General features: G+C 41.7%; 1 protein-coding gene across 2 annotated transcripts; it reads left to right on the forward strand.

Annotated features, from left to right (window-relative positions):
- Nucleotides 1-17,690: 17,690 nt before the first annotated feature.
- LOC126237258 (glutathione S-transferase-like) lies at nt 17,691-107,006 on the forward strand. Of its 2 annotated transcripts, none has more exons than XM_049947180.1 (5): nt 17,691-17,854; nt 74,099-74,234; nt 80,696-80,863; nt 85,842-85,984; nt 106,652-107,006. In XM_049947180.1, exons 2-5 carry the CDS (start codon nt 74,099-74,101, stop codon nt 106,817-106,819), a joined length of 615 nt encoding a protein of 204 aa, XP_049803137.1. In that variant the 5' UTR covers nt 17,691-17,854; the 3' UTR covers nt 106,820-107,006. The 2 variants fall into 2 exon arrangements, with proteins under 2 accessions (XP_049803137.1, XP_049803138.1); XM_049947181.1 differs by lacking the exon at nt 17,691-17,854 and adding an exon at nt 35,221-35,361.
- The last annotated feature ends 37,173 nt before the right edge of the window (nt 107,007-144,179 follow it).

Below are 144,179 nucleotides of genomic sequence, written 5' to 3' on the forward strand. Positions count from 1 at the left end.
CCAAGCAGACAACCAAGCAACATTGTTTCTATTTCATAGTGGGCGAGCCATTACTTGTAACTTTGTAACTTGATGTACAGCTTCACACCTACGTGCTCATCTCGGCCAAAGTTAAGTACATAGTAAAACCGCTTTCAATTGCAGTGCCAAGTATTCTACCTCACCTGCTCCTCCTAGCTTCCTACATTCGGCCTACCTTTCAAGTTTCAGGAGCAGACCCACACACTACCTATCCAGGTGGGATACTGAATTAATAGTTGGACTTCCCTGTATCTCATTAACACACGTGTGCTGTTATTCTGTATACGTGCAAATATTATAAATAGCATTTTTATAGTGTACACTAATGAAATAAGTTAAAAGAGCTAACAAAATAACAGTTCTGTTTAGTCGTGTTAGATGCCATGTTGGTATGACTGAATGAAAGTTCAGTTGTTGGTATAAAACGTGATTTCTTATGTTGGTATACGATGCGATTTATTATAGTTCAGATGTACAATGAAACGTTAAACATTTTTGTGATAATCATGCAAAATGTAAGGCACATCTATATATCAAGCTTTTTTAAGAATTCTCGATTCTGTGGGTCGAGAAGAAATGTTAAGCTGTACGATGTGTACGTGATGCAATACTCCAATAAACATTTCCTCTATGGGGGCCAGCAGCTCTTACTAACCACACACATTCAGAGAAACACAAGGAAATAGAAGATGACAGGAAAATATACCTTGCCTATGAATATGTTTTTGAAGGGTGACAGTCACAAAGTGAAGGAGAGGGTGGAAGCCACCTGCAGGAATTCAGAAAAAGGTAGGTTCCTAAAACAGTGTACTGTTGAACATATAACATTATAATTCTATAATGTCAGTAAATGAAAATACTTTTCTTAACAAACAAATATGCTGCAACTAGCTGGGGCTCATGTAAAGGAGCTAAATAGGGCCATAGGTGCTCGAAATTATGAAAGGTAAGGTATTAAAAAGAGTAACAGTAGAACAGGCAAATTCAATATTGTCAACATAAGCAAGAAAAGAAACACAACACTTTTTAAAGTAAAGCACAAAAATCACCTTAAAGCATGTGATCTTTGTTTATGACAAGTTGCTCTTTGCTATCTATATAAATATTAAATTGCAAAACTTTATGAAAGGAAGTATGTGCAATAAGTGTAATGTACAGTTTTTGTTTTTAGTAAGCACTAAGATTGCATGTGGCCCTTTTTCTGCAAGTTCTAAAATATTCTGTTGTGGAAACTGAAATGCCATTCATGTTACCAATCTCATTTCTGTTCTAGGTTCACTCTGGACTGATATTCAGGTGCAAGGACTCCTTTCATGGCATTAAGGTGGTTACTGCAGTGGTCCCCATTAAGAATAGTGGGTTGTGTTTCTGTAGAAAATGGGGTAGTAATCTCTGCTATGTATGGAACACTGCTCAGTAGACAGTGGCTTTCTAGAGAAAAGACTGTCAGCAGTAAATAATGTAAGCGACAAAATTCGTAAAAGAGCAGTAAATTTTTGCGTGTATATTGTGACAAGGCACAATCAATTGATTAGCTAGTGACTCGTCCTCTGGTTTAGAGAATAGTATGCTGCTGTGACAACTGTGAAGCTACAAGTGTTACGTCTAACCTCCTATGATAGTGAAAGTAGTTTTATAAAACTGACTTAATCCCTTCACTGTTAAGCTAGGGTTTCTTACTGACCGGGTAGGAGGATTGTGCAGGGAAGGAGAATGGTATACTTCTTAAAAACAAAAATATTGGAAGAAGTCCACAAATGTACCCCAAAGTTGGAACCAATCGCACTTGAATGGCTCCAACCATCAAGTCAGACTCGGTTTCAAACTCAAATGTTACAGGAAATTGTTAGTAATGAACGTACTGTGTCTGTAGCTACAGATAATTTTTTAGGCAAAAGTTTAGATCTGTCTCTAATTCCAAAGAAATGACGATTTTTCACCAAAATGTGGGAGGACTTGGTAATAAAGTAAATGACATTACTGTTCTGTTAGAGGAACCACAAGGAATAAAAGATACTGATGTGTTATGTTTTAGTGAACATCATGTGAAAGATATTGAAAGGTTACAGCTAAGTGGTTACTGTCGGGCAGCGCATTACTCTAGAACCATCATGGAAAAAGGTGGAGTTGTAATTTATGTAAAAAACAACATATCTTACAATGCATTAGATTTAAAGAGCCATTGTATAGAGCAACAAATTGAAGTATGTGGTGTTGAGATTACTGTAAATGACTTCACGGCTGTAGTGTTAGCACTGTATAGATCTCCCTCGGGGAATTTGAATGTGTTTCTTAAGCACTTAGATTCTTTATTTCCATACTATACTCAAAGTCCAAGAACTTGATAATTACTGGTGACTTTAATGTTGATTTCCTAAATGAGAGCAATAGTAAAGCTGATTTAGTACATTTAATGGAGTCTTATAATCTGATGGCAATAGTAGATTTCCCAACTAGGGTTACTGTTAACGGTAAAAGTCTGATAGATAATATATTTATAGATAAGTCTAAATGCAATGAGATCAATGTACATCCAATCCTTGGCCTTTCTGATCATGGTGGTCAATTGCTTAGGCTCAATTACATCAGTTTGTGCAACAGTTCCAAGCATTCTTGGAAATCTTTTAGGATAATAAATGAACAGGGCCTTAAAAAATTCAATGATAGCCTAAAAGAGATAGACTGGAGCCGAGTTTATAGGGAAACAGATGTAAACAAAAAGTACAATTCATTTTTAAATGAATTCATGTCTGTATTTCAGTCCATCTTTCCCAAAAAAGTAGTTAGAAATAGTCATATAGGCAATGCCAAGAAGTCTTGGATCACTACAGGGATAATAACATCTTGTAGAACAAAGGGGATGTTATACAGTTCTCTCAGGACTTGTAATGATCCAAAGAAACGACAACACTACAAACTTTACTGTAGCATTCTCAAGAAGGTTATAAATAAATCTAAAAGTATGTGCATAAAATCAGAAATTGAAAGCTCAGAAAATAAAATTAAAACTATATGGAATGTAATAAAGAGGGAAACTGGCAGGACAACAGGGAACATGTCTCAGGTAGAGATTAAAACAGGGGACAGTATCATAAAGAAACCTGAGTTGGTTGCAGAAATATTTAATAACCACTTTTTGAGAGCAGCAGAGAAGACAGGCTGTAATGGTTCTATGGAAGAATCATTGTCCCTCCTACAGAAAGCTATTAGCAACAGAATCCCACAGTTATCCTTATCTCCAGTTACTGTAAGCGAAGTCATAAAAGTAATTAGATCATTAAAAAATAAAAATTCTGCTGGTGTGGACAATATTTCTAGTAAAATACTGAAACACTGTTATAAATTTGTTAGTCCCGTCTTATGCAACATATACAATGCATCCCTACAAGATGGGATTGTCCCTGACAGACTTAAGTTGGCTGTAGTGATTCCTCTCTTTAAAATAAAGGAATAAAAGCATTGTTACAAACTATCGCCCAATATCCCTATTAACTACCTTCTCGAAAATTTTAGAAAAACTCATGCACAGGAGGATTGTAGACCATCTCAACTTCCACAGTATCTTAAGCAAAAATCAGTTTGGTTTTCGTGCCGGTCTTTGTACTGAACAGGCAATATTCTCTTTCAGCAACCAAGTTTTGGAAGCCATTAACAAAAAAATGTCTCCAGTGGGTATTTTTTGTGATCTTACGAAAGCCTTTGACTGTGTAAACCACCAAATTCTTTGGAAAAAGGCAGAACACTATGGTTTAGGTGGTACTGTTGGCTTGTGGCTACAATCATATCTACAGGATCGGAAGCAGACTGTAATGCTAAATGGCTCTTCTGGAAAACCTGCCTCCTCTGAATGGGGCACGATAACGTGTGGTGTGCCTCAAGGCTCCGTTTTGGGCCCACTGCTTTTCCTCATCTTTATTAATGATCTTCCTCTTTGTTCTGAGACAAACAGCAAATTTACCCTGTTTGCCGATGATACCACAATTCTAATTGACGATTTGATTGATCATGATCTTGAAAAAACTACAAATACTGTTTTTAATGACATCTTAAATTGGTTCTCCTCAAATGGTCTCTCACTCAATGCAGATAAAACTCATTATATGAGGTTCCACACATCACAAAGTAATCCCGATGAAATTGACATAAAATGTAGAGATCAACCAATACAGAAAGTTGAAGACACAAAATTCCTGGGTGCTCACATAGACAGTAAATGTAATTGGTCAGTTCACATTCTTCATCTATGTAAAAAACTTAGCTCGGCAACATTTGCATTACGGGTAATTTCTTCAGTGGCTGAAGTTGACACTATTAAGGTTGCCTACTTTGGCTACTTCCACTCATTGATGTCATATGCTATCATATTCTGGGGGAACCAACCACTTGCAAAGAAAGTTTTCACCATCCAAAAAAAGCAATCAGAATAATGTATGGGGTCCATCAAAGACACTCTTGCAGGCACTTGTTTAGGAAGATAGGTATCCTAACATCTGCCTCATAGTATATTTTTTCCTTGCTGACCTTTGTGTGCAAAAATTATTCCATATACCAAGACAACAGTAAATTCCATGGTTATAACACCAGAAACAAAAACAATCTACATTTAGAAATGAAATGTCTCACTCTGGTACAAAAAGGAGTTTACTACTCCAGCATTAAGCTGTTCAATGCTCTACCACTCCATATCAAATGTGTTCATACAGACCTGCCAAAATTTAAACAAGTTCTCAAAGATTACCTGACAGAGAAATCTTATTATACTGTGGATGAATACCTGAAAGAAAATGTATACCATCACTAAACTTATTGTGTCTAGAAGTAGTTCAATTTATTTTATTGTGCATTTGGGCATTAGCACACTTTTTGTAACAACAGATTGGCTGTACATGTATTTACTCTTGTAGGCCTAATATCTGATTTAACTTTGTGCTCTTATCTTTAACCTTTATTTTAAACTCCTTTTTCTGTCAAATGGTTGTTATGTTATCTAGCTGACATTGTATCTGTTACTGTATTTATAGTATGTCTTACTTAAACTATGTACAATTTGCCATTGAATTGCCCTTGTATTTATTGTAAGTTTAAATTGAAACCTGTACAATTTGACACATTCCATATCCTTGTGATTGACTCACTAACTGGATCTACGGAACAAGAAATAAATAAAATGAGAGAATTTCGGGAAAGTGTGGTCCATATATAAAGGTGATTGCATGTAGGACACTACTTTCATCCATTCTTTTTTCCTAAAGTCTTTGGGACCTGTACTACGTTAGAGTAAACAAAGATATTGAAGCTATTCAGAGGGAGGCTGCTAGATAGGTTACTGGTGGGTATGGACAGCAAGATTGTTACAGAGATAATGCTTCAGGAACCCAAATGGGTATCCGTGGAAAGATGACATTATTTTCAAGAAATGCTATTGAGAAAATTCAGAGAACCAGTATTTGAAACCAACTGCAGAATGACTCTACTGCTGCCAATATATATTTCATGTAAGAACCATGAAGATAAGATGTGAGAAATTAGGGCATGTAGATGGTCATCTTTCGCGAGAAATTAGGGCATGTAGATGGTCATCTTTCCACCAGTCCATTTCGAGTGGAACAGGAAAGGAAATGACTTAGTAGTGTTACAGGGTACCCTCTGCCACATGCGGTATAGTGGCTTGCAGAGTATGTAAGTAGATGAAGACTTTACTCCAGTAGATCTATTTAGCATAATTCACATTCCACAGTATTTTATTTTCCATTTCGGAATTAATTATTAAGATTCTTTGTTTCAACTTACTAATTTTAACCATTATCAAAAGGGTGTTAATGATAATTCCCTCAAATGCCCTGAAGCCAACAAAAATAGAATAATTCACCTGCCTGGTAGTGCATCTGGCGAATGGTATTATGTCATGTAAGGGACCCTGTATCATTCTCAGCCATTTTGTATCTGCTGCTGGGTAAAGGCCTCTAGAGTTCTCCATGTATTATGAACTACAGCTGTGTATATCCATTTCACTCTTTGTTTTCTAATGTCTTGTACTCGCCTTCCATTGTGTCATCTCATGTCTCTTTGGAATTCAGCAAAGTACTTCCATCATTCTAATATGAACCTTTCATCTGGCTACATGTTTTTTCCACCTTCTCTTACTTGCTGTTACAAAGTTACATCACACATACAGAGATTTGTTACCAGTCACTCGTAGTAATTTTCTTCAAACTTTTTCTCCATTGCTTTTAGTGTACTGGACACGCATTTAGGAAGACCGCAGTTGCTGAAATCCCTGTACAGAGCTCCAGATTTGTATTTTCTGTTGTTTCCTAAATCTATTGAAGGAAATGCCAGGTTAGTTCCTAAGATACAGTTGTTCCCCATCCTTTGCCCCATCCGAGCTTGTGCCCCATCTTTAATGACATCATTATTGAACAGAACATTAAGTCTTAAATTTCTTTTCTATATTGCTTGCTGAACAACACTCAGATTTTGACTGGATTTCATGTTATACATATTATAGAAACCAGATAGTAGAAACTGACTGTAAACTTTTGTTTTCATACCTGTCAGAAATTTGGTTTTGTTAATCCAGCAGACTTTACAAAAGCACTGAAAGCTATTTTACTTTTGTTGCTTCTTCTGTTAATCCAGTGATTTTTAAATATAAACACTCCTCAGATTCAATGTTACATAATTTATTTCTTTTTTGATAGGTTGGTTACACATTATTTTAGTGTGTCCAGTTTTCGGGCCTTCTTTTGTACATAGATTCTACTAGTTGTTGGGATTTGTAGGTACCAGAGCCAAACACCATAAACGAGGCAGATGCTTCACATATGTTCCCTTCCCTTTTTCCAACTTCAGGAATCTAAAAACACTCTAGGGCTGCTGAGAGTAGTTTGGTGATCTGGTATCTCCTTTCTTTAATCCCTCTGGAATATTTTTTCATTATATTGTTGTTTATTCAAAGCTTCTGCGTTGATGTTTATATTCTTTATTACACTAGTACACATTGTTTCAGTGCCTTGTTTCTCAGTTGCTATTTGTTGTACAGAGTTAGTTGAAATCATATCACAATGAATCCTAAGCTGAGTGGTAACTCTTGATATTTTATTCCTTCTACAATTTCATTCATGACTTGCAAATAGTCCCCTCCACTAGGGTCACTTCTGAACCCTACTTATCTATTATCTGATTAATATCAATTTGTTCTGTGAAGTTAGTGGCAATTTTAGTTAATATTACTTTTACATCAGTTTCACTCACTTCTACTGCTACTATACTTGCAGGTGCCTTTCTTGCTTCATACACGTCTGGCCATCCGAACATTCCTTCATGAACTAGTTGTTCCGATTCATCTCTTGAACTATACAAACATTAAAAGGAATCTTCAAATGCTTGTATAATTTTTTCCTGGTTACCTATCTTCTTAACTAATGAAATTTGTGCCTATCCCACTTAAATTTTTCTTAATCTCCATTTATTTTTCTTAACAAATTTCCATTGTACATTCCCACTTACGAAAGCCATTTCTGAATAGTTTCATTGTATTTTGTTCCTATTATTATTTGCATGAAACTCCTGCATTCTCTTTAATAGTTACCTAGTTTTATTTGAGATTTATACTTTCACATCTGCAAAATTGTTCATTTGGCAGTGTAACTCCTGTCCTTATATAATGGCCCTTTTCTCGTTATCAGTGAAATAACCATATTTTAAGATGATGAACCTAATGCTGAATTTGATTCTGTACACCATTGTGTTCTTACATAAATTTTCATTTACTACACTTCTGATTTTGCCCCTTTTGCTCTGGATTTTAATAATGAATAATTTATTGAGTAGTGTTTGATAAGAGTGTAATCAATTTCAGTTGTCTCATTTGGTCTGTGAAAGTTCATTTTCTATGTGTTCTTCAGGAAAATTGTTCATGATAAAAGCAATCTTTACAAATTTTTCTTATGCATTACTTTCATGTTTTATCATATCCAAAATTGTTCACTGAAAAGTGATTCTTTAGTTTTTGTTCAACTTGTACATTAAAATTCACCCCTACCATGTTACAAAACTTGTCATTTATCAATTTCGGTAAATCTTCCTAGGCATCCTCCACCTCTTAATCAAATTGTATTATGGACTTACATGATTTTGATTGAGTGTTTTTTTTAATCAGAATGAAAAATGCTCCTATAATAGCACTAAAAAATATATGAATATGTCCTTGGCAGAGTCAGGTATGTTAAAGAAGGAAACTTGCTTTTTGGCTAATTTGGCACCTTCAAACATTTAAATCAAAACATCTTCACATTTGTGCTTTAGTATTTGTTAGTATTAGCAGCCAGGCCATATAACATATGCATCATGGCATTATGTTCTTCATCCATATTGTTTTCTAACCCTGGTACATCTTATGGATTTGCAACACAGGATTAGGGACTTAGCTGCAGGTGTGCCAATATTTTGTAGCTAAGAACTCATAGTGCTGGGGAAGTAGGGTTAACACAAGTATGTCAAAGATGTTTGACTGAAATGTATTTGAAACTGCCAGGTAAGTTAAAAAAACTAGTTCCCTTTTAAATCCCCAGCTCTGCCTGGGAAATATTTGCCTTTCTGTGTGCTATAACATTTTTCATTCTGATTCCCAGCTCTTACTGTGCCATAATTTTGACATTGAAACTGTTCAGTATAACATAAAGTTTCCTTAGAGCACATGAGCTTCACTAACACAAGACCACATGCCCACAGGAGGTTTCTCTTTTTATTTCTTTCACACTTTCATTTTATTATTTTTCATATTCTTTACTCTTCGATTTTATTTTTTCTTCATTACTATATTCATTTTATAGGTACACACATTCCATTTGTAACCACATGAGACTGTCTATGCAAACAATGGAAAATAAGCAGAAATATTTAACATAATGCATGAAATAACAGTGAACATAAATATGCGAGTGAACAAAATATTAAATAGTGTGCGAAGTTGATGATAATAATGTAGGTAAGAAGTTCATATTACATGGATAAACTTAATGTATGACATAGATGAACTTACTTAAAAGCTTACTATATTGGAGGCTGAATGATTTGCCCAGCTAATAATTTAACTGTTACCAAGTGTGTATCTGGTCAACATCTCCTATCTCAAATTCTTGTCATGGCTTATTTAAAGTATGAAAAAATAAAAATTGAGAAACAGTCGCCAGAAAAATTCGTGAATAATTTTGGGCATAAATTGTTCCAACCACCAATCCCATTTAAGTATGAGTATGATTGCCTGAAATAAGCAGAACTGTAAAACAACATATGTGTGACAAAATACTAACAACTTTCAATCCTGTATGACAATTGATAAACTTAAACTTGTTCTGTCTGAAAATAAATTTTCTTCAAGATAGCATTGTAGTTATTGAAGAAAGTGCAGTAAAACATTTTCTGTTGGTTAGAAACAAGGTGTCCTTTTCTCTGATAATTATTGTTTTTTTTTCTTAGCAATTTTTGGATTTGTTTAATTTTCTGTGTGGTCATTGATAATTTGATCAAATCTTTTGAACAGGGCCGGGAATAATTGTGCTTTAGTACATGTACTGTTTCGTACATTCGAAGATTTTTCAGTGATTTTAAGTCACGGGTGAATAAAATCTTTTAACATATTAACAACAAACTGATAATCAACTGCAGTTACAAGTTTTTTTAATTATATCCAATTACAACACTTAAAACGCAACACATTTTTTACGTATCACAGTTTCATGGGCAAATGGATGATTTTTTATTTTTAGTAAAACCCGAATGATGCAAGTTTTTTGCAACCGCTTCTTATAATTATCATAAGAAAATTGGCATGTGTGATTGTTTAAATCTGGAATTTATGTGCAGCTTCAGACCACTATATCATAGCAATGTATACAGATAAAGCTTTCACAAAACAAGACAACCATTAACACTTTCACTGCGGCATCGGTGCAGGTGCGCAACTCTCCAGTGCGGCCCGGCAACGTGTGAGTGTGGGTTGGTAACACTCTGAAAGGAAAGGTACCGCTCGGAGCCGACACTCCTAAGACACCTTGAGTTACAGGCCGACGTCAAGACCTTGTAAGATCTGTAGGATCATGTTCTATACGGACTTAGTGATAACGCCTACACTTAGAGGTTTCCATTTACAGATCCTAGATCCCTCTTTTGTATTTTCTCTCAGCAATATGTTGACTGCGTTATCGTTCCTTTCGTCACCTACAAGTTGCAACAATTCATCTGTTACCAATAATCTGAAGATATCCATAGGAGAATTGCCAGCAGGATGAATTTGCAGAACTTCTTTCTTCGTAAATGGGTGATACTGCATATTATGTGGTTCTTTATGCCAGGACTCACCTGGATTATCTCCGTGTGACAGGTCGGGCTCGTTTTGATCGTCGATTTCCACATAATCGTCGTGATTCGTATCGTCAGATTCGGAACTGTCACGAAACAGATTCGAAAGCTGTGCTTCCACGCTATCATCACTCTGCAAGTCTTTTGAAGCCTCTAAATGACAATCTCAGTGGTATGCCTCGTCCACACTACACAGAAAATCACTGTTGTCTAGTACACTAAGTAACTGTTCCTCTGTCAATTTAACACTTTTCCTGCTCCTTTTCACATTGGAAGGTCCAGGTGTTGGTTCATTAGCTGCCATTACCAACAATATACATTCGATAACTGACCACACAAAACAAAAGTTTACACACTTTGATGCTAGCTTAGACGCTGCAACTAAACTGAGTAATCCGACAGTGAGCGCGGACGCTTATAAGCATCAGCCGCACTGGCTTGTGGCTTGTTTTGACGCTTATAAGCGTCAGCCACAGCGAAAGTGTTAATTACATGTATTAGTCTACCTTCTTACAAAATTTGAACCGATTCATGCTGGTTTAAAGTATAGGAGTGATGTGCTCCAAGAGCCTCACAGAAAAATGTTTATTATTATTATTTATTTATGTAAACGAAGTAAGATTTTTCAGACATTTAAAACTTATCTTAGTCAAAGAGCCACTACACCAGTAGACAAAATCTGAACCATCAGTCTCACTCCGGACTAGTTACTTAACTTATAGGTGACTGTGCTTGCATGTAAAATCTGACTGGTGCATGTTCTACTGTAACCACTAGTTTTGCAAAAGGAATAAATCAATTCAAACAATTTGTCTGGGTGCCAGCTCGGGTCTGTCATTCGAACCCTACTTAATTACTGCATCATAGCTACGGTAAGACAGACCTTTGAATTGCTATATAAGTAGCTGCTGGCCTAGGCTAAACCAAAAATACTCTACCCCATTACTAGCTCAAATAGAAACCAAACACCAACACCTGCCCACCACCACCCGCCACAACTGAGATTCTGTGCATAGCCTTTCCATACACATTTGTTTCAACACTTCTGCGCTGTAATGATTATAAATAATAATATTATTCCATATTATCTTCCATTAGTATGTGTATTGCTTTATTCTCTTGTTTTAGGAGTTTTGGTTTTAACTCCTCTTCCATCATAAAGAGCTTCTTTGCTAAATATTTTTCCTCAGTGCTAGTGTTTGAAGTTTTGTACCTCCACTATTTACAACATGAATCCGGCTCTACCAAGAAGGTTATATTCCTATGGCTCACTATTCTGCACTTGGTGAATACTGAGGTTGGGCTTCATATTGATAGACTGATATGAGACTATGTATCTTTATTATAAGCACCATCTTCCATGATATAAGGAAGCACTGAATTTGAAGTATTTGCAGGCTAAACTGTGGCAGTGACACAAACCTGTGATTTGCATGGCGTGCCAATACGAGACTTCAGTCATCATGTAACACCTACTTTTGGCAGAAATCTGAAATAATAAATTTTGACCGATTGTTTCCTATGTGCATAATGGGCACACATTGATGCCATTCCACATAGCCAAATCATTGAGAGGTTGGAGGTAGTCATTCTCAGTTTTAGATGGGCCGAGGCAAAATGCCATCGTTGAATATTTCACACCTGCTGAGAAAATTCCAGGGAGAAAAAGAACATCATCAGTAAGGTCATCTGCATGTTACTGCTCAGTTTCAGATCGGTGTCCTACCTTAAGTGCTCGCACACCCAATCAAGACATAAATATCCTGGCAAGAGACCTGCAGCAGCCTGTGGGTCACATCACAAGTTAGACTATCATTGTCTTCAAGTGGTTCACTTGTGAACTTGGTGAGTCTCCATAAGCATTCCCCCAGACACTATATGGCATGGAAAATATGGTGTCATCTTCACCGTGAGTAGATGCAGGAACATTTTGGTGTGGAGTGTGGTGATAGTGGTCCATTAATTTGCTTCAACCTGAGGACACATTAAAACTGTGTCATTGTTTTGGGTGGGTTGGTTGGTTGTTTTGTGGGGGATGAAGGGACCGGACTACAAAGGCCTTTGGTACCATTGTTTTGGGAAATGGGACCAATATGGTGTTGGTTAGTGCTCTTTTCTGGTGTGGGATCATATAATGAGCACACAAACTAATAAAATCTTTTCCTTGATTACTATATTATGAAAATGATAGCTGCTACCCACCAAACAGTGGAGATGCTGAGTACAGATACGCACAACAAAAAGAATGTCAGAAAGTGAGCTTTTGGCTATCAAGGCCTTCATTGGAAATAATCAACATACACACACTCGTGCAAATGCAACTCTCACACACTAGACCACAGACTCTGGCTGTTGAGGCCGGACTGTGAGCAGTAGTGCGTGATGGGAGAAGTAACCAGGTGGTTGCAGAAAGGAGGAGGCTGGGGTGGGGACGAGGAGGCATAGCAGGTTAGGGCTCGGGATGGTAAAGTGCTGCTTGTGGGAGCATACAAGGACAAGGAGGAGAGAGGATACGGCTCAGCAATGGGGTGATCCAGCTGTTTCTTGGCCACAGTTTGTCCGTGGCCATTCGTGCAGACAGATGGCTTGTTGGTTGTGATGCCCACGTAGAATGGAGTGTAGTGGTTGCAGCTTAGCTTGTAGATCACATGACTGGTTTCACGGGCATCCCTGCCTTTAATGGGATAAGTGATGCATCACCTATACAATTTAAAATGCTTAGCTCTAATACCACCACGGAGTAGCATACCTACAGAGAGCACTTATCCAGTGGTTTGAAGTGTTACCAATAGTCGTTCTGGGTAGTCTAATACACAGTATGGAGAGCCGCTTTGCTTCCTCTTTTGTAATGAAAGGATGATCTTAAAAACCACTTCATGGACATGAGCGTAAATTACTGGGTCCCTGTCCCTTACATAAGGGAATTCGTTGTTTATAAGTGAATGGTTGTCTTGACTGTAATGTATGTTTTACATTCTATATGCGTTTCTTCTGTGTGCTAATGAGCACCCAAGTCTTACAGATTTTTTACAAAATTACTGTACAATTTTTTGAATCTTCTTTGTGATGAGTGTTGTACTTGATGTACAATATTAACTAACTTTTAAGTATTTTAAATTGTTGGCTGTAATTTTGTTAAACTACTGAAGGAGTAATCATGTTGTAGGTCTGCTGCTATCTTGAGCTGGGTTTTGATTTGTGTCTACTCAGATTGTTTTTCCTTTCCTAATGTTACTGTAATTTGTTTTGATACAATATGGATTTTATGCTTTTGTTAACTGTTGATGAAAGACCAGGAGACTGTCAAACCCAGTGTCGAGACTTGGTCTGTTTCTCTTAAAAAATTCCTTGATGCTGTTTACATGTATGCTTGTATGTGATGCACAGTTTTCTCCCTCCCACTCTGTTGGATAAGTTGCAACATGAAATGTAAATATTTGTGGGCTGTGCAAGATTTTGGTGCTGGCACTAAATGATGCCTCCCCAATGCTTTTAAACATTTACCATTCTGTTACTGTAGGATTGAAATTTTTCAGTTATTATTCATTTGGTTGTATGTTTACTATTTATTAATTTCTCATGCTAAATTAAAATAACTCAGTTATTTTTATAATTTACATCTATGTTTTCCTACTTCTGCTCCTAGTATCTTGATGTTACCACTTCTGCTATTGTTTCTTCTACATATATACTCAACAAGTTGTCTTATGGTGTTAGCAAAGGGTACTTAGTGTACTGCAATCACTTTTCCCTCTTCATGCTATAGTCTAAGAGTGGTTTGCAGGAGGAACAATCACTGTTAAGCCTCCATGTGAGCTCAAATCTCTAATTTTACCTTCTTGGACTTTCTGTGAGATTTACTTAAAATGAAGCAGTATATTGCTTGACTGTACAGAGAACACTTACTCTCGAAACTTAAGCAGTAACCCAGACGATGTTGCGGAATGTCTATCTTGCAACATCTGCCACTTTAGTTGGCTGAGACTCTCAGTGATATCTTCATGCTTACTAAATGAACGTGTAACAAAACATGTTGCTCTTCTTTGGATCTTCTCCATTTCCTCTAACAGTCCTATCTGGTGCAGATCACTAAGCAATATTAAAGTATTGGTTGAAGAAGTGATTGTAAGCTGTGGCCTTTGTGGATAGACTAAATTTACTGAAGATTTTTCCAGTGAATCTGTCTGGCATCTGCCTTACCTGCAATTACTTTCATGAGATCATCCCACTGTAAATTGCTCCGTATGCATGCTCTTAGACATTCTATGGATGTGACTGCTTCCAATGATTGTTCTGTGGTCATAAAATCACACAGTAATAGGTCTTTCTGGCTATTTTGTGGAACTCATTATATTTATGTTGAGGGTCAGTTGCCAATCCCTGCCAAAGTGTCTATCCACTGCAGGTCTCCCTGCATTGTGCTACAATTTTCTGACATTGTAACTTTTCTGTATGCAACAGTATCATCTGTGAAAAGCATCATGGAGTTTTCGATGTTCTGCTCTAGATCAATTGTATAAATTATAAAAAGGAATGGTCCTATAACAGTCCCTTGGGTAAAACTGAAGTTGCTTTACATTGTGAATGACATGTTGTGTTCTGTTTGTTAATCCAACCACATGGCTAGTCTGATTTTCTGTGTGCCTCTAGTAGTTCATTAAGTGGCAATGTGAACTGTGTTGAATGCCTCCTAGATGTCCTGGATAACTTCAGTCCGGATGCCAGTCTCTGTGGCTTTCTGGGTCTCATGAACAAACAGAGCAGTGAGCTGTGTTTTGCGCAAATCTTTTCGGAATCTATATTGAACACTACAGAAATTGGCAATACCCAGAAGTATCATAATACACAAGCATAAAACATGCTCCAAACTTCTAGAACAGACCAGTGTTGGAGATGTGGGGCCATTGTTTTATGTCTGTCTTTGATTACCCTTCTTAAAAATGGGAGTGACCTCTGCATTTTTCCAGTCATAAGGAACACTTCGCTATTCCAGTGAGTGCTACTAGAGGAGGAGCTAATTCTTTCATATGATGTGTATAGAATCATATAGATATCCCATCAGATCAGTGGCCTTTCTCTGTTTGGTGATGCCACAAGGCACTTGGGAGGGATCTGAAGTATAAGCCAGGACACTGGTGCATTCAGTCGAGAATTTCACATCACCGTCTCTCCTTCACAGGCTTTCCAAACGTAGATGATAAAAATTCCTCCCATCACCATAATCAGAATCTGCTGTCTCTTGAATCAAATGTCACTGTGCAGGTGTGCATTAGCAGACTAGGCAGTGGAGGCAGGTAGCTGTTTTGTGTCCTAGCTGCATTTCAGCTTTCTCATTGGAGACCAGTTTTCAATAAGGCTGCTTCTTTTTTTCTTTTCTTTTTTTTTCCCCTCCGGCCAAGCAACTAATTTAGTTGAAAGGATCTGAAAGTCCCATACAGGACATTCCCAAGCCCAGAAAATTTGTTTTGGTACACTGGGAATCAGTCGTGAGACTCCTTGTCGGTTGTGAACAATGCTAAACACTGAGAATACAGCAGACATTTGAAGGTAGTGTTTCTTCCCATGTTTGAGCCTTATTTGTTTCAGTTTCTCCTGAAACTATGAAGTTAACATTCTTTTACTCTTGTAGTTAGGCCATGTATGACATGTAGCTAGTAAGCTAATGAAAAAGCAATTATATATGAAATGCAGCTAAAAAGCTAATAAAACGCAGTCAAGTCGATGGGCGGTATGAACACTACAGTGCTCTGCGAGGTGTTGTCGTAATGGAGAGGAGAATTCGAACTAGGGTGCAACTTGGATGTTTCATATACACAAAGGATTGTCAGGGGTGGAAACTCACATTAAGTGCCAGGAGAAAACTTCAGGCCTTTGCGAATCCATTCCGGTTTTCTAAGAGTTTGAAGTATCACGCACACAGCCACTAAGTTCACCATTTGATAAGAGTAGCAGGAGAAAACAACGTGGTTGTATTTACAGGGACTGGACAAAAGTATGGAATCACCTCGAGAAATGCATACTTGTAGCCGCTAGCCAAGCCTACAGGTTGTGCTGTTGTATTTGACAACGAGCAACACCTGTGCAATGTCAATATGTTGTAAGTGTCAGTAGTGATCAGACCAGAGTTCTGTGTGTCTGCGAGTGCATTATGTCGGAGCTAAGTTAATTCGAACGTAGGCAAATTGTTGGTGATAGCCAATGTAGCCGTCGTGTTTTCATGTTGCACAGTATCGAAGATTTATACTGCATACAGTGAAAACTGAGAAACATCATCCGCTAAGTTACAATGCGGACGAAGTAAACAGAATTGTGACGAAAAATGAGAGGACGACAGCTGCAAGAATCATTGCAGAACTGAATGTCGCGCTCGTGAACCCTTTCAGCACCAAAACACATGGGGCTCCATATGCAGGACGAGCTGGAATTCTAAAATTTCTCACCAGTTATGCAAGTGCCCGTAAAAGGAAAACGTGGTGCAAAAAGCCACAAAACCTGGACTGCGGAACAATGGAAGAATGTTATTTGGTCGGATGACTCTTGTTTCTGAGTTCCCGTGGCGGAGATCGGTGATGACATGGGCAGCCATATGGTAGTATTTCATGGGTTCCAGGGTAATCTCGGTCACATTACTGCCAAGGACTGTAACCCTTTTGACTGATCAGGTCCATCCCATGATACAATGTTTGTTCTCCAATGGTCATGCTGTGTTCCAAGATGAAAGGCCTGCTGTTCATACAGCTCGCATCATCCAGGACTGGTTTTGTGAGCACAACGATGAATTGTCGCATCTTCCCTGGCCACCAGACACCAGGTCTCAATGTTACTGACCCTTTGTGCTCTACTTTGGAGAGCAGGGTGCGTTATCGCTATTCACCTCTATCATTGTTACCTGAACTTCCCACTCTTTTTCATGAAGAATAATGTGTGTCCCTTGAAAACCATATAGGACCTGTATTTGTGCACTGCGAAACGACTGGAAGCTGTTTTGAATGCTAACGGTTTTTTTACACTTTATTAGGCATCCTAATGCGTTGTGTTTTTGGTCTTTTCATACTTTTATCCACCCCCTTGTACTAGACCTCTTGTTAGCTGGTATGAGCGAAACACTTCGGTGCCACTGTCACAGGCTACGGGTGTGAACGATGGTGTTGTTGTTGAAATCAGTGCTCTGATGTTGCTGTATTCATTACACAACGACGTGCAATAATGTGAGACATAATAGTGTACGCCTGCAGTATAGGATGTTCCCGTTGCGTAACACCGCCCCACCCACTCGACGTCAGTAACAGGCGCTATGTAGCCGGCTTCACGAATGCGCTGTCCAGTGTCGTTGGAAGCCTCGCACGACTGAGATCGCAAAACGCTCACCTGGCAGTGGACGAACTTTGCGCTCAAAATCGGAAAGAATCCCTTGGTTTCCGAAGTGACTACCTTCCGCTCGAATTTCGCAAGAAATTAAAGCTACTGCAAGGTAAGAGGAACTGACACACTAAAATTTTTCCTATACTGATGGTGTGTTTGGAGCGGTTGCAGGATATAAATTGTATAGATTGACATGTGACCTCAACTACTACGTACTACCACTACTAGCATCTCATCGACAGCGGCGTGTGACAGCATCAACCATCCTTGTACCAATGGGGATTGTATCCCTAACTGTTAATAAGGAAACAATAGGATTTTTTTCGTGTTATCTGTCGTATTATTGTCCTGCGTAATAAGTTTTAAATAGAGCGGAAAATGTCAACAATTTAGCATGTTGCCAAAAATAAATTTTTGTCGCACTTATTTTCCATCATGAAACGGAGACAGTCCCGAGTTTAACACAAAAATGAGCTCACCTTTGATTGTGCTTACGTACCAGTGCGAGCCATCAGACTCACAAAGTAAGTTCAATTTTTGTTTTCCGGTTTCTATATTTTGCTGTGTTTCAAAAAGAAAAAAAAAAAAAACAGAGGGCACCATTACGGAGATAATCCTGATGCATTCAAGTGTAGGCAGCAGATCGGGTCACCATTTGGCTGGCGTTAATCACAGCTTTTCAGTTGTCTCGAATACAGGCAGACTGAACTAACGTGAAGGTTGAAGGATCAAAATTTTCAAGTAAATAAAAACCGCAAATGAACATGGAACTTCCGGGGAGAATAATTTTACAGTGTTGAATTGGAAAATATTTTATTCAGTAAGTGATTAGCAAAGTGAAAGAAATTGCAAAAACATATGCCTGTAAAACCTGCTCAGGTTTTCATGCATCTTTTAGCTGTTCTGTGTCCGGGGAGGAAAAATTTGATCTCGCCCGTGATTCAAGTTAAATAGAGTACTGTCTGTCATATAATTTGTCTGAGGAAGATATGTGTTCTTAATAATCGTGCACAATACACCTTGACAATCTCTTTAACAAGAACAGTAATATATATTGAATACATATGTGACGTCGCATCACGTAGCTCTGTAGAAAAGTATTCATTTAACTGATGTTAACACTGTTGCAGGAGTTTTTTTTGTTAGGAAACCAGTTTCAGTGTAATATTGTCTGCGGCAAAATGCTATGTAAGAGGCTGAACTTAGAAATTTTGATTTATTCTATATTTCGGTAACAAACAGATGATATTGATTAATTATTAATCGTTCAGTTAGACACATGGAAAAATAATCTGTGCTACCATTTTACGCCCCTTAAAAGTATAACCAAATGTGATCTAACTGGCACTCTTTCGACTGCTTTCACGGTTGTTTACGGACATTCGACCTTTAGCATAGAATACCGATTTTCAATAGTTTCTGTCTACATTATGACACCAAACACAGGGTATCCCTATGCAGCCAGTGTGTGTGCGTTTTGCCAAACGGCAACACCATACATTTACGAGTAGTTTCCTTAACATTATACTTAAGTGTATGGTCTGTTGCCAACTTGCAACATCATGCAGTGGCGTAGCGTCGATTTCCAGTGCGAACACTAAATTTACCGCCCCACCCCCCTCCCCAATTTTCACAATTAAGAAAAATATCTCAGCTGTCACTATTTCAGATGGATTCAAAATAAACGCGTTTATTTAATTAAAATTTTATTCTGTGTCTCTTTAGCGACGCAAACTCTTTTAATACATTCGCTAAGGCTAATGAGTACCTCTTATTCGGTTTCCAAACTGTTAAACTGAACGTGGACATTGTAGATCTTAAATAATTTCTAATCCTTTTCTATTTAGAGAAGCTTTTCTCGCAACTGACATTACTTACGGCGGTTGTGGGGAATATTCTCAGCATTGTAACTATATTAGGTAGCCCTCCTTCACGTTTGGATTCAAAAACAATCTTTTAATAAACAGCAGTAGGCCGCCGGAACAATAAGTTATTTCTTACACCTTGTTGAAGCTACGAAAGTCCTTAGATACATGTACTCAAGCTTTAACTCTTCTGTCAAAATCTTGAGGAGCTTGGTCGAGGTTGCATTCCTCATCTGCGACGCCGAGTAGTAGTGCAGGCCTTAAGTATTTTTTGGCCGAAGTCTGGAGCGGCTTGAACCTTTCTCTAATTCCAGCAGTGGAGGTTCAGTAAAATTCCTCTCGTTCTTCTTCCAATGGTTCCAATGGCTCTGAGCACTATGGGACTTAACATCTGAGGTCATCAGTCCCCTAGAAATTAGAACTACTTAAACCTAACTAACCCAAGGACACCTCACACATCCACGCCCGAGGCAGGATGCGAACCTGCGACCGTAACGGTCGCGCGGTTCCAGACTGAAGCGCCTAGAACCGCTCGGCCATATCGGCCGGCGTTCTTCTTCCAATTCTGTCTGTAAGGCGAGTATTTTCTGAACACAGTGAGGTAGGTTTAGTCCCTCCGTTTGCAAATAATTCTGAACATCATTCACTTCACACATCACAGGTTGCCAAAGACCCAAGAAACACACAAACGAAAATTACTGCATTGCAACTAGCAAATTTCCTGCTTCCGTTCATGCATTCAAGCTTCTCTAGCGCTGTCAAAATCTCTTTGTAATGATTCCATGTCATGTGTTCCATCGCATGTCCTGAACCCTCTTCATACTTGTCTGCACCGAAAGCGTAACAACCTTCCTATGTGCCGAAGAAAGTACCTGAATTCACCTACACCTCCACCGAAGCTACATGTAAGCAAGCTGGGTTCAGAGAGTGTGGTATGAGCAGGGAACAAATTTATTCGTTGTTGCGCTCCTGTCTGTTTTCTGACCTTTGTAACAGCATTATCACAAGGTTGCCTTTTACAGTTCGTTATGTCGAGTCCGTCAGTGTCGAGTTTACTTACTCTTATTAATATGTTCGGCTGTTTTGTTTTTCGGGTCAATAAAATCTGTAAAAGATTCCACTATTCGTACTTGCCGAGTTTCAATCATCACGTATTGTGATCTTTGTGGGAATTATCCGGGGTACTGTCGAATATCAGGAAATAATGCTTGGCCTCTCGAACCTGACCTAGTCTATAATTTTTTGGCGAACTTTCTTCACTACAATTTCCATAAACTCGTTTTTAATTTCTGGTGGTATATGATAAGTGAGACCTTATTAAATGTTCTTGGAGAACAGGATCGTACTTCGACAGTAGATGCAACAGATCTAAAAAGTTGGCTCCATGGGCACAGGTGCCGCTTTCCCTGTGGTCACGTAAAGCTAAATTTTGTTTTGCTAAGAATGTTATTATGTCAAACATTCTGGTTAGCATTTCATGACATTTTTTAAATTTCTTTTGCCACGACGTCTTGCTCTTTTTTATCAGTTGACTGCCCTTTCTCAAATATTGATTCCAACTCCTCCCATTTGCAAAAAAATTTTATGTAGCACTTCATCCATGGCTGGTGACTGTGGAGTTCAATTTCCACAGTGTATTGAAACAGTCGGAGAGGTAAAACTTCGCGGTCTAAGGCGCTGCAGTCGTGGACTGTGCGGCTGGTGCCTGCGGAGGTTCGAGTCCTCCCTCGGGTATGGGTGTGTGTGTTTGTCCTTAGGATAATTTAGGTTAAGTAGTGTGTAAGCTTAGGGTCTGATGACCTTTGCAGTTAAGTCCCATAAGATTTCACACACATTTGAACAGGTAAAACTTGGATGTGTTCGGTGAGTTTGCGTTTTCAAACAAACGACAGCAGAAGCAAAACAATGGTGCTTTAGAACGAGAATAAGCCACCCTAGTGCATAACGCGATATGTTTTCAAAAACCTCTCCAATCCTTATCTCACCCCCCTTTGAAGTCGAATTTCGAACAATCCCTTCTTAAACGATGCCTACAGTATGCGATCAACACCCTCACCAGATTTCAAGTTTCTGTCCTTATCGGTTTGCGCTGGGCGATGACGATTCAGTCAGTCAGGATAATGTCATTCAAAGGTCTGTGTAAAGAATGTAGATTGCGATACTCTTACCCATCTTACAAGTTGGTTGCCATGAAAATGCTAATCATTTCCATATTAATACACATATTACACTATATGCAAACTTATTTGTTGCATGCCGCCTTCATCATGGTCTTGCCATTTCAATGGTCAGCAGCATATATAACGAAAAGACGGCTGTTGCGGCAAAACAGACTTTGCGAGGCACATCTGACTGTCCCTTCTGTTTATAAATAAAGTTTATAAAGACGTGTAGTGTAGTTGAATTCTTAAGCTCCGAATGCAGAACGTAATACGAAAGTGAGAATTGCTCTTCCCAGTATTAATCGTTGTTCAGGCTTCCTTGAAATTTGCCAGCTGCTTTTAATGGTTACTAGTTTGTTTACCGCAGTTACGTAAATTTGTCTCTGAAGAGCCCGTCGTCGGCTTCGTAGCTGCATCGACTGTTTCAGCATCGCATAGCAGGAGCTTGATCGCAGCCGGTCGTGCTCTGAGCCAAGGTCGCATTACTTCTGCCTGTCCCTCGTGCCCCTTCTCTCCCTCCGACCCTCCCTCCCCCCTCTTTCCCTCTCTCTCTCTCTCTCTCTCTCTCTCTCTCTCTCTCTCTCTCTCTCTGACTCAGCTTTCTACGCATCTTCCTTTTTTCTTCGGCAGTCAGCAAGGCCGAGAAAAATGTGCTGGTCATAATAAGCGGCTTGCCGGGCTCGATTGAGGGCTACACAGCGTCGGCTTCTTGGCGCGCTGTGCAGCCAACCGTGTTGGAAAACTCGCGGGAGACCATTCTGTTGGGTAGCGCAGATGACTGTAAAACATTCTCATATTAAGTTACTGTTGCTGATAGTTCTACTCAGTACCTCATATAATACAGCTGGATGCAAATTATTTGGTGCAGAAGGAAACGGTAGATGACGTGCTGGGAGAGTGTGTTTTTAACAAAAGAGATATAAAAAACAGTCTATAGTTACAATATTTGCCAAATGAGATGGGATACTTTGAACATTTAGGTACAAGAGCTGTATAATTAGCGCATGAATGAAACTGTGATGCGTCTCATAGTCGCAAGGCTTGCTTTATTTTCTCATTGATCAAACACCATACCCTGCACATTGTAAACCGCCCATATTATTTTAGTGCTTTTATTAATGAAAATAATTAATTAAAACTTGCATTAGTCTAGCTAGTTACGAAATTAGACAACAGGTATTAATAATTAGCCAGATATTGATGGCGGACTTACTCCCAACGTATATGTGCCAACAAATGAAGTGCTGACCGTGAGACTAAGATGTTTGCCCTTTTGTCTCACATTTTTATGTGGTTCTGTCCCTTCCAAAATAATTTTATTAATAATGAAGAGGTTTTTAATATGTGAACACTTTTGTACGATGCAGTTATTTTATTGTAAAGGGATTCAAGGAAAACATACCTATTGGTTCAGATTTCATTCACACTACAATTGCAGTCGCTCATTTATCACATGCTTGTGTGAATGTACCACTCGGAACCTGCTCAGCAAGCATGCTCCGGCTCTACTGACAATATTCCGCAACATCGCAGTGTGCTCCCTGCCGCCGTTGGATAAGCAGCTGCAGCAGCAAGTCGGATACTCCTAGCTCACTCATTTGTTACATAGTTTAATTCTTAATTTCTTTGCGTGTTTTTGGTACTTGCATTGTTTAATTCATAAATTTCGGACGTATTATAGTATTTGAGAGTTGTAGCATCGCGTTTTAGTACCTGAATAGTGTAAAATCGCGTAGTCTCCTTCCGCCGCCGAGTAGTGTGTCAGCAGTGCGCAAGTAGCAGCAGTACTGCATTTACTAGGCAATCTTGTATTTTAATAACCGTTTAAATTTTGTGTCGATTTGTTTGCGCTCTCTGTAGATTAGTTCAGACGTTCTTTGCACAACAGTTTTTAGCATGGATAGGGACTGCAACTGCTGTGTTCGGATGCAGGCTGAGTTGGCATCCCTTCGCTCCCAGCTTCAGGCAGTGTTGGCTTCGGTTCACAGCTTGAGGTAGAAGTGGATAGTTCCTGTGAATTATTATGGGTGGAGGTTACACTCAACAACTGAGCTAGGTTAATAATTGGCTCCCTTTACCGACCTCCCGACTCAGCAGCATTAGTGGCAGAACAACTGAGAGAAAATTTGGAATACATTTCACATAAATTTTCTCAGCATGTTATAGTCTTAGGTGGAGATTTCAATTTACCAGATATAGACTGGGACACTCAGATGTTTAGGACGGGTGGTAGGGACAGAGCATCGAGTGACATTATACTGAGTGCACTATCTGAAAATTACCTCGAGCAATTAAACAGAGAACCGACTCATGGAGATAACATCTTGGACCTACTGATAACAAACAGACCCAAACTTTTCGACTCTGTATGTGCAGAACAGGGAATCAGTGATGATAAAAGCCGTTGCAGCATCCCTGAATATGGAAGTTAATAGGAATATAAAAAAAGGGAGGAAGATTTATCTGTTTAGCAAGAGTAATAGAAGGCAGATTTCAGACTACCTAACAGATCAAAACGAAAATTTCTGTTCCGACACTGACAATGTTGAGTGTTTATGGAAAAAGTTCAAGGCAATCGTCAAATGCGTTTTAGACAGGTACGTGCCGAGTAAAAGTGTGAGGGACGGGAAAAACCCACCGTGGTACAACAACAAAGTTAGGAAACTACTGCGAAAGCAAAGAGAACTTCACTCCAAGTTTAAACGCAGCCAAAACCTCTCAGATAAACAGAAGCTAAACGATGTCAAAGTTAGCGTAAGGAGGGCTATGCGTGAAGCGTTCAGTGAATTCGAAAGTAAAATTCTATGTACCGACTTGACAGAAAATCCTAGGAAGTTCTGGTCTTACGTTAAATCAGTAAGTGGCTCGAAACAGCATATCCACACACTCCGGGATGATGATGGCATTGAAACAGAGGATGACACGCGTAAAGCTGAAATACTAAACACCTTTTTCCAAAGCTGTTTCACAGAGGAAGACCGCACTGCAGTTCCTTCTCTAAATCCTCGCACAAACGAAAAAATGGCTGACATCGAAATAAGTGTCCAAGGAATAGAAAAGCAACTGGAATCACTCAACAGAGGAAAGTCCACTGGACCTGACGGGATACCAATTCGATTCTACACAGAGTACGCGAAAGAACTTGGCCCCCTTCTAACAGCCGTGTACCGCAAGTCTCTAGAGGAACGGAAGGTTCCAAATGATTGGAAAAGAGCACAGGTAGTCCCAGTCTTCAAGAAGGGTCGTCGAGCAGATGCGCAAAACTATAGACCTATATCTCTGACGTCGATCTGTTGTAGAATTTTAGAACATGTTTTTTGCTCGAGTATCATGTCGTTTTTGGAAACCCAGAATCTACTATGTAGGAATCAACATGGATTCCGGAAACAGCGATCGTGTGAAACCCAACTCGCTTTATTTGTTCATGAGACCCAGAAAATATTAGATACAGGCTCCCAGGTAGATGCTATTTTTCTTGACTTCCGGAAGGCGTTCGATACAGTTTCGCACTGTCGCCTGATAAACAAAGTAAGAGCCTACGGAATATCAGACCAGCTGTGTGGCTGGATTGAAGAGTTTTTAGCAAACAGAACACAGCATGTTGTTATCAATGGAGAGACGTCTACAGACGTTAAAGTAACCTCTGGCGTGCCACAGGGGAGTGTTATGGGACCATTGCTTTTCACAATATATATAAATGACCTAGCAGATAGTGTCGGAAGTTCCATGCGGCTTTTCGCGGATGATGCTGTAGTACACAGAGAAGTTGCAGCATTAGAAAATTGTAGCGAAATGCAGGAAGCTCTGCAGCGGATAGGCACTTGGTGCAGGGAGTGGCAACTGACCCTTAACATAGACAAATGTAATGTATTGCGAATACATAGAAAGAAGGATCCTTTATTGTATGATTATATGATAACGGAACAAACACTGGTAGCAGTTACTTCTGTAAAATATCTGGGAGTATGCGTGCGGAACGATTTGAAGTGGAATGATCATATAAAATTAATTGTTGGTAATGCGGGTACCAGGTTGAGATTCATTGGGAGAGTCCTTAGAAAATGTAGTCCATCAACAAAGGAGGTGGCTTACAAAACACTCGTTCGACCTATACATGAGTATTGCTCATCAGTGTGGGATCCGTACCAGATCGGGTTGACGGAGGAGATAGAGAAGATCCAAAGAAGAGCGGCGCGTTTCGTCACAGGGTTATTTGGTAACCGTGATAGCGTTACGGAGATGTTTAACGAACTCAAGTGGCAGACTCTGCAAGAGAGGCGCTCTGCATCGCGGTGTAGCTTGCTCGCCAGGTTTCGAGAGGGTGCGTTTCTGGATGAGGTATCGAATATATTGCTTCCCCCTACTTATACCTCCCGAGGAGATCACGCATGTAAAATTAGAGAGATTAGAGCGCGCACGGAGGCTGTCAGACAGTCGTTCTTCCCGCGAACCATACGCGACTGGAACAGGAAAGGGAGGTAATGACAGTGGCACGTAAAGTGCCCTCCGCCACACACCGTTGGGTGGCTTGCGGAGTATAAATGTAGATGTAGATGTAGAACTTACTCATTTTTTTACGATCTCCCTGTACCGGCCCTGCTGACTTGGTATTAGGCCTGCTCGGACTCGAATTACTCACTCTTTGCGCCAAAATATTTCCAGGCGTGGCTTTCTCCCTTCTAGAACGATGGGGCAGCGATGTACTGTAGTTGTGCCGTAGCAAAAGTGTTGAAAGGTAGATTCGATCCTTCAAGTATGGGATCGATAGCTGTACCCTTTCTACATCAGTGTAGAACAGGAAAAAATTTGATAAAGAGGGTGACTAAACACCTCTGGCACACGTGAAGTTAATTTATCAGCATCCGTGGGAGCATGCGAGCCAAAGCTAACTGATAATGGAACGAGTCAGTACCTAGTTCATATATGAAGACCACACGGAAAGAAGGGGTTTAGTCCATTACATCGATTTTCCAGGAGAGCAATTTTAAAGGTTAAAACATTACAGTTTCATTGGTTACTGAAAGATGCTTTTGTAATTTATGTGGCTGTGGGTGTTTGGCACTTTCCAGCCACCTTGGGTAGCGGTACTTGCGTCATCAGCTAACGTCACGGCAGTCATCTTGAATGATGTCAATCGCGTCACACTGCGACGTCTTGGATCACTGTACTTTGGGATGATGTCCTTGTTGTCTGCGAGAGGCAGTGGATCAGAGCGTCTTACTGTCAGTTTAGAACCTGACAAAGACCTCGAAGTCGTGGCAGAAAAACAAAATTTTTTGCAGTGTACAGATCATATTAGAGCAGAAAAAATAATGTTTCAAACAACGAGACAGGGTCACATGGAGCGTCTCTTGCGGCTTACAGTATGGTCTGTGGGGTATACGGTCATCCTCCTACAGTACAGGTGATGGAACTTTACTGGTCTGTGAAGTTGATCAATAACTGTATATTTAATAGGATCGTCACGTGCTCAATGCCAGCATGCATGCGGTATTTGTTTTCTACTTACGGGAGGAGGGAGAGGCAGTAAAAATCTTATCTGGTTATCTATCAGATGAAGTTAGTTGAGCTTTTATAGGTCATAATTTTTCTCTGATGGATGGTACAGAATAGAGAAGATAGCGTGTTGGGGAGATAGATGTCAACGGACATGGATCTGTAGTATTTGTATGTAGTTTAGAGATGCACCACAATGTAGTAGCAAAACCCACGTCCTTCCCCCAGTTCCCGTACTGTCTTTTATACTACTTCATGTTTCAGGAGCAGGCCTCATTTCCATAGAATGGTCAAAACACAGCTCTGTCACAGTAACTCAGCTTCGTCTTATTTCTGCACGAATTGCAGGAAGTGATAGATATAGTTTCCTCTGACCCCTACTCAGTTCCGACGTACACTGGAACAATCATGTGCGCAAAGGTGCGGGGATGGTAGCATATTGTCTGAGGAGGCATTTGCAGGATGCATGGGGGCTACCTAAAATTATTCGGCAATTTTACTGTAGGAGATAGATTCGAGGAAGGTGGATCGTTTGGAGACATAAGAGTGCCAGAAATACGATTGAGTAGTGGTTGTAATCGTTAAAGGACACATTGCAGGTATGTGTTTGAATGGAAAGCCTTGATTCCAAATCCCAGACAGCATTTCTAGTGGATAGCGTGGCATCAGAGATCTGAAAAGCTTGTGTACATGTCTTATGACCTCAATCATCACATCATCTACTACTGTTTGTGATCCTTCTCAATCAACCATTGCCTGTAGCCCAGTGGATGTATCACCGACCCTCTGACATTGCATCGAGATACAATGCGTTACAAATACTATAGAATTATCTAGCTGGGGCGGTGTGAGGGAGTTGCAAATACCGCTTACATACCACGTTCCTTAGCCGAATCACCTTCAAAATGCGGTAATTTTATCACAAGGTTTCAATGTGGGCTAAGTGTTGGTCTGATAATACACATTCCTACCATCACCGTCTCGGTATTTGTCTGGAAAAAACCACCTCATTCAGAGGTAATGTTGTACCTCAATTTATAAAGCCAGTATAGCTTTTAACATGGACACTTGTATGGATCTGTAGAACCAAGACCGCTTGTGACATTAACATACAGTAGTTGCTGCAGTCAGGTTTTTTTAACATCTGACCGATTACGTCTCTCTTTCTACGACACAGTGGTAGCACTCACAAGAAAAAACCTATGAGACATGCCAACCCATCATTGATTTTCGGTCAGTATTATTGTGCATCATGTGGAATCATTTATTGGTCAAGTGTTATACTGCCTTGAGCATCAGGCTTATAATGTATGTGTTTGTGTTCCAACATGTGCAAAAGGGAATGACTATGTCCAGTCGTAAGGAAGGTATGGATTTGACATCGAGCACTGGGATAGCAAAGGGAAGAGTATGTCAAGTCATAAGAATGGTAAATATATTTCTATTTCCAGAGCCACAGCTGTATTTCCGATACTTCACTCATTGTCGAATGTCGCTCAACTGAGACCTCAATCGTAACATTTAGTTGTAAGCACATGGATAAAATATATATGTGACCGGTTTCCTAGGGTGATGATTCTACCTGTGCATGCTTGCCGTGCAGTGCTGGTGACATGTGTGGGGATGATTTACGTTTCCCATTAACGGTAGAAGTCCTCCGAATGGAGAGACCTGTTGGAGTGCAGGAATGTAGACGTCTTAACCGGATTGTCCTCTAGACGACTGAATAGCGAACTAATACTTAGTATGTGTTGGATAGCTTTCGTGATCACATGGAACTTTGACTAGATTCAATATGGACATGTGTTTGTGCTGGACCATTTTACCATCCCATATGAATTGTTCAGTTGACTGCTTCTTCACATTTTACGTCTTTATTTAGTTGAGAGAACATCGATTGTGTTGTGTGCATCTAGCATGTGGAAGACACATTTGCCGGTTCTGTAGACGTGAGAAACACCTTAGTTGACCTTGTAAATTATAGGGATGATTTGGAATCTGTTACATCACCAACATCAGTATTCGAGGATGGAAATATCAGTTTCCTCTATTTGTTTCGAGTTCTCACATAAAGGTCCCCTTAGACAGGATAAGGGCTAAAGTTTCAGGTTTGTAAAGAAATAATTTCCAGTCTATATCTTCGGAATTATGTTGTGCGAGCGATCGGTAGGCTACTGCTGTGTGCTTGATATCGAGAAGTACCGCGAAAATAGTAAAATATTAAGGCGAACCATGCAAAAATACATGTGTTCTTGTAATCCCACAGTCTGGAGATGGGTGTAGAAAAGCAAGCACGCAATCAGGTCCGGACCAGAAACAGCAAAGTATTTGTGACAAGGGGAAGCGAGTCCGAATTTGTAGAACAGTTCTGAGCGTGACTTTGGTCCACTGAGGGTGAGCTGGTCATGCTCCTGTCCTCGGTGGGAGAGCAGTGTAATTGCGTAGGAGGTTTTCCATATTTGATGTATAGGGTACACGATGATATATTGATGGGTCGCAGGTCGATTTCACGTTCTAATATTCAAGCTCTTGCCCTCAGTGGGTGGGCGTTGTAATTGAGTAAGAGTCTTTCCATATTTGACGATATGTAGGGCTCGTTAGAGGATTTAATTGTTGGTGCAATATGGTGTCTGTATAAAATAGTTTTTTGCCGCTGAAAGCCTTGTCTGCAGGAAGAAGAAACAAGGCTGTCAGTGCTTCCACATCGATGGCATCAGTAATTCGGCGGGTAAATTCGATAAGAGCCAATCATAATGATAGATTCATTCACAAGACAGCCTTTGTGCTGGGACGTAGGAGTGTCTACAAACAGATTTGAACAAGATGGAGGCAAGGTATGTATGGAAAGTTCTGAGAAAGCAAGTGTTCAAAGACAAGTTTAAGCATACCATCCATCTCTGGCGGGGATGCTGTCACTCATCTGCACTGTAGCCATTAGGACATCTCCAGACCTGTAGCTGTAGGATACCGAAAATTCATGACATTTTTTTCTCTTCTGTATGGCAGTGCTTCGATTTCTGTATGCGTAATTGTTCTGAAATGCCCCCATCTGTGCTTAGACAGCGATCTATTTCCAGACAAGGAGAATGCTCTTATGATTAACGGTGTTTTCGCAAGTGTGCACAGGCTTTTAGCTGTGTGAACGTTTCTGAGAGGTATATTGACAGCAGGATGAGCATTCCACCATGAGGCGTGACCCACGCTGGGTATGCAGGTACGGCTAGACACGTCACGCATGAACTGTTAGAATTGCTAGGGAGAAAACAGCGTATGCTATTCTGGAACTGATTTCTGCAGCATCACTTGGGAATTGGCTCTTTGCCAGACTGCAGGTAGGGGGAGGGTTCACGTCAGCAGTGTCGAACACATGCAAGCACAGCCCACCTTGGAGCGTCTGCGCTTTGAAAATAGGTCTTCGCCCCTGTCCAATCGCATCATCAATGACGCCTAGGTGATCACATATTTCGAGAGGAATTTCTCAGGTGCCAAGTATGAAGCGGATGCCGCCACCTCATGCTTGAGGGACCCAAATGTGCACTTGTGCTTGGCTTGGGAGTTAACAGCGACGTCACTTTGTGGGGGTTGCCGCTAGCCTCCTCCGCGGTCCAGTGGACAGGGGGGAGGTGGGCAGTGCCTGTGTATGTTCTTTGCGTGTCTGTTGCATTATTTTGTGAGCAGGTCTGTAGGTTGTGCTGTGCACTATTTGGACAGTTTACGAGTACTGAGCGTTTCTACACATCAGACGGAATGGAAAACAGCGCTTTCTGGTGGCAGTACTGTGTACTAGGTCAGTTGGATTCTAGACCTCGTGGTGGAGACACGGGATTGTGGTAGTGCTCAAATTGTTTAAATAAAGACTGGTGCATGATTTCAACAGCTGATGATTAGCAAGCATGGTTGCAGAGTCTTTTAGGGGTTTGCATGTCTGTAGGCTGTGCGGCGTGACCCCAAGCATGTCAGAGCATGTGTTTTGTATCAGTGTAATAAATATACTCCATCCCTAAATAAATTATTCCAAAATAAATAAAGTACTCTCCTTCCCCTCTCCAACAGCCTGGCACTATTCAAGTCCTTTTCCCATGAATCTGTAGGAGGTGGCGGTTGGATGACTTAGGTTAGTTGGGGTATCCCAAGTGACCTATCTTCCCGTGCATTTCTTAGGTTAGTAGAGATAACCTTGGTGTTATGCATTATTCTGTTGTAATTTGAACTTCCCGCCATTTCTCTGGTGGAGGAGAGGGGAGAGGAGGGGAGTGGGGGTTAGGTTAATGGAGGTAGCCCAAGTGTCCTTCTCTTTCACGCCATTTTCTTAGGTTAATAGATGTAGCCCAGTCGACCTATCTTCCTGCCAAAATTCAAACTTGGCGCCAGTTCCTAGGATACCTTTCTCCCCCCCCCATTTTCTTAGGTTAGTAGAGGTTGCATTGTCCTGATGGAACTTGAACTTCCCACCAGGTGTGGGGGGGGGGGGCGTGGCAGGGGGGTGTGGCACTTTCCCACAATCTTGGATAGCGGTACTTTGGGCCAGAAACCGCCTTGGGGTTGGGTGACATCACGGCCACAATCTTGGATGACGTCATCAACTGACGCCAGTTGATGACGTCATCGCTGCCATCTAGGATAACAGTACTTTGGTACAGAACTGACCTTGCCCCAATACTTGCATTGATCCTGCAATCTTAATCACTTGAAAATGTTACATAGTCAAATGTATTCCCAAAACTTCATTACATTAATTAATTTTTGTTGTTGTGATTTTTCTCGTCAGTGTATGTGTTTTGTATGAATTTCAGTCTTTATCATTACTGCCTGAAAAAAACCTTATGTGATGGGGGGAAACCAGTAACATTTCTGAATTTACCGTATCAAAAAACATTAAAACCAACTAAAAATATCGAGAAAAAATTGCGAAGTATAGATTGCTAGACCTGTGTTATTTGAGTTTTCTGTTTATCTTAGTGGAGGAACTTCCAGTAGATCGAATGAGGAAATGTGTTCGACATGGGTACAATTAAGCCTCGCTCACTCGAAGCGCTACTGCATACAACATTCCTTGGAACATTCTAGTGGAAACTGCCAATACGCAGGGGATCGACAATAAATTAGAAAGAGTGTGTTAAAAACAGTGGTGTGGTTAACACCAGCATTGTATGGAATAACTAAGAAAGTGAGCTATTAAACTGCTGGACCGTGGAAAAAAACAAAGATAAAATTACGAGAACTAGAAGCATTATTATTCTTCATAATAAAAAGGTAAATAGAGAGCGATCGGCACTAAAGTAGCGGAAGAGTGATGGAAACAGTGGTCTTGTTTGTGATTCACACCGGCATTATCTAGGGTCGTGCAAAAAGAAACATTAAACTGGCTGACGAGGGAAAGAAAGGCATAAAGATAAGATTATGAGAAGTTGCAAGTTATACCAGCAGATAGAAACGTGCATGTCATTCAAAGTAAAAAGAGACTCCGGGAGAAATGAAAAGCACTAAGTGTACTTCGTGAACCTAGTAAGAATTTGGTATTACCGTGTTAGCTTTTGTCATTTGCCTGGCAATGTCTGAGACGTTTTATTACTGATTTACATTTCAATTCTAAGCACATTCGTTCAAAAAACCATAACTGATAATATCGTTAAGGGTCTAGTTTACATTTATTCTCACTACCAATTAATAAAATGTGTCAAGTAAGTTGCAGCTTATCACTGACAGTTACTAAGTCTATAAAATTTGAAGCACGTGACACGCTACCGGAATTCTTATTTCACGTGGTTGTCAACCATTCGACTGATCGTTTTAGGGAAAACTGATAAATACCCCACCTTAATTTTTTTCTGATGTAATTCAGTCCCCAAGCCGGGGTCAGTCAGTAATCCAACTGTCGAAAAAAGTTTCCAACTGGCAATAGATAACTTGCCAACCATTCATGTGGGATCATACTCATAACGCCAATTTTCCGAGTTCAAAAGTGTGTAACGCGAGGCCCGTTCAAGGAGCTGGGAAACCAACTACTGCTTCTCAGAATATTTTCTACTTATTGAGATTTATCATGAACAATATCTCTTTCTCTCCGCGAGCGCTCTCTTCATGGAATCAATAGTAGAAACGCGAATAATCTATATGAAGACTAATAATCATTTAATTTCGTCCATAAATGTGTCCGTTATTCAGGACCACACATTTTCTGTGGCTTCGTAACAATCGTAAGAAACTTAGCTACTAATAATGTACAGTTTAAGAGGTGCCTAAGGATATATTGGTGGACAACTCTTTCTGCCCCATTGATGTATTTCTTAGAAGAACCAGTTGATGTGTATATTATTAGTAATGTCATATAATGTGTTATATAAATTATAACTTCTGCACATCTTCAGTGCAATAATGCAAGCTGTGTATGTAAGTGTTGTAAACCAAGTACATTTATTTATGGGAAAGTACATACGTCCAAAAATGTACAATTCCACAGGAAACTTCAGCCAGAAACGGTTATTATCAGTTCCTCACAGCCCGACGACTACGAGGTTTGACAAAAAGAAGAGAGAGAGAGAGAGAGAGAGAGAGGGACTGCTTGCATTACCAATTAGTAAGCAATTATTTTTAGCGATGTACACTGATGACCATTAAAACTGCAACACTATGAAGGCAGCATCCAAATTGCCATGAACTGATGCTCGGATGTGCAAATCATTAGGATTTCATCACAACTGCACAAAGCAGATATGAGTAACGTCACATATAGTCCGTATGTCAGAGAACATTACACAGCGGGTTCCTTATTCAGAAATCGCTTCTGAATATTAGCTGTATGTGAGACGATCGTATTATATCTCATGTAGGATGGAGAAACGTGTTGGAATACGACAGCGGCAGGGTCGTCATCAATCAGGACGTGGTTTATGTTCACGTTGATAGTGACCCCTCGAATATGAAATCGATGGTTTCAGGAGCACAGGATCGCACAGTTGAGGCACGTTACTTGAGCTAGCAAATGGGCTTTTTTACAGTAAGACAAACATCCACAAGGACAGAGCGCCGACGTATGAAGCACTACTGACTGTCAGCACAGCTAAATATTGACATCGTGATCTGACGTCAGCTTGCATGCAATCGTCTAGTCATGGGCCCTGCAGATTTAATAGTCAACGTCTGAGCTTCCTTCCAGACTGCGGGACGATGCGTTATAAGGAAAAACGATAAATGTAGACGTCATATTTTTTTCCTCCAGCAAACTGCTAACGAAAAATAACAACGTAACACCCAACTACATATCAGTGTGTTTCCCGCAGCACGAGGAGAAACGGTTCTTCCTTTACGTATTAGCCATTTGTCAAGCTTACAACTGACTGGACAGATGTCAATTAAGTCAACTCGTCCACTATTCCTTTAGCATCTCTCAACGTTAACAATAAAATGAATATAATTTGATGAAAAGCCGTTGTTAATAAGAACTTTATGGAAGTCCACGACCGGTTTCGGCATTTATATCACATCATTTTCAAGTGAATCTGAAATTGCCATTGTTAATGCATAATACGATGGATATATAAATATTTTACATAACAGGAGATGAAAACTACAGAAATAATATAAAAAAAACAGAAATAAAACTTTCATTGTGCTATAGAGAAGCAACGTCAAATGATAAAAACAGTAAAAGTTGCAAGAATTGAAAAAATTGTATGCCCAAAGACATCTTTTTGTCTTGATTATAAAATCTGTCTACAATTTGATACATTGGAAGTATTAGCATACTGTAGCTTTTAGAAAAGTTGTATTCTGACGTGTAAAAATATCAAAATGCATGCTTTACCAACGAAAGAGTAATACTTTTTTTTTTTTTTAGATTTAATAAAAGTGTAATATAGTCGCAGTGGACGTGACGTCAAAGTGAGTGGAATGTTATGTCCTCTAGCGTGCTAAAGTTGAACCACAGGGGACACTAGAGGGCTCTGGTGTAGGTTAGACGCACCGCAGACTGCTTACAAAAGCCTTTTCGTAAACATTTTCGAAGTTGCGCAGCATCTCTAAAGGACGTTGCCAAAACCGGTGTTTCTTAGTGTGTATTGCTCTTCAAGCGTGTTTTTCTTAGGTTTTTCCAGGTGGGTATAAATTTCTGTTTCTTTATGTATGTCCATAAAGTACCCCTTCTTCATTTTTGACGGATTACCAGATCGTTTCCGATGCTGTGTACAGTGTGACTATCTTGTGTGAAATGAGCTGGGTAGGTGCACTTACTTCTTACGTCTTTTTCGTTTTAATTCTGTGTCTTACTTGTATTGCATTTTAAAGATCCTTCCTTTTTGTCTGATATAGTTAGCATTGCATTCAGGGCACTAAATGTTATGTGTGCCACAGTTTTGATATTAGTCTTGCGTTGTGTTAATGCCATATATTAAAAGACGTAAAAATGTTGGCTGAGATGTATATGCGATGTTTACATCATTTTTAAAGACTATGCAGTCTACGTTAGACCTGCCCATTGAAAGGAAACAGTACGAATTGTTTGTTATGTAGTACCCCGTTTTGTGTTCGTTGATTCCTATTAGATTTAATGAAATTATAAATTTCATCATCGACCATGCTGTGATAGCCGTCATTCCTGGCCGTATTTCGCATCCAGCGAAATTCCGTTTTTACTTCACTAGCATGTAGTGGCAGTTTAACCCTTGGTCATTTTTTTGTCGCACTCTGTCCCAGGTACAGCCTAACAGACTGGTGTATTTAAATAGCCATAAAAATTGCATTTAACAATTTCAGTGAAAAACGTAAAGCTTTTATGCAAAAGATTAGAGTAATACCACACAAAATATATATTCAAATAAATTTTAAAGGTTATTTTTACGAAAAAACGCATTTAAACAGAAAGCTGCTCAAAATGAACACAGTTATTACATGCTAATGTTATTATGAAAACTCAAATACCTTGCACACCAAACTTTACTTTTTGCTATATCTTTTTTATTTTGTATTATACATGTAATAATAAAACATAAATCCCATAAAACATTCAAAAAAAATTAAAATTTCACTTGTACTCTTTAAATTTTTATTATCCTTACAGGGGTTTTGTTTGCGCTCCCAGGACATTTTTGGAGAGATTCGAGGCAGATTGGTTTCTTGCAACAAAGGCGTGTTTCTCTTCGTTTCTGGGCGACAGGTGGGGCATGTTTTGCGTTTTTCCAATCGTTCTATAACGAATTCCGTTCTCTACACCCAAAAGACTGTGAATGGGATACCGAACAAGGTGCCGCAGTGGTGAGCACGCTGGACTCGCATTCCGGAGGATGACGGATCAAACCCTCGTCCGCCCATCCTCGTTAAGTTTTCCGTGATTTCCTTAAATCGCTCCAGGCAAATGTTGATGATTCCTTTGAAAGGACACGGCCAACTTCTTTCCCCATCCTTCCCTAACCTCTACGGTGAATGGATGCACGAAGTGCACGGGGTAGGTGATAGTTATTGACTCGCATTTTGTGTGTGGTGCCACCAAGGAGTTAGCAAAAATTGAAGCTGCATACCTGAATGTCGTCTTTGTAGGAATTATGAAGGACAAACGCTTTCACCCCACTTACGTCCAACATGCGGAAAAATGCAATTGGCCAACGTTGGAAGAGGCTTAGACGACAAGCGTTATTTGTTTCGACAATATATACCTCTAGAAAAACCTTTACTAAAGATTCAGTCTCTACACTACTGTCTTCATTATGTGTTTCAATCAAGGCATTCACAGGTGGGAAAACAAATTCGTCTTCACTTTCGCACTGTTCCTACTCTGAATTATGTTCGCTTTCAGTTTGGTTGTCGCTATCTGATCCAACATCACTTCCTAAACTGTCCACAGGGTTTTTTTTTTTTTCTAACGTATCCTCAAAATCAGGTTCCATAACACGAACAGTAGACGAAGAGCTGGCTACTGAATCTATAACGCAAAGTCGCACTTGCGATCTGAGAGACCGCTAACACGAAAGAACAGTAATAGTACAGGTCGACGTCACATTCTAGTCGCTACTGACGAAGGAAACCACCGCAGCTTCAGGAAAGAACTGGAAAACGCCGTAATCTCGTACCTCACCCCCATGCAGTAGCAGCAGAGTAACAATGATTCATGGCAGTGGAAATAAAAAGTTAATGGTTTTTTCCTGCTGGTGCTTGCCAATAAAAATTATGCATTTTGTTAAAGACATTTACACACTGGTCAAATTCTTGTTGTTGTGGTGGTGGTGGTGGTGGTGGTGATTGAATTGTCGGACGCTCAACTGCGCGGTCATAACGCCCGTACCAATTTTTACACAGTCCATTTTCTTTTCACAATCCAATCTAGTCTCTCTAACAAATGGTGATGATGAAATCATGAGAACACACCCAGTCCCTGGGCAGAGAAAATCCCCAACCTGGCCTGGAATCTAACCCGGAACCCCCGTGATCCAGACGCAGCAACGCTAGCTCCTTGACCACGAGCTGCGGACATATTCTCGTTGTGAGCCACAGAATAAGACGGAATATGTTATCAACGTAACGTTTGTAGTACACTAAGCAGGCGTCAGTTTTTAAATCCACTTGACTTCTGTTGTTTCTGCTATTTCTCGTTGCTTCCCTATAGCGCAGAGAAGTATAGATTGTTTCTGAACTTTAACTGTACGTATCTTAGCATCTTTTAACAACGGTAGTTTCAGACACATTTGAAAAAGGCCTAGAATAAAGGTCTCATCAGCAACTGGCGCCAATTTTCATTAATTTAACATACAATTGTGCCATCATCGCCCTTCGAACGTGGAGAAACTATTAATGAAATGACTTCTTACAAACTAGGGAAGCATACACACAACAGGTAATAGATTTTGCTGTCTCAAGATTGTAGTACGTACTTAGATGTAACAAAATCGAGATTTCAAAGTTTTTCGAGCAGTTGCATACCGTACGAGAGCGCTTACCACCGAGCAGTGGCGGACCACAAATCTGCCCTAATGAAGTTCAGGTCTCGTTATTTTTTGTTCTAATCTTCCACCAAACGCTTGGGTGCCTACTGTTCATTCGAAGTTGAAACTACTGGTGACGGCTCCAGTTAAAAAATGCGTTAACAGTATATTTGGCATGAACAGAAATGAAAGATCGTCCAGGGTGGTTATGAGCTGTTGACTCGTACCTCGATCACTTCTGGTATCGAAATGAAGCGATCTTTAACACAGTGGGTAAGAAAGCAGGCGGCTCTGGCCCATTCCACGAATAGGGGACACAGCTGTTTCCTCTTCAAAAGTAGTACAGTGTCCATTATTCAAAGCAGGTATATTCCGCTATCACTTCACTGTGATACGCACATAAATGTAAAGATAAATACTCATCACCATTTCATTATTATTGTTGTTGTTTTTTGAAGTAACGTGATTCGTTGTAACTTACAATGATACCAGTCTCTGATGGAAGATAAAAAAATTAATGCTGAAACGGCCAGACTTGCAGAGTTTTGCTTAGGCCGGTGCTCTGGTAATGTGTTAAGTAGTCTCGTAAAACGGAACCTCGAGTCGTCACAAACCCTTGAGAAGCTGGTCGTACTAAAGCAGCAGCATTTGTTTCAACTAAGTATGTCCAGGTACTACAATCCTTATGAGACATGAGTGAAAATTTGGATGGGGCCCCTCCACGCCCGCACCAACGTGGTGACCAAACCAAAAGTTCTACTGTCACTTCCGTATAACATGTTAGTTTTCAAATCGTGAGTCACAGGATGCGGGCTGTGATGTTGTCCATACGTCTGGGTAGGATTACTCATTGACATGGTCCATCAGGAGACAGAAAGTGGACGAAAGCGATCGAAGGGTAGCGGTTTGTAAGGGCAGAGGGGGCAAAAAGTGCCAAGGCAAGCGCCAAGGCAAAAAACCTCTGCGACAGTAGGACGAGTAGTAAGCGCAGTAGCGGCTTGCTAGCTGCAACAGTGTATGCAAGGTGTGGATATGTTAGTGCGAGGTATCGTGCGTCGTTGCATTTGTCGTTGCGGGTGCTCGTTATAGGGCCTGCTGCAGCTGCTGCGTTCCTGTAACAGTTAAAGGTCGTCATACGTTAGTGGGCGATCGGTCATGGATCAGCTCACAGTGCAGGGGGGGTGGGGGGGGGGCGGGGAGCTGGTTTGCGTGCTGTGTACAGTACGGTTTCCCTGCAATTGCCTGTTTTTCGGCGGGTCGAGCATCTTGGGTTACCAGTGGTAGCTGTGTTGCAGGGGCACTGTCGCGTTAGCGTGCTATGGACCGTAGATGTTTAGTTTCTTGCTAATAGTGTCTTTGGTCTATTATGTTTCCATCTATGGTTGTGGTCTTAGTTACCCAGAGAGAGGATAAACCGGTTACGCGAGTGTCTCGTGTTTCTGTACAGTCGTTTGGAGAGTTTTTGGAATACCTGCAAGATGATATCTAGCCGATATTCCCGGTGAAGATCCGCGGTGCGTGTATAGCGCGGAGCGTTGCTTATGATTCTGACAAGGGAACCTCCCCATCGCACCCCCCCCTCAGATTTAGTTATAAATTGACACAGTGGATAGGCCTTGAAAAACTGAACACAGATCAATCGAGAAAACAGGAAGAAGTTGTGTGGAACTATGAAAAAATAAACAAAATATACAAACTGAGTAGTCCAAGTGTAACATATCCAACATCTAGGACTATATAACACGATGAGCGCCGTGGTCCCGTGGTTAGTGAGCAACTGCGAAACGAGAGGTCCTTCGTTCGAGTCCTCCCTCGAGCAAAAATTTTACTTACTTTATTTTCGCAAAGTTACGATCTGACCGTTCATTCATTGACGTCTCTGTTCACTGTAATAAGTTTAGTGTCTGTGTTTTGCGACCGCACCACAAAACCGTGCGATTAGTAGACGAAAGGACGTGCCTCTCCAATAGGAACCGAAAACATTTGATCGCAAATTCATAGGTCAACCGATTCCTCCACAGGAAAACACGCCTGAAATATTCTATACGACACTGGTGACGGCATGTGCGTCACATTACAGGAATATGTTGTCGACCCACCTAACTTGTACACTTGGCGAATGGGTAAAAAGATTCTTCTACCTTGCCCGATTTAGGTTTTCTTGTGGATGTGATAATCACTCCCAAAAAAGTGATGAAAACATTGAGTTTGTCGCATAAGCGGCAACAAATGAATGCAACAGTTTCACAGTCGCACAGTTTTCCCTGTGCTCTGTCAAAACAAACGTTTTTAACGTTTTCAAGTTTTTCCGTGTGTAGACCGTCAAATCCTGCATGTGTCCAAGCAAATCTGATTATGTCCTGGAATTTTGGAGAGCAAAGTTGATCATGTCTGAGTGCATGAGCTTTGATAATTGTCTGAAAATAAAAAATTAAAACTTTTCACTCGAGGGAGGGTTGAACCAGGGACCTTCCGTTCCGTAGCTGCTCACGGTAACCACGGGACCATGGTGCTCCTCAGTCAACAGGTACCTTAATGTAACATCTCTTGCACACGGACTACTTAGTTTGTATATTTTGCTTATTTTTTCATAGTTCCATACAACTACTTCCTGTTTTCTCGATTGATCTGTGTTCAGTTTTTCATGGCCTATCCCTGTGCCAACTTATAACTAAATCTGAGGGGGGTGCGATGGGGAGGTTCCCTTGTGAGTACTTTGTTCTGTATGAGCTGCAGAGGGCGCAGGCGTGTGGGCGCAGCGTATCCCCAGACGGGAGCAGCATACGTCATCAGAGGTCTGATAAGTGTGGTGTACATGGACCTGGACACCCTCCTATTCAGTGTGCTATGCCTGTTAAGCATAGGGTAGAGTTGCGTTTGTTTTGTTGGTCACGTGTTGAATGTGGTCCCCCCAGAACAGTTTCCGGTCCAGCCAGACACGAAACGTATTGGGCGTGCATGTAGTGATGTTGGGTTGCAGTGGTGATGTTTGCGCAGTAGTTTCGGTCTTCTAGTGAACAGAACGGCTTCGCACTTGTCGACGTTTATTCTAACACGCCATTTCACCAGCCAAGGCTCTGCCGCTCTGACTGCAGTCTGTAGTCGTGAGTTATGTTAGACGGCTTCCAATCTTGCTCGAGGATGGTAGATTCATCCGCGTAGATTGCCTCCGTCGTGTTGCGAAATAGTCACACCGTTAGCTGTGTGCTTCCCGTGATAGATCGCGCAGCTCCTGGAAAGCACGGCATCGCAAATATAACAGATGTCTCTAGTTCTGTGTTTTAACGTGCACATCTTAACCTTGGTTTTTTGATCATGTGGGTATGAGAATATGACTATTTACACTCGTAATCATATGTGGCACGAATGTCGTGCGCTTCCACCCTCTTTATGCCTGGAGTCAACATTTTCTTTTTCCATTTGTCTGTCGGTTCATTTTGGAAAATGAAGATGTCTTGTCCTTCCTTCGTTCCCCTCACTCTCTTTCGTTATTCGTGTAGAGCATGTTGTTCTTGCTCCTCTGTTACACCAAGAAAACTCGTGTGTGTGTGTGTGTTTTTTTCTAATTATTCCTTCGCTGCCCGACCCCCCCCCCCCCTCGCGGCATGCCCCCCCGCCCGCTGGGCATTCTCAAGGTTTGGAGGGGTGGGATGGATTTGGTGGGGGGGGGGGGGCGGTAATTCGCTTCCCTCCATAAATCTGGAGTTCTGAATTTTTATTCATTATGGAATTGTAATACACTTCCAGAAGCGATTTCCTGTGATTCTGCGAAACCACTCGTTTAGCCTGTTATAGCATTGCGTGGCCAGTAGCAGTGTGACAGTACTGTGACTTTAGCAGTTGCTGTATAACTTATGTTTTGTTGCAACAATGACCGTGGACAATTATACCATTTTCTCGTTGCGGCTTACACCTTCCCCCTCCCCACTTCCTCACCGGCCAATTGTAAATTTTTGCGGACACCCATACTCACTCCCGCCCCCTTCGCATTTGTCTTTCTCAACATTTTTCAGTCTTTCTTTACTTTACTCATAGCGCATCCTTCCTCTTCTCTAACTGCTGTTAATTCTGTCACATTTTCATTACAAAACAATGTGCTTCTTCTTTACTGGTGACTGCTGTTCCTAAAGTAATCTTAAATTTTAGCAGCACTACTCATCGGAGCCCTTCGAGGACGTAGGTCGTTTTGTGCGTGGCAAATTGTTATGGAAACGGTCACAACAGAGAAAATATCGATAGTGAATTCAGCGTAACGGATGAGCTGAATAAGATGTCTTCTCGCAGCACCCGGCAGATGAACACACCTAAATTTCGATTAGGGGATGTGGAGTGGAAAACTAAGATTTTTTTCCCTTATTCATTGCTGTGTATTTAGGAAAACTTAGGTCGTACAGAAATAAATGTCCTACAGTAAGCAGGGTGTGCAAAATGATGGATAACGGTGTACGTTCTTAGTTTTCATAATATATTGGCCAGTTTATTTGCGACTTTGACTGTATGAGATTATTAGCACTGATTTGTGGATGTAATAAATCAGTACCACCCATATCCTGAGGTATCATAAATTTGGTAATGGAGGGGACTGTAGAAGAAAGGGAGGTAGAGGAGGAGGGTATTAAAATAGTAGAGGAAGGCCACTAAAATTAACCAGGTTCAAAAGAATGTAGGTTGCAGTGGTTAAGCAGAGATGAGGCCTGCACAGGATAGACTAGCGTCGTGAGCTGCATCAAGCCAGTCTTCAGGCTTAAGACCTCAACAAACTTTTGCGCGGAAGTATACGAAGAGATCCACTGCTCTTCGAGTAAGCTATTGGCGAAAACAACTGTAAGACATCTAGTAGTAAGGAGCCAGAGCGTCCTAAAATGGAATGACCGCATGAAACTGATTATAGGAGATGATGATGCCAGGATTGGATCCAGTGGAAAAATCTAAAAGAAATGTAATTTGTGGATGATCAACGAAGTACAGTGATAAATGTTACAAGAGACGCAGTGTGTGTCACGGAGTTGTTTACTGTCGATATTCTGAGAGCGTACATACAAGGAATAGGCAGGCAACGTATTATTTCCTCCCATATACGTCTTGCGAAATGATCACGACGAGCAAATCAAAGATATTAGATGTCATACGGAGGTTTATCGACAGTTAGTCTTCCCATACACTATTTGCGAATCTAGTAGTGAAGGGAGAGAAGGAATAGTGGTACAAAGGTGTACCCTCCGCCACATATCGTAGGGTGACTTGCGGAGTATAGATGTAGATGTACAGGCGTATAAAGAGTAATACATATGTTTTCCTCGCTCCATACGGGAATGGACGAGGCCAAAATGTCGCTGTTATTCACACAGAGTACCCTCTGCCATGGAGGGTAATACTGTGATGTTATTACAGAGTTTCAGAGACGATGGAGAAGAGTAGGTGTATCAATTTGAGGTAAGGGACTCTGGTCCGGAAACGACGTGGGCTGTAAGATGCTTATCTCAAAAGCTATGAGCACTCATTCAGTAGAAGAGATGGACGAGTGCTCATATCTCTTTAAGGTATGTACTTTAGAGAACATGCCTACTGGACATTTTTTTCTAGTTTTTGACCATACTACGTCCTCACAAAATACGGAAAGCAAAGAACTTTAAGTAGAAGGGGTCCTCTGTCAGAGATATCTTCACGATATTCGCTTATAACTTTCGACTCAGTCGTTTCCAGACAGATCCCTTACCTCAAATTGATACATTTATCCTTCTCCATCATCCCTTAAAGTTTGTAACATAATGACGGAATCACCCTATATATAAACTTATTACAGATAACTGCATCGTCTGCAAAAAAATCTGAGGTTTATATTAATATTGTCTGCCACATCGTTAGTATATTACACGAACAAAAAGGATCTCAACATATTTTAATGTGGTCGTCTGAAATTACTTCCACTTCAGTTTTGGGTGTCCGTCGAGGATGCATGCTGCGTCCATCCTACCAAGGAATTCTCAGCCCAGTCACTTTTTTTTATACCCCATATAATAGTGCTTTTGTTAATAAACGCAAGTGTAGGAACGAGTCAAATGATTTTCGGGATTCAAGAAGTGCTATATCTGATTGATAGCTTTGATCCATGACTTCCAGGATTTCGTGTATGAAAAGCGCTATTTAGGGGATCAGTTCGCAGCGGGATTCATCACTGCTGAAGACGTGTCTGGAGACACCTTACACAGCAGTTGGGTACCAGTCCGACTGTCGCGCTCCGTACAACCCGACAACCAGGAGTGATCGTCTGGGGTGCTATTTTATTTCATAAGAGGACATTTTAGGTTGTCATTCGCGGTACGTCGACGATATTCTACATCCCGTTTTGTGGAAAGGGAAGGTATGCAGCCCGGAAAGGAAGGAGGGCCACATTAGCTCGGGGTCCCGTGCTCGCTACGCACGTATCCACAAAAAGAGTTGTGGACCCCCTGGGGGGTAAGTCGAGGATGACTTTCCATGAAGGACAACAAAACGGGATGTAGAATATCGTCGACGTACCGCGAATGACAACCTAAAATGTCCTCTTATGAAATAAAATAGCACCCCAGACGATCACTCCTGGTTGTCGGGTTGTATGGAGCGCGACAGTCGGACTGGTACCCAACTGCTGTGTAAGTTCTTTGGTCATTGGGGATCAGTTCGCAGCGGGATTCATCACTGCTGAAGACGTGTCTGGAGACACCTTACACAGCAGTTGGGTACCAGTCCGACTGTCGCGCTCCATACAACCCGACAACCAGGAGTGATCGTCTGGGGTGCTATTTTATTTCATAAGAGGACATTTTAGGTTGTCATTCGCGGTACGTCGACGATATTCTACATCCCGTTTTGTTGTCCTTCATGGAAAGTCATCCTCGACTTACCCCCCAGGGGGTCCACAACTCTTTTTGTGGATACGTGCGTAGCGAGCACGGGACCCCGAGCTAATGTGGCCCTCCTTCCTTTCCGGGCTGCATACCTTCCCTTTCCACATCCTTCCCTATCCCCGATCTTCGCCCCCCCCCTCCCCTCACCTCTGGCTCTTTACTTCCCTTTCTCCCCCTCTGGGAGTATGGTTTGTGCCTACGTCCTGAGACGGACGCTCGTAAATGTAACGCATTCTTTGCCTTCTTTGCTTGTATGTCTTCATCCTTCCTTTGTCCTTCTCTTTTTCTTACCTCTTCTCTTTACCCTTTTCTCCGCTGCGGCGTTTGAGACCTCTCTTCTTTCCTTTCCCTTTCTTTGTTTTTCCCTTTCTTTCTTCCTCCCTGTGCGTGTCTGAAGGCCGACCCACGCATTTCCATGCGTAGCCGGTGACGGGGTAACGCGTAATTCCCTGCCCCGGGTAGACAGGTAGGACACATACGTACCCCCTGGTTACGGCCAGGCCCAGGGAGGGGTGATTACCTGAGCTGATACCTTCCGAAAGTGCCGATTGGTCCCTCCGTCCGTTTGTCGGGAGGTGTGACCTGAGGTGTGAACAATCACCTAAGGCGGGAGTGCCCTCAGAGAGGGCCCCCACATAGGAGGAGCGCGCCATCGGAGACGCCGGTAATCATGGGGGATTCTTCCGCAATGGTTTCCTCACCTTCCACTATGTCTGCTCACAAACGTAAGTGCACTGAGTCTCAGCCACAGTCAGTTCTTCCATCGTTGCCACAGTTCCTTGTTGTTTCTCGGTCTGACGAAGGTCACGACTTCTCTACGGTCAACCCTTTCATTATTCAGAAAGGTGTCGACGCAATTGCAGGTCATGTAAAGTCTTGTTACCAGATTACAGAATGGCACCTTGTTGTTAGAAACAGTCAGTGCCCTCCAGGCACAAAAATTGCTGCGTACTTCACTGCTCCACACCTTCCCTGTCCGGGTTGAAGCGCACCGCACTTTAAATTCCTCGCGGGGAGTCGTTTATACACGCTCCCTCGATGGATTGTCCGACGAAGAAATTCAGCACTACCTGTCTGACCAGGGCGTAATGGCTGTTCATAGAGTTATGAAAAGGGTTGATACGAACATCATTCCAACCCGCACTGTCTTCTTGACATTTGACAAAGTTCAACTCCCATCGAAAATCAAAGCAGGCTATGAGATAATTTCCGTTCGCCCTTACGTCCCAAACCCTACGCGTTGCTATCGGTGTCAGCGGTTCAATCACACCAGCCAGTCCTGTTCCAATCCGGCCAAATGTGTTACGTGTGGCAAAGATGCCCATGAGGGTGCTTGTCCACCTCCATCCCCTCACTGCATCAACTGTATGGGTGACCACGCTGCTTCCTCTCGAGATTATCCCATTTTTAAATGACGAAAAGCTCATCCAGGAAATAAGAGTGAAGGAAAAGGTGTCGACCTTTGCTGCTCGAAAATTATTCGCCAGTCGACAGCCCACCGTGCCTCAGACAGGAAAATACAGCACTGTCCTTGCTTCTCCTTGGCCAACAAAGGAGGCGGCCACGCAGACTTGCGACCTCACCTTTAGTGCCACAGTCGTCAGATCGGCCACCGCAAAGATCGCCCATTCAACCTCACCACTTTCGCCTGCCCACTCTATGGCTCACTCTTCATCGGGTTCTGCTAAATCTGGAGCCCAAAAGTCAGACACCAAGACTTGAAAAAAGAGCATACTCGTGAAGATATTTTACGTACCCCAACTTCACAACCATCGGTTCCTCCTTCATCTAAACATCATATTTCCAAGAAGGCTAATAAGAAACCCAGTTCCTCTCCTTCTCCGCCAAGGCGTGTCCCATCTACAGCACCACCTGGCGGAAGTCGCCCTCGGCCGTCCTCTGTGTCGCCGAGGCGCACTGCTGGCGGCCGAACAACCGGCCGATCGCTGGTGGCAGGAGCTGCTCCTGAACAACCTATTGATCAGGATCTTCTGCTTTAGGCTGAATGCCATTCCATGCTGTCGGTCGCAAGCTCTGAGCAGTCGTTGAGTTGACGGCAACCTTGGTTACATTCCTCCATTTTCTGTTCACCCTATGTCCATTATCCACTGGAATATCCGCGGCATTCGAGCCAATCGGGATGAATTGTCGATCATCTTACGATCCTACTCGCCGGTCATCTTCTGTCTTCAGGAAACAAAGCTGCGTCCCCATGACCGCTTTGTTCTCCCCCATTTTCAATCTGTCCAATTTGATCTCCCCTCTGTTGAAGGCACTCCAGCCGATGGAGGACTAATGATTCTTCTCCATGATACTCTCCATTATCACCCAATCCACTTAAACACTTCCTTCCAAGCTGTTTCTGTCCGTCTCTCCCTTTCTGGATATACCTTTTCCCTTTGTACTTTATACATTCCATCGTCCACACCAATGGCACGAGCTGATCTCCTTTATCTTCTTGGTCATCTTCCACCCCCGTATTTGCTGGTTGAGGACTTCAATGCCCACCACCCACTTTGGGGATCTCCACATCCTTGTCCACGTGGCTCACTATTGCTAGACGTCTTCCACCAAGCGGATCTAGTTTGCCTCAACACTGGGGTCCCTACATTTTTGTCTGCCTCCACGACAAATTTCTCTAATTTGGACCTTTCGGTCGGTACTGTTCCGCTAGCTCGGCGCTTCGAATGGTTCGCCCTTGATGATACACACTCGAGTGACCACTTTCCCTGTGTCCTTAGACTGCAGCCTCAACTGCCATATATGCGCTCGCGACGCTGGAAGTTTTCCCAAGCCGATTGGACACTTTTTTCGTCTCTAGCGACATTCGATGACCGTCACTTTCCTAGCGTCGACGATGAGGTCACATATCTTACCGACGTTATTCTTACAGCTGCGGACCGTTCAATACCACGCACCTCCGAATTGCCCCGGCGCCCCCCAGTTCCTTGATGGAACGAGGCATGCCGTGACGCAATACGTGAGCGGCGCCGTGCTCTTCGCGTTTTCCGCCACCATCCAACTTTGGCCAACTGTATCCGCTATAAGCAGTTCCGTGCGCGATGCCGTCGCGTCATCCGCGATAGCAGGAAGGCAAGCTGGAAATTCTTTACTAGCTCATTTAACAACTTCACTCCCTCCTCAGAAGTTTGGAGTCGACTTCGACGGTTATTTGGCGCGCCTAGTTTCTCCCCGGTCTGTGGGCTCACTGTCGCTTGTGATACGTTAGTGGACCCCGTCGCAATTTCTAACTCCTTGGGTCAACACTTTGCTGAGATTTCGAGCTCTTCAAATTACCCGCCAGCGTTTCTCCCGAAGAAACGTGCAGCGGAAGTGCAACCTCTTGCTTTCTTCTCTCAAAATCGCGAAAGCTATAATACTGTTTTCTCCATGCGAGAACTCAAACATGCACTCTATTCTTCTCGCTCCTCCGCCCCAGAACCGGATGGTATCCACATCCAAATGTTGCTGCAATTATCAACCCATAGTGTGCGTTACCCCCTTCGCATTTATAATCGAATTTGGACAGACAGTACTTTCCCCAGACGATGGCGGGAAGCAATCGTCGTTCCTGTTCCGAAACCTGGAAAGGACAAACATCTCCCCTCTAGCTATCGCCCCATTTCTCTCACGAGTAGTGTATGTAAGGTTTTGGAGCGTATGGTGAATTGCCGTTTAGCTTGGTGGCTGGAGTCCCGCAGTCTTTTAACACCTGCCCAATGCGGTTTCCGAAAGCATCGTTCTGCAGTTGACCATCTTGTTTCTCTCTCCACTTATATCATGAACAATTTTCTCCGGAAACGCCAAACAGTAGCAATATTTTTTGATCTGGAGAGAGCGTACGATACCTGTTGGAGGACAGGCATCCTTCGCACACTGTTCTCTTCGGGTTTTCGAGGTCGGCTGCCCCTTTTTCTTCGCGAATTTATGGCAGAGCGCACGTTTAGAGTGCGGATGAACACTACTCTCTCCCGTACTTTCTCCCAAGAAAACGGGGTACCCCAGGGCTCCGTGCTGAGTGTTGTACTGTTTGCCATTGCCATAAATCCAATTATGGATTGTCTCCTTCCTGATGTCTCGGGCTCCCTCTTTGTGGACGATTTTGCGATCTACTACAGCTCTCAACGGACCAGCCTTCTTGAACGACGTCTACAAGGATGTCTCGATCGCCTCCACTCTTGGAGCATCGAAACCGGCTTCCGTTTTTCTCCCAGTAAGACCGTTTGTGTTAATTTTTGGAGACGTCAGGAGTTTTTTCCACCCTCCTTACATCTAGGACCTGTCAACCTTCCGTTTTCGGACGTCGCTAAATTCTTGGGTCTTATGTTTGACAGAAAACTGTGCTGGTCGTCCCACGTTTCCTATCTTTCGGCTCGCTGTCTGCGATCCCTCAACACCCTCCGTGTCCTGAATGGTACCTCCTGGGGAGCGGACCGAGTGTTCCTTCTCCGCCTCTGTCGCGCCTTAGTGCGCTCGAAATTGGACTATGGAAGCATAGTTTACTCCTCTGCTCGGCCGTCTATTCTTCGTGTTCTCGACTCTATCCACCACCGTGGATTACGTTTAGTGTCTGGAGCTTTTTACACCAGCCCTGTGGAAAGCCTTTATGCTGAGACTGCTGAACCTCCGCTGTCCAATCGGCGAGCAGTCCTTCTGAGTCGTTATGCTAGCCATCTGTCTTCCATGCCTGCTAATCCAGCCCATGACATTTTTTTCGACGCCTCCTTTGATGTAGGGTATGCAGGCCGCCCCCTCCTCCCTACTACCACCGGGAGTCCGCTTCCGTCAACTGCTCCATTCTCTTTCCTTCCGCTTTCCTAAAACCTTCTTGACAACTTGGGGTACAGCACCGCCTTGGCTCCGTCCCCAGATCTGCCTGCTGCGTGACCTTTGTCAATTTCCCAAGGATGGTACCCCTTCACTTGTTTATCGTCGGGCATTTGCTGCTCTATGTGCACAAATGAAGGACGCCACATTTATTTACACTGATGGCTCGAAAACATCGTTAGGTGTAGGGAGTGCCTATATTGTTGGCGACACCCCAAATCAATTTCGGCTTCCTGACCAGTGTTCGGTTTATACTGCGGAGCTTTACGCTGTTCTCCAGGCTGTCCAATACATCCGCCGCCATCAGCGGATACAGTATGTTATCTGCTCAGATTCTCTCAGCTCTCTCCTCAGTCTCCAAGCTCTTTACCCTGTCCACCCTCTGGTCCACCGGATTCAGGACTGTCTGCGCCTGCTCCACCTGGGGGGCGTCTCGGTGGCGTTCCTCTGGATCCCGGGACACGTTGGTATCTGTGGAAATGAGGCGGCCGATATAGCGGCCAAGGCTGCAGTCTATCTTCTTCGGCCAGCTATTCAATCGATTCCCTTCACCGATCTATGGAGCGTTTTATGTCGTCGAGTTGTTCTTTTATGGCACGCACATTGGTCGACACTTGCCCATAATAAATTGCGGGACGTGAAAGCTCTTCCTTGTGCTTGGACCTCTTCCTCCCGAACGCGTCGTCGGGAGGAGGTAATTTTAACTAGACTCCGGATAGGGCACTGTCTTTTTAGCCATCGACATCTTTTAAGCGACGATCCTCCCCCATTCTGTCCCCACTGCTCTCAGCTGTGGACGGTAAGACACCTTTTAATTGAGTGCCCCTATTTTACTCCGTTACGCGCCCGTCTACAGCTATCGCCTGATATATCGTCCATTTTAGCAGATGACACACGCTCGGTCGATCGCGTTCTCGAGTTTATTAGTGCCAGTGAAATGACGTCAGTCATTTGAAGCTTTTTTTTGGGGGGGGGGGGACAACCAACCCCTTTCCGTAGTGGATTTTTAAGCCTTCCTTCTGCTTTTAGTTTCTCCAATTTTTTGAGTTTCGTTCCCATTTCTGCTGGTTTCCATTTTCGGTTTTTACTGTTTCCTAAGTCACGGACCGGGCGCTAATGACCATAGCAGTTTTGCGCCCTAAAACCAAAACAAAACAAAAAACAAAAAAAAATCCTCGACTTACATTTCAGCAAGATAATGCCCGCTTCACACGGCCAGAATTTCCGTTGATTGTCTTCATGCTTGCCAAACCCTACCTTAGGCAGCAGGATCGCCGGATCTCTCCCCAACAGAGTGCGCTTGGGGAATTATTGGCAGGGCCCTCTAACCAGCTAGGGATTTCGACAGTCTAACGCCCGGACGGAATTTGGGCGCTATGACTCAGGAGGACATCCAACAATTCTATCAATCAATACCAAGCTGAATTACTGCTTGCGTAAGGGCCAGACGTGGACCAACACGTTATTGGCTTGCTCTATCTGTGAAGCTCCTTCTCTTAAATAAATCACCCAATTTTTCTGAATTCTGAATTTGTAATCATTTATTTGTCCGTACATTTACATCACATCTACTGATTTCCTTCCATTAGGATAATTCATTCGTGGAGCGAAGGTCTTTTTTTTTTATTAGAGCGTGGCAGGCACGAGAAGAGGAAAAGTAGGAGGTGCAATTCCGAATTACTACACTACTGGCCATTAAAATTGCTACACCGCGAAGATGACGTGCTACAGACGCGAAATTTGACAGGAAGATGATGCTGTATATGCAAATGATCAGCTTTTCAGAGCATTCACACAAGGTTGACGCTGGTGGTGACACCTGCAACGTGCTGACATGGGGAAAGTTTCCAACCGATTTCTCATACACAAACAGCAGTTGACCAGCGTTGCCTTGTGAAACGTGAAACGTTGTTGTGATGCCTCGTGTAAGGAGGAAAAATGCGTACCATCACGTTTCCGGCTTTGATAAAGGTAGGATTGTAGCCTATCGCGATTGAGGTTTATCGTATCGCGACATTGCTGCTCGCGTTGGTCGAGATCCAATGACTTTTAGCAGACTATGGAATCTGTGGGTTCAGGAGGGTAATACGGAACGCCGTGCTGGATCCCAACGGCCTCGTATCACTAGTAGTCGTCGAGATGAGAGGCATCTTATTCGCATGGCTGTAACGGATCGTGCAGCCACGTCTTGATCCCTGAGTCAACAGATGGGGACGTTGGCAAGACAACCATCCGCACGAACAGTGAGACGACGTTTGCAGCAGCATGTACTATCAGTTCGGAGACGATGGCTGCGGTTACCCTTGACGCTGCACCACAGATAGGAGCGCCTGCGATGGTGTACTCAACGACGAACCTCGCTGCACGAATGGCAAAACGTTATTTTTTCGGATGAATCCAGGTTCTGTTTATAGCATCATGATGGTCGCATCCGTGTGTGGCGACATCGCGGTGAACGCACATTGGAAGCGTGTATTCGTCATCGCCATACTGGCGTATCATCCGGCGTGATGGTATGGGGTGCCATTGGTTACACGCCTCTGTCACCTTTTGTTTGCATTGACGGCGCTTTGAACAGTGGACGTTACATTTCAGATGTATTACGACCCGTTGCTCTACCCTTTATTCGATCCCTGCGAAGCCCTACATTTCAGCAGGATAATGCAAGACCGCATATTGAAGGTCCTGTACGGGCCTTTCTGGATACATTAAATGTTCGACTGGTGCCCTGGCCAGCACATTCTCCAGATCTCTCACCAATTGAAAACGTCTGGTCAATTGTGGCCGAGCAACTGGCTCGTCACAATATGCCAATCACTACTCTTGATGAACTGTGGTATCGTGTTGAAGCTGCAAGGGCAGCTGTACCTGTGCACGCCATCCAAGCTCTGTTTGGCTCAATCAGGGAATAAAACTGTATAGTAAATCGCCAAAGTAAATGAAAAATATTACTAAAATATTTCTCTTTAAGAAGGTAGCTAAAACATTCTCCATAAGTAATGGATATTCATAATTAAAGATTACCTACAGGGGTCAGAGTAGTGGGTAGTAATGAAACGGGATAACTACAACACCCTCTGGCACTTCAGTACATCACGGTTTACTCTTTTCACAAGGAAATCGTGTTCAAGATGTAAAATGCATGATAGGAATGTCTTGTCATTCTCCTGAGTTCGTCTCACTCATCAGGAAGGGGGGCAGCTGATTCAGTTGTTCAAGTACACTGAGAAGCATAGTAGAAAGTTTGCAGACACGGGACCTGCTTTGTGGACAGACTGTAGTTGATGCAAGAGCCATAACAGGACCTTCACAGTCCAGGAGTCTTCAACGCGTGTCCTTAGTGTGTTCGGCGTCGTAGACCGCTACTGCATTTTATGTTAAGACTTATCTGAAACAGACTATGTGTAAATTATGGAACATTGTACAATAGGAACCAACCGAATGGGGCAATGTGTCTGTTCAGACAATGACCTCATATTTGGGAGGATGGAGTTGCTTGTCCGGCCATCCTGATTTGCATATTCCGTGTGGCTGTCGTAAATCACTAAGGCAAATTCCGGGAAGGCTCCTTAATCGAGATCACGGCCGACCACCTCTCCTATCCTCTTAAAGCATGTTACGTTTTCAGTATATGTTGCATGGTTTGAGCTGTTGTTTTGCGTTTAATTACCTCGACAGTTCCTGTATCATAGTGAGATGATCCTTGAATAAATAATGACGATGATGATGATGATAATAATAATAATAATAATAAATATAAAATAATAATGTCCTTTGCAAGAAAGTTGCAAATGTATTAAGATGCCGAATGACAACTGTTAAGGTGGCGTTGAAGTGACAGCGATGGAGTAATTTACCGACATTACACTGCACAAAAATAACAACTGCAGCGGAATTAATAGTCGACATTTCGTGCAGGCGTTGCAAAATGCTGTTTGCACGTGGCTTAATAATATTGTCGGATATTGAGAGCATCAAAATGTAATAATCGCAAAATCCAGGTATTGAAGCAAATATTATTCTTTTATCACGTGTTACTTCAAGTTTTTGGTGGCTGTTTATATGCAAACCTCAGTTAATCATTCGTCACTTGCATTAGGTTTGACACTTATGGGGAGAGCTACTTTTCATCCAATAAAAGTAAAAGCCGAACGACTTGTGACGCTAAATGACAAGTTATGCTAATGAAGGATGAATTAAACGACACACAACGGCGATTCTAAAAAGGTGATGGTGGAAGTTTTACTGTATGAGTGTTTGCTTAAATGAAATGGCAACAGTCTTCGATATTAGCGGGGTTCAGTTCTTCACATGGTCATCCTGATTCAGTTTTTCCTGCCCCCACTGTTACATCTCCCCTCTCTAAAACACGCGAGGTGATTTTTGGAATAGTGCCTTAAACAAGGCCACGACTAATTTTGTTCTGCATCTCTATTCCGTAAGCCGCCAAATGGTGTGTTACTTCATGTTCGGGGTGGCCGAGCGGTTCTAGGCGCTACAGTTTGGAACTGCGTGACCGCTACGGTCGCAGGTTAGAATCCTGCCTCGGGCATGGATGTGTGTGATGTCCTTAGGTTAGTTAGGTTTAAGTAGTTCTAAGTTCTAGGGGACTGATGACCTCAGAAGTTAAGTCCCATAGTGCTCAGAGACATTTGAACTTCATGTTCGATTGTCCCTCCCCAATTTCCTGCCCAAGTCTCACGAATGGTGGCTCGAATCTCTCTAGTCTTACCTTCACGGGATTTTCACGAGATAAAAGTGTTAGAAAGCAGTTGGCTGACTCTTCTAAGAACGTATGTCCTCAGAGTTTCAATAGTAAACCACACCGTGATCCACAACCCCTCTATCATACTTTCTGCCACTGGAGTTGCCTTGTGACGCTTTCATACTTACAAACTAACCCTGGATGAAGGGCTCTGCGATTATTTGTATCCTCCCTAGTTCACCTTTCACTTCTTCCCGGTAAGGATCTCAAATACAGGATGCTTATAATTAATATGGCTACGAAGTCTTTCGCGACGTATTTCTTGAGTAAAAACCTCTCGGTGTACATGCCGCGTCAATTCAGGATAAAACTCCAAGCTTTCGACCACTACCTCCATGGTCGTCGTCAGGGCTAAAACTGACTGTCGTGAACTAGCGAGGTTCCCATTTTTATATGCAAAGGACGGCTTCTGATTGGCTGGAATACGTCAGCGATATGGCGTGTAGTGAAGTGGTGCCCTCTACTTCCATAGATGTAGTTGCTATCCCGCGTTGCTTGCAGCGCCATCCCTTGAATCAGGAGGTAAAGTGCGAGAAGTTTTTTTCTGCGATTTTTCTTTATCCAGTGCACTCTTCCAAGTGTTGCTAAGTGCATAGCCGTTGTCTCTATTAAAGTTATTATCGCTGAGTCTAATTTCGACTGCTTCCCGGATCAGAGTGTCCCAGTAATTCGATGCGTGGGCTATTACTCCGGTTTCTTCAAATAAAATCTTATGCTTGTTAAGCAGGCTATGTTCAGCCACCGCTGATTTTTCCAAATACCTGTATTTCAGGTGACGTTGGTGCTCGATGCAGCGGTCGGCAACAGTTCTTACAGACTGGCCCACGTAATTCTTGCCGCATTCGCAAGGAATAGTATAAATTCCCGGGACTCTTAAGCCGAGACTATCTTTGACTGGTCTCAACATTTCCTTAATTTTCCTAGGTGGTCGGAAAACTGGTTTTATTCCTTGCCTCTTCAGGACTCTGGCTATCTTGCTCGTTGTAGCACCGCAAAAAGGAAGCCGCGCTATGTGTTGGTCCTCTTCTTGTATGTGGCCGGCATCATGTCTTACTTTCTTGGACAATACTGATTTAATTTCACCGGCAGAATAACCATTCCTCTTGAAAACAGTCGTCAAATGGTTAATCTCGGGACCGAGGTGGTCCTTGTCGGAAATAGTCCTGGCTCTGTGTACTAAAGTATTCAGCATAGCTCTCTTCTGAGACGGATGATGGAAGCTATGGCTATGCAGATATAAGTCTGTATGGGTTGGCTTCCTGTACACAGAATGGCCCAGTCGTCCATCCGGCTTTCGCTCTACCAACACATCTAAAAAAGGTAACTTCCCTTCCTTCTCTACCTCCAGTGTAAATTTTATGTTTGGATGTACACCATTCAGATGTTCGACGAACTGCTGCAGCGTGTCGCTGCCGTGTGGCCAGATTAAAAAAGTATCGTCGACGTATCTGTAGAAGCATGATGGGCGGAGGTGAGCACTGCTCAGGGCTCGTTCTTCGAAGTCCTCCATGAAAAAATTCGCTATTGCTGGTGACAGTGGCGAACCCACGGCTGTTCCATCCGTCATTTCATAATAATTTCCACTGTATAAAAAATAAGTGGTCGTCAAGGTAGGCCGGAACAACTTCAAAATTTCTGAGGAGAAATGAGCAGCCAACAGTTGTAATGTGTCATCCACAGGTACTTTGATGAACAGAGAAACCACGTCGAGGCTGACCATGATATCACTTTGGCCTATCTTCAAAAATGTTTGTTGATATCATAAAACAGATGAATTTTTAATGATGTGGGCAGTGACCAACTATAGGCGCCAACAATTTAGTTAAGTGCTTTGCAAGCTTGTACGTAGGAGAGCCAGTAGCGCTAACAATCGGTCTCAACGGGACGTTCTCCTTATGAACCTTTGGCAAACCGTACAGTCTTGGTGGCCTAGGTGCTCTCGGCCGTAAGTTCTTCACCAGTTCGTCGGAGAGGCCAGAGTTTTTTAGCAGCTCCCTTGTCTTCCTGCTGAGCGCCGATGTGGGATCCCGTCTGAGAATCCGGTATGTGCTGTCCTCCAGTAATAATCCAACTTTCTTGTGGTAATCTGTAGCATTGAGGATTACCGTGGCGTTCCCCTTGTCAGCAGGTAAAACAACTAGATCTTCATCCTTCTGCAACAATTTCAGTCCTTGTCTCTCCTCTCTGCTGATGTTTGACTTAGGCGGCTTGGATGTCGCTAAAATCCGGCTAGTAGCAAGCCTTACGTCATCCGCTGCTTCTTGAGGAAGATGACGAACTGCTTGTTCCACTCCAATAATTAAAGTTCCAGTTTCAAAATGCTGCAAAAAACGAATGTCGTCAAATTTGAAAAGAATGCTATCGAAGAAGGGGAAAACGTTGTAGCAACAAAAAAAGTTTATCTAAAACCATGCTATTGTATGACGCTGTAAGTGGCAGACTATGCAAAATAAAAGACGCAGGGTACACGACTGCCCCTCAATTTGCGTCTGAAACGCTCGGCATGAAATGTCTCAGTGCAGGATCCTGCGCTATTGGTAAAGCTATTTTACAAGAACGGCTACTGTGCATCCACTAGCTGTGCAGAAATTGCAGAACTTAAGGGGATGAGAAATGGTGTTGGTCCGATGTCTGCCAAAGGTCTGGAGAAAATGGTTAAGAAATTCGAATAGACTCTTTCTTTTAAAGTGGAATATGGCAGAGGGTGGTAAACAATTGATCCGATCTCAGTAGATGATGTGACCACAGCATTGCTGGAGAGGTCGAGTGGTGGTGTGCAAACTTGCAGTGCACGGGGAATTGCTCGAACTGTGGACATGCATGAGACCATGGTGCATAAAATTCTACAAAACATCCTGCATTGCTGTCCATACAAAAGTACCCATGTTCATGAGTTACTTCATGCTGTCCTGCCACTAAGACAAACATTTGCTTTAGAATTTTTCGCTCGTCTGGAATTAGACAGTGAATGGCTTTGGATCATTCTGTGGACAGATGAAGCATATTTCCATCTCCAACGACCTGTCAGTACACAGAATTGCATAATATGGGCAACGGAAAATCTGCTTGTACATCAACCGGTACCGCCTCATTATGAAAGGGTAATTGTGTGGTGCGGGTTGACGGCATTGCTGATAGTAGGGTCATGTTTTTTCGAGAAGGTGGGTCCTGCGAGTCCTGTTACCTTTACCGTCACTGGTAATCGTTGTGAGAGCCTTTTTGCGCACCAACGTCATTCCATCCCTTCCGTCTTATCGTTCCTTTTTTGATGACTCTCTCGACAGTCAATACGGGTTGTATGTCTCTGCCCTGCTACCCCCTGGAGTTCGCTTTCGTCGCCTCCTTCAACACCTTAATTTTTCACTCCCTGCAACCTTTCGAGTGGGAGAGAGCCACACGCCACCTTGGCTCCAGGCTCAGGTTCGCGTCCACCTTGACCTCTGCTCGCTCCCGAAGGAGGTTACCCCCGGTTCGGTCTACCACTCCCGTTTTGTCGAACTTCGTTCGAAGTTCATTAATATGACCTTCATTTATACAGATGGCTCTAAGACCAATGACGGGGTCGGGTGTTCTTTTATTGTCGGGGCACAAAGTTTCAAATACCGGCTCCATGGCCATTGTTCGGTCTTCACAGCTGAGCTCTTTGCCCTCTACCAGGCTGTTCTTTACATCTGCCGCCACCGACATTCTGGATATATCATCTGCTCCGATTCCCTGAGCGCTATCCAGAGCCTCAGTGATCCGTACCCGGTTCACCCTTTCGTGCACCGGATCCAACACTCTCTTCAGCAGCTGGTGGACGTCGGTTCTCTGGTTAGCTTTATGTGGGTTCCTGGCCATGTCGGTATCCCCGGGAACGAAGCTGCAGATGCCGCGGCCAAGGCTGCGGTCCTCCAGCCTCGGACAGCTTCTTGTTGTGTCCCTTCGTCAGATTGTAGCAGGGTAATTTGTCGGCGCATTTTATCGTTGTGGCGTGCCGATTGTGCTGCACTTACAGACAACAAGCTTCGGGTCTTAAAACCTCTTCCCGTGGCTTGGACGTCCTCCTCACGCCCTTCTAGGCGGGAGGAGGTAGTTTTGGCCCGGTTACGAATTGGACACTGCCGGTTCAGCCATCGCCATCTGCTGACGGCAGCGCCGGCGCCGTTCTGCCCATGTGGGCAATTGCTGACGGTCCGCCACATTTTAACGTCCTGTCCGGATTTTAACACCCTGCGTCTTGATCTTGGCCTGCCCTGTACTGTAGAAGCCATTTTAGCGGATGACCCACGAGCAGCTGCTCGCGTTCTTCATTTTATCAATTTGACAACCCTCTCAAAGGACATTTGATTATACTGTTTTCTTTTTTAATCCTATGCCTGTCAGTCTCTTTTATTGTGTTTTCCGTTTCGTTGCTGTTTTAAACTTGTGACTCGCGGTGCATTCCTAACGTAGTCTGGGCGCTAATGACCGTTGAAGTTGTGCGCCCTAAAACCACAAAAAAAAAAAAAAAAAAAAAAAAAAAAAATCCGTCCCTTCAACAGCATTGACGTATGAGTAACATCATGTTTATGCAAGATGGCGCTCCTCTGCACATTGCACAGCTAATGAAGCGGCTGCTGCAGAGACATTTTGGAAATGCTAAAATCATCAGCTGTCTTTTCCCTAGAGCATGGCCGTCCAGATGACCTGACCTTACTCAGCGTGACTTCTGGCCGTGGGGTTATCAGAAAGATGGTGTGCTCTGTGTCCTGATTACAAACGTAGCTGAATTGAAGTGATGCATTGCGCAACACATACTGAACGTGAGCCCTGAGACATTCCAAGTTGTTGTGGAATGTGCTGTCTCTTGATTTCAATTTGTGGCAGAAAATGGTGGTCAGGATGTTGAACGTGCCTTGCGCCAGCCTCACGATAGAAACCGATTTGCTTGTTTTTTTTTTTGTGTCTTTTTGACTACAGGACTGTTAAAAACCTTTCTCACTGTAGCTTTTTGTGCCGTTTTTGGCCGCAGGACAATTAAAACCTCGTTTTTCCCATTCGATGTGGTACGACCTTGTGTGGTGGGTGGACTTACCAAACGAACAGTGCCACAACTATTGAACACCAAACCTGAGCGATCAGGCACATTGCATAATACGGTTGCTTTAATGTGCAACTCATACCATGGGCAAGGTATTACAATTCATCTATCATTTGTAACCAACTACATAATGACGCTTACAGCACCATCTAGTGGGAAAATTTTCGTTTTTTGCCACATCGTTTCCCTCATTTTTTATAATACTACAGTCAAATTCGTCGTCATTTTAAGAATTTTTGCAATAAATCTCAACCATTTCTGCTATTAGTGTGATGTGGTCGCTCAAATTTAAATCATTCCACGCGCATACTTCCAGATGTATAATGGATGTGACTGTTTCCAGTGATTGTGTGGCAGTTGTGCAGTCAAACAATAATGGGTCTTTCTGCCTATTTTTACGCAATCCATTACATCAGTTTATGTTGAGTCAAGTGCCAATCTTGGCACCAAGTGTCAATCTGCTGTAGGTCTTCCAACAGTTCTCTGCATGTTTCTAGCATTCGACTACTCCACACACACACAAAACCATCGTCGTCATTCCCCCCCCCCCCCCCCCCCACACACACACAACCATCGTCGTCATTCCCGAACGTGGAGATTCTGTCACTATCCATTAGATCATTTATGTACAATGTTTCAGACCTATTGTACAGACACTTTGTCTCTGAAAACCTCAGTTTGCTTGTATATGCATGTTTCCAACTCATACTATCATCACTGGAGTAGATTATAATGATTTAACAATTGACTTGACTGGGATAGTAACAGTTTTGTAAGTAGTTGGCGAAACAAGACACCCTGTGAAACATTGCTAAATGCCTTCTCTGAAAACTACATAAACATATTGCAGAACCAATTCATTATGGAAATACATTAGGTCTAAATCCCCCCCCCCCCCCTGCGGGTCCGGGGTAAGAATAGGCCCGCGGTATTCCTGCCTGTCGTAAGAGGCGACTAAAAGGAGTTTCAACCGTTTCGGCCTTCCATGTGATGGTCCCCCTTGGGGTTTGACCTCCATTTTTCAAAATTCTACAGAAGTACGAGCCTTTTGGGGAAGGACACCTTACGTGGTGTACCACTGGTCCTAAGTGCACTAAGACCTTGGCACTCAGCATTGCACCGGCGTTGTAACCATACCCACTATTCCTCAAATTGGGCCTAAACGCCTGATGGGTTGTCCAAGTTACGCCCATAGTGCATCTCCATCTGCACCAGCGATCATGATGGACTTTCCATGGCACCAGAAATCCAGCACGGTAGCCAGCCCGTTGTGGTGGGGTCGTCATGTACCCTCTAGGTTGTAGCCCCCTGACAACACAGGGATCGTACTGCCGATACCTGAGCTGCACCCTCCCCACGTCGGCCAAGGAGTAGATGCCCGTCTCCTTGGGGCATCAGGACTCCTGGCAATGGTCATCCTGCCAGGTGGCCCTTGCTGCGGCTGGGTGGCGCCCGTGGGGAGAGCCCCTGGTCGGAGTGGGTGGTATCGGGGCGGACGTTTCGCAGATGAAACGTCAACATGTATCAGGTCGCTCTGCGGCCGAGTCTTTCAAAAGAAAAGGTACCGTTTCTAGTTCTGGTTCTCCTGCCCTTTCCCCCTTGGCCACTCCATGGGAGGAGGGACAGGCCCGCCGGCTTGGGGCAAAGTACTTCCCCCGCTATTTGGTCTGTTCTCGAACTGATGGGGGGACATTCGCCACCTCCAAGCCCATGTTCTTTGTTCAGCACATTATCTTCGGGGAAATCGAGGCTCTCAGCAAGATGCGTTCAGGGTCCGTTCTTATCAAGACCACCTCCGCCACACAGTCGGCGGCGCTCCAGGCGTGCGACCGCCTAGGGGACATCCCAGTATCCATTGTCCCACATCTGGCACTAAATAGAACGCAGGGGGTTATTTTTCATCGTGACCTCCTGCTACAATCTGATGAGGAGCTCAGGGCCAACCTGGAGCGCCGAGGCGTGCATTTCGTCCGGCGAGTCCAGCGCGGCCCCAAAGACCGTCGCATCGACACCGGGGCCTTTATCCTCGCCTTCGAGGGGGACGTTCTCCCGGAGAAGGTAAAGGTGATGTGCTACCGGTGTGACGTGTGACCTTACGTCCCGCCTCCTATGCGCTGTTTTAGGTGTTTGCACTTTGGGCACATGTCGTCACGGTGTGAGGCTGAGCCCCTTTGTGGCGATTGTGGACGTCCTCTTCGTGAGGAACATACATGCACCCCACCACCTCGGTGCATTAATTGTCCTGGCGTCCACTCGCCTAGATCCTCAGAATGCCCCGCATATCAGAAGGAGAAGAAGATACAAGAAATCAAAACTTTGGATCGGCTCTCTTATTCTGAGGCCAGGAAGAAGTATGACCGCCTCTATCCCGTGCCATTGACCACTTCGTTTGCCTCAGTTGTGTCCACTCCTTCCGCGGTATCCTCACCCCTATCCTGTCCCCCCTCCGCCTCCTCCGCCCATCAGGGGGCTCTGCCTCCGCCTCCCAAATCCCTCCCTTCCAAATCCTCCTCCCCCGTGGCCCCCACCCCCTCTGCCCCAGGGGCCACCCTTCCTCCTCCTCCTGCCCCCACGCCACCTGAGAAGCGATCCTCTTCTCAGGCGTCCATCGGGGAAACGTTCCGGACCCCAGCTTCCGAGGTCCGGCGTTCCAAAACGGACCCCGCGCGTGAGGACCTTCTTCAGGTCCAGCCCACCATCCCTGTGCCTCCTCGGCCTTCCAAGAAGGCCTCCAAGAAGAAGTCTCTATCCCCCTCTCCACCCCGGCTCGTTTCGTCTGACGCTCCATCCGTGAGTCGCTGCTCCCGGCCGTCCTCAGTTTCGCCGCTCTGCTGCCAGGCGCTCAGCTGGCCTTTCGTCGGCAAACGATGCTGCCCCTCCTACACAACCAGGGACAGCGGCCGCAGCTGGCGACGAGTCAATGGAATCGGATCCGCCTCCCGTCGGTTGTAGCATTGTTCCCTCGCAACCTGGCCCTCCGCGGCCGTCGAGGTGACCAGCTCTTCCCCCGTCTCGTTCCCCCAACTTTTTGACTAGCGATGGCGTTGTTTCATTGGAACATAAGAGGTATTCGATCTAATCGGGAGGAATTACAACTGCTCCTCCGCCTGCACTGTCCGCTCGTCCTTGGTCTCCAGGAAACCAAGTTGCGCCCGACTGATCGTATTGCCTTTACCCACTATACCTCGGAGCGGTATGACCTCACCCCTGTGGACGGTGTCCCAGCTCATGGTGGGGTCGTGTTGCTCGTTCGGGACGATGTCTATTACCATCCCATCCCATTGACCACCCCACTCCAAGCAATAGCTGTACGCATTACTCTTTCTGCTTTTACTTTTTCAGTTTGTACCATCTACACTCCACCGTCATCTGCTATTAGTCGGGCTGACATGATGCACCTGATCGTTCAGCTTCCCCCGCCGTTTTTATTGTTTGGCGACTTCAATGCCCATCATCCCCTTTGGGGCTCTCCTGCATCCTGTCAAAGAGGCTCACTCTTGGCGGATGTCTTCAACCATCTCAATCTTGTCTGCCTCAATACTGGCGCCCCGCCCCGACTTTCCTCTCGGACTCTACTCATACCTACTCCCACTTGGACCTCTCGATCTGTTCTACCACTCTTGCCCGTCGGTTCGAGTGGTATGTCCTTTCTGACACCTATTCGAGCGACCACTTCCCCTGTGTCGTTCGTCTCCTGCACCACACCCCATCCCCACGTCCTTCGAGCTGGAACATACTGAAAGCTGACTGGGGACTTTACTCCTCCCTGGCGACCTTTCCGGACCACGATTTTCCCAGTTGTGACAGTCAGGTCGAATACCTCACGGCTGTTATCATCAATGCTGCCGAACGTTCCATTCCTCGTACTACTTCTTCTTCACGTCGCGTTTCCGTCCCCTGGTGGAACGAGGCTTGTAGGGACGCTATCCATGCTCGACGACGTGCTTTACGCACCTTTCGCCGCCATCCTACGTTGGCGAATTGTATTGAATGCAAACGACTCCGAGCGCAATGCCGTAGAGTCAACAAAGACAGCAAAAAAGCTTGTTGGGCCTCTTTCACCAGCTCCTTTAACAGTTTTACTCCATCTTCCGTCGTTTGGGGTAGCCTACGCCGGCTGTCGGGCATTAAGGCCCACTCCTCGGTACCTGGCCTGACCTCATGTAATGAGGTCCTTGTTGATTCTGTGGCTGTCTCCAACGCCTTTGGTCGCTTTTTTGCGGAGGTTTCAAGCTCCGCCCATTACCATCCTGCCTTCCTTCCCAGGAAAGAGGCAGAAGAGGCTCGGCGACCTTCCTTCCACTCGCTGAATCTGGAAACTTATAATGCCCCCTTTACTATGCGGGAACTCGAACGTGCGCTTGCACTGTCCCGGTCCTCTGCTCCGGGGCCAGATGCCATTCACGTTCAGATGCTGGCACACCTTTCTCCGGCGGGCAAAAGCTTCCTTCTTCGTACCTACAATCGTGTCTGGACCGAAGGTCAAGTCCCCATGCATTGGCGTGACGCCGTTGTTGTTCCTATACCCAAACCCGGGAAAGATAGACACCTTCCTTCTAGTTACCGCCCCATTTCTCTTACAAGCTGTGTCTGTAAGGTGATGGAGCGCATGGTTAATGCTCGGTTAGTCTGGATTCTTGAATCTCGACGGCTACTTACTAATGTCCAATGCGGCTTTCGTCGCCGCCGCTCCGCTGTTGATCACCTTGTGACCTAGTCGACATTCATCTTGAACAACTTTTTGCAAAGGCGCCAAACGGTAGCCGTGTTCTTCGACTTGGAGAAGGCTTATGATACCTGTTGGAGAGGAGGTATCCTCCGTACTATGCACAGGTGGGGCCTACGCGGTCGCCTGCCCCTTTTTATTGATTCCTTTTTAACGGATCGAAAGTTTAGGGTACGTGTGGGTTCCGTATTGTCCGACGTCTTCCTCCAGGAGAACGGAGTGCCTCAGGGCTCCGTCTTGAGCGTAGCCCTTTTTGCCATCGCGATCAATCCAATTATGGATTGCATTCCACCTAATGTCTCAGGCTCTCTCTTTGTCGATGACTTCGCGATCTACTGCAGTGCCCAGATAACATGCCTCCTGGAGCGCTGCCTTCAGCGTTGTCTAGACAGCCTCTACTCATGGAGCGTGGCAAATGGCTTCCGGTTCTCTGAAGAGAAGACGGTTTGTATCAACTTCTGGCGATATAAAGCGTTCCTTCCGCCATCCTTACATCTCGGTCCCGTTGTTCTCCCATTCGTGGACACAACTAAGTTTCTAGGGCTCACGTTGGACAGGAAACTGTGTTGGTCTCCACATGTCTCTTATTTGGCGGCCCGTTGTACACGTTCCCTTAATGTCCTCAGAGTTCTTAGCGGTTCATCTTGGGGAGCGGATCGCACTGTCCTGCTTCGCTTGTATCGGTCCATAGTCCGATCGAAGCTGGATTATGGGAGCTTCGTCTACTCGTCCGCTCGGCCACCCCTCTTACGCCGGCTCAACTCCATCCACCATCGGGGGATACGTCTTGCGACCGGAGCCTTCTACACTAGTCCTGTCGAGAGTCTTTATGCTGAAGCTGCCGAGTTACCATTGACCTACCGGCGCGACGTACTGCTGTGTCGGTATGCCTGCCGGCTGTTGTCTATGCCCGACCACCCCTCTTACAAGTCCTTCTTCGCCGATTCTCTCGACCGTCAGTACGGGTTGTATGTGTCTGCCCTGCTGCCCCCCGGAGTCCGCTTCCGTCGCCTGCTTCGACAATTGGATTTTGCCCTCCTTACCACCTTCAGAGAGGGTGAGAGCCCGACACCACCTTGGCTCCAGGCTCCGGTTCATATTTATCTCGACCTCAGCTCACTCCCGAAGGAGGGTACTGCGGCTGCAGTGTATTGCTCACGGTTTGTCGAACTTCGTGCTCGACTTGCCGGTCACACCTTTATTTACACCAATGGCTCCAAAACTGACGATGGTGTCGGCTGCGCCTTTGTCGTCGGGGCTGCCACCTTTAAATACCGGCTCCTCGACCAATGTTCCAGCTTTACGGCCGAGCTTTTTGCTCTCCATCAGGCCATTCAGTATGCCCGCCGCCACCGCCATTCATCGTATGTACTCTGCCCTGACTCACTCAGTGCTCTTCAGAGCCTTGGAGCTCCCTATCCGGTCCATCCCTTGATTCAACGGATACAGCAGTCCCTCCATTCTTTCGCTGATAATGGTGGTTCTGTCAGCTTTCTGTGGGTTCCCGGACATGTAGGAGTGCCTGGGAATGAGGCTGCGGATGCTGCAGCCAAGGCTGCAGTCCTCCTGCCTCGGCCAGCCTCCAATTGTGTCCCGTCATCTGACGTTCGTGGGGATGTATGTAAGAGGCTTGTGTCGTTGTGGTGGGATGCTTGGTCATCCCTCCAAGGAAACAAGCTCCGGGCAGTAAAAGCGCTCCCAACTGCTTGGACAACATCCTCCCGACCATCTCGGCGCGAGGAGGTCCTTCTGACCAGGTTGCGGATTGGGCATTGCCGGTTTAGCCACCGCTACCTGCTCTCCGGTGACCCAGCCCCGCAGTGCCCTTGTGGTCAGGCATTAACAGTGCGCCATGTTTTATTGTCGTGTCCCCGTTTTAGTCAATTTCGTGTTGTCCTGTCCCTGACATCTACTTTACCGGATGTTTTAGCTGATGACGCTCGAGCAGCTGTTCGTATTCTGCGTTTTATAACTTTAACTGGCTTGTCCGAAGACATTTAACCTTTTTACTTATTTTATCTGCATCTTTGTCAGGTCCTTCTGGTGTCCCCCCCATCCCACTGAGTTTTACCAGATTCCATGTGCTCTCACAACAGTGACTGGGCGCTAATGACCTCAGCAGTTGAGCGCCCTTAAACCCAAACAAAAAAAAAAAGGTCTAAATCCAATAAATAGTCCTGACTTACCTGAGGATGTCAACACTTGAATTGGTCTGTGACTATGTGGCGGTTGTAGCAAAAATGTTTGCCAAAGTACAAAGGGCAACTAAAACAAGTAGAAAGATTTAGATGTTTAGTATAGTAGATACTAAGGCAGTGATATCATATCTAAAGGAGGAACATGAGACATTTAGCTTTGGCAGGAGCATATAGAAAGATCATGAAAAGTGGTTTAGGAAATCCTTCAGCTATAAAGAAATGTTAAGCTTTTACTTCCTTTACCCATGTCAAGATCAATCTGTTTAAGACTCAAACATCAATTGATTAGATCTATAGAAGGAAAAGCACTAGATGTGAGCAAGCATTGCAGTGAAGACTATGACAGAATTACAGACTGGAAATGTCTACATAACACACTTCATGTGAATGAAAAATATAATATATTCTGTCACATAAACATAGACTGTGAAAAGAATTGTTCTTAAAATGGATTTGTACAAGTAGATTAGATGATCCTAAATCCCACAAATATAATCACAATATCATAGAGAATAAGCATTAAGGGACTTCACTGATTCTAGTGTTACATCATATTACAAACTTAAGGAAAATCATCATAGAATCAAAATGCATGTGATTTCAAACAGAGAAGGAAAATCATGCAGTAACATCCTGTTGGCAATCATGCCATTAAAGTGGGGAAGAACAGGGAACAAAATCAGCTGTGTCCTTTCAAAGGAACCACCTTGCTTTCATCTTGAGAAACTTAAGGAAATCACAAAAAACCTAAATCTCGTTGGCTGGGTGGAGATTTGAATTGCCATCCTCCTGAATACAAGTCAGTGTTTAACCACTGAATATATTTTTGAGAAAAATGAGTTTCTTCAGCAACAATAAAACCTGTTTGGAACATGGTAAAAAAATGAGGCACAAAAAATATTCAGTGCAATAAGTAAATTCCTTTAAACAGATTGAAGGTGACCCAAAACCTGTAGAAATTTTCGGTAATATTTTCATGAAAGCAGCAGATAATTTCAGTCTGAATAATTTCTTAGTGGATAAATTACAATTACCATAAAAATATTCCAAAACATGTTAAAGAAATTCTAGGTCAATACACAGCTCCGTGTAGTTATCCATGTCATCTCTAAGAATGTGACTGAGCCAGTACCTGACAAATAAGGACATTGAGTCACTGCATGATGACATTTTATCCTTCCTTTTACTAATCATCTCATATTTAAGTAAAATGTCACAATTTGTTTTCCATTCTTTAATGTATTCACAACAACTCACGCCATAACACACTTCTAACTTACATCATTTCAGCATAAAATGTGACATACTACTTACAAAGATCAACTGGTATACAGATACAAAAGATCACAGTTATAGATTACAAAATACATTGATTTTATACTTCCAGAGAGTTTCATATATATAATTACTTATTGTTAATTGTTTTCAGAATAATTTTTACAAATAGGAATATTGAGAATAGTTTTAAAATATGATTACAATTTCAAATTAAGTTGGAAGTAAATCTTGTGTCGATTCCATATATCATTTCTATTTCTGAAAAATGTAAGAGTGAGTTACATTATTAGGTTTACAATTTTGATTCCATTGGATCATGTCGTGAATTTAATGTGAGTACCATGTTCCGTGATATTTTAGAGACATAGTAGCACTGAGCAGTTCCCTTACAACTTAAAAGTGACCAATTTCTTTGTTATAATTCTATAAGGGGAACAAGCTACCACTCACCTATAGATGATGTGTACAAATGTACAAGGGGCAGTCATAAAGCTTTAACTATCACCTCTGAAAAATGTTGCTACATAAATAAATTTCTGCTGACTTGCAGGTGTATGATTTTCATCCTGGTACATATTCATATTAAAGCATTGCTCTACCATAGCATGTCACCAGAGGAGCGAAAACAAAATGGTACATACCACTTATTAAGTACAGATCATGTGGACATTTTTGTTCTGCATTTTGATGGGGAACAGTGCTGCAACAATCCATGCCGAGTTGAAAAAGGTGTATGGCAACAATGCACTATCATACGACACAGTCACTAGGTAGTACAGGCAGGACAAAGAAGGAAGTGAGTGAAAAAGGCATAGACCCAACTATCACTGGGCAAGGTGAACGAAGTGTTACCATTGTGTGCAGCTAATAGACAGGAGCCGTGGCAAGGGGGGAGGGGGGGAGGAGGGGGTTATGGGAGTCCTCCCTGTGGTGTCACCGCCAGACACCACACTTGCTAGGTGGTAGCTTAAATCGGCCGCGGTCCATTAGTACATGTCGGACCCGCGTGTTGCCACTGTCAGGATCGCAGACCGAGCGCCACCACAAGACAGGACTCGAGAGACTGACTAGCACTCGCCCCAGTTGTACGACGACGTTGCTAGCAACTACACTGACGAAGCCTTTCTCTCATTTGCCGAGAGACAGTTAGAATAGCCTTCAGCTAAGTTAATGGCTACGACCTAGCAAGGCGCCATTTGTACCATTGCATGTATCTCAAGATAGTCTCACTTGTATCATCAAGAATGCTGTATACCAAAGGACGATATAAAAGTTAAGTGTTCTAGTAGCTACGTTGTTTTCTTTATCATATTCATTACGAATCCTGTTCCAGACTTCGCGCCAGTCGGCGTGTGTGTACGTGTGCCCTTTCGGCTACTTCACTGTGGACTGGCTGCCTTAACAGTCCACTACACTCCCCCCCTCCCCCCCAATGGAGTATCATATTACACTGGATAAAATGACTTCAGAAATCAGCGAATATATTACTTCAACAGATTCAATCATTTGTAAAAAAAAAAAAAAAAAATGTATAGCAATATAGGTTGCAGTGTATTTCAAACACATTTTAATGAAAGGATAAGAGTGGCAAATAGCTTACTATCTAAACCAATAAATATCATTTAACTTAAAATGGGCGTCTTATTATTTATTAATATACACTGGATGTATTTTAATGTATGAGTACCACTTACAATAATCAAGAAAGCTAAAGATGCCAGATATGCCTACCAACACTTAAATTGCTGACCCCAGACAAAAACTTCAAAATAACTGGACATCTGGGTCAAATCGTGTTATTTCCTGGGCACACACGTTCTGTAGATACGTTTTAACCCTGAACTCCAAAACAGTTATCAAAAACTACTTTAAGCAAATCCAAATTTTACCAATTTGTCAGTGGAGGACCCCAACTCTCCTTTTGTTAAACAATATTCCATTCCCCCAACCCAATCTCCTTCCCCCCCCACCATTAGCCCCCCCCCCCTTGACCGACTTCTAGAACTGCCCCTGCTAATAGATGATTCTTATAATGGGCAAACTGTTACAGGAACATGCTATCAGAATCAGCTGATGAGGTATGAGATGCTCTCAAGACAAAGTGCTGCAGGATGCTGTCCAAGGGGGTATTTTTGCTCCATGGCAACACCCCAGTTCATTCTGCACAGGACCCAGTCATACATGCTGCTTGTTTGGGTTGTAATATTCTGCCTCATTCCCCCATATTCTCCTGACACTGAACCCAGCGATTTTTTCAGCTTTCCTCAGATGAAGAAACTGTTCCATGAGAGGCATTTCCTGAATGACAAAGAGGTGATTTGCAAAGTGGAACGTTTCCTGAACAGCCATATTGCTGACTTATACAAGCAAGGTCTCCAGAAAGTCATCTATTGTTGGTGTTGCATTGAAAGATGAATATGTAAAGAAGGGCTAATGCTGTCACCTACAATTATTTCCCTTAAGACCATACTGTTGTCACCACTTACAACACAACACAGCACAAATTTGACAGTGTGGGCCTGGAAATGACTGTGTCTATTACTTGAAGAAGTACATCTGTATAATTGTCTGTTGGTGAATAGTAGCTTGTTCTCTCTTTGAAAATGTAACAAAAAATAGTCACTTTTGACTCAAAGAACACACTGACAGATATTAATTGTTGGTGTCTACAATCTACAATTAAAAGATAGCATATGTCAGTCAGAGCTTGTCCAGAAACATGTAGATATGTCTAGTATTTGAAGTAGTACATTTGTAAAATCATCTAAGGTGAGTGGTAGCCAGTTCTCTTACAATTACTTCCATCCTGGTTTTCCATTGACATTAAATTTTTGTTTGTGATTAGATCTAGATAAAAAGTAAAAATAGAGACAAACATAATTACATCTAAAAACACTAAAATCTTTCAAATATATAAAAACAATATGCAAGTCTTTGACATTGGTATTGTATAGTTCATTAAATAAACATTATCCAGATGATCCCCAAAACAAAGAATTGTTTTCCTTTACAAAACATCTGCACTTTGTCATGAAAAAAAAGAGATGATAGTAATTAGCAATACAACATTGAAGTTTGTGCGAATTTAATGGGGTGTTTACCTTTTAACCATTTGTAACATACTTGTAATAACTGCTACAGTTTGCCAGAACCAACAACAAACAGCTTCTTCGTGGGACTGCTAAAGAGCACTCAGTGTACTTAATTTGTTTAAAAGTTATTGCAACTACAAAATGGTTGCAAATCGTCACAATTGATTCTTCTATAACTTCACACATGTGCTTCACGTAAATGGTACTGAACATAGCCTTGAAATTCTGACAGTGTGAAGAGCACAAAACGTTGTCTATCAAATACAGATATCTTGTTTACATTACTGCTAATTTTTGTTTTAACCTGTCTTAAATTTTTTCCAAAACTTGAACTACCTTAACATTTTGTAGCCCTCCACTGAAAGCCTCTTAAACTTTAATGTTTTTGCATTTTGAATTCAGAATTGTGCACAGTTTATTTTAGTTCTTTGGGAAAGATTTGTGAAAAATTTCATTCAGATAGGAGCTCATCAGATGGGGACCAGTGGTCCATTTGATGTGGAATGACTCAATAAGAATAAATGCTCATATAATTTCACATGAAATTGTTTCTAGTGGACACAACCAATGAAAGATTCTCCTAAATTTTCAGTACAGTTTTCTTAAGATCAACAGAACTTATCACATTATTTTCCCATAATGTGCTGAGCAGTTTATTTTATTACCAAAACTGTTGGACTGGAAATGCTCTGTGTACAACATACCCTCTTGTTTCTCTCCCTGTTTGGTATGTAACTTTCCTTGCAGTATTTACACAATTGGTTTTTATTAGTGTTAGCGTTTATAACAACAATGATTCATCCCAGTTAATAATACAAAAAGCTTCAAAATAATTGTTACCAATGGTTTGCTTAAATGGTTGTGTAATTGTAAGTATTGTTGAAGATTCATCTGTTAACAATAGCCACATAATACAGGAAAATACCTTTTACTATTTTTTTCCAGACTAGGATCACACAGATGGTGTCATTACGAATGTTAACATTTTAGGAAGTCATCATCAGATGATCTGAATATGAGTAGATGCACCAAATAGCTGCTTATAATAAGTAATCTTTATTCACAACAGTGTGGAAACATATAAAAAATGTATTTTCCTGTATGATGTGGCTATTGTTAACAGATGAATTTTCTACAAATCTTAAGATTTTAAACCAATTAAAAATTACCTGAAGCAGACCATTAGTAACAATTATTTTGAAACTTTTTGTATTATTAACAGGTCTGAAAGAAGAAAATTTGATCTGAATGTAACTCTTGAAAAGGATGTGTACAGTAACTTGACAAAAGTGCAAGTTTTGGTGTGAAAATAATCTGATAATGACTTTCTGATTTTTTTACAATATGGTCACCATGTTCCTCTTAGGGAGTGTGTCTAGTTTACATAAGTGAAATATATTTTCACTTAGCTACAGGTATGAAAAGATTGTTATTGTACAGTGTCCTCCGGAAAAATGTATACACACTTTAAGGAATGAGAAATATTGCTTATGTGTTTATTTTACATTTAATAATTGATCACACATGTTGTACAAACTTCAGTTTAGCACATGGCTACTTTAAAAGTTCAAAATGTTCTCCCTTGATTGCGGTACACATAACAGAATGTCGAGCGGTCACCACAACTACGTCAGTCAATGTTACACTGGAGATCGGTGCACATGTAACTGTAATCTCCTGGCGATGTTCCTCCAGCATGCATGGCTTACATTGATAGACATTATCTTTCACAGTTCCCCACAAGTAAAAGTCCGTAGGTGTTAGGTATGGCGACCATGAAGGTAACTCTTTGTCCAATTCAATGCCCCAGAAAACTGTCATCCAGGAAAGCTCATACAGCTAGGTGGTAGTGCAATGGTGCCGCATCCTGTTGGTCGAAGACCTCTTGATCAGCTCCATAAAGCACACATGCGCACGTATACCTGGCAAAATTGATGTGCATAACATATCCAGGTACATTTCTCCTCTGACAATAGCATCAAAGAAAAATGTTTGTACTAAGCCCCTAGATGATAGTCCACACCACACATGAGCCCCTGATAGATTGACCGCTTTATCCACATAAACGTGCGGATATTCCGGTGCCCAGTACACAATGTTACGCCAATTCATGGTTCCATTAAGTTTAAATTGTGCCTCGTCACTCTACACTACCTTCATCACAAATTGTTTGTCATCAGTTACCATTTGCTGATCATTCACAAAACTGCATTCGGCGATGAGGATTGTCATCATTAATCTCGCGCAGTAATCGTGGAATGTAAACTTTCCACTTGGCAGCTTTCAGAATTCTTCGTACAGTTGTACTGTTAACCCCCACTTCATGTGCACATTACGTAGCAGAATTCTGTGGAGAATTAACAAACTTTTACAACACGAAAGCTAACGAAGCAGGACTTGTAGCTGTATGCTGTCCTCCTGATCTTCCTTTGTGAATATCACAAATTGTTCCATGCAATTCAAACTTGTCAATGATGTGTTTAATTGCTAGGCAGGTTGGTGGTTCTGCTTCAAACTCCCACCACCACTGACATTGCACTTCAATGGCGTTATCAAACTTGAAAAACCACTTTACAATACATTTTCTTTGCTCGAAAGTCAAGTGTGCTCCAGCCACTTTGTTTGTTCAAAACTGAGATGAAAGAACTGCTGTTGAGGCAAAGACCATACAACAACACACTCGTAACCCAGATTGAACGACAATATCGATATCTCAATAGAGCCTGACAAAGAGTGTATACATTTTTTTGGCTGACTCTGTAGAATGTATACTATCCATTAATGTAAGTAATGTGTCAGTCTGAATAATTTTAAAAAAGATATTCTAAACATTGGAAACATTTATTCTGGAAGGCACTGAAGCTAATAAATATCAGTAGTTTTTTACATATTTTGTTAGTGCTTGTGGTACTTTGAATTTAGTTTTTCATTAAAACAGTGAGGAAGGTAGTAGACAGAGATATATGAATTAGAACCATTGATGTGGCCACACTAGAAGTAAATAATAATAAATAATATATTTTTATTTATATTAAATGTGCTCATATATTTCAATTTTTTAATTTTTAATATAAATTACTTCCAGATGGCACCAAAATGTAAATTAACTTACTTCGCTCTTATGGGGCTTGGTGAACCAATACGTTTTCTTTTGTCCTATGGGAAGATGGACTTTGAGGATATTCGTTATGAATTTGAGCAGTGGCCACCAGTGAAAACATGTAAGTATGGTGTCTGGATTAATGTACACTTCATTTAAAACATTTCTTTTCTGTATCAGTATAGTTGTAGAAATTGAATACAAGCAATTTAATCAAATATATCTAAATAAATTTCGTATGCTGAAAGGTGATTTTGTATCACAGTAGTATATTTAGGAAAAGAGAACTAACTCATGAACCAGGGAACTTATCAAGCAGATTACCATCTAACAAAAATATTGAATTCATAATGTTATGTTGTGTATGATCTGACAAAGTAGATTTATATTTTAGGGGAACCTTGCTAGTTCTTGTAATTTACTTGTGCAGCTAATCTGAGTTTATAACACTTTCATAGACACATGAGTAAAATCATACTGTATTTAACAGTAGAGTAGTTAATTTAATCTAATAATATTATTTTCTTTGTTTTTATCTCTCCTTCTCTGTTTGTTTCTACTGAAGCTAACATGGTATGTCACACTGGAGGTGTCCAGTAATACAATTCACAATAATCTTTAATATTGATGCAAATTAACACATTTTAAGTGAAAGATTGTAGTAGAAAATGATAGACAGCTCAGGAATCATCAGTATTTGCATTTGACTTGTAGTACCACATTCTAATCCTGGGTGTGCTTACAAACTGTTTTCATTTCTGTGCATAGTTATTGTGAAATGGTATGTACTTTAATTCCTCTTGTTGTCTCTCATGTGAGGTATTGAGTTATCTAAACCATTTAGCAGGTACCTGTAATCTGTATGTGCTTATCTTGACTTACTAAGTTGATGATGCCTTATATTTAACTTGAGATTTTTTCCCTCGGGATGGTATTTCAATTCATGCAATTCACTGCAAATTTAATAGATACTAACACCATTTATGAATGAAGGGTGCCAAAATTATCAAGACATTTTTTAGGTTATATACACTGAGATTAGGCTACTGACTATAAACGAGACAACAGATGAATAAATAGACTACAAAACCACTCTGGAAAAAATACAGTAGTGATGGAGCTTACTTTGGAGAAATTCAAGTCGTTTACCAAATATCTGGATTTGTCTTGTGGCATTTCAGCTACTTGTGTTTCTATGAGACAAGTTATACTTTTATTTCAGTTATGTATGGCTCTATCAAACACATTTGACTGTCATATCTCTAACTGGATATCACCAATGCATTTCTTATTGGAGACATAGACAAAGAAACAGTCATGGAGCAGCCATATTTGTTGACCAATGTGATTGGATTCTGGGTATACACACTGTAAATCTAAAAAGTCAATTATGTACACAATTAAGCATGTAACAATGGTTAATTTAAGTTAAATGCAACTTTAAAATCAATATTATTGCAATTATAAAACTCAGACCCATGTCTATATAGCCAATCAAAGACAACAGCCAGTCTTCATATTCATGTACATAGGTAACATAATAATTAATATAGAAATCAAGAATGAGATATAAACATGCTTTTGTGTAAAGGTCCTAGGAACCAGAAGGTACTGCCAAGCTACAGAGGCCAATTAACCTGAAAATAAAATACAAATAATGGCAAATTTGTTATGTCTGAGAAAATGTACACCAATTCAGCATACAAGAAAGAAAACTGACAAGGACACTACTGTAATTGGAAGTAATTTGCGTACATAAACAGTCACTTGAGAACACAAAACTCATGATTAATTCAGAGAATTTGTTTAATATCAATTCTACATTTCTGTCAGTTTTTGAACCAAAACAAGTTACACAATTGCCTTATCAAGCTACAACAACAGTAATCATAATGCTCTTTCGCAAATGGCTGACTCCTGATGTGTATTGGAGGAACCATAGAGAAGAAGATTATCTACTTCTCCAGTTTTACAGATGCGGATTGGGGAAATTCTGGCACAAGGTAGAAAATCATGCTGTTTGTGGAATTCTGGTACTAGTGCAAAATCATATACAGGCTACAACTCCATATCCTGATGGGTGATATGATAGTTCTCAGTATGCACAAATCTATTGCTCTTTCACTGACTGAAGTCAAGTACAGCTGTCTCATTGAAGCAGCGAAGGAAGTAATTTAACTGCCAGTTTTCATGAAAGTACCAAATCTGAAGAAACTATCATACTTCATCTTATAATAACAATGAATATTCTGGAAAACTTGTCATGCAACTCATATTTTCACATGAAAATCAAGCACATTCAAATAAGGTTTCACTTTAAAAGTATTACTTTTCTGTAGTGTTCTGACATTGGAATATTTGTCAACAGAAGATACAATAGTAAACATACCAGTGAAGCCTCTTCCTCCAGCCAGACATGACAAGTGTATTAAATGACTTTGTATTCAAGTGAAAGGTCTTGGATTAAAGTTTGATTTCTTTTAGTATAATAAGCTACATAACTTAAGATGCAAAATAAAATGTAAATTGTTACAGCCATGTGTTATCATTGGTCACCACAAATGTTGCTGTAGAGTGTTGGCGCAGTCTTTATTTTTCAGTATTGTACAGTAAAATTGAAATAAATTGTTAAATGACTACATGCTGTGTCCATAAATCATCCCCTTTCAAATATTATTGAATAACTGAGATGCTGAGCCATTGATAGGCACATACAGAACTCTGAGAACTTTGCTAGCTTTTGGTCAAATCCTTCTTCAGAGATATAGAGTATACATCTACACCTGCAACTGTACTTTACAAGCCTCCTTGTATTGTGTGGTGGAGAGTGCCTCTGGTACCATTATCTTCCTCTCAGTTCCGGTTGCAAATAGTGTATGGGAAGAACAACTATCTATAAACTCTCTTATAAGCCTGTAGAGCTATATTGTGCATTGTGCCCGCACTGCAACTCAGGTGGGAGGGGGGGGGGGGGGGGAGGAGGATGTAGGAAAAGACACAATTGGATGGTAAGACAGATATAACAGATGCTGTGCTCAAGACAGAGGACACAAGGAATAACACAGAAGGGTGAAAAATGAGGTTACAAATTTGGTAAAAACATCCTTGATGTGGTATGTGTGTGTGTGTGTGTGTGTAGTCAGATGTTGGTGTAGCACAGTTGGTTCAGACTCTGCAACATCTGCTATGGATGAAAAGTCCCTCTCAAGAGTGGCAGTCTCTGCTGCAGTTTGGGCACTTGAAATGTGAAGGACTTCCACCAGAGGCCACCCTCTCCTTCCATCTTGCCCTCTTCCTGATGTCTTCTTGTATGCATTCGTTCTCTGCAAGCTCAACCACATTGCGCACAGCATGTTGCCACTTGACACGGTCACCAGCTGTATTTTTTCAGTATTCGCTCAGGATCCATGAGCCTGACATGTCCCAGCCACCTTAGACATTGGTGGTTTAGGAGTGCATGAATGCTGGTTGTGCTTGCGAGCCATTATACTTTGGTGTTGGGTACTCTATCCTTCCAAGAGATCTGAAGGATCCTTCGGAGATAATGGAGATGGAAGCTGTTCAGTCGAGATTCGTGTTTAGCAAGAGTTTTCTATGTCTCACAGCTATACAAAAGGGTGCTGATAACCCAAGCATTATCTGCTTGCAATTTAGTTTTTAATGTGAGTAGTCCATTCTTCCATACTCTGTTTTTCAATCTACCCATGACAGCCAATGCTTTTGCAATTCTTTTGGTAATCTCAGTGTCCCCAGACAAGTTGCTACATATTGTAGATCCCAAGTAGGTAAAATCGTCAACTACCTGCAGAGGATTGCTGTCAGTGCTGATGGATGGAAGGTTGGTGGTGCTGTGTGCCGTGATCTTTAGTCTTTTGGAGGCTGATGGTAAGACCAAGCTTCCCACACACATGTGATAACTTATACTGCAGCTCATCCTCTGAGTTTGCTACCAGAGCTGCATCGTCTGCTTATAACAACTTCTGAATAACAATTGTATTGACTTTGGTCTTGGCCTTGAGACAGGCAATATTGAAGAGATTTCCATCAGACCTTGTTTGTAAATACACTCCCTCCTCACAGTCTCCAAAATCAAATCTCAGCAGAAGGGAAAAGAAAATGCCAAACAGAGTAGGAACTAGCACACACCCCTGCTTTACACTGCTATTTACAGGGAATGATTCTGTTGTTTTGCCATTGAAACAGACTGTTGCTTGCATTTTCTCATGGAAAGAGACAGTTAGTTATTATAGTAGTTTAGGTGGGCAACTAATCTTCTGCAGCAACTTGAAGAGCCCGGTTCTGCTCACTAAACCAAATACTTTGACGAGGTCAACAAAATCAATATACAGTGGTCTCTGCTGCTCAAAGCACTTCTCTTGCAGTTGTAGAGAAAAAATCGTACCCATGGTTGATCGGCCAGGTCTGAAGCCACAATGGGATTCTTGGTAAATTCTAGATGCTAGGAATTGCAATTGCATTTGGATGACTCGTACATAAGCCTTCCCAGCTACACTCAACAGTGAAATGCCTTGGTAATTGTTGCAATCACTTCTATCTTCTTTCTGTTTATACAAAGTAACAATCTTTGAATTTTGCATACTTAGTGGGCACAGCCTTCTTCCCAGATGGTTGTGAGAAGTGAATATAGGTGCTGTAGAAGGGCAGGGTTGTTATACTTAATAATCTCTGCAGGGATCCCATCTTCACTTGGGGCCTTTCCATTAGCTAGGCAGTCTATCGCTCTGCCAAGTTCTTCGATAGTGAACATTGCATTGAGCTCTTCCATAACTGGCATTTGTTTGATGGCATCAAGTCCATCCTTCCTTACTTCATTTTCAGCTGTACACAGCTCAAGGTAGTGTTCAACCCAGCACTCCATGTGCTTGCCTTCATCAGTAATAACTTCTCCTGTCTTCGTCTTCAGAGGAGCTGCTTTTTGGACAGTTGGACCAACCGCTTTCTTAATACCATCGTACGTTGCCTTAATGTCCCCATAATTGGCAGCTTTCTGTATATCTGCACATAAATTTCGCCTAGATGTTTGTTGTGCCCTGTTCTTTGCTTCACTCCAGTCATCCAAAGTTCTTCAGTTTGGGTTTCTTATATAAGAAAGCAGGGCTTCCCATTTTGCCTCAATGACTGTTTCCATCTCCTCCAAATTTTGCTCATGCTAGTACTTGTATCTATTCTTTTTCATTCCATAGGCCAATACTGGTGAGTTGTAGAGCATCAGAAAGTTGTGCCCAATTTTTATCAATATTCATTTCTGTTTGTGCATTTCTTGATAAAGCACTTTCAAAACTACTGGCAAATTCTTGTTTTCATTGAAAGCTATGAACATGATATGTGTTGATCTGCAGTTGACCTCTCTGTTTAGCATGGTGATATTTCTTAGGCGTGAGCCTCAGTCTGCTTGCCACCAGAGCATGGTCAGTGTTGCAGTCAGCACTATGATAGCTTTGCTTCAGTAGGACATTTTTTTTAGATTTGAATGCCAAGCTATGACAAGATCAAATTGGTGCCAGTAATGAGAGAGGGGATGTCACCAGGTCACCTTGTGTTGATCTTTAAGTTGGAAATATGTGTTTTTTATACACAGACCATGAAAGCAGCATACTTCCAGCACTCTCTGGCCATTATCATTTATTTTTCCCACTCCGTGATGACCCGGACAAGTCAGCCACATGTCATTATCTGACCCAACTCGAGGATTAAAGTCGCCTAGAATATATAGTGACTCTGAGCCAGGCACTTCAGTTATTCTGTCACTGAGTAAATCATAAAACAGATCCTTCTCTTCTATGCTGGATGATAAGGTGAGAGCATACACATTAATGATGTTGATAGTTCCACTTGAAGAGCATACTTGTAAAGTAAGAATCTGCTCTGTTCTACCAGATGGTAGCACAATACTGTTCAGGAGGGCGTTTTTAACTGCAGTTCCTACACTTTGAAGTCTGGGCTCATCTTGTGACTTCTCCCGCCAGAAGAATGTGTAATTAGCTTCTCTAATAGAGGCCATGTCTGGTAGCCGCGTCTCCAGTAGTCACACATTGCCCTAATTTGAGCAGTGGAGCTCTCTATCAATACCTGCAGTCTTACAAATGAAATCAACCTCTTTGGAATCATTGATGTATCTTGGGCACATGGTCCTGACATTCCAGGTGGCAATATCGAATGGCGGTTTCTTTATTATTTCCTTTTTGTTTCTTGTAGGTGTACTTTATCTACCTCCACACACTGTATGAAGCAGGATGATGACTTAAGAATTATTTTATGACTAATTTTAGAAAAAAATGTTGGCAGAAAATCAGTTTTTCATTTTTGCAAGAACTTGTGTTGTCTCACTTTGAGGTGTTACATGTGTTCAAGGATTCAAGTTATAGCAGCAATATGAATAGCTATTCTGCATCAGAATTCATAATTCATGTTTCCTTTTTATCTTTGTATTTGATTACTGGAGAAATACAGCTCTATATATATAAGGATTTCAAAGTGAACTCACCAGTACAATCAATTTCATTTATGTGATTTCTCTTTTGTTTATGTGCAAAAGATGAATTATTGTTTCCAATTTTGAAGCTACACCATATGGAAAACTTCCCCTTCTTGAAATTGATGGAAAGAAGATGCATCAATCCACTGCTATATGCCGCTATTTAGGCAAGAAGCTGGGGCTGGCAGGTGAAAATGATTGGGAATCTGCTGAGATTGATATGGCTGTTGATACGATAACAGACTTCAGATTGAGTAAGTTTTGTGTTTATTAATATTTGAAATACGGTTTATGAAATAATTAATTTCATTCTAGATGTATAATGTACTAGCACAGTGTTTGACAAACAGAATCCACATGTTATGGATTGAAACCTACTATTTGGCTGCTCATTATTGTAGATCTAGTATGAGAAAAGGTGGAGTTGCAGTTTCTTTATAGAAATAATGAAGTATATAAATCTCTAGATTTAAGTGAATACTGTGCTAAACAGTGCTTGGATGTGTGTGGCAGAGAGAGAACTGAATGTAATGCAACAGTTGTTGTTGTGTCAATTTACAGTGTTCCTGCTGGAACTTCATTGTTTTTCTCTTTTCCTTTGCTGTATAGGAAAACTAATTCATTCATTGTAATGAGCTACTTTCATTGAACTACTTAACAGACAATAGAAACAGAATAGACCTTGTACACCTGATGTGCTATTACAACTTAGTGTCAGTGGTAAAACTCTCAAACTAGAGCACCAGCCAATTCCGGTACTTTAGTAGACAACATGTTTATACACAAGGATGGATATAATAATTTAACAGTGAAAAATATTATAGATGTCCTCTTTGACCATGATGGATAATTTCTCATCATAAAAAGTAAAAGAAAAGTAAATTTCATTTGAAAAATGTGGAGGATTATCATCAAACGAACCATGGAACACTTTAATCATCAACTACAGCTTGTGGTCTGGTTTCCTGTGTATGCTACTGTTGATGTTAATTCCATATTTAATATATTTGTTAATGAGATTATAAGTGTATTTGAAGAAATATTTCCTAAAAATTTAGTGGAAACCTTTTTAAATCAGGTTATAGGCCTTGGATTACTATGGGTGTCAAAATTTCTTGTAGAACAAGAAAGGACCTTTACGCAGAATGCCAAGAAATCAAATAATCCAAACAAGATTATGTATTATAAACTGTACAGTACAATTCTTAACAAGACTATACATAAATAAAAGATCATGTTTTTGAAGGCAGGAATTGATAATTCAAACAATAAAGTAAAAACTATCTGGAATTTCATATAGAAGGAAACAGAAAAGTGCAGGTTTTAGAGACATGCGGATAATCTCATTGTGTCCAAATGCAGGTGCTGATGTTTCCAAAAAAAAATATTTTTAATAGTAACAGAACCAATAGGGTTATGAGGCTCCATAAATCAAGCCAGTAATTTTCTGCAAGCCAGTGTATATAGCACAGTACAACAGAATGAGGTAAGAAATTCAAAGAATCATTAAGTCTGTGAAAAGTAAAAACTCTACAGGAGTTTGCAACATATTTAATAATTATTAAAATACTGGTATAGCCATGTAAGTAAAATCCTTTTCCACATTTTTGATGCATCAGTTACGCAAAGAATAGTTCCTGAAAGGCTTAAAATAAGTTGTATAACCACTGTATAAAAAGAGAGAGAGGGGAGATCATGCTAATTATCAGTCAATCTCTCTGCCCTCTAGTTTTTCTGAGGGTTTGGAGGAACTAATGTGTGCCAGAAGTATTAAGCATGTTAGTGACCACAATATCATCAGAAAAAGTCAATTTGGATTTCAGAGAGGGTGATAAATAGAAGATGCAACATTTGCATTTTCTGTCAATGTTTTGGAGTCCATCAATAAAATAATGAAAATGTCTGGAATACTTTGCAACCCAACAAAAAGGTTTGACTGTGTCAGACACCTAATACTGTTACACAAAGGTAGGTGTAAGTGGTGCAGCAGAGATTCATACTTTTCTAATAGAAATCAGAAAGCAGGTATCTCACCATCAGAGTGGGGTATCATTACGTGTGGAGTTTCTCAAGGCTCAGTTTTGGGCTCTCTACTTTTTATTATTTTTATTAAGCTGAGGCCTGAAGCTGAGGGCTACACTGGAAGCAGTGTAGCTACTTGGAGGGTCTCATGAGCCAGGCAGGTCTCAACAGATGAAGCTGATGAAGTATGTCCTGTGATGCCCCATCTTCTCCCATGTCATTTTCCACAGTACTTTTCCCCAACGCCTTATGACCCAGTGGCGAAGCAAATGGAAGAGGAACACTTCACAGCTGAGATTCCAAACTGTCATGTCAAATGAATTGGGTGTAAAGATGCTGCTCATGGCAGTTCACTGCAGTTCTGGTTTGTGAAATAACCTGTCTGATACCCATGTGCGTGATGTATGGTTTACAAAATCATAGTGAGTGGGTTACTTCCTTGTAATCTGAGATCCACCTTAAACTACCATTCTCCTGTCATTCTCTTTAAAGTTCAATGGTGATAGGATAAGGATGACTGTGACAACGGTAGATATCTTAATATAAAATGTAATAGTACCATTTACATAATACCATAGGATGATACCACAACAAATCTGTATGACTGACTTGTTCTGTATCCTATGATATGTTCACAATGTGGACCACAGAAACAAAAAATGATGGATAAATAAATAAATAAATAATAGAATGGAATACCAAATAACATGGCTAGTTGTCCACTTAGATCTTCACACTATCAGGCCAGAGCATATTTTTCACCTTGAACATCTTTGTTAAATAGGGTGCTGATGGTCTTTACATGTCCAACAGACACAATAATGAAACAATATTGTTGTATTGTGATTCACTAGCTTTACATTATAAGAGGCAGTCAAATAAAACTGATACAAACGTGGGGGGGGGGGGGGGGGGAAAGGATGTAAACTGTTTACTACCTCTGGAATAATCATTGTAACTATTAAAACATTTATCCCACTGTGAGATGGTCAATGCCTTCATGGAAAAATGTTTGCAGTTGCCTGTAGAACCATGATTGTACCAGGCATGCACCTCTTTGTCTGATGCAAATTGATGGCCATGAATGCCTCTCATTAGGGTTCCAAAAATATGGAAATCACATGGGGAAAGATCAGGATTGTATGGAGGCTTTGTAAGAGTTTCCCAGCAGAACTTGTGCAGTGTAGTCAAATTAACAGGCACGGCAGCTCCAGGAAAGCATAATGACTTTTTTTCTTTTTAACTGCTAGGGCCCACTGGTCACCAGATTTTCTGGAACACAGAACCCAAATTACTGCACAGCACTGTGTGGGAACTTTGTGAAAATTGTTGCATTGTAGTGCATCATCAAATCCAAACTCCCAGGAAAGTTGACAATAGCATCATCATTCTACCTGCATACATTTTATTTATTTAGCCTGAGAATTTATGACAGTACATGTACTCTGGACCATTTTTTAATCATGGCATGTATTTCTTGAAATTTTTTACACCCATCACTTTAGAAAAAGGTAATATTGCAAAATATTTTATTACTCTATACATTTCACAAAAACAGTTGACTGACAAACTATTGCTGCAGTTTTGTTTTTCTGGATACTCCCTTACTGTGTAGATGCAGTGCTTGATCAAGTAATTCTTCTCCGTTGATTTGAAATTCTGTCTGTTCATTATTATTGCATGTTGGTATGCATTATACAGTTTGATCCCAGGATGGAATTAACCATTCTGTAATAGGATTGTATTGTCTGTTGTATGTGTACATCATTAGTGTCTCGTATGGTAGATTTAATGATTGTCACCCCAAGTCATATATTACACACCTGTGACACTCTTTCACCTATTTTCTGATAATACAAAATGAGCTGCCCTTCTTCAGACTTTCTTGATGTTGTTCTTCAATCCGATCTGGTAGATCCCATACCATACAGCAATACTCTAGCAGAGGACAGACAAGTATAATGTAGGCAGTCCCTTTAGTAGACCTGTTCGTCTTCTAAGTGTTCTGCCAATCAAACATAGTTTTTGATTTGTCTTCCCCACAATGTTATCTCTGATTATTCCAGTTTAAGTTGCTTGTAATTATAATTCCTAGATATTTAGCTGCATTTGCAGTCTTTAGATTTATGTGATTTATTATGTAACCAAAATTTACCAGAGTCCTTTTAGTACTTATATTGATGACCTTAGGATAATTAGGGCCACTTTCTGATTCATAGATATGTCTTGTCTAAATAATTTTGCAATCAGTTTTAAACTTATGATGATTTTACTAGATGGTAAACGACAGAATCATCTGCAAACAATCTAATATGGCTGCTCAGATTGTCTCCTAAATCATTTATATTGATCAGAAATACCAAGAGATTATAACACTTCCTTGTGGAGTGCCAGATATCATTTCTGCTTTACTTGATGACTTGTTATCAGTTACTACAAACTGTGAACTTCCTGACAGGAAATCGTGGATCTAGTCACATAACTGAGGTGATACTCCTTAGGTTCGCAATTTGATTAGAAGCCATTTAAGAGAAAAGATATCAGAAGCCTTTTGGAAATCGAGAAACATGGAATCAATTTGAGATCCCCTGTCAACAACACCCTTTACTTCGTGTGAGTAAAGAGCTAGTCGTATTTAACACGAACAATATTATCTAAATCCATTCTGTCTATTTGTCAATAGGCTATTTCCTTTGAAGTAAATCTTTATGTCTGAATACAGTATATGTTCCTAATTTATGCACACACTATATTTACATGATGTGTGTGACTAGATTTAGATGGAAATCAGGGGGGAAATTTACAGTTATTAGTAGGCGACCAGTGATAGAAAGGGGAGTTAGGTCCAGCTCACTGTGTTAGAACTCTGCAAGTGTTTATTTAAAGATTTTTATTTTTGTTCCTCACAGCTCAACTTATAAAAATAAACATAGTCAATCCTTTAAGTTGTATTTGTTTCTGTGTACTACATTAGTATTAGGTTGTTAGCACTTCCTGGACTATAGTAGTACTGAACTTTTATCGAGTTTATAATACATCATGTATCTGAATAAAATTACTTAAAAATATAACTTCTGGAACTAATTACACACAATTAAAAAAATCATAATTTCACTGACAGTAATAAATATTGAGTTACCTGCTTACAAATCTGTGTTTTCACATTTATGTTCTAAATAACAGAAACTTATTTTTCCTATTTTGATGCAGAGTTAAGTGACTATTACTGGGAACCTGATGAAGCTATTAAGCAGAAGAAGAAAGAAACTGTGTTTAATGAAACACTACCCTTTTACCTTGAAAGGCTTAATGAACAGGTGAAGGAAAATGGAGGATATCTTGCAGCAGGCAAGGTAAGTAACATTACGTGCTCTACAGAGAGTATAACAATTCTATCCAAGTGACAACCCCAAGGTTGTGGTAAAGCTAATTGTTGTTGTTGTTGTTGTTGTTGTTGTTGTGGTCTTCAGTCCTGAGACTGGTTTGATGCAGCTCTCCACTCTACTCTATCCTGTGCAAGCTTCTTCATCTCCCAGTACCTACTGCAGCCTACATCCTTCTGAATCTGCTTAGTGTATTCATCTCTTGGTCTCCCTCTGCGATTTTTACCCTCCATGCTGCCCTCCAATACTAAATTGGTGATCCCTCGATGTCTCAGAACATGTCCCACCAACCAATCCCTTCTGCTAGTGAAGTTGTGCCACAAGCTTCTCTTCTCCCCAATTCTATTCAATACCTCCTCATTAGTTACGTGATCTACCCATCTAATCTTCAGCATTCTTCTGTAGCACCACATTTCGAAAGCTTCTATTCTCTTCTTGTCCAAACTATTTATTGTCCACGTTTCACTTCCATACATTGCTACACTCCATACAAATACTTTCAGAAACGACTTCCTGACATTTAAATCTATACTCAATGATAACAAATTTTTCTTCTTCAGAAACACTTTCCTTCCCATTGCCAGTCTACATTTTATATCCTCTCTACTTCGACCATCATGAGTTATTTTGCTCCCCAAATAGCAAAACTCCTTTACTACTTTAATTGTCTCATTTCCTAATCTAATTCCCTCAGCAACACCCGACTTAATTCGATTACATTCCATTATCCTCGTTTTGCTTTTATTGATGTTCATCTTATACCCTCCTATCAAGACACTGTCCATTCCGTACAACTGCTCTTCCAAGTCCTTTGCTGTCTCTGACAGAATTACAATGTCATCGGTGAACCTCAAAGTTTTTATTTCTTCTCCATGGATTTTAATACCTACTCCGAACTTTTCTTTTGTTTCCTTTATTGCTTGCTCAATATACAGATTGAATAACATCGGGGAGAGGCTACAACCCTGTCTCACTCCCTTCCCAACCACTGCTTCCCTTTCATACCCCTTGACTCTTATAACTGCCATAAATTGTAAATGGCCTTTCGCTCCCTGTATTTTACCCCTGCCACCTTCAGAATTTGAAAGAGAGTATTCCAGTCAACATTGTCAAAAGCTTTCTCCAAGTCTACAAATGCTAGAAACATAGGTTTGCCTTTCCTTAATCTTTCTTCTAAGATAAGTTGTAGGGTCAGTATTGCCTCACGTGTTCCAACATTTCTACGGAATCCAAACTGATCTTCCCCGAGGTTGGCTTCTATCAGTTTTTCCATTCGTCTGTAAAGAATTCGCGTTAGTATTTTGTAGCTGTGACTTATTAAACTGATTGTTCAGTAATTTTCACATCTGTCAACACCTGCTTTCTTGGGGATTGGAATTATTATATTCTTCTTGAAGTCTGAGGGTATTTCGCCTGTCTCATACATCTTGCTCACCAGATGGTAGAGTTTTGTCAGGACTGGCTCTCCCAAGGCTGGCAGTAGTTCTAATGGAATGTTGTCTACTCCGGGGGCCTTGTTTCGACTCAGGTCTTTCAGTGCTCTGTCAAACTCTTCACGCAGTATCATATCTCCCATTTCATCTTCATCTACATCTTCTTCCATTTCCATAATATTGTCCTCAAGTACATCGCCCTTGCATAGACCCTCTATATACTCCTTCCACCTTTCTGCTTTCCCTTCTTTGCTTAGAACTGGGTTTCCATCAAAGCTCTTGATATTCATGCAAGTGGTTCTCCTTTCTCCAAAGCTCTCTAATTTTCCTGTAAGCAGTGTCTATCTTACCCCTAGTGAGATAAGCCTCTACATCCTTACATTTGTCCTCTAGCCATCGCTGCTTAGCCATTTTGCACTTCCTGTCGATCTGATTTTTGAGAAGTTTGTATTCCTTCTTGCCTGCTTCATTTACTGCATTTTTATATTTTCTCCTTTCATCAATTAAATTCAATATTTCTTCTGTTACCCAAGGGTTTCTACTAGCCCTCGTCTTTTTACCTATTTGATCCTCTGCTGCCTTCACTATTTCATCCCTCAAAGCTACCCATTCTTCTTCTACTGTATTTCTTTCCTCCAGTCCTGTCAATTGTTCCCTTATGCTCTCCCTGAAACTCTCTACAATTTCTGGTTCTATCAGTTTATCCAGGTCCCATCTCCTTAAATTCCCACCTTTTTGCAGTTTCTTCAGTTTTAATCTACAGTTCATAACCAATAGACTGTGAAATACTAAAAACAAATCTGCTCTCTTAGAAATCCTAGCCCTGCTGTACCATGGAGGAGTACATGCAGAATTAAGAAAGTGTAGAATAATTCTATAAATAGTCAGTTTTAAATCAGCCCTTAACATTTCCTGAATAGTGGAGTTTGGGATATGCACTCTCAAGGAAAGGTATTATCTCGGGTTTAGGTCACAGTATGGTACACTATTTTAGCAGCTCAGATGTAATAAATACAGAATATATTATTCAATTCACAGGGAAATTTCATCTTGTATGTGAAGTTACTCAAGTATCATCCATGATTATTGTTGCCCACTCATTTGTTAAGTGTTTTATGACTTTCTGCACTATAGTGACAGTATTAAAAATGTCTATTACTATGAAACTGACGAAGCTGAGAAAGAGACCCACATGGTTATTGGTTATTTTAAACTGAATGTGGTCCATTGGATTACACAAGAGATTCCAGAAACGTACTCCAAAGAAAAAACATAGAGTGGAAAAACTTCTAAGGAGTACCTTCAACAACACACCTACACTTTAATATGAACTTTCTCACCTGTCCATTCAACTGATAATATTTATTTGTAAATCACTGGAAATCAGGAATAATGGCTTATGATTGGAACAACTGATAAAATATTTTCATCCACCTGCTCACACCCCGGAGAAAAAGAAATAAATTCACAATTGATGGTATTCATGACATGGTTGTCTCTTTGTTGTATTCTGTTCTTTTTTATATATAATCATACAGCTGACTGTGTTTGTTTACATGCAGAATTCATATAAAACTGTGGAAGCTATTGTTGTTTTGTTGTAATTTCTAAATACCATGTTGGATCTTCATAATACATTAAAGGTGCTGAAAACTATTTATTTCTCATTTTTCATCTATAAATAGCAAACCTGGCAATATGTACCATTGCTAAATATGTGTGAGAATTGGATACATGTTCAAAACTCCTTCTCTTCCCCCTCTCCGTCCATCTCCCCTGCTCCTTGCCCACATCCTCCCTCTCCCCTCCCCTCCCCCTCTCCCTCTGTCCGTCCATCACAACATCACAATCTTCCCCCCTCTCCCCCTCACCTCACCTCTCTCTCTCTCTCTCTCTCTCTCTCTCTCTCTCTCTCTCTCTCTCTCTCTCTCTCTCTACCCATCTCCTCCTTCCCCCTCTCAATGTTCATTCCCCCCTCCCTCCTCTTTACCCATATCCTCCTCCTCCTCCGTCTGTACATCACCATCTCTACCCACTCCCATGTGTCTGTCCACCACATCTTCCTCTTGCTCTCTGTCCACATCCTCCTTACCCCACTCTGTGTCCATTTCCTTCTCTTCACCCCTTTCTCTGACACTGAGCCTTGTTCATTGTTATTGGAAACAAAACTTTGATTGGGAATTGAAGTCACTTAAATTGACTGGGTAGATCGATTGGGATCATTGAACATTGGTAGATGCCTCTCCAGTTGCTGGATCAGTGAGAATGATAGCTTCAGTGACAGTAGTTTGCACAGATTTAATCAGTGAATGCATAGGATTACAAAGTGTCAGATAATTCAGATTGTTACAGTATTCTAATCATAAGCCAATAAGCCATAAATACAGATTTTGTGTCTTCTGTGAAAACTGACTGTGAGGAAGAGAACAAAACATCAGTGTTGTGTATACAATTTTTGTTTATAATTATATGCAAGCAAAAAGGATATATATGGCAAAACAATTTGTCTACTGATTTAAATGCCATGCTAACACAGTTAAAACTGCCTGCAAGAAATGTTTATTATTTTTGATAGCAGTGTCAAATGATGTCTTGTCTTTATATAGTATTACAGAACTGCAGATAACACAGTTTTCTACATGTATTTGGTAAGTCATAATCTGCATAAATAATTTCTCAGAAGTCCAGTTAATTAAAAATGTAATATAATTTTAAATGTAATATCACTGCAAGGTACAGTCCAGTAACTTTGTCGTGAATAGGGGGCCTAGGTTCCATCAAGTGATGGTAATAGCTTATGTGGTTTTTATCTTATTTTATTTATTTATTTATTTTTTTAATGTGACTAACATACAAAATCCAAGTTTCTGACCTCACCAGCCCCCTGGATCACTTTTGAGTATCCCAAAACTGCAAAATTTTTGCACTTTTTCAGTTTTTCCCACTTTGAACAAGAAGGAAGACGTTTCTGTCAATGATGTTTTTACACTAGATTTAATTTGCTACAATTTGAGACCAAAATTGACTCAGAAGACCTAATAATTTCTGATATAGAGCTTTTCAAAATGTGGCAAATTTTCCAAACTTGCAAATTTTAAGCTAATTTTCATGTTTCGTCATAGTCATTTGTCTAAGACAAAGTCAAGAACCTGTGTGAAATGATTGAGTGAAGTAAAAATATATCCAATTTGATACTTTGAAGGCAGGGAATACATAGATATAGGAATAATAACACATAGTGAGAGATGGGAACCTACTGATGGTTTCTGCGAACTTAATATTATAAGTGAATTGATGAAAGAAGCAGAAGTATAAATCACATCATTGTGAATTACTAGAGATGAATCTGATAAAAAGAAACTGTGTGACTGATTTTTGAAGTACCCTCCATTTCATAAAATGGGGTTGATAATGTTCTTAAGCAGTGGAGATATAGGAGAGAAAAGTGTCAACTGTCATATGGCAAAAGATAATAGGAAAAAAAAGCACTTTGAAGGTTTTGGGGGAAAACTTCCAAAATGTCAAATTTGGGTCTAAAATCAAAGTCTCTCTCTTTTCTCTTCCACGTGTACTGTTAGTGTTGACAGCAGACAAGTGACCTCTGACCCACTCACCCTGTTCCAAAGGGTATGCATTTTGAAAAAGTCGGATGAAGAACTGGAGAACTTCTACATGTATGAACTGTAACCATTCTTGATGTTTGTACTCACTCAAGAGGGGATGAGGAAGGGCAATAAATCCTCTTATCCTTGAGGAAACAACCACTCCCATTGTTTCCCAAGGAAATTTTTTATCTACTAATAAAAACAAATTAAGGTTCATTCAACTGCTGAAGGTGAAATTTGAAGCCAAACACATTGAGGTTATTCAGGCTGAAGAAGGTGCTGACACATTAATCATCACGACCACTATCAGAAAGGACTCTTAATTTTCATGTCATGCTTATTGCAGGAGTGGATGAAGACTTGTAAGTCATTCTCACTGATTTTGGTGGTCCCACACAAGGTACTATATATATTCAGAAGTGTGGAAGAGGCGAAATGCCAGATGCCTTCTACTTAACCACCCCAACATTCACAGTCAGTCACCTCATGCCTTCAGTGACTGTGTTTTCATTGCATGCTTCTCTGGCCAGGGGAAACTGTAGTTGTTTCACATACTAAAGAAACATGTAGACCTTAAAGAGACAGCTGCAGTTTTTTTTCTAATCCAGCTGTGACAACTGCTGAAGTAGCTGGATCAGAGGAGAAACTCCTCATTGAGCTGTACAGTGGGGAAAGGTCCAGTCAAATCCTCAACAATCTGTGCTACCTGCTCTTCACACGGGCTGCTTACAAGACCAGTTTTGACATGGTGAGACTTCCTCCCATGCAAGATGCTACAGAGCTACATTCGTTTTGCACATAACACCAGGAGCAGCAGTGACTGGGTTACAAAAACAAACTGCTCGAATGGGGATGAGTTGCTACAGTCCAAAGCCTTTTGACAAAGATGGCGTTGAGGGAAAAAGCCCCCCTCAAACCTGCTAAATGTGATTTCCTGCAGAAATGCTTGCATCTATAGGAAAGCCTGCAGTAGACAACCTGCAAAAAGCAGCCAGAAATTATGGTAGACATCAATTTCAAAACCCAAGACTTGGACAAGTTTAATGAAGATGCTGAGATGTATAGGCTGCTCAGACAAGTCGAGGAAAAATATCGGGTATTGATATCATTATTTCTATCAATTAATACTTACCATCATGTGGGTTGCCTTTGTATTAGGACTTTTTGACAAGGTTATACCTTGGGATAATCAACAAATACATATTTACATTCCATTTCTGGACATTCAGGACAATGAAAATGGCACTGAACAAGGCAGATTATCAGATTTGCTTAGCCCTCGTCCTTTGAAGAGGAGGAAACACCTTTAATTCACATTTTGTGTACACTATCATTCACATCATTTACACTTTTTGCATTCACCTCATGTAAATGTTTGTTAAATAAACTTTTTATGTACACTTTTTTTCTACAATTTCAGTCACCTTGTTGTGAACAGTGACCTCCCACCAAACATCAGCGTCTCCAACTGCCAATCAAAATGTTAAACTGAATAATTATTTACTTTGCTGAAACATTTCAGACAGGTTATTGAAGATAGAAAGACTACAGCATGTGATGATACATGAAAATTAGCTTAAAATTTCCAAGTTTGGAAAATCTGCCAGACTTTGAAAAATTGTATCTCAGATAATATAAGCTCTTCCAAGCCCATTTTAATCTCAAATTGCAACAAATTCAGCCTAGTTTAAAAATGTATAGAATGATTTTTGTTGCTTCTTCATGGTCAAAATGGCAAAAAAAAAAAAGGTGCAAAACTTGAATTTTGCATCTGTCACACTCCACACTAGAAAGAAAAAAGAAACCTACCACCACCATTTGATGCAACAGTGTACTAGGTTACTGGAATAATGTTTTTTGAAGAGCTTTGTATTCAGGACTTTTATTACTAAGTGTCAGGTAGTTTCTCAACAAATTGGAAGCTCATGTGAAACGATATGTTCCACAACAGTTCAGTATTGTGTGTGTTGTGTGAAAGTTTTATTCAGTCTGGTATTATCTTAGTGAGCACCATAGTTTCCTTACATTATAGTTGCCTTACTGTACATCATCATCTCATTAATTTTGGAAAATAATGTCATTAGTGTATATTTTGTGCCTCTATTTCTCATAAAACCAAACTGCTCCTCAGTCAAGTCCACCTCCATTATCTTTTTCAGTCTTTTTGTCTTGCATCTTAACTGTGGTGGCATGTTAAATTAGGCTAATTATCCTGTGTTCAAGACATTCTTTTATTCCCTGTTTCTCTGGTATTAGCATCATTAGTACTGTCAAAAAGTTCTCTGACCATTCACAAATCTCATGCATTTTGTTGCATAGCCTCAGTATTTCTCTTATTGCTTCTTGGTTCAAATTCTTAAGTATTTCTCCTGATCTCACATCTGTACTTGTTGCCTTCCTGTTTTTCATTTAAACTGCACTAGCTAGTGGTTCTTTCTTAACATCATCCACATCATTCAAGGATTCGAACTGTAGATTTGTTGGTTTGTGATCTGTGTCATATAGCAATTTTAAATACTCTTCCCATGTCTGGAGGACTTTCTTGTGACATTTGTACATTACATTTTTGTCTTTCAATAGTGTTGTTGTTGTTGTGGTCTTCAGTCCTGAGACTGGTTTGATACAGCTCTCCATGCTACTCTATCCTGTGCAAGCTTCTTCATCTCCCAGTACCTACTGCAACCTACATCCTTCTGAATCTGCTTAGTGTATTGATCTCTTGGTCTCCCTCTACGATTTTTACCCTCCACGCTGCCCTCCAATGCTAAATTTGTGATCCCTTGATGCCTCAAAACATGTCCTACCAACCGATCCCTTCTTCTAGTCAAGTTATGCCACAAACTTCTCTTCTCCCCAATCCTATTCAATACCTCCTCATTAGTTACGTGATCTACCCACCTTATCTTGAGCATTCTTCTGTAACACCACATTTCGAAAGCTTCTATTCTCTTCTTGTCCAAACTGGTTATCGTCCATGTTTCACTTCCATACATGGCTACACTCCATACAAATACTTTCAGAAACGACTTCCTGACACTTAAATCTATACTCGATGTTAACAAATTTCTCTTCTTGAGAAACGATTTCCTTGCCATTGCCAGTCTACATTTTATATCCTCTCTACTTCGACCATCATCAGTTATTTTACTCCCTAAATAGCAAAACTCCTTTACTACTTTAAGTGACTCATTTCCTAATCTAATCCCCTCAGCATCACCCGACTTAATTCGACGACATTCCATTTTCCTCGTTTTGCTTTTGTTGATGTTCATCTTATATCCTCCTTTCAAGACACTGTCCATTCCGTTCAACTGCTCTTCCAAGTCCTTTGCTGTCTCTGACAGAATTACAATGTCATCGGCGAACCTCAAAGTTTTTACTACTTCTCCATGAATTTTAATACCTACTCCGAATTTTTCTTTTGTTTCCTTTACTGCTTGCTCAATATACAGATTGAATAACATCGGGGAGAGGCTACAACCCTGTCTCACTCCTTTCCCAACCACTGCTTCCCTTTCATGCCCCTCGACTCTTATAACTGCCATCTGGTTTCTGTACAAATTGTAAATAGCCTTTCGCTCCCTGTATTTTACCCCTGCTACCTTCAGAATTTGAAAGAGAGTATTCCAGTTAACGTTGTCAAAAGCTTTCTCTAAGTCTACAAATGCTAGAAACGTAGGTTTGCCTTTTCTTAATCTTTCTTCTAAGATAAGTCGTAAGGTTAGTATTGCCTCACGTGTTCCAACATTTCTACGGAATCCAAACTGATCTTCTCCGAGGTCCGCTTCTACCAGTTTTTCCATTCGTCTGTAAAGAATTCGCGTTAGTATTTTGCAGCTGTGACTTATTAAACTGATAGTTCGGTAATTTTCACATCTGTCAACACCTGCTTTCTTTGGTATTGGAATTATTATATTCTTCTTGAAGTCTGTGGGTATTTCGCCAGTCTCGTACATCTTGCTCACCAGATGGTAGAGTTTTGTCATGACTGGCTCTCCCAAGGCCATCAGTAGTTCTAATGGAATGTTGTCTACTCCCGGGGCCTTGTTTCGACTCAGGTCTTTCAGTGCTCTGTCAAACTCTTCACGCAGTATCTTATCTCCCATTTCATCTTCATCTACATCCTCTTCCACTTCCATAATACTGTCCTCAAGTACATCACCCTTGTATAAACCCTCTATATACTCCTTCCACCTTTCTGCCTTCCCTTCTTTGCTTAGAACTGGGTTGCCATCTGAGCTCTTGATATTCATACAAGTGGTTCTCTTCTCTCCAAAGGTCTCTTTAATTTTCCTGTAGGCAGTATCTATCTTACCCCTAGTGAGACAAGCCTCTACATCCTTACATTTGTCCTCTACCCATCCCTGCTTAGCCATTTTGCACTTTCTGTTGATCTCATTTTTGAGATGTTTGTATTCCCTTTGGCCTGCTTCATTTACTGCATTTTTATATTTTCTCCTTTCATCAATTAAATTCAATATTTCTTCTGTTACCCAAGGATTTCTATTAGCCCTCGTCTTTTTACCTACTTGATCCTCTGCTGCCTTCACTACTTCATCCCTCAGAGCTACCCACTCTTCTTCTACTGTATTTCTTTCCCCCATTCCTGTCAATTGTTCCCTTATGCTCTCCCTGAAACTCTCTACAACCTCTGGTTCTTTCAGTTTATCCAGGTCCCATCTCCTTAAATTCCCACCTTTTTGCAGTTTCTTCAGTTTCAATCTGCAGTTCATAACCAATAGATTGTGGTCAGAATCCACATCTGCCCCTGGAAATGTCTTACAATTTAAAACCTGGTTCCTAAATCTCTGTCTTACCATTATATAATCTATCTGATACCTATTAGTATCTCCAGGATTCTTCCAGGTATACAACCTTCTTTTATGATTCTTGAACCAAGTGTTAGCTATGATTAAGTTATGCTCGGTGCAAAATTCTACAAGGCGGCTTCCTCTTTCATTTCTTCCCCCCAATCCATATTCACCTACTACGTTTCCTTCTCTCCCTTTTCCTACTGACGAATTCCAGTCACCCATGACTATTAAATTTTCGTCTCCCTTCACTACCTGAATAATTTCTTTTATCTCGTCATACATTTCATCAATTTCTTCTTCATCTGCAGAGCTAGTTGGCATATAAACTTGTACTACTGTAGTAGGCATGGGCTTTGTGTCTATCTTGGCCGCAATAATGCGTTCACTATGCTGTTTGTAGTAGCTAACCCGCACTCCTATTTTTTTATTCATTATTAAACCTACTCCTGCATTACCTCTATTTGATTTTGTATTTATAACCCTGCAATCACCTGACCAAAAGTCTTGTTCCTCCTGCCACCGAACTTCACTAATTCCCACTATATCTAACTTTAACCTATCCATTTCCCTTTTTAAATTTTCTAACCTACCTGCCCGATTAAGGGATCTGACATTCCACGCTCCGATCCGTAGATTGCCAGTTTTCTTTCTCCTGATAACGACGTCCTCTTGAGTAGTCCCCGCCCGGAGATCCGAATGGGGGACTATTTTACCTCCGGAATATTTTACCCAAGAGGACGCCATCATCATTTAATCATACAGTAAAGCTGCATGTCCTCGGGAAAAATTACGGCTGTAGTTTCCCCTTGCTTTCAGCCGTTCGCAGTACCAGCACAGCAAGGCCGTTTTGGTTAATGTTACAAGGCCAGATCAGTCAATCATCCAAACTGTTGCCCCTGCAACTACTGAAAAGGATGCTGCCCCTCTTCAGGAACCACATGTTTGTCTGGCCTCTCAACAGATACCCCTCCGTTATGGTTGCACCTGCGGTACGGCCATCTGTATCACTGAGGCACGCAAGCCTCCCCACCAACGGCAAGGTCCATGGTTCATGGGGGAAGCTTTCAATAGTAGCTTCTAAAAAAGTTTAGATTTCAAGCTCAAGCCTACTCTTTACTCACTTCTACAGTAAATAATGTCTTCCCTTTCTCCCCATTTAATGAGTTGTACTACAATTCTCTTTTAGCCACTTTTTTCTAGCTTGTTCTGAGCATTTTTTATCTTTATTGTTCTTGAGTTTGAATTTTCTTTTCTTCTTCTTCTAGGTAGTCATTTCTTGTGCAACCCAAGATTTTTTTCCTTTCACATGTCATATACATTTATGTTCTCTTTTAATGGTGCCTTCTATTGGCATACTTCAATACTCATTGATGTTATGAGGTAGTTATTTGTCTTTAAGTGTACCAATAAGTCCCAGTGATAGTGGTGATGATATACACTGCCTGACAGAAAAGTGAAGCACCCAGAAAGAGAGGAGGAAACAAAGTGAAACTTCACAGGTTGAGAGGGTATGTGATGTTACTGTAGTAATTACAAAATCAAGTCAAATTTCCCAAGAACTTGGGAGTATGAACCCACTTATCAGAATGGCATTGCACCCCCTGTACCTGTATGCATGCACTGATTTAATTGGGAAGAATGTCATAAAGCCATTGTATTCCCTTCTGGGCCATGCTGGCCTACAACTGTTGTAACTGGCCCATGCTATCCTGCATACTGGCACTAGGATGCAGTTGACATATGAGCTGGTCCTGCAACTGTGCTACCACGAACAGATCTGGGGATTTTGCTGGCCACAGAATAATCTCCATATCAGACAGGCAGTTCATAAAGACATGTGGTACGTGTCAACAAGGATTGTCCTGTTGAAAAATGGCACCACGTTACTGTCAGATGTGAGGCAACAGATGAGGACACTGAATGTCTGTGGTGTACCACTGTGTCATCAGAGTACCCTCAGGCACTACCAGCTATGACGTGAAGTCATACCCAATGGTGCAGGATGACATAGTGCATTGCAGGGAGTCTATTACTTGTACTCAGATGGCAGCACAGATGTGAAGAGGTTATGCAATGCATGGTGCACAATATTTCAATTCTCCTGTGTGGTGGTCAGATGTGGCCAATGGAACCTTGACAGTGTGAATGCCTGCCCTCACCTTCTCATTCTGTCTAACACTGGCTCACTGTCATATCCAAGTGCTGCACAAGTTTTGATATTGCATGATTCAACCAGTTGGCCAAATGTAAATCCCCCTTCCAGTGTCTGTCAGATGCTGATAATGTCTCACATGGGTATGTGGCAGACCAAAGAAATTATACATCATAAACTGATGTCACTTGAAAAGAAGAATGACATACTGTCTTGCTCACATTAGGAGTTCAGAAGGGCAAAATCAACACAGACAGCAATTTGTGAATGACTCAGCAGTGTGTTAAATCTAATGTATGATAAACAAAGAATAGATGCTTTTAAATTGGAAGAAGCTATTACTGTGGATGATAACAAATATCTTCTCATAAGAACAGATAGTGGTGATATCTGAAATTTCTATAAAAAAATACTTCAATTAACTCTTTTATTAAAGCAAAATTGATTTCAGTAAGGTATTCTGATCAAAAGTAGAAAAAAATCACTGAAATATAGTCAAGTGAATGCAGTCACTTTGGTGTGTCCCTAGGATTGGCTAATGGACCGCTTTATTTTCCTGCTATACATTTATCATCTGAGAGCAAATGTAAATGAAAAGATTGTTTTATTTGTTGGGGATATGATAGTTCTAGTAAATGACGAGAAACTATAGTGTTGTGTAATGTCTTTCATGAAGCAAATCAGTATATGGACACTGCTTTGCCAGTTCATTTCATGGGACATTATGTTCTATGCACCACTACAGAAACAATTTTGAGTACTTGCTACCCAACATTCTGTAATGGAATAATGATGTAGAGAATTTGTGGCATCACACAGTGCACTTGCAACACAAAACAGTGCCATTAAGTAATGAATGGAGGTAAAAGTAAGGGAATCATACAAACATCCTTTCAAAGTGCTTAATAACTTTCCATAACATATGTTTAAATTAGAAAACACTTTTGTTTTTAAAATCAACTCTGACTGATAAAGACAGTTGGGTTTCAGATATAATGCAGGCAAATCCATGCACTCCAGACATCATTTTCCAAAATGTATGAGAGGTGATGTATCCTTCATAAATCACAGTTTGAAATTCAGAAGACATGCTGAACTGAGAATGCTCTCTACACTTTTCACGACCATCAAATAATAAATCAACACTAGGGTTGGTATGTTCTGTGACCTATCTAGAGCATTTGACCATGTGAATCATAATACTCCCCTAAAAATATTGAGGTTTTGTGGAACTGACAGTTTAGCCAACAAATGGATAATGTCACATCAAAATAAAAGCATGCAGAAAGTTGTGCTTAATAATTCAATCAAAGTAAACAATGGAAAATCTTCTGAACAGGGAGAAATCAATTTTTGGGTTCCATAAGGCTCGATCTTGGATCCACTATTGTGTCATATATGTAAAGGAACTTCCATCATATACGCAACAAGCAAAATTACTTCTTTTTGCAGATGGCACTAGTATTATAAAAAGCACAAGCTTACAGACAGAAATAGAAGAAATAATAATGGAGTCAATTTGGTGTAGGAAAGGCAGTTTTCAACAGTGGCAAGGTCATAGGTGTAGGTGATGTTAGTGTAGAGGGAGGTGGCACAGAACAGGAATGAGTGGGGTGCCAGGTGGTAAAGGAAGAGGAACAGGCCACTAAACATTTCCTGTACTGACACTCCATAGGTCTTGTTCCTTTAGAGTCCACACACAATACTGTAACTGGTAGATGCATAGGTGGCAGGGCACACAGGGGAGAGCAGTAGTGATGGGGATTGTGAGAAGGCACTGTAGGGGAAATGCCAACTGCTGGAGCGGAACTGTCATTTGAAACTGAAGCCTACACTCATATTTTTTTTGTAAATATTAAGTGGGCCCTCTCCACACCCACACTTGCATGGTGACCATTCAAAAAATGTCACCTCTGGTTTGGTTAGTGTCTAAAAAGAATTCTGCTGAAAATGCAACAGTTTATTTTAGCCTGGCATGTTATTCATTTGCAACTTTCAGAGAAGCGTCTGAAGTTCATTAATTGAGGAACTGAAGAAAGAAGTGAAGAAGCACTTGAAATGAAAACACAAAGGACCTGCTACCACAGAAGAAAATGGATGCAGATAATAAGCTCCATTTGAGATTACTACTGAAGGCCATTGTCAATCACTGTGTATGTCAATGCCTCGGTGTGAAAGACTATATTAGGCATGGGTTCACAATCTCCTCCTGCAATACATTTCTGAATGAATGCAAAACAAATGGTGAAAAACAGAGCTTCCAGATGGAATGCACTCATGTCACTGGATAAGACTTATGTGTATTCCGCTATAATAATTACATTTTGGCTATTTTATGTATCATGCTGGAGTTGAGAAATGTTGTGTAACAGTAATCACCAATGTGAAGGAAGCTTTCTTTGGGGATTCATGCTTAAAAGCAAACTGAAGTATTAAGAGAAATTGGTGATGTATGTGTCTATTGAAAACAAAAAGTGAATGCTATTCAGTGAATGCATCCATAATCCCATCACACAGATGTTAGTCCATACAATGAGAAGGCAGCTTGGATACACATCAGTGAAACTATCTTCTGTGCCTCATTATTAAAGTAATTTGTGAAAATAGTTTTCATTTAGCTAACAACCAGTTTTGTATGTATTTTCTTACTTAAAATGCATGCAACATATTTCAGAAAAATGATATAGATAAAAGTATTTATAGATAAAAGTATTTAACCTAAAACCTCTTTCCTCATCACCTTAGCCAGCTTCATCCTGACCCACAACTTCTTCACTTTTGAAGGCCAGACATACCAAAAATTAAAGGGAACAGCCATGGGTACCAGGATGGCCCCCTCGTACGCCAACATATTCATGGGTCGCTTAGAGGAAGCCTTCTTGGTTACCCAGGCCTGCCAACCCAAAGTTTGATACAGATTTATTGATGACATCTTCATGATCTGGACTCACAGTGAAGAAGAACTTCAGAATTTCCTCTCCAACCTCAACTCCTTTGGTTCCATCAGATTCACCTGGTCCTACTCCAAATCCCATGCCACTTTCCTTGACATTGACCTCCACCTGTCCAATGGCCAGCTTCACACGTCCGTCCACATCAAACCCACCAACAAGCAACAGTACCTCCATTATGACAGCTGCCACCCATTCCACATTAAACGGTCCCTTTCCTACAGCCTAGGTCTTCGTGGCAAATGAATCTGCTCCAGTCCGGAATCCCTGAACCATTACACCAACAACCTGACAACAGCTTTCGCATCTCGCAACTACCCTCCCGACCTGGTACAGAAGCAAATAACCAGAGCCACTTCCTCATCCCCTCGAACCCAGAATCCCCCACAGAAGAACCACAAAAGTGCGCCACTTGTGACAGGATACTTTCGGGGACTGGACCAGACTCTGAATGTGGCTTTCCAGCAGGGATACGACTTCCTCAAATCCTGCCCTGAAATGAGATCCATCCTTCATGAAATCGTCCCCACTCCACCAAGAGTGTCTTTCCGCTGTCCACCTAACCTTCGTAACCTGTTAGTTCATCCCTATGAAATCCCCAAACCACCTTCCCTACCCTCTGGCTCCTATCCCTGTAACCGCCCCCGGTGTAAAACCTGTCCCATGCACCCTCCCACCACCACCTACTCCAGTCCTGTAACCCGGAAGGTGTATATGATCAAAGGCAGAGCCACATGTGAAAGCACCCACGTGATTTACCAACTGACCTGCCTACACTGTGATGCATTCTATGTGGGAATGACCAGCAACAAACTGTCCATTTGCATGAATGGACACAGGCAGACAGTGTTTGTTGGTAATGAGGATCACCCTGTGGCTAAACATGCCTTGGTGCACGGCCAGCACATCTTGGCACAGTGTTACACCATCCGGGTTATCTGGATACTTCCCACCAACACCAACCTATCCGAACTCCGGAGATGGGAACTTGCTCTTCAATATATCCTCTCTTCCCATTACCCACAAGGCCTCAATTTCCGCTAATTTCAAGTTGCCGCCACTCATACCTCACCTGTCATTCAACATCATCTTTGCCTCTTCACTTCCGCCTCGACTGACATCTCTGCCCAAACTCTGTCTTTAAATATGTCTGCTTGTGTCTGTACATGTGTGGATGGATATGTGTGTGTGTGTGTGTGTGCGCGCGCGAGTGTATACCTGTCCTTTTTTCCCCCTAAGGTAAGTCTTTCCACTCCTGGGATTGGAATGACTCCTTACCCTCTCCCTTAAAACCCACATCCTTTCGTCTTTCCCTCTCCTTCCCCTTTTTCCTGATGAGGGAACAGTTTGTTGCGAAAGCTTGAATTTTGTGTGTGTGTTTGTGTTTGTTTGTGTGTTCGGTAAGTCACATCATCTTTGTTTTTAGATATATTTTTCCCACGTGGAATGTTTCCCTCTATTATATTGATAAAAGTATTCAACTGGATAGATAAAAAAATCTATTTACCAAGCGGCAGCAGAACACACACATAAGACTGTTGAGATTAGCAAGCTTTCGAAGCCAGTGGCTCCTTCTTCAGGCAGAAGGGTTGAAGGGGAAGGAAGTAGGGTAAAGGAAACAGACTTGAGAGTTCTAGGAAAAGGAGTAGATTCTGGGAAAGTCACCCAGAACTGCAGGTCATGGGGGACTTACCGTACGGGGTGAGAAGGAAAGACTGATTGTTGGGGACTGCATTGGATGAGATTTGGAAACCTGAGAGCTTAAAGATGGGGCGTGCACAAGTTAATTAGAGTGAGAAGCTAAGTGCAATGAACATAACAGAGGTGGGAGGGGGTGTTGAAAAATAGGCAGGAAAGATGATGAAAGATGTAGGAAATTAAAATGGTGTGAAGCAAAGAGTAGTTACAGTGAAGAAAAGCTGAGACAGAAGAAATCAATGTAAATTAAGGCCAGGATAGGACCACCTGAAATTTAATAGGTTCTCTTCCCAATCCCATTCCACTTCTCTTGATCTTGATCTCGTCCTCAGCGAAGGCCAGCTACACATTTCTGCCCACATTAAACCTACCAACAAACAACAGTACTTACATCCCATCCTTTCCATGTCAAATGTTCCCTCCCATACAGCCTTGGCATCTGAGGCAAATGTATTTGTTCGGATGCAGATTCTTTACAGCAACACACCACCATTCTCACCTCAGCCTTCATTGCACATAATTATCCCACCAGCCTAGTTAAAAAGCAGATTTCCAGGCCATCACATCCAATCCTGGTACTGCTGATAACTCCACAAAACAGCTTTGGAGCACACCATTGGTGACTTAGTATTATCCTGGTCTGGAATGTGTTAATCAGCTACTTCGACAGGGCCATGATTTCCTAAAATCATGCCCTGAAATGAGATCCATTCTGTCTGAGGTTTTGCCCACCACATCTAGAATAGCTTTCTGTCGCCCTCCCAATTTCCGCAATATTCTTATCAGACCCTATGCTCCCTCTGCACTCATCTCCCTTCCCTACAGCTCCTATCCATGTTACCATACCCACTGCAATACTTGCTCCATGTACCCTCCTACCACCATCTATAATAGCCCTTTAACTGGCAAAATATATACTATCAAAGGGAGAGGCACCTGCAAAACGACATGTCATATACCAGCTGTTACGTAAACACTGTTCAGCCTTCTACATCGGCATAGCTACCACCAAATTATCAATTAGAATGAATGGACATAAACAGAGGATATATACTGGCAATTTGCAATATCCTGTTGCAGAGCATGCTCTACAACATGACACATGTGACCTCGGTGACTGTTTCACCACACACGCCATCTTGATTCTTCCCCCAGACAACAGTTTCTTAGAACTCCACTGGTGGGAACTAGCACAACATGTCCATGGTTCTTTCCACCCACCTGACCTTAATCTACATTAGTTTCTTCCGTCTCAGCATTTCCTCACTGTAACTACTCTTTGCTTCACTCCGTTTTAATTTCCTACATTTTTCATTGTCTTTTCCATTTATTTTTCGCCACCCCCTCCCACCTCTGTTATGCACTTAGCTTCTCACTCATATTAACTTGTGTATGATGTTTCAGTAGTAATCTGTCTTGCATATTACCTTATTTTCTACCTTTAAGCTCTCAGGTTTTCAAATCTTATCTGATGCAGTCCCCAAGAATCAATCTTTCCTTCTCATCCCATATGGTAAGTCTTCCATGACCTGCGGTTTTGGGTGATTTTCCCAAAATCTACCCCTTTTCCTATACCTCTCCACCCTTTTCCTTCACCTTCAACCCACCTGCCTGAAGAAGTAGCCACTTGCTCCAAAAGGTTGCTAATCACAACAATCTTTCATGTGTGTGCTCTGCCGCCACTCAGTGAGTAGATTTGTTATCTATCCAGTTAAATAATTTTATCAATAATTGATTGTTTTAATTGTGATATAGGTATAAGTGTAATACATGAGGATGCAGAACTGTGTGTTTGTGTCAGATTCATCTTTCATGCTGAAATTAAGCAGTAAGGCACTTAAATGTAAAAATCCTAGCAGTTAATTCAATGTTAGATCTTTCAAGAATCTTACACATGACCATACTTAATCTCACTAGATTTTCCAGGGATAATGTAAAGATTTTCGGATTGTCTTTATACATTTTAAAGTAGTGTGATAAGTTGCTATGACACATTTCTGTACTTCACATTATTCATATTCATAATACTGATTCTCTTAAAATTCATATTAAAAGAACAACCATTATGCTGCTGTATGTTTCAACTTCCAGAAGTGTTACTTTCAGTGAACCCCAGTTGTATTTTTTAATAGTTTACCCTATTTTCCCAACCCTAAAACTTTTCTTGTGTCTTTGATTGCCTATTAGTACTTTTGTTAGTAATTGTGCATGAATCATACAATATGATGCTAGTGCCAGCTAAATACATACAGTGGAAGTCTATCTTCTTCAGTGTTCAGTAGTAAGTGGCAAATTTTGTAGAAGTAATGCTGCTAAGTTCAATTTATTCATGCCAGTTGTAGCTCATATAGACATTTCATTACTCAAAAAATTTAACTTAGTTCTAGCTAAGTAGAAGCAAAGATGTATGCCCATTGTCTGTTAATACGAGGAGTGTTTGAAAAGTCCGTGCAAAAATAAAAACTACTTACATGTTTGGGGTAAACCTTTTTTATTTTTCAATATAGTCTCCTTTTAGACTTATACGCTTCATCCAATGCTGTTCTAATTTTTTGATCCCTTCCGAATAATAGGAATTGTCTAATTCTGGAAAATAGCTATTAGTTGCTGCAATCACCTCCTAGTTTGAATAAAATCTTTGTCCTGGCAGCCATTTCTTCAAATTGGGGACCAAATAGTAGTCAGAGGGAGCCAGATCTGGAGAATAGGGGAGATGTGAAACGAGTTGGAGTCCTATTTCCATTAATTTTGCGACCACAACTGCTGAGGTGTGTGCTGGTGCATTTTCATGATGGAAAAGGACTTTGTTGTGGTCCAATTGCCGGCATTTTTCTTGCAGCTCGGTTTTCAGATGGTCCAGTAACGATGAATAATATGTACCTCTAATAGTTTTACCCTTTTCAAGATAGTCAATGAGGATTATCCCTTGCGAATCCCAAAAGACAGTCACCATAACCTTTCCAGCCGAAGGAACGGTCTTCAACTTTTTTGGTGCAGATTCTCCCTTGGTAGCCCATTGTTTGGATTGTTGTTTGGTCTCAGGAGTGTAGTAATGTATCCATGTTTCATCCACAGTGATGAAACGACGCTTAAAGTCCTGCGGATTCTTCCTGAACAGCTGCAAACCATCATTGCAACACTTCACACGATTCAGTTTTTGGTCAAGTGTGAGCAATCGCGGAACCCATCTTGCGGATAGCTTTCTCATGTCCAAATGTTTATGCAAAATATTATGTACCCATTCATTCGAGACACCCACAGCACTAGCAATCTCGTGCACATTTACTCTTCTGTCATCCATCACCATATCATGGATTTTATCAATGATTTCTGCAGTCATAACCTCCACAGGGAATCCAGAACATTCAGCATCACTTGTGCCCATATGGCCACTCCAAAAATTTTGAAAACACTTATAAACTGTCCTAACTGAAGGTGCAGAGTCACCGTAATGTTTATCAACCTTCTCTTTAGTCTCCTGAGGCTTTTTGCCATTCACAAAGTAATGTTTAATCACCACAAGAAATTCTTTTTCGTCCATTTTTTGACAATCACTCAACTTTCTTGATTAACGTGAATGCCAGACACAAAGAAATAGAAAAATATGGCTGAAACTTGGTGCGTGTTCTTTCCAAAGATGCTACTAACTAAATATGACGTCGATACGCGTCGGTGGTGCCATCTCGCGGATTTTGCATGGACGTTTTAAACACCCCTCATATATACCAAATGCTAGTTGCAAAATAATGGATTATATTTAAATATTTTTGGATGTCAGGTAGCTCTGTATAAATGAAGTTAAAAGGAAATGCAGCTGTTAATTGTTTAAGAAATTTCTGGAATATTGGGACACAGATATTACTATGAAAAGTAAAAACTATAGTATTATGACATATTCATTTTACTTCACTTCAATCCTGTTGTAATTAATATGAAATCTGAAATACCACTTAATACATATTTTCATTTTCTCTTTTGTTTTAGCTGACTTGGGGAGACATTTTCTTTGCTGCACTGTGTGATTACATGAATTGTGTGGCTCAGTTTGATATTACAAAAGATTATCCAAATCTAGCATCTCTTAAGAAGAAGATAAGTGAACTACCAGCCATAAAAGAATGGATCAGCAAGAGACCAGTGACAAACCTTTGAGGCCACAATTTTTTTCATAATTTTGAAGAAAATATAGAGAATGAATTATATTTTTAAATAGTTGAACTTACATTGATTTAAATACGTAATTTTTTCTTGCTGTTTTATAACAGAAAAATAAGCTCCTGCAACAAAGTTGCATGTTTATATTAATTGTGTATCTTTACAATATATGCTAAAAACTGTTTCTCTTGTTTTGTTTCAAAAATATCACTTACATTGTTGTAAAAACTGAGCACAGGTCCCTTGTTCTTACACTCCTGTCCTGTGGGGGGGCTGGTATGCCAAAAACAAAACTCTGGAATATAAGTGTCTTCTATATTTGGTGTAGTTATATATTGGAAGAAAGTAAGACACAGAATGGCTCATGAAACACTGACTGATTTATTTTACGTTTTGTGCTAATACTATTTGCATGTAAACTTTTATAACTTGCAAATAATATTTGGCAAGTCTTTTAGTTTATTATGTGAAAGGGGCTGGCATCAGAGGGCTTACAACTGAACTACAATTGAAGTTTATGTTGTTGTTTAAACAAAGTAAGAATATAATTGTTTTACAGAGCTGCTGCTTAATATCCATGCCAGCAGACATTGAGATGGATGCAGAGAATCTGTTGTGATTATTACAAATGGATAGTACACTTTACTCTCACAGAGGGTGTGTGTGAAGTGTGTCATGGGCAGAGCCACTGACCCAGGTGTTTATCTGCCTGCAGCAATAGATCTGACCCAGTAGTTCTAACAATCCTTCCAATGCCCATGGATAAAGACTGAGCCTCATCCAGTGCTCTGTTTCCATTCTCCACTCTCCTGTGGATTGGCTTGCGTGTAAAAATTAATTCCCTTTTCAGGGGTTTCAATTCCCTGGCTTGTAGTAAAGGCATTATAATCTAGCTTAGTTACATCTGTGCTGACGGTGATGGTTTCATGGCATTATCACTCAATGTAGATACTAAGTGATGCCTACTGCACTTCAACACTGTGATCTGAGCTCCCACTAAAAATATCAATCATAAATTGTCCCTAATGTTTCAAAAATAACGTAACCGTCATAGAGCAAATGTAATAATACTGTTCTCAAATTTGGTGATCATCTTATGAGAGATTGAACTTAACACAAGAAAGAAGAGTTTCATCTCATTTATCATAATAACACTACTATATTTTTCAGTATTTGATGTGAAAATAAGATTGTGAAATTTTACAGCCTGGTGGAAAATGTGGTCTGTATGCATTATGACGGTATGATATAGGTAGTGACTGTTCTTCATGTAAGGCTCATCATGAAGTTGCATCAAATAGATATTTAAAATGTTCATTGATATATGTGTGAATGCTCAATGATGAACAATAAGCTGGACAGGATAGAAATACACAAGATGGGTTAGAAAAATAATGGATCCAATACAAACTATAGATGATTGAAAAATGAGAAATGATGAAATCTATAATAATGTGTAGGAAAAAAGTAATGAAAAAGTGAAGATTAAATGTATGACACCTCTGCTGAAAAGGAAATTGACAGTAGTGTGGATTGCAGAAATAAGAAAAGAACAACAAAGAATCAGTATCAAAGAAACTGAAATAACAGAAAGAAACATTTAAAAAATAAAATATTGAATCTGGAAGGCTTTCAAAGCAGAAGAAAAAGAAACGGGAATGATATGGGGAGAAGATGAAGGCACAAGAAAAAATAGGAAACAAAAACTAAACAGTAGGAACTGAAGTCGTTACATGCTCCTAGTTGGTCAAAACAAAAATGGAAGAGACAAATTAAGCAACTGATCATACAGAAATAATCTGAAAATTAACTGAAAAAGTCATGATCTTTCATATAAGAAAGGAAAGTATTGCCCCAAATGTAAAAATTCATGGTTGTTAAGTTTCTCACATTAGAAACCAAATTTATAAGCTTGTAGATCCAAACTCAAATGACAAATGTAGATTATCTGCATACAATGTACACACTGTTGTTGTGGTCTTCAGTCCTGAGACTGGTTTGATACAGCTCTCCATGCTACTCTATCCTGTGCAAGCTTCTTCATCTCCTAGTACCTACTGCAACCTACATCCTTCTGAATCTGCTTAGTGTATTCATCTCTTGGTCTCCCTCTACGATTTTTACCCTCCACACTGCCCTCCAATGCTAAATTTGTGATCCCTTGATGCCTCAAAACATGTCCTACCAAACAATCCCTTCTTTTAGTCAAGTTGTGCCACAAACTTCTCTTCTCCCCAATCCTATTCAATACCTCCTCATTAGTTACGTGATCTACCCACCTTATCTTCAGCATTCTTCTGTAGCACCACATTTCGAAAGCTTCTATTCTCTTCTTGTCCAAACTAGTTATCGTCCATGTTTCACTTCCATACAAGGCTACACTCCATACAAATACTTTCAGAAACGACTTCCTGACACTTAAATCTATACTCTATGTTAACAAATTTCTCTTCTTGAGAAACGCTTTCCTTGCCATTGCCAGTCTACATTTTATATCCTCTCTACTTCGACCATCATCAGTTATTTTGCTCCCCAAATAGCAAAACTCCTTTACTACTTTAAGTGTCTCATTTCCTAATCTAATTCCCTCAGCATCACCTGATTTAATTCGATTACATTCCATTATCCTCGTTTTGCTTTTGTTGATGTTCATCTTGTATCCTCCTTTCAAGACACTGTCCATTCCGTTCAACTGCTCTTCCGAGTCCTTTGCTGTCTCTGACAGAATTACAATGTCATCAGTGAACCTCAAAGTTTTTATTTCTTCTCCATGGATTTTAATACCTACTCCGAATTTTTCTTTTGTTTCCTTTACTGCTTGCTCAATATACAGATTGAATAACATCGGGGAGAGGCTACAACCCTGTCTCACTCCTTTCCCAACCACTGCTTCCCTTTCATGCCCCTCGACTCTTATAACTGCCATCTGGTTTCTGTACAAATTGTAAATAGCCTTTCGCTCCCTGTATTTTACCCCTGCCACCTTCAGAATTTGAAAGAGTATTCCAGTTAACATTGTCAAAAGCTTTCTCTAAGTCTACAAATGCTAGAAACGTAGGTTTGCCTTTTCTTAATCTTTCTTCTAAGATAAGTCGTAAGGTTAGTATTGCCTCACGTGTTCCAACATTTCTACGGAATCCAAACTGATCTTCCCCGAGGTTGGCTTCTATCAGTTTTTCCATTCGTCTGTAAAGAATTCGCATTAGTATTTTGCAGCTGTGACTTATTAAACTGATTGTTCGGTAATTTTCACATGTCAACACCTGCTTTCTTTGGGATTGGAATTATTATATTCTTCTTGAAGTCTGAGGGTATTTCGCCTGTCTCATACATCGTGCTCACCAGATGGTAGAGTTTTTTCATGACTGGCTCTCCCGAGGCCATCAGTAGTTCTAATGGAATGTTGTCTACTCCCGGAGCCTTGTTTCGACTCAGGTCTTTCAGTGCTCTGTCAAACTCTTCACGCATTATCTTATCTCCCATTTCGTCTTCATCTACATCCTTTTCCATTTCCATAATATTGTCCTCAAGTACATCGCCCTTGTATAAACCCTCTATATACTCCTGTACACACTACACACACTAAACATACATCATTTCACCTGTCATCAGGAGCATGATAATGTCCATGTGCCTCTATTAAATGTTTCTGTACACTGAAGTGACAAAAGTCATGGGAAAATAATATACACATATGAAAATGGTTGTGGTATTGCTTATACAATGTATAAAATGATAGTGCACTGGTGGAGATGTCATTTGTACTCCAGTCATTCATGTGAAAAGGTTGATGGTGTGATTATGGCTGCACGATGGGGATTAACAGACTTGTAATGCAGATTGGTCGTTGGAGGTAGACGCATGTGACATTCCATTTCAGAAATTTTTAAGGAATTAAATATTCTGAGATCCACAGGGTCAAGAATAACAAATTTCAGCCCTTACCTCTCACTATGGGCATCACAGTGGCCAGTGGCCTTCACTTAATAATTGAGAGCAGCGGTGTTTGTGTAGAGTTGTCAGTGCTAACAGACACTCAGCTCTGCATGAAATAGCTGCAGAAATCAATGTGGAACATACAAAGTCAGGACAGTGCAGTGAAACTTGGCATTAATGGGCTATAGCAGCAGATGGCCAACACAAATGCCTTTGCTAACAGCCTGATATTGCCTGTAGCGCCTCTCCTGGTCTCGTGATAGTATTGTTTGATCCGTAGTTTACTGGAAGATGGTAGCCTGGTCTGATGAGTCCCAATTTCAGTTGGTGATAGCTGGTGGTAGGGTGACACAGACCCCACAAAGCCGTGGACCTAACTTGTGAACAAGGTAGTATGCTAGGTGGCGGTGGCTCCATAACAGTGTGGACTGTGTTTACTTGGAATGGACTGGGTCCTACAGTCCACATGAACCAACCATTGACTGTAAATGGTTATATTCAGCTACTTGGAGATCATTTGCACTCATTCATGGACTTCATGTTATTAAACATGTCACCAGGCCACAATTCTTGGCGATTGGTTTGAAGAATATTCTGGACAATTTGAGTGAATGTTTTGGCCATCCAGATCACTCAACATGAATCCCACTAAACATTTATGGGATTTAATCAAGAGGTCAGTTCATGTGCAAAATCCGGCACCAGCAACACTTTCACGTTTGTGGATGGCTATAAAGGTGGTTTGGGTCAGTATTTCTACAGGGGAGAAAGTCTGGCTGGATATTTGATGGCATCCCAAAACTTTTGTCACCTCAGTGTATGGTACCATTTGTGTGAAAAACTGAGTTAGGATGCCTTCAGATTGAAGGAAACATTTGTCACAGAAAGATGAAAGAAGATTAGCATTTTCCCATTATTATAAATGTTACTCTGCAAGTATGTTGTGGTATGACAGAGCTGTTTTATTTTCTAATTTTTATCAATATTAACATTTTTACCATCACCTAAATTGTATATTAACACTCACCAGATGTCTTAGGACATAATAGACAAAATAAATACAGAAAATGTCCTCACTTGCATCATTCAGTTTGTTTCCCACCACTTCCCTGATTAATAATACCGGGATGAGAAGCTGTATTGCCAGAGCCAGAGGCAACTACAATTACCTAGAGTGAGTACACTTGTTGATGGTATGCTCCAAATGTTATGCTTTTAGCCTGTTTATTCTATAAAAAACTGCATACTTGATTGGCTAGTGCCATTTGTCCTTTTGTAATACCATCATGCTGTCTCACTGGACCACACTACATCAGGACAGTTTTCAATTAACGGTAGTTAAGATTTCAGATTATTCAACTTATTTTCATTTTGTACTTCATACTAGTCATGTTAGTAACTACAATTGTTCAATACGTGGCTGTTTCTACAGTTGTACATAGGTATTGCTCATAAACTCATCTGCGTATTTCATTTTAGTCAGTTCTCTACAACTGGGACACCTATTTACTGCAAAGGTTTCATATGACTAATTTTTTATTTCACACTCAATCTTTTATACTCTACTGCCAGCAATTTTGGTGACACTTAACTGTCAATTACCCAATAACATATTGTAAAGTAAAAGTGAAGTTCTGCATTCTGGCCCTGAGGGGCCAGTCAGGCCTACTGACTGTCATGTCGTCCTCAGCCATCGGCATCATCAGATGCAGTATGGAGAGACATGTGGGCAGCAGGCTACTGTCCCTGTCGTTGTTGGATTCCTTGACCTTGGAACCACCAGTAATCAGCTGAGCAGCTCTTCAGGTGGCCTCATAAGGCTGAGTGCACCCTGCACCAGTCTTTCCACAAATGAAAAATCTCTTGCAGTTCTGGGAATCGAACCTGGGTTATCTGCATGGCGGTCATTAGCACTGAACACTCAGCTGTGGAGGTGGACATAAAATGCTATCCACGTTCACATTCTTTTTCCCCCCCATCTACCCTTTCAAATTTTGGGCAAACTTCACACGAGTCATCTACAAGAGAAGCACAATGCTGTTTATGTTCACTCACCCATCTTTAAAAGTGGACACACAGTATTCTCATAAACTATCACCACTACTACCCACAACAAAGAGTTCAATGACAACATGGTATTCCAGTTGTCCTATTCGAATGTAAAGCCCAGAAAATTACTCATAAAAATGTCATATAAACAAATGTGTTCTGCAAGTCAAATTGATATCTTCTGGGCTAGCAGTGTAACCCATATTAACACACAGTCAGTACAATGCTGAAAAGAGGAAACACCCAGCTTATGATAACACAGCAAATTCATGTTGTTAAAAGTATCTAATGAAACACTGTGTTGAATCACTACCACATGGTTTTCAGAACCTACATGTGATATAGACAAATCTTTGGGGGAAAATGTGAGTGATCATAACACTGTGCAAACAGGTAGATAATAATGATCAAATAGCAAATCTCCTGGTATTGACTGTCATTAATAAGGTGTGATGTTACTGACCTGTTTTACGCCTTCTCTGTCTCATGGATGTGCGCCAGTCTAATATTTCTCTGATTATTATTAAGTTATAAAAGCAGTTACAAACGATGCAATGTATCACAGTCAATTTTACTTTCTCATTTCATTCATATTTATTGTTACTGTACACCTCAGATGATCAGCTTGCTGGTAGTATGATATAGTTTCCACAACACAGATCAGTAAGTTATACATACTATAAATGGCCTGAAAAATTCTTATTTGTTAAACACATAGACCTGACACAAAAGTTTCCTGCCAAACCCTGAGGCTACCTATTTATAGATGTGTATATTATAGAAATTACAAAGTAGTAAAATAAGAGACTATTAGATACTCCCACTTTGCTCTGTTACATCACCTCTCCTCCAACCCCACCCCCCACCCCAAAATCCTATACCAACCCCACAAAAAAACTGGATTAAATTGATAGATATTGGAAGTACATTACTGGATGAGCTGATGTAAAAAAATTTAAAAAAAAAATCACGAAATACACAGTGTAGTCAAAACATAATAAATCACAAGCTGTCACAAACCATTAAATATAATTGAGTTTTGAAAAGTATAAATAACAGTTACACATTACAGATTTTTATAAATTAAACTTTACAAATGTGAAATCATCAGTAACAATTTTGTAAATTGATATGCAACTTGTAAAAAAAATTGAATTCTTGAAAATATTTGCCCATTTCACTGATTTTTCACAAGAAATTTATGGAAACACTTTTACACTTGCCTGTAATGTGGCATTACTATTTTTTTCATTTCTCGTCTTTATTTCACATATGTGATTCTTCAACATTTTTGTGTGGTTCAACTTATTAATTCCTCCCTTATACTGTCCAAATACTTCGTTCACTTCTTTCACTAAGACAATTTCTCAGCTCAACTCCCAATGTCCACTAGTTATTTCTACTACTCTTACCACCACTCAGTGTTCATTTGCTCATCACTAAGTATTCTACATTCTGTATCAAAAAAATTAAGTTTCAATTAAGTGGATATAAACTGTATTGGAAGATACAAATAATCTCAGAATGAATTCAAATTATTATTTTTTTAAATCCAGCTACTTTTGAATTTTTTGAAATCTGTTGTTAATTTCTGTCAGGTAATTATTTATTCCATATTCAGTTATTTTGATTCCACATGAACATACTTTCCAAAGCAATCCAATACTTGCATGGTGATGCAATTAGTCAAACATTCAGATCAGGCAAAAGTGTGAAATATCTTTGCATTTCTTGTTGATGAGTCCTTTGGTGCATTCCATACTTTTCTGCCAGTGTCTTCTCACTGTGTTCCATAATGTATATCCTCTATTGTTAGTAAATTAACAAAGTATGTGTCACTAATATTGTTCACACTTCATTGTGAATTGTTGTTCTCACAAGTAGTTACCCTGACCAGTGCCATGTCAGACGACAAACACATCAGAAGCAAGGATCTTGTGCCTGCTGCTGTGAATGCCACCTCTTGAGGGCAGCTGTTGTGTACCTCAGAGGAAGTAACTACTGTTCCACCGGCAATGATAAATTTCAGACAAGTGCCAGGCACTTCATGTGACTTGGGTCTCACGGACAATTCGCCAGGAAGAACCATGGGGATAATTTGTTGCCCCATCATACATGCTACATCAACCAGACCTATATTTCCAGCTCCTAGAACTTCCAGTTTCCACCTGTGGTATCAGTCATGACAACCTTTAGTTTGTTCTTACAATTGGAGCATTAGACTCCAACACTTCGGGGTTGTTGTCTGATATTGTGCATAATATGCTACAAGTGTGAAAATATGTGCACCTTACAGACAATGTGCTTTATCAAGTGTGTAAACTGACAGATCTTCAAATCCAACAAGTCTTGACAGATGAAATTATTGCTGACAAATCACCTTCTGTATTCTGGCATCATTTCTGGCCACTAATGTCTGAATCTGAAGTATTAGAGTCAATACTGAAACAACTGTCAGTTAATCAGTTGCCTCTTGTTGCCAAAAGTGCTTAGGTTTACAGTCACACTTCAAATTTGTAATTACAGTTGCCCACTGCTGATCAAATATATAATATATTGTTACATGATAACACAATTTGTGCTCCAAAAACTGGAAATGGCATCACAAATTTATTATAGGAGGCTTCGCTAGAGGGGAGGAGCATTCACTGAGTTAGTGACTTCAGCACTCTCCAGTGACAATCTCAGCAAGGTCCAGTAAGCCCCAGCAGTCCATTGCTTACCAGAGGATGAATCACTCATTGTGACATCAGAAAGTACTTAAGACAGTGTTGGTATCATTCCCACTTTGGATGGGTGGCTGGAAAATGTATCCGTCAATGCAACTACCCAAACAAGAACAGCAGTCATGCATAGGCATGACTGACTGCTGTGATGTAATATGCCTACACCCTACCACGACAAGAAATTATGTATTAGCTAATGTCAACAATGTGAACACTCATTTGCAAGAAGATGGATTTTTTGCGCTGTTAACAGTTTTATTACTCCACACTGCTGGTATGTCCAGCATTCTACAGTGAAATTTGAAGACCAATCTTCCATTGCCTTCTGGCTCACCACTGACTCCTGACAGTTACCCTGTTCCACACAACCAGTATTTTGCAGCTGTATAATGAAGTGCTCAGCTGTTGAGCATTATCGATTTCCAAAAAGCATATAACTAGATTTGGGATACTGTAAAGACAGCAGTGATCACACCTTTTGGCCTCTCTGAAACATCAGAATGCCATTTTGTCTTAAAAAAGCAGCCAAACATGGCAGTGTTTCATCGATGAAGGGCTTTGTGGCCAGCCCTTCTGTTTTGCATATCTGGAAGATGTGTTGTTTCTCAAATTCTGCTGTGGAACATGACAAACATCTACAGATTATTAAAAAAATGGCTCTGAGCACTATGGGACTTAACATCTATGGTCATTAGTCCCCTAGAACTTAGAACTACTTAAACCTAACTAACCTAAGGACGTCACACAACACCCAGTCATCACGAGGCAGAGAAAATCCCTGACCCCGCCGGGAATCGAACCCAGGCGCGGGAAGCGAGAACGCTACCGCATGGCCACGAGTTGCAGACTACAGATTATTGCTGATAGACTTTCACATTACATGTTGAAAATTAACAAAGGCAAATATGTGCTCGTGCAGGAAGAGGTGGACTATTTGGGACATTAGGTTACCTCTTCCACATTCAGCCCTTACAAAATAAGAGTGACTTGATTCAGACTGTGTTTCCTCCAGAGAACTTCCAACACTTAATGCCATTTTTTGGGTATGACCAACTTCTACAGCTGCAATCTCTCCCACAAAGTGATGCCACTGCTGCACTGTTGGACCGAACTTCAAGAGGACAATTCCTCCATTACATGGACCTCAGTGATGTTATCAACATACAACATCGTCAACTCTAGCTTAAGGGATGCAGTGATTCTAGCGCATCCTATTCTCCTCGTGCTTCTACCTATTGTATTTGATGCAAGCCAGACAGCAACAGCAACAACAACAGCAAGTAAGTCATACATAGCTGCCACTTTTATTATTTTCCAGAAAATTGTTGGAGTCACAATCAGAATGGAGCACCTATGACAGAGAACTTATCGGTTAAATATTCATTATTTCATTCTTTTTTTTAAAGAACTTTCTTGGACTGTACTGTGCCACCATTATATCACTCAAAATAGGAGACAGTTTTAACATGAGTATAATAACTTTTCATAAGTCTTCATAATGTACCCAAAACCACACAGATTTTTTCTTGCAACAAATACTATCGGTCTTACACAATCATATTTTGACGTTAACATATATTTGTCATGTCATTTGTCTCTTTACTTATTTCTTCATTATTTTAATTACAATTAGCTGTCTATTGAGGTACAGTCACAAAAAGTAACTAATACAAAGATGGAATATCTAACAAGTGATTGACTGCTTCTATGCTCCACAATACTTAGATCCAGTACTTGTCATATTCTTCATTACTAATGAAGAGTGAGACCACTCTATAGCATGTTGGGCGTGTTCAGGGATGAGTGAGTGGTGCTGACAGGCTGTGGTACCCAGGACAAATGCTGTTAACAGTTACAAATAACTTTTATTGATTTTGATACATTATGTAGTGGGGTAGGCATTCCTCTCCTTGTTGACTCTGACTGGGGCTCATGAATGGGTGGTGACTTATGCTCGGTGCTGCTGAGCTGGTGCTTCATGCTGCTGAGTCTGGCAGCCTTTGTAGGCCACGGCCTTTTATGTTAGCAATGCTTCTTGTTGTACTGTAATGGTGTCCCACTAGGGAGATGGCCCTTATGCCTTGTATGCAGCTGTGGCATCAGCCTGTGATGTCTATTGTGTCAATGTGCAAGCCTCTCTTGTCTGAGAGAAGCTGGCTGGTAGCTGGCAGCGTTGCACCAATTACCACTAGAAACCCAGTGTCAGTGACAGCAGGCATTGAAAGCAGGATGATCACACGACAACCTGTGAAGGACTTAATGCAGACAACAGGCACAGCTCGATTTCGAACCCTTGACAGCATCTGGCAGAGGCCAGTTGTCTCACTGGCCAGTGGTGCCCTGGCATTGAGGTGGTACTGTTGGCTTCCAGTGTTGGCTACTGATCCCTGCCTTAAAATCCAGACTTATTTATATGTCTAGTGCCCACTTGTTTCACTAAAACCCAGTGGCTAGTCATGATACCATAACAAGAGATTTGTCCTGGTGTGGTCATCACTCCATGTACTAAGTGGTTACTCAAATATCCTCACTGTGCAGTCCACTGGCATGTCTGTATTTTTGATCAGCATGTCATAATGGCAGCTCTCTACCCATGGCTGTTAACACAATGCCCTATGGCACTCTCATGTTAGCTTTCTCTTGCTTTTGTGAAGACCAATAATGTTCTGAACAAAGGCTGGGTCATGGCACTACATTGCCTTTCTGTGTTGGAGGAGACCCAGTCCCTGGGGACTTACCCTGGCCCAGTTCTATGCTTAATCCATGAAACTAGTACCCAATACTATCTCTGCTATTCTTAATTACTATGCAAATTACTGTGCTAAACCCAGCTTTCATAAATCTGTCTGTCATCTCTCACTCAGGGTATCCCATTTAAAGAAACCTGGATGCTCCCATTTTATGAACATATGAGAGCTAGGCAGAACAAAATCAGAGTTGCCATGGTGCTAGGAGCTGCGATGATGGTCAAGGTATTGGTTACTTGTTGTTTACAATACCTGTATTGTTCTACATGCTGCAACAATTGCGCTACAGTGATCCACCTGCCCTATCCTGCTATTGTCCTCCTTAAGGACAGTGACCAATATCACCTCCCCTCCCCCAAGCAGTCCGCCATCTTTGAACAGCACGTCTCAATTCATTTACGAGAAGACCTTCCCTAACACAAGCATATAACTTTATCCCAAACGGCACAAGTACCCAAAAGAAAAATATGCAGAAATTGGAAAAATCACACAAGATACCAATTAATTTCTTGACCTCAATAGATGAACCTCTCTGTCCTGTCGTTCATCTTTCCACTTCTTCCATTACTTCTCTCTCCTCTCTTATCAATACCTCTCATGGAATTTCTTCTCGCTGACCCTTTTATAGTCATAGATGCCTAACATGCACAATTATTGTTATCCTCACCAGCAGCTGCAGCTTCACATTTACCGGTGATGTAGTTTCAATTACTTGGTTCAGGCCCTGGTACCGTTTTACAAACTTCTTTGTATTTCCCTTGATGGGGTATCCCATTGAGCCAATTTATATTGAGGTAACGTTCTCACTCACTTGATCACCTCTTCCTGCATCTCCAGCACGTATTTGCTCACTGAACCTCTCTCTGTACTTTCCTCACCGTGTTAGCAAACTCCCACACTGCCTTTCCTTTCCTTCCACCTTTCTGTTTAATCATACCGAATGTTGATGGCCTCTTTTTTCCCAACCATCATGAATGGCAACAACCTTATACTAGTGTGTACTTTGGAATTGTGCATACTCATCATGAAGGATAGTGATGTAACCTGTTGTGACCGTGACCGGAATGGTCGCGGGGTGGCCAAGAAAGCATGGCGGGCCCAGAGAGCTGCCAGCGAACAAAGGAATGGATGGAAAGAATGGACATGAAACGACGACAGACGATGGAGAGAGACCTTACGACGACAACACGCAAGAAGCAACAGAGTGACAGAGACAAACAAACGAATCCAAGACGTCCACTAGTAATGAAAACGAAGAACAATAAACACGCTGTCTGTAGTCGAGGCGATGTGTTGAGACTCACGGAGTGATGAGGCTCGCTGGCTGAGCGAGAGGCAGGCGCTTAAATACTCTATCGGGGGCGCTGCTATTGGCCGCTGGAACCACGTGTTCCACTGTGGTGCTCTCACACTAAATGCGGGCCAGGACGCGCGCGACGCCACAGCTTCGACGTCCATGACGGCTGGCGGGGATTCAAATTCCGCGGTGCACGTTACCAGAGATAGATACGTATCTCACTCTGAATGGTATGAGATCAATTAACAACTAAGCATCTTCCTAATTGTTCAGTGAACTCATTCCATTCTTTCATCAGCTTGTGGATGAAGTCGACTGGTTCTCAGTTGTTTCACGTTAGGAATGGACAAAACTCGTTCATCATGTCTGATATGAAGTTCGTCCCTGCTACACAATTATCGTCTAAAGGTGCCCAGACTTCAGTATCCACGTATTGATCAACACTTTTGCGATCATCACTGCCTTTCGGTCCGGCATCGGTACCATATTGATGTAACAAGAAAAATTGTCTATTACAATCAACATAAAATGACTACCTATTGATGTTCGGTTGAATGGGTATAACACGCCCGCCCCAGTGAAACTCAACAGTTCCATTGCTTCTTACAGCCTCTGTAACAGTACCAGCTTCTAACTCAAATTTCCTCACTGCACACAATCCACACAATACCTGACGTATCGATCAATGCCATCTTTCTTTCCCTTCCACCAGTACTTTCCAGTCACTCTCTGATTCGTCTCCTGGTATCCCCCACGGCCCAATAAAATGTGATCAAGCATCACACATAACACTTCTAGTTACAGCTTGGCTGCCACTGCTATTTGTGGTCCTAATCTCGTCTCTCTACATAATAATCTATTTTGTATGTTAAACCACTGCTGCTCACCATACTGCTCACTCTTCGTCGGTGGTCTGCACTGCTTGCCATTCCCCATGATAGTTACCTAGTACCTGTGTTACAGTTATTTGCTGATTTGTCCGTCTGCACTCCGCGTTTCTTCCTTGGTTTGTGGATTACTTCAGACTCAAATCCTCTAAGATTCAATGCTCACCTTGTCAGTTGGCTGGGTGGGTTCTTTAAACCTAGTAGCTACTTCAGAGCAGTGAGGTCCATCGCTATCTTGAACTTACTTCCTTACAGGTAACACCAGAAATATGTCGCTCCACACATCAAGCTAATTATTACCCCCTCTCTGCTTAGAACAATTCTTTTCCACCATGTTTAATGCACAGAGAAATTCATGACTTCATCTGCCAGCGAACACTTGCTAAACATTTGCATCTGGCTGTATCAGAAAACAGATGAAGATGGATGCTCTGGACTGAGAGCTACTCTACTACTAGCTCTACCAGTGGTCCATCTTCTTCGTACAGTCAGGATGACTGGTCTCCTTAGAAGATATAACTCGAATGAAATGCAAGTAAAGAATGATAACGAGGCAAGGTGCATCCACAGTTTTATCTCGGTTTCCAAAGAATGTCAAAATTCCCAGGCCCGCATGCTAAGAATCCATTACCACTGATAGCCCGAAGCCTCCAGATACTAACTGGAGTGGAAGAGACTGTTGCAACTGCATCCAGCTGGCACCTGTTGCACATGGGGGAGAGAACTATCAACGAAGTAATCATGATGAAACGAGAAGTGGCTGCTTGTCGTTAGCTGCCATCTTATGGATTTTAATTAATGAATTAGTGACTAAAGCAATCAAAAGAAAATTTGGATACGGTGACTCCTTTACCAGGGCATATTACTGACAGTTCTCCTGGCTCAGTCCCACGAAAGTAAACATGTAAAATTTTACCATACAGTTTCAATGAAACTAAAATACATTAACATACCAAAATGCAAGTTAGATGACTACAATCTTTTAATTTTATTAATTATATGGCACTATTATCCAAGGGAAACCTCTTGATATTTGATGTGCTCCAAAGGGAACTCGTTAAACCCTGATGGTAGCTAATACTGTGGGGAGGAATGCAGCGACGACATACGTACATTTGGAGCACAACATTGTATGGTAGCGAAACATGAGGGACTGTGGGAAAATCGGAACAGAAGAGAATCAAAGCATTTGAGATGTGTTGCTATGGACGCATGTTGAAAATTAGATACACTGATCAGGTGAGGAAGGAGGTGGTTCTGCGCAGAATCTGAAAGGAATATGTGGAAAATAAATAAGAAGATGGTATCTGTTCTTTCGGTTAAGGCTCACTGGTCATTTGACCATCTACTGTGAGGATGCACACATTATCCGAACTCTTACGGGAATCGGTAAAGCAACGAGTAATTAGTGTAATGGGCAGGGGCACTACGAATATAGGGCGGGACAATAAGTTGGGAACGAGGGTCTCACGGGAGGCGAGCCAAAGATTAGTCCCTGCAGTCGCACTATCCTCTGTGTCCTCAGTGGTTCAGAGCGTCTGCCATGTAGACAGGAGATCCTGGGATCGAGTCACGGCCGAGGCACACATTTTCAACTGTTCCCATTGATGTATATCAACGCCCGTATGCAGCTAAGGGTATTCATTTCATTGTACTGATTTAATTGTAATTTTATATGTGGAAAACACTGACAAGAAGAAGAGACCTGATTGTATGACATCTGTTAACACATCAGGGAATAACTTCCATGGTACTAGAGGGAGATGTAGAGTGTAAACACCGTATAGGAAGACAGAGATTGGAGTACATCCAGCAAATAACTGAAGACGTAGATTGCTACTCTGGGATGAAGAGGTTGGTACAGGAGAGGAATTCGTGGTGGACTGCATCAAACCAGTCACAAGACTGATGACTCAAAAAAGTGGTGCTCCGAAGACAGGCTGACTGTCACTCTATTGCACGTACTTCCTTTGTCATCAAACCAGCCTGCTCTAGACTGATGAGGTTCTGGATGACAAATCATTCTGGCGGTAAGGAGTTAAAGGCAGATGAGCAACTGGAGGGTGGGGCACATTTTTGTACCTGAGAAGGGAAACGTCACGTATAAGTGCATGAACCAGCTGTTGTCATTGGCATGGAACACTTCACAGTTACACCAGTTTAATCCAGCTTCTTCGGCTGAGGAAGTAAATGAAGGCAGCAGTGGAGTTGGATTCTCCAATCTTCATCGAGTAAGAAAAATGCTGTCTGCAACTGTAAATCTCTTATGCAAATCGCATCCGTACCCACAAGTACGTTATCCACGCCCGAATCTGCAGATATAAAAATTTTGTAAACCACTTTAAACCTCCAGCGGCCAATCATCATTACATAATAGTACAATGTAGCCAGCACATCCTCGATGGTTTCGTCGAAATTTCTCACAATGGTAGTCAAGGGATTTTGGGGTTTCAGCAAAAATATCACCATGTACAACTTCTCAAAATATAAAACTCTTTACTGACGATATTGATGCATTAGGTTTTTTGCCAAAGCGCCTTCATTAATTTTGACAGTTCAGTTAGTGTTAAAAAACTTATTTTACTATTTTTCCAGTGTCACACCCCTCTTTCAAAATATTTAGAGTCCCATCGTGAGAATATACTGCTTTACACTAAAGCAAGTCACTACATCTTTGGTTTTCACCTTGGCATCTAACGTAGCCAAATTTCTGTCAAATCGTCGATTTCAATTTTGAGTCCGGCATTAGTGCCACCCTGCTTCAGCTTACTCTTACACCTTAAATTTGTGTCCACTATAACATACTCGTGTGCAAAACTTAAGGACGAAATTAGTTTTGACATTGTCCTTGCGTAAAGACAAGCACCGGCACGCCGGTAAGGAACGTTAGAGCATAGAGGTCTGTGATAAGACGTCAGCCAATAGTACGCTGACCGACCCCTTTCTAGGACGACGAGACAGCAGCTGCCTCTAAGCGAAGAGAACATAAACACCGCGCCGCCTGGCCGCCCACTTCCAGAGCGGCATCAAGAATAGGCACTTGTATAGCAGCGACTTAGGAACTGTATTACTTCTCATGTATTACGAATTGTACACACTGAAGAGATTGCTTGTATTGCATGTTGCCCTTTGCTTGTGACACATCATTGCAAATTTCTTAAAGTTAGGTATTGCCATTTATTTTCTCTAAATAAAATTCATTAATAGATTTGCTTGAATTGTTGTCTAGCGATCTGAGAAATCAGATTTCCTAGGCACCCCATGTTTGACGAGTATGCAGGATACAACACACGATGTGTCACTGCGAAGTAACATAGCTACACGGGTTGAATGAAAAGTAATGCCTCCACCTTCATTAATTGGGTTTGGATGGAAATATTTTAATAAATCTAACGCAGGAATAATCCTTGGAATGTGATCTTTAATTACCAATATTCACTTTTCCACATAATCACCAGCCAATAGGATACATTTCTGCCAACGATGAACAAGTTTTCTGAAGCTGTCAAGGAAGAAGTCGACACTCTGTTTCCGCAACCACAGTCTTACAGTTCCCTCAACCTCTTCATCAGAAGCATAATGATGTCCCTGCCAATCGTCTTTCATTATCGGGAACAGATGGAAGTCAGACGCTGCTAAATCTGGACTTTATGGAGGATGACGTACGGTGATGAGGTTCAGTCTCTGAAGTTCTGCTGTGGTGGCACGTGAAGTGTGTGGTTTGGCATTGTCATGTTGCAGGAAAACATTTCCCTTTTCCTTTCGGACCCGTGTTAGCCGTCGTTTCAGAGTTCGCAGAGTTGTGATATAACGCTCTGAATTTATTGTTGTTCCACGATCAAAGAAATCAACATGGATAACACCATCTGTGTCCCAGAACACTGTGGCCATGATTTTTCCAGCTTTTTCTGGGGCGAGTCTTTGTGTCGATATTCCATAGACTGACGTTTCATTCTCTGATGAATCTCCTTTGGGGTGACAGCTTCTGCTGTGAAGAATTCAGTGACTGCACGTTGCTTAAATCGCATTGACGGACCGTCTGCGCAGTGTTCCATACTTTACACTGTAACAACACAACCGTTCAATGCCGAGTCTTCCCGCCAACTGGAGCTGTAGAGAAGAGGCCACGGAACAAGCCACTATCTGCCGCATATCAATGCTGCCAACTGTTGAAGAGTTAGGAAGGTGGAGGCATCACTTTTCGGTCAACCCTTGTAGGTAACTCTTGCACCACACATAGAAGGAAGTGCAACAGTGTAGTACAGAACATTACTGAAATAAACACCCAATGAGATGAACAGAATTGACACTTATTTTCAAAGACAATAATTACACTGAAGTCACCTCAATTTGTGATGGTCTCCTGGACATTTGCCTACAAAAGTCGAAACACAGTTCTTAATAGTATGTGTGATAACTACGGAAAGCAATGCATGTTCTGCAACTTGCTCACATGCCGGCCACAAGCTGGTAAGGAGTTCTTGAGGTAGGGCGCTCCACTCTCCACCAGGATGGTTGACAGGTGTTGGACGGTCGTTGGTGCATGCGGGCATGCTACAATACGTCTCCCTACCTGCATCTCACATGTGCTAAGGGGACTGAAATTGGGGGAACGGGCAGGCCAGTGCATTCGCCGAATATCCTCTCGTTCCAAGAGCTCCTCCATGTTTGCTGTTCGATGTCATTGTGCAATGTCACCTATAAACGCAGATCTACTAAGGAGACTGCCTACACTACGCTTGTTCGTCCTCTTTTAGAATATTGCTGGTCGTAGGTTGTGTTCCAAAAATGAACAGGATAGAGACAGAAGTGATGACACTTTCTGCGGGACCTGAGCATCGTCTTGCAGGACAATGTTTAAGCATGTACAGTGCAAGCTGTTACTGATTTGTTTGACTGATGGGGCTGCTAAGTGCTATACCACAAAAAATGGTTCAAAAATTGGTTCAAATGGCTCTGAGCACTATGGGACTTAACTTTTGAGGTCATCAGTCCCCTAGAACTTAGAACTAATTAAACTTAACTAATCCAAGGACATCACACACATCCATGCCCGAGGCAGGATTCGAACCTGCGACCGTAGCGGTCGCGCGGTTCCAGACTGTAGAGCCTAGAACCGGTCGGCCACTCCGGCCGGCACAAAAAATGGTTAAATGGCTCTGAGCACTATGAGACTTAACATCTGAGGTCATCAGTCCCCTAGACTTAGAACTACTTAAACCTAACTAACCGAAGGACATCACACACATCCACGCCCAAGGCAGGATTCGAACTTGCAACCGCAGCGGTCGCGCGGTTCCACACTGAATGCTATACCACCTACTGCACTCCCCTGACTTAAGCCCTCGTGAGTTCAACTCGATTTCTAAACTGAAGGAAACACTTCACGGCATTCGCTTCAGAACTGCTACAAATTCGACGGGCAATAGACCGCGCCGCTCGAACTGTCAGCACAACTGGCACTGCTAAGAGTATCCTACGACTTCCACATCGCTGGTAACGGGCTATACACAATGCTGGTGAGTACTTTGAAGGTCAGTAAAACTTTGAAACACGTATCTATCTTGTACGAGCTGTAAATAAATAGTTGCCACTATTAAAGTTCCAACCCTCTTAGATGTACATGAAAATGAAGTCAGAGACGAATGCCCGAATGCACACCTGAAAAGACAAACAGGGGGATACATTACGGTGTCACAGTAAAGTTGACTGGTGAGTGTACCATGTTCAGAAATTTGGAGGTCAGTATGCACATGCAACATTATGCTTCTCCACACCATAACACCTGGACTACAAAACGAACATGTATGACATGATTGGACATGGCTACAGACGGTGAGAGGCAGGAAAACGTAATGCACCCAGGACCATTGTCGAACGTGGTCGTTTTTTTATGGTCCAGGTGTTATGGTGTTGGCCGAGCAGTTCTAGGTGCTACAGTCTCGAACCACGCGACCGCTACGGTCGCAGGTTCGAATCCTGCCTCGGTCATGGATGTGTGTGATGTCCTTTGGTTAGTTAGGTTTAAGTAGTTCTAAGTTCTAGGGTCTGATGACCTCAGAAGTTAAGTCCACAGTGCTCAGAGCCATTTGAATAATTTTGTTATGGTGTGAGGAGGCATAATGCTGCATGGGTGTACTGACCACTAAATCTTTGAACACGGTACAGTCACCAGTCAAAGTCGTTGTGAGACTGTACTCCTTCCCCAATTTCGTCTTTTCAGGGGTGCATTCAACCCTGACTTCATTGTTATGACTGACAATGCGCGACTGCATTGAACAGTGCAGATGGATGAGCTCTTGGAAGCAGAGGAAGTTTGGCGAATGCACTGACCTGCCCGTTCTCTCAACTAAAATACCATCAAGCTGGTGTGGGATGTATTGGACAGACGTACTGCAACACGTTTACGTGTACCAACGACCTTTCAGCAATTGTCAACGGCAATGATGCAGGAATTTAACGCCCTGCCACAAGAACTCCGTACGAGTATCGTGGCCAGCGTGGGAGCACATGGTAGAGCATGCGTTGTCGTCCGTGGTGATGACAAACCCTATTAAGAATCACGTCCCATCAGTTGTAGGCTAATATCCAGGGTACAATCATAAATCGCGGTTAGTTCAGTGTAATTATTGTCCTTAAATAAAAATGTCATTTCCATTCGTCTCATTACACATTCCTTTCAGTTAGCCTCTGTACTATATTGTAGCAGTTCCTTCTATGTATAGTTAGAGTTTCATCGAGCTATGTCACTTAGCAATGATACATCATGCGAAAGTTACTTTCGTCCTTAAGTTTTGCACCCCTGCGTATTATTAACCCACTCTTAATGAAGTGTTAACTGAAGGTGGCAGAAACTTCACAATTCGTACATCTCAGATAACCAGCTATCAGGTTTGTAATCCACTAGACACTTTACAGACTGCACGAAAAATGAGGTCTCGACGGTACACTGTCAACAGATGGAGGCAAAGCGGCAGTAACTGAAAGGAAAGGATTGAAATGAACTTCCAGAAAGTATGAGACTCGCAAACATTAAAAAATGCTTACAGACAGACAGTTTTCAGCTATGACCAAGGTGCGATGCCACTTCATGAAATCACAATCTTTGATCGCATGTAATGCAAATAGATAAAAATGGTAATATTGAGATTGCCCTTTAACTTTTCACTACAAATTAGTTACTATTGTGGCAGATTTTTATCCGTGAAATAATCCTAGGAATCCGTCATGGGTTGTCTTTGTACAGGTACATTTTTAAGTGCTCAACTAGGTGCATGGGTGGCACTGAGGGTGTTTCTGAACTCGGGGTCATAGAGGCAACCTTTGCCGTTTTATTCTCGCATGAGTCACTGTTACACCCTCCCGTGATTACGCCACAGGAGAGCGCAAAACAGGAGGGTAGAATAAGATCAGACACTCTTTGTTCCTTCAGAAAACGTTCAAAATTCATCGAATGATATTGAATGGTCCCTAGTCGTTCCAACCTGTGCACCAGAATAATAATTTCGGACGGGATACACTCAGAAGGGATGTGTAAAGGGGTTTACGGACTCACATTGTACTTAGACAATGGTGAAATTGTCCATGGAATGCCTGCACCGTCACAGGTTGTCAAGATCGTCGACCTGTTGTTCATCGCACTGCGAACTGTCGTTTTCGACCGCGAAAGGCATGGGAGTCATCGCACCAAGATTTCGACACTGGGTGTTCCGGTTCTGATCTGCATTGCAGAGGTCTCAAAACAAGGGGTGAAATGTGGGTAAAAAGGGGTGTGACGAACTTCTCGTGGTGCGACACGTTACGGGGACGTAGGGCAGACTTGTGGTGAAATTTGATGCCAATGTGACGTCATTAACCCACCTTACACCTCACATGAACTTTTTAGCTCTAGCCTTCTTTTCTTATGTGTCGATACCTTGCTGTTTGAAGCGTCGCCGAACCCAAGGTTGACGTCGCATTTCGCCACACTTTTGCACCATTACAGAGGAATGTTGTAGGTAACTTGGCGTGAAATTTCAAACTTCTACGTCACAATGGGAGACAATTACAGGATTTCAAAACAGTGACCGTGTTGCGCAGTGTAGTTGTTGCAAGGCGGTAAATGGGTGTCTCATAAAATTCCCGGGGCTGCGATATTAACCAGTTCCGCACGTACAGCTGGTGTCGTCCGAGGTGAATCTTTTGCCCCTCAGAGTCTTTTTAAGGGGGCCAAAAATCGCGTCTCCCTAAATTTCCAACGCTGTACTATAAGGAGTGTTCAAAAAGAAACGAGCCGGAGTCTGGAATGCGCAAACCGGTGACAAGAGGGTAATATCGTGACGTGTGTAACGAGGTGTGGTTCCGACCACAGCGTGGAAATTTACAGCCCGTCGCTAGACAGCACGGGTGCACGTCACGCGACTATACAGAGATAGCAACAGCATGCATCAATCGTCCATCGCTGCCGGTCGCATTGCAAACAGTGACATGGAGGCGTCAACAGAAGAGCAAAGAGCTGTTGTTCGTTTTCTGACAGCGGAAGGAGTAGGAGGAACGGACATTCATCGACTAATGTCACAAGTGTATGGCGAACACTGCATGTCCCTTGCAAGGGTCAAGGCGTGGCATAAGCGCTTCAGGGAAGGACGGGTGTCGTTAGCATGGTTTGGAACACCACACTGCATCACCGATGACATCGTCCACCTGGTGGATGCACTCATTACCAGGATCTCCATTACCCATAACCGCAGTGCTTGGATTGAGTGTCGGAAGTGTTCACACCATCATGAAGGAACGACTGCACATGCACAAAGCGTGTGCCCAATGGGTGCCCCGCAGTCTTCAACTACACAAAGAAGCATGTCGAATGGGCCACTGTCTTGATCATCTGCAGTGCTATGCTCAGGAAGGGAATGCGTTCCTGGCACGAGGGTGGCTGGCTGGAGATGAGTCATGGTGTCATCACTTCGAACCAGAATCAAAACACCAAGTCTCCAGTGGAAGCATCCAGGGTCACCACCAACAAAAAAAGCCAAGGTCATCCGCACGAGGAAAGGTTATGCTGGCGTTCTTATTTGATCAAGATCGCCCCCTTCTGATTCACTTACTGCAGCACAGGACAACAGTGAATGCCCAAGCATTACTCGCAAAAGCGATCAAATCAAATCAACCAGGCAATCTTACCTGTGGGGTCATTCAGCTCCACGACAGTACAAAGCCTCATACGGCCAACACAATCGCGGCACTCCTGCAGAAATTCAAATGGGTGGTTCTCGGCCACCCTCCATACAGTCCAGGCCTCCCTCCCTGTGATTACGCCACTTTTGGTCCCCTTAAAAAGACTCGGAGTGGCAAAAGATTCATCTCAGACGACAATGTCCAGCTGTACGTGCAGAACTGGTTAACATCGCAGCCCTAGGAATTTTATGAGACAGCCATTCACCGCCTTGGGTCGCAGTAGGACAAGTGACTCAACAGCCAGGGGCAACACTTCTAACATACAGGTACTGGTTTCTGTAATTATGCCTCCTACTCGTTTCTTTTTGAACGCCTCTTATACGTTGTCCATTAGACCAGAACATAGTCATACGTTCTGTTTTTGCAGATATGCGACTGGCTCAAAGAATTTTTGATTAACAGATATGTTATATTGGACATCTATGTTGAAGAGGAACTACATGAACATCGGGCTCTGTTTGACGGAGAGGGTAAGCAGCAATCTGCGCCAGTTCTGGACTGTGCGGCTGGGCCTGGCTGAGGTTCGAGTCCTCCCTTGGGCATGGGTGTGTGTGTTTGTCCCTAGGATAATTTAGGTTAAGTAATGTGTAAGCTTAGGGACTGATGACCTTAGCAGTTAAGTCCCATAAGATTTCACACACACTCGAACTTTTTTTGCGTCAGTTCGCTGATGATGCTGTGGTGTACCGGAAGGGGTTGCCGCTGACCGACTCTAGGACACAAAATGACTTAGACAAATTTTCTAGTTGGTGTGATGGATAGCAGCTTGCCTCAAATGTATAAGAATGTAGGTTAATGCAGTTGTATAGGAACAACAATGTCGTAACCTTCGAATAGAATATTAGTACTATCCAGCTTGCACAGTCACGTCAATTTAATGTCAGTCGTGGCGTTTCAAAGCGATCTGAAATGTAGCGAGCACGTAAGGGGGGTGGTCGCCTCCAGTGTACAGGGAGAATTTTAGAAAAGTGTAACTCGTCTGTAAAGGAGACCACTTTAGAACACTAGTGCGACCTATTCTTGAGCACTGCTCAAGTGTTTGGGATCCCCACCACACTGAATTACAGGAAGACATCAAAGAAATACCGAGGCGTGCTGCTAGATTTGTTACCGGTATGTTCGATCAACACGCCACAGTTCGTGAGGTCAAATGAGTATCCCTTGAGGGAAGACAATGTTCTTTTCGCGCAACACCAATGATAAAATTTAGGGAATCTACGTTTGAAGCTGACTGCAGAACGATTCTACTGCCGCCAACGTACGTTTCGCGTAAGAGCCACGAAGATAAGACAGGGAAATTATGGCCTGTACGGAGGCATGTAGATAGTCATTTTTCGCGCGATGTGTTTGCGAATGGAACAGGAAAGAATAAGACTGGTGGTGGCACAAGGTGCCCTCCACCAAGCACCGAGGGCGGCTTGTGCCGTATGTATGTAGATGTAGATTTCCTGTCTGAGGAAGCGTTCAAATGGCTCTGAGCACTATGGGACTTAACTTCTGAGGTCGTCAGTCCCCTAGAACTTAGAACTACTTAAACCTAACTAAACTAAGGACATCACAAACATCCATGCCCGTGGCAGGATTCGAACCTGCGACCGTAACGGTCGCGCAGTTCCAGACTGAAGCGCCTAGAATCGCTCGGCCACTCCGGCCGGCTGAGGAAGCGTACAGTTTTCAATACGCATCAACGATTTGGTAGATAGCGTTTAGCAGCAATGTGAGATTGTACTCTGACGATAATGTATCTGTGGGAAAGTATCGTCGTTCAACGGTTATACGGACATGTAGGACGACTTTCTCAGAATTTTCACTTCGTGTGACGTCTTCTCACTGTAAATATGTTTAAATGCAGGATAAGGCCCACAACAAAGAGATGAAGCCGACAGCGTCTGATTACAATATTAACAATAGACTTGCGGAGTCTGGCGTGTTCGTTCACTCACCGTGTTCTGTAGATCCTGTTAAGAGCGGCAGCAGTGAGGGGTGTGGAACGAATCAAGGTACACATAAAAAAACATAAGCAACTATTAGAAACTTAATCTGTTCACTGTGTTATCAATAAACTATCACTTCACTACTCAATACTGTGTGTACGTTCGCTAGCTCAATGTAACCTACGACGGTCATCTGAAAAACTTAAGAACAGGGTATATGAAGTAACAGAACATATTAACAATGCGACGGAAATAAGTGAAAATGTGCGAGCATGTTGGCAGAGATCTTCCAGTCGTGCACAGGAAACTGTACCTCATAAGGTGTGAGGTCAACTCCAAATGGTGCTGGCCCCGCAACACGAGGAGCGAGGAAAGACAGTGTATGTCAATCGGCGAGCAGCTCTGGCCCAGACACAACATTTGGATGGTTTCGCTCGGGGAGCAAACATCGGGAAACTGGAAGAGGGAACAAATGTGACGAGTGTAGTCCAGGTGTTTGATATTGCACAGTGTACCGAACTACAGGCATTACTACCTGAAGGAGGGGAAGTGATCGACAGAAACGCAAGACATGCAATGTCAGGTTCCAAAGTGGCGCAACGATTGCGTGGGGGAGATCAGTTTACCCGACGATCAGTACGTTGCATTCCATTGACACCCGCACATCGTGGCACCGTTTGCGAAGGTGGGAACACGTAATGCACTCAGGAACATTGTCCAACATGATCGGTTTGGTGGTCCAGGCGTTATGGTGTGGGGACGAATAATGTTGCTTGGGCGAATTGACCTCCAAACCTTCGAACACGGTACTCTCACCGATCATTGTTATTGTGACATTCTACTCCACCCCCTTGTGTGGCTTTCTAGGTGTCTACATTCGACTCTTTATGGATGGCACTGCGCGACCGCATTGAACAGCAAAGGTGGAGCAGACCTTGGAACGTGAGATGTCCCACGAAAGGACTGGCCTGACCGTTTCCCTGACTTACAGGAGGCGTTTGAAAAGTTCGTGCAAAGTCCGAGAGATGGCACCACCGGCACGTATCGAGGTCATGTTTAGTTAGTAGCATCTTTGGAAAGAACGCACACCACGATTCAGCCATATTGGTCTATTTATTTGTGTTTGGCATTCGTGTGAATCAAGGAAGTTATAAAGGCACATTTGCATGCCGTGCGTGAGTTTCCTCGGAAACGCGAAATCTTAATTAAATAATTAATCTGTGACAAATAAATAAAGCCTATGGCACAGAACTGCAGCGCTGTGTCGCTGATAAAACAAAACACAATTACGATACTCTTATGTTTGAATAAGAAGGAGAGGTCTGGCCGAACAACTTGTGCGGGAAGCACGTATATTTTATTAACTGGCACACCGCCATATTTGAAGTTATATAAGAACACTGTGAGTTGCAATCTTACTAGGCACTCGATTCTGTGAAGAATTAATATTTATGAAAGTAAGTAGAATTATTTAACTGTAGGCTTATTCGTTGAATATATCTGATTTAACTAACTGTGTAAACTTTTTTATGTTAAGTAGACAGTCACCTCTGTACGACGTATTGACATGGCTGGCAAATTATTCTAATATTGAGATTTAGATTTTGAGTCCGCACCTACCGCAGCAGTCTTTGGAAACGATTTAAATACGAAGTCCGATTATTTGAATCACATTTCACGGTCAACTACGAATAACATTGCATTTACGAAAAAGCCATTGTCAAGTGTCTGATACCAAATAATTAAACGTCCACGTTCCAGATAAGCAAATATTAATTACATCCAATCACTATCATACAATATACAATAATTAATATTTTATTTTATTTTATTTATTTTATAAAGTCGAGTGATTGTCAAAAAATGGACGAAAAAGAATTTCGTGTGGTGATTAAAAATTACTTTATGAAAGGTAAAAAGCCTCAGGAGACTAAAGAGAAGCTTGATAAACATTATGGTGACTCTGCACCTTCGATTAGAACAGTTTGTAAGTAGTTTCAAAATTTTCGGAGTGGCCATATCGGCTCAAGTGATGCTGAACGTTCTGGACGCCCTGTGGAAGTTACGACTCCAGAAATCATTGATAAAATCCACGATATGGTGATGGATGACAGAAGAGTTAAGGTGCGTGAGGTTGCTAGTGCTGTGGGCATCTCGAATGAATGGGTACATAACATTTTGCATAAACATTTGGACATGAGAAAGCTATCTGCAAGATGGGTTCCGCGATTGCTCACGCTTGACCTAAAACGGAATCGTGTGAAGTGTTTCAAGGATTGTTTGTAGCTGCTCAGGAAGAATCCGTAGGACTTTAAGCATCGTTTCGTCACTGTGGATGAAACATGGATACATTACTATACTCCTGAGACCAAACAACAATCTAAATAATGTGTTACCAAGGGAGAATATGCACCAAAAAAGGCGAAGACCATTCCTTCGGCCAGAAAGATTATGGCGACTGTCTTTTGGGATTCGCAAGGCATAATCCTCATCGACTATCTGGAAAAGGGTAAAACTATTACAGGTGCATATTATTCATCGTTATTGGACCGTTTAAAAACCGAGCTGCAAGAAAAACGCCGGCGATTGGACAGCAAAAAAGGCCTTCTCCACCACGACAATGCACCAGCACACACCTCAGCAGTTGTGGTCGCATAATTAATGGAAATAGGATTCCAACTCCTTTCACATCCCCCCTATTCTCCAGACCTGGCTCCCTCGGACAACTATTTGTGTCCCAATTTGAAGAAATGGCTGGTGGGACAGAGATTTATTTTCACGAGGAGGTGATTGCAGCAACTAATAGCTATTTTGCAAACTTGGACAATTCCTATAATTCGGAAGGGATCAACAAATTAGAACAGCGTTGGATGAAGTGTATAAGTCTGAAAGGAGAATATGTCGAAAAATAAAATAAGGTTTACCCCAGACACTTAAGTAGTTTTTATTTTTGCACGGACTTTTCAAACGCCCCTCGTAAATCCGCTTGGAAACGTGTGGTATGCCTTGGGGAGACGTAATGCAAGACGCCCTCATGCACTAACGACCATATGACAGTTGTCAGCTGCCGGCCGCTGGTGGCCGAGCGGTTCTGGCTACAGTCTGGAACCGCGGGACCGCTACGACCGCAGGTTCGAATCCTGCCTCGGGCATGGATGTGTGTGTTGTCCTTAGGTTAGTTAGGTTTAAGTAGTTCTAAGTTCTAGGGGACTTATAACCTCAGCAGTTGAGTCCCATAGTGCTCAGAGCCATTTGAACCATTTTTGAACAGTTGTTAGCCACCCTGGTGGAGAGTGGAACACCCTGCCACAAGAACGCCTTATCACCTTGTGGCCAGTATGGGAGAGCGTTGGAGATCATGCAGTGCCGTCCGCGGTAATCACAAACTCTATTAAGAAACATGTCCCGCCTTTAGTAGGCTAATGTCCTGGGAAGCCGCGCAGAGTGGCAGCGCAGCTAGAGGCGCCATGTCACGGATTGCCCGGCGCCTCCGGAGTTTGAGTCCTCCCTCGGGCGATGACCTCAGCAGTTTGGTCCCTTAGGAATTCGCACGCATTTGAACACTTCTTTTTGTCCTGGGAACCATCATAAATCGCGGTGAGTTCAGAGTAACTACTGTCTTCGAATAAAAGTGTCACTTCTGTTCGTCTCATTGAGTACTTCTTTCAGTTACCTTCTGAACTGTATTATAGAAGTTCTTCCTGTGTATGGTCTATCTTCGAGCTATGTTACTTGACAGCGACACATCTTGAGAAATTTACTATCATCCTTAAGTTCTGCATATGTGTGTAAATTATAATCTACGAAATTAGTATGAAAGCAGCTACTAAGACAAAATCTCCTGTCTTCTCAATTATATTAATTCGTTTAAGAATTTAGAGGTTAATATTGTTTGCATATATGGGGTGAATATTACGAAGTGCTATGAAACCGTACGAATATACCGGGTGATCAAAAGGTCAGTATAAATTTGAAAACTTAATAAACCACGGAATAATGTAGATAGAGAGGTAAAAATTGACACAAATGCTTGGAATGACATGGGGTTTTATTAGAACAAAAAAAAAAATTGCTAGACGCGTGAAAGATTTCTTGCGCGCGTCGTTTGGTGATGATCGTGTGCTCAGCCGCCACTTTCGTCCCCAGACCTTTATTATTGGCTTTGGGGTTGCCTGAAGTCGCAAGCGTATCGTGATCGACCAACATATCTAGGGATGCTGAAAGACAACATCCGACGCCAATGCCTCACCATAACTCCGGACATGCTTTACAGTGCTGTTCACAACATTATTCCTCGACAACAGCTATTGTTGAGGAATGATGGTGGACATATTGAGCATTTCCTGTAAAGAACATAATCTTTGCTTTGTCTTACTTTGTTATGCTAATTATTGCTATTCTGATCAGATGAAGCCCCATCTGTCGGACATTTTTTGAACTTTGGTATTTTTTTGGTTCGAATAAAACCCCATGTCATTCCAAGCATGTGTGTCAATTTGTACCTCTCTATCTACATTATTCCGTGATTTAAAAAATGATTCAAATGGCTCTGAGCACTATGGGACTCAACATCTTAGGTCATAAGTCCCCTAGAACTTAGAACTACTTAAACCTAACTAACCTAAGGACATCACACACACCCATGCCCGAGGCAGGATTCGAACCTGCGACCGTAGCAGTCCCGCGGTTCCGGACTGCAGCGCCAGAACCGCTAGACCACCGCGGCCGGCATTTCCGTGATTTATTCAGTTTTCAAATTTATACTGACTTTTTGATCACCCGGTATTAAATCATCTAGATCTACCTCTACACGATTATTCTGAAATTCAGAATTAAGTGCCTTCCAGAAGGTTCATCGAACCACCTTCAAACTATTTATCTTTCGTTCCTCTCTCGAACCGCCCGCGGAAAAAAACGAACACTTAAATCTTTCCATGCGAGCTCTGATTTCTCTTATTTTTTTAAGATGATCATCTTTTTCTGTGTAGGTTGGCGGCAATAAAATATTTTCACATTCAGAAGAGAAAGTTGGTAATTGAAATTTCGTGAAAAGATCTCTCCGCAACGAAAAACGCCTTTGTTTTAACGCTGGGCACCCCAAGTCACTTATCTAACCCATGACGCTCTCTCCCCTATTTCTGGCCTTTATTGAACTCTTTCGAGGTCCTCCGAAAATCCCATCTGGTGAGGATCCCATACCACTCAACAGGACTGTAGCAGACGGCGGGCACTCGTACTGTAGACAGTCTCTTTAGTTGATCTGGTGCAGCTTCTAAGTGTTTTGTTAAGAAATCGCAGTCTTTGGTTCACTTTCCCCACAACATTAGTAGCGTGGGAAGCGACTGCGAGGCTTAGAAATGTTTGAAGAGCTCTGGGTAGGTGTAGTTCATCCGCAAAGGAAGTCCACTTATCGCTCGACTTCAGACATTCGCCATTAGGACCTGAATGACTTGCTGTAACTGTAGACTATACGAAACTGTAACGGACAATGTCGCGGAACGTAATAGAAATCTTTCGAAGGAAGATGAGGTTCTTCTAGGGAAAGACAGACAGGTAAATTTAGAGTATCATTGTTATAGGCAGGACAACCGCGCGTTTTAGCTCGCTGCTTCCTTGTTTAGGTTAGGCACGACGGCTCCAGATCTAGTCCACCCGGCGCACAATGGGCCAGAATCCTGGAAACCTGGCCACATTTTCAAAAGCTGCTCCTGAATGACCAAAACGGGTATAATGAAGTTTCTGATTCTTCTGGTAATGATTTTTATATCAAAATTGAAAAATTCAAAATGGTGGTTCTAATAGGGCGAAAAGAATATGCAAAAATTTATTGAAGTGGACAAAAATGTTTTCAGTGAACTTTATAATTTTAATGGTAAACTTTATTACAATACTGCTTTTATTGCTGTCAAGGGACAGCGATATGGACTTACATATATGGCGAAGGCATCGCGTACACGAGGTATAAAAAGTCAGTGCATTTGGCGGAGCTGTCTTTTGCACTCATGTGATACATGTGAAAAGGTTTCCGACGTGATAATGGCCGCACGACGGGAATTAACAGATTTTGAACGTGAAATGGTAGTTGGAGCTAGACGCTTGGGACATTCCGTTTCGGAAATCGTTAGGGAATTGAACATTCCGGCATCCACATTGTCGAGAGTGTCCCGGGAATACCAAAATTCAGGCGTTACGGTGCCGGCACACAGAAGCCGACGGCTTTCACTTAACGACCGAGAGCAGTGGCGTTTGCGTAGAGTTGCCAGTGCTAACGCTGCGTGAAATAACAGCAGAAATTAATGTGGAGCTTACGACGAACATATCAGTTAGGACAGTGTGGCGAAATCTGGTGTTAACTGGCTATGGCAGCAGAGGACCGACGCGTGTGCGTCTGCTAACAGCACTTCCTCTTCTGGGTTCATCATATCGGTCGGACCCTAGACGACTGGAAAAACGTAACACGTGGTGTATCAATGGTAGCCTGGCCAGAGATACACGAGATCTTCGTCCTGCTGCAAACAGACGGTTGCCAGTGGTACTTGGTGACACAGCAGAAGCAAAACGTGCCCGGATTTCTCCTCTGGGCGATGTTCGATGGGCCACTGCTGCAAGCACAATGCGTTGATTTTGACGTGCGTGTGTACCACACGGACGTCCAGAACAAAGTCTACAGGTGTGACAGTGTGTAAGTTCTCTTTAAATAAATAATAATAATACACAGGGTGGTCCATTGATAGTGACCGGGCCAAATATGTCACGAAATAAGCGTCAATCGAAAAAACTACTAAGAACGAAACTTGTCTAGCTTGAAGGGGGAAACCAGATGGCGCTATGGTTGGCCCTCTAGATGGCGCTTCTATAGGTCAAACGGATATCAACTGCGTTTTTTTGAATAGGAACCCCCATTTTTATTACATATTCGTGTAGTACATAAAGAAATACGAATGTTTTAGTTGGAACACTTTTTTCGCTTTGTGATAGATGGCGCTGTAATAGTCACAAACGTATAAGTACGTGGTATCACGTATTTACCTCGTGATACATTACCCGTGTTAAAATGGGCCGTTTACCAATTGCGGAAAAGGTCGATATCGTATTGATGTATGGGTATTGTGATCAAAATGTCCAACGGGCGTGTGCTATGTATGCTGCTCGGTATCCTGGACGACATCATTCAGGTGTCTGGACCGTTCGCCTGATAGTTACGTTATTTAAGGAAAAAGGAAGTATTCAGCCACGTGTGAAACGTCAACCATGACCTGCAACAAATGATGCCCAAGCAGGTGTTTTAGCTGCTGTCGCGGCTAATCCGCACATCGCCGGCCGGTGTGGCCGTGCGGTTCTAGGCGCTTCAGCCGGGAACCGCGTGACCGCTACGGTCGCAGGTTCGAATCCTGCCTCGGGCATGGATGTGTGTGATGTCCTTAGGTTAGTTAGGTTTAAGTAGTTCTAAGTTCTAGGGGACTGATGACCTCAGATGTTAAGTCCCATAGTGCTCAGAGCCATTTGAACCATTTTTGAATCCGCACATCAGTAGCAGAGAAATTACGCGAGCATCGGGAATCTCAAAAACGTCGGTGTTGAGAATGCTACATCAACATCGATTGCACCGGTACCATATTTATATGCACCAGGAATTGCATGGCGACGACTTTGAACGTCGTGTACAGTTCTACCACTGGGCACAAGAGAAAGTACGGGACGATGACAGATTTTTTGCACGTGTTCTATTTAGCGACGAAGCGTCATTCACCAACAGCGGTAACGTAAACCGGTATAATATGCACTATTGGTCAACGGAAAATCCACGATGGCTGCGACAAGTGGAACATCAGCGACCTTGGCGGGTTAATGTATGGTGCGGCATCATGGGAGGAAGGATAATTGCCCCCCCCCCCCCCCCCCCATTTTATCGATGACAATCCAAATGGTGCAATGTTTGCTGATTTACTACGTAATGTTCTACCGATGTTACTACAAGATGTTTCACTGCATGACAGAATGGCGATGTACTTCGAACATGATGGATGTCCGGCACATAGCTCGCGTGCGGTTGAAGCGGTACTGATAAGCATATATCATAACAGGTGGATTGGACGTCGAAGCACCATACCATGGCCCGCACGTTCACCGGATCTGACGTCCCCGGATTTCTTTCTATGGGGAAAGTTGAAGGATATTTGCTATTGTGATACACCGACAACGCCTGACAACATGCGTGAGCTCATTGTCAATGCATGTGCGAACATTACGGAGGGCGAACTACTCGCTGTTGAGAGGAATGTCATTACACGTATTGCCAAATGCATTGAGGTTGACGGACATCATTTTGAGCATTTATTGCATTAATGTGGTATTTACAGGTAATCACGCTGTAACAGCATGCGTTCTCAGAAATGATAAGTTCACAAAGGTACATGTATCACATTGGAACAAACGAAATAAAATGTTCAAACGTTCCTACGTTCTGTATTTTAATTTAAAAAACCTACCTGTTACCAACTGTTCGTCTAAAATTGTGAGCCATATGTTTGCGACTATTACAGCGCCATCTATCACAAAGCGAAAAAAGTGGCCCAACTAAAACATTCATATTTCTTTACGTACTACACGAATATGTAATAAAAATGGGGGTTCCTATTTAAAAAAACACAGTTGATATCCGTTTGACCTACGGCAGCGCCATCTAGCGGGCCAACCATAGCGCCATCTGGTTTTCCCCTTCAAGCTAGACAAATTTCGTTTTTGTAGTTTTTTCGTTTGACGCTTATTTCGTGAGATATTTGGCCCGGTCAGGATCAATGGACCACCCTGTGTAGTGAAAGTTCTCTTTTAAATAATTGTTAATAGTGAAAATTCTCTCTAAAATAATTAAAAAATATGACTGAAGTACTGTTTCTGATAGTAAGCTCTGAGCTATAATAATAAATGAACTGTCGCAATGAAACTTGTCTGTCGTAATGTGAAAGCGAAGCTGCACTGTTATAATATTTGATTGTCGTAATGAAAATTGAAGTATTCCATACTGTAAACGTTATCAATCTGACTGCAAGAATTTTGAACAGTATAAACTGCCTAAGTAATGAACTTTAACATAAAATCTAGAATAATTGGTTTTGCAACATTGATCACAAAACTGTCTTTGAATGACATAAGTTGGCCCTGATTGAATAAATAAAAAAATCAAAATATTTTGTCCTTTATTCTACGCAAATCTGGATAACGCATTGCAGTACTGCTCTGTCTTGCCCACCGCGATGCTAAAACTGCAAATTACTGAATCTAAACAGAAACACGGGAGAGGTGCAATGAGTTCTCTGTTAATTGCAAAGCGAGCTGTTTTTTCGAAGACACTTGGTTCCATGGTTCACTAAAAGTTGTAAGGGAAAAGTTGGTAGAAAAATGAAATATGCACGTAAATGACAACACTAAGTTTTTTGCATACTGTGAAAAATTGCTCAAGGCAGATTTTATATTTAATGAACTTCTCAACATCCAAACAGTACACTTTCCTATATCTCAAATCTAGCAACTCTCAATACAATAACCAAGTTAAAAATGGGCTCTGAGCACTATGCGACATAACTTCTGAGGTCAAAGTCACCTAGAACTTAGAACTAATTAAACCTAACCAACCTAAGGACATCACACACATCCATGCCCGAGGCAGGATTCGAACCTGCGACCGTAGCAGTCGCTCGGTTCCAGACTGTAGCGCCTAGAACCGCAGGCCGCTCCGGCCGGCACCAAGTTAAAAAAGTAACGTCATTATAATATTTACCTGACATTTAATTAGACTTCTTCCTTCACAAATCAGTTTCAGTTACTGTCTTGATATAATCATATTGATTGAACAAACTGATAAATTGAGACTTTAAATTTGAAACATAATATTGCCATTGCTTCCTCACTCTGCCACAGCTTAACATGGTCTGCCCTTTTGCGCCCTCTCGCACATCAGAGATACTAACTTAACTTCTACAGCTTTACAACGTCGCTTCTCGCTCACAATCGATTCAGATACCAAAATTATACATGACACTTATCAAGTGTTCACAGACACCAGCTGAAAGCAGCACTAAAATACCGATTATTGTGGTCAACTTGTGCAGCAATCTGTCGATACCTCCATCCAGCTTCCCGCAGGCCCATAATGCGATCTAATTCAAATGGCTTGTCTGTGGGGCGTGGTTGTACCCTAGAGCGAAACTGCCTGCGAAGTCAACACAGAGGACGCACAGACTCGCCTCCCGAGCGCCATCTGATCACCAATGACCGTGACAAATGAATCACGAACAGCGCAACCCCACATATTATACTCTGGTACTACTGAACACAATCCTTGACGGGCATATTTGTGACTGTCTATTAACATCATAAAATGATTTTTTATTGAACACCATGTGACAAGCCGGCCGCAGTGACCGAGCGGTTCTAGGCGCTACAGTCTGGCACCGCGCGACCGCTACGGTCGCAGGTTCGAATCCTGCCTCGGCCATGGATGTGTGTGATGTCCTTAGGTTAGTTAGGTTTAAGTAGTTCTAAGTTCTAGGGGACTGATGACCTCAGAAGTTAAGTCCCATACTGCTCACAAGGGAACCTCCCCATCGCACCCCTCTCAGATTTAGTTATAAGTTGGTACAATGGATAGGCCATGAAAAACTGAACACAGATCAATCGAGAAAACAGGAAGAAGTTATGTGCAACTATGAAAAAAAAAGCAGAATATAGAAACTGAGTAGTCCATGTGCAGGATAGGCAACATTAAGGAAACATTGGCTCAGGAGCACCGTGGTCCCGTGGTTAGCGTGAACAGCTACGGAACGAGAAGTCCTTGGTTCAAGTCTTTCCTCGTGTGAAAGTTTTAATTTTTTATTTTCAGACAATTACTATCCGTCCCTCCGATGCGAAGTAACTGCGCCGTAGTATGGGGACGCTACACCTAAACAAGAAAACCTAAATCGGGCAAGGTAGAAAAATCTTTTTACCCATTCGCCAAGTTAGGTGGGTCGACAACATATTCCTGTCATGTGACACACATGCCGTCACCAGTGTCGTATATAATATATCAGACGTGTTTTCCTTTGGAGGAATCGGTTGACCTATGACCTTGCGATCAAATGTTTTCGGTTGCCATTGGAGAGGCACGTCCTTTCGTCTACTAATCGCACGGTTTTGCAGTGCGGTCGCAAAACACAGACACTAAACTTCTTACAGTGAACAGAGACGTCAATGAACGAACGGACAGATCATAACTTTGCGAAAATAGAGAAAGTAAAATTCTCATGCGAGGGGAGACTTGAACCAAGGACCTCTCGTTCCGCAGCTGCTCACGCTAACCACGGGACCACGGTGCTCCTGAGCTCACGGTTCCTTAATGTTGCCTATCATACGCATGGACCACTCAGTTTGTATATTTTGCCTTTTTTTCATAGTTGCACGTAGCTTCTTCCTGTTTTCTCGATTGATCTGTGTTCAGTTTTTCAAGGCCTATCCACTGTGCCAACTTATAAGCAAATCTGAGGGGGGTGCGATGGGGAGGTTCCCTTGTCAGAGCCATTTGAACCAACCATGTGAAAAACTAAGAAAAATTTTCCTTGCCTTTTTTGTACGATAGTTGAAATTACTTTCAGCCGTATGACAACAGTAACAAGAACATTAACAGCAGTAATTAATTCTCTGTATCTTAGCAATTAAAAATATTGAACGAGCCTGGGGGTTGCTTAAACCGCTGTGCTCATAATCTAGGGGAACGCAGTTCAAGTACCTATCAGTTTACTCTCATTCTTTACTTGAAAGCACAGTGTCTGTTCCTTCGAAAGAAAAGACATCACGAAAATCCAGCAGCTGTGGAACACTATATGTAAATTAAAGGGAGATCACTGCTATCAGCGGCAGCGGGACATTAAGCGGATTTTACTTTTAATCCGTCATGATTGCAAAATGTTTATTCATATGACCGTTTTCGGTTCAGCTAGAACCATCTTCAGATCTGCAACGATAATGATACTAATTTACTATTTCACGAATGAAACTCTTTTTCATCCTATCTAATCAACATCAAATGTACCAGAACATACCTGATATATCGGTTACAGGAGTAACCCGTCCAAATACAGCAACTTTCACATGCTGCGTCACATAAAATTGGTTGGCAGAATGCACGTCATTTATATTAATTATAACACTATTACCGACAGGTGGCGTCTGGTACATTTGTTATATTACATATGCACATACTGTATTCAGTAGATTTTTGTGATTAACTTTCATCTCCAAAAATACTTAATTAAAATCTATAGATGTCAAGGTTAAAATCTGTACTTATCAAAATTAAAAAACACAGTAAAATTATCATTTTTATACGATCTAAAAACATAGGACGATTTCTATATCTATGGCGCTGGTGTAGACTTGTTTTCTTCCATGATCTGCTTCCCAGGTTCCCGCCATTTCGGTGTTGTGCCGCGATCCGCTGTCGTCTGACGTCCATCGCCGTGGGCAAGAGGGCCGCGCAGGAGGGCCCCGTCTACGACGCCAGGAGCTGCACGCATCTTCCAGCTTCTCC

This window comes from Schistocerca nitens, chromosome 2, assembly GCF_023898315.1.
Source record: "Schistocerca nitens isolate TAMUIC-IGC-003100 chromosome 2, iqSchNite1.1, whole genome shotgun sequence".
NCBI lineage: Eukaryota > Metazoa > Arthropoda > Insecta > Orthoptera > Acrididae > Schistocerca > Schistocerca nitens.

Excerpts from the sequence above, each read along its gene's own strand:
- LOC126237258 (XM_049947180.1), top strand. The coding sequence starts at position 74,099 with ATGGCACCAAAATGTAAATTAACTTACTTCGCTCTTATGGGGCTTGGT. Across the intron at positions 74,235-80,695 it reads GTGGCCACCAGTGAAAACAT|CTACACCATATGGAAAACTT; the intron begins GTAAGTATGGTG and ends CCAATTTTGAAG. Across the intron at positions 80,864-85,841 it reads GATAACAGACTTCAGATTGA|AGTTAAGTGACTATTACTGG; the intron begins GTAAGTTTTGTG and ends ATTTTGATGCAG.